At 50.4% G+C, this 137,957-nt stretch overlaps 7 protein-coding genes and 5 long non-coding RNA genes across 19 annotated transcripts in view; 6 read left to right on the top strand and 6 right to left on the bottom strand.

Moving 5' to 3' along the window:
• Window positions 1–36,048: 36,048 nt before the first annotated feature.
• LOC135292959 (serine/threonine-protein kinase pim-1-like) lies at window positions 36,049–38,157 on the bottom strand. The gene is made up of 4 exons (XM_064406991.1): window positions 37,993–38,157; window positions 37,430–37,796; window positions 36,628–36,807; window positions 36,049–36,371 (listed from the first exon to the last, which is right to left on the bottom strand). The coding sequence occupies exons 1-4, from the start codon at window positions 38,155–38,157 to the stop codon at window positions 36,265–36,267; spliced, it is 819 nt and encodes a 272-aa protein (XP_064263061.1). The 3' UTR covers window positions 36,049–36,264.
• A 5,758-nt stretch (window positions 38,158–43,915) lies between these two features.
• Window positions 43,916–46,685, top strand: LOC135292988 (uncharacterized). Its single transcript, XR_010355130.1, has 2 exons — window positions 43,916–44,011; window positions 44,557–46,685. It is a non-coding gene; the product is annotated as an uncharacterized LOC135292988 (long non-coding RNA).
• Window positions 45,121–47,184, bottom strand: LOC135292989 (uncharacterized). The gene is made up of 2 exons (XR_010355131.1): window positions 46,745–47,184; window positions 45,121–46,647 (listed from the first exon to the last, which is right to left on the bottom strand). It is a non-coding gene; the product is annotated as an uncharacterized LOC135292989 (long non-coding RNA).
• Window positions 47,185–47,291: 107 nt separating this feature from the next.
• Window positions 47,292–49,630, top strand: LOC135292976 (uncharacterized). Its single transcript, XR_010355118.1, has 4 exons — window positions 47,292–47,464; window positions 47,577–47,718; window positions 48,034–48,424; window positions 49,211–49,630. It is a non-coding gene; the product is annotated as an uncharacterized LOC135292976 (long non-coding RNA).
• Window positions 49,631–58,434: 8,804 nt separating this feature from the next.
• Window positions 58,435–60,338, bottom strand: LOC135292996 (maestro heat-like repeat-containing protein family member 6). 2 transcript variants are annotated; one of them, XM_064407009.1, is made up of 6 exons: window positions 60,121–60,338; window positions 59,842–59,997; window positions 59,580–59,681; window positions 59,264–59,366; window positions 58,933–58,989; window positions 58,435–58,662 (listed from the first exon to the last, which is right to left on the bottom strand). In XM_064407009.1, exons 1-6 carry the CDS (start codon window positions 60,286–60,288, stop codon window positions 58,463–58,465), a joined length of 786 nt encoding a protein of 261 aa, XP_064263079.1. In that variant the 5' UTR covers window positions 60,289–60,338; the 3' UTR covers window positions 58,435–58,462. The 2 variants fall into 2 exon arrangements, with proteins under 2 accessions (XP_064263079.1, XP_064263078.1); XM_064407008.1 differs by having other exon boundaries at window positions 59,842–60,338.
• Window positions 60,339–60,456: 118 nt separating this feature from the next.
• LOC135292958 (maestro heat-like repeat-containing protein family member 1) lies at window positions 60,457–62,416 on the bottom strand. The gene is made up of 7 exons (XM_064406990.1): window positions 62,251–62,416; window positions 61,846–61,993; window positions 61,453–61,637; window positions 61,233–61,370; window positions 60,838–60,952; window positions 60,529–60,666; window positions 60,457–60,471 (listed from the first exon to the last, which is right to left on the bottom strand). Exons 1-7 carry the CDS (start codon window positions 62,388–62,390, stop codon window positions 60,457–60,459), a joined length of 879 nt encoding a protein of 292 aa, XP_064263060.1. The 5' UTR covers window positions 62,391–62,416.
• Window positions 62,417–75,998: 13,582 nt separating this feature from the next.
• On the top strand, window positions 75,999–78,326 carry LOC135292979 (zinc finger protein 239-like). Of its 3 annotated transcripts, none has more exons than XM_064407004.1 (3): window positions 75,999–76,824; window positions 76,964–77,047; window positions 77,227–78,326. In XM_064407004.1, the coding sequence occupies exons 2-3, from the start codon at window positions 76,996–76,998 to the stop codon at window positions 77,895–77,897; spliced, it is 723 nt and encodes a 240-aa protein (XP_064263074.1). In that variant the 5' UTR covers window positions 75,999–76,824; window positions 76,964–76,995; the 3' UTR covers window positions 77,898–78,326. The 3 variants fall into 3 exon arrangements, with proteins under 3 accessions (XP_064263074.1, XP_064263073.1, XP_064263071.1); XM_064407003.1 differs by having other exon boundaries at window positions 75,999–76,859; XM_064407001.1 differs by having other exon boundaries at window positions 75,999–77,047.
• Window positions 78,327–79,747: 1,421 nt separating this feature from the next.
• LOC135292994 (uncharacterized) lies at window positions 79,748–89,302 on the top strand. Of its 4 annotated transcripts, none has more exons than XR_010355141.1 (3): window positions 79,748–79,935; window positions 87,974–88,106; window positions 88,385–89,302. It is a non-coding gene; the product is annotated as an uncharacterized LOC135292994 (long non-coding RNA). The 4 variants fall into 4 exon arrangements; XR_010355138.1 differs by lacking the exon at window positions 79,748–79,935 and adding an exon at window positions 84,746–84,808; XR_010355137.1 differs by lacking the exon at window positions 79,748–79,935 and adding an exon at window positions 84,915–85,000.
• Window positions 89,303–97,279: 7,977 nt separating this feature from the next.
• LOC135292986 (uncharacterized) lies at window positions 97,280–101,326 on the top strand. Its single transcript, XM_064407007.1, has 2 exons — window positions 97,280–98,457; window positions 100,564–101,326. The coding sequence occupies exons 1-2, from the start codon at window positions 98,230–98,232 to the stop codon at window positions 101,254–101,256; spliced, it is 921 nt and encodes a 306-aa protein (XP_064263077.1). The 5' UTR covers window positions 97,280–98,229; the 3' UTR covers window positions 101,257–101,326.
• A 2,742-nt stretch (window positions 101,327–104,068) lies between these two features.
• LOC135292984 (uncharacterized) lies at window positions 104,069–105,612 on the bottom strand. Its single transcript, XR_010355128.1, has 2 exons — window positions 104,294–105,612; window positions 104,069–104,186 (listed from the first exon to the last, which is right to left on the bottom strand). It is a non-coding gene; the product is annotated as an uncharacterized LOC135292984 (long non-coding RNA).
• A 12,304-nt stretch (window positions 105,613–117,916) lies between these two features.
• Window positions 117,917–127,164, top strand: LOC135292981 (RNA polymerase II elongation factor ELL2-like). Of its 2 annotated transcripts, XM_064407006.1 has the most exons (9): window positions 117,918–118,041; window positions 119,334–119,578; window positions 121,436–121,560; window positions 121,944–122,034; window positions 122,414–122,735; window positions 124,443–124,509; window positions 126,011–126,182; window positions 126,635–126,679; window positions 126,819–127,164. In XM_064407006.1, exons 2-9 carry the CDS (start codon window positions 119,399–119,401, stop codon window positions 126,915–126,917), a joined length of 1,101 nt encoding a protein of 366 aa, XP_064263076.1. In that variant the 5' UTR covers window positions 117,918–118,041; window positions 119,334–119,398; the 3' UTR covers window positions 126,918–127,164. The 2 variants fall into 2 exon arrangements, with proteins under 2 accessions (XP_064263075.1, XP_064263076.1); XM_064407005.1 differs by lacking the exons at window positions 126,635–126,679; window positions 126,819–127,164 and having other exon boundaries at window positions 117,917–118,041; window positions 126,011–126,621.
• A 7,560-nt stretch (window positions 127,165–134,724) lies between these two features.
• Window positions 134,725–137,957, bottom strand: part of LOC135292957 (hydrocephalus-inducing protein homolog) — a 16,031-nt gene continuing 12,798 nt past the window's right edge. The window contains exon 9 of the mRNA XM_064406989.1: window positions 134,725–137,957. This exon is cut by the window's right edge and continues 481 nt beyond it. The gene's annotated coding sequence lies outside the window, so the exon portion shown is untranslated.

The following is a 137,957-nucleotide window of genomic DNA, read 5'->3' as shown; positions in this document are numbered from 1 at the left end:
TGTGCAACCTGACCCAGTGAAACCCTCTCATCCCCAAGCACAGAATTCCTGTTGTGTGGGTTCTCTGATGTGCTGGGTGCCCTCACAAAGCTTCTGGCCAGAATGTCTGCTGAGGGCAGCCAGGCTGCTGCAGGGGCAGTGACCTCACAGCCATCACCATGGCAGCCCTGTCCCCTGGGCCTGGCTCTGCCCTTTCCTCTGCCCCTGCCTTGTCTCTGCTGGCATGAAGAGTTTTGTCATTCATATCTTGTCCCCAAGGTGCTGGGGCCAATGGCTTCCCAGGCAGGCTCCTGGAGCAGAAGTGGCTTTTCAGAGCCCAGGCAGAAATGAGCCCTGAGGCAGCAGCTCTGCAGTGCTGGCCACCAGGCCGGGCTGCCAAGGGAGGCTTCTGGCCATGCCCTGCAAGCAGCTGCTGCTGCCAAGGTGCCTTTGGTGCCTCAGGCTCTGCCTGGCACAGCTCCCAGCACGGCACTCTGCCCTTGTGCCCGAGCCCTTCCCTGTGCTGGGGCTGGCCTGGGGCTTTTCCTGCAGCGGGACCTGCCCTGCTGATGGCACAGGAAAGGCAGTTCCTGCTGGAGCAGGAGGAACTGCCATGGGCTCCAACAACTCCAGCAAGGCTCAGGTGACATCAAAATTGCTTCCTAGATCACTATATTCTAATAATTGTTATAGCTCCTATACTGTGGAGTAAATTACTCTCTTTTTTTAAATTTAATCTGTGGTGTAAACAAACCATTCTGTCTAATCATGATCAGAATCAATCAGAGCTGTATTTATATAAATTTATCTAGCATTCCATCGATAATCCTGTGGGACAAATTGCATTAAGGTTCAATTCTACCTGTCCAATCTTTTACACCTTTGACAAAGTCTGGGGCTGGGATTGGATCCAGCCACTCCCACTCTCCTGTACTAAAATAAATTTTGGAAGCCTAGGGGCCCTGCAGGGATTTGAGGATCCATGGTGGCTGTTGGGTGTCATTTCTCCATCTCATGACTCAGCAGGAGTTTCACCAATAAAGAAATAAAGCTTTTGCCTGAGGCTCCCACTGTGCCCATGACAGGAACCCCTGGGAGTGTCTGGGACATCCCGGCTCTTTGGCAGCCTGGGGACTCCTGGGATGTTACCATGGAGCCCCTGTGAGTGCCTGTGACAGATGGGTGCCTTTGCAGCGCAAGGTCCCCTGGGATGTCACCATGGAATGACTGTGACTGCCTCTGAGCACAGGGCTCTTTACCATCCCCAGAAACCCCTGGGAGGTGTCCATGGAGCCCCTGTCTCTGCCTGTGACATTCCAGCTCTTGAACAGCCTGGAGACTCTTGGAAAGTGACCATGGAGCCCCTCTGAGGGCCTGTGACAAATCTGATCCTTAGCAGGCAACCATCCCCAGCCCCCTGTTGCTATGGTCAGTTTCCATGGCAACCATCACCAGCCCCCTGTTGCTATGGTCAGTTTCCATGGCAACCATCCCCAGCCCCTGTTGCCATGCTCAGTCCCTTGGCAGCTCCATGCAGACCCCATGCCGGGGGTGGTTGCCATGGACACCAGCTCAGGCCTGCAGCCAGAGCCCATTGCCATGGCAACCATTGGCAGCCCCATTCCCAGGGTCATGGGATCCCAGATCCACAGAACTGGCTGAGCTGGGAGGGACCCATCAGGATCCTGGAGTCCAACTGCTGGCCCTGCACAGGACACCCCAACAATGCCAGCCTGGGCCTGGCAGCGCTGGCCAAACGCTGATGGAGCTCAGAGAGCCCTGGAGCTGGGAGCCTTCCCTGGGGAGCCTGGGCACTGCCCCAGCAGCCTCTGGGCAAAAACCTTTTCCTGAGATCCAACCTGAGCCTGCCCCGACTCAGCTGCAGCCGTTCCCTCCAGTCCTGTCCCTGGGCACCAGAGGGAAGAGGTTCCCACAGCCCCAGCCAGGGACCCGCTCCCAAGGCTGTTGCCATGGCCACCAGGCTGGGACCAGCTGGGATGCTCGGTTTCCATGGGCCGGGGTTCAGAAATGGGATTCCCCAATTTCCTGCTCCCTCTAAAACCACGCTGCCGCTCGCTGCCCTCCCGCCTCCCATGGAAAGAACAAAAGGCAAAGATCCCAGGCTGGGATAAGAACAATTTACTGGGAACAGCAATGAAATAAGGAATAAAGAGGAACAAAAGCAATATTGATAACAGAAGGGATAAGAAAAACTATTTACAGGGAAAACTACAACATCACCACTGAGTGGCTCTTCCTGGCCACGTATTTTCTCCTGCCTGGAAAGGACACCTTTCTCCTCAGGGAGAGAGAGAGAGTCCCTTTCCTGCCCCTGGCAATGACCTGAGGTGGGAGTGAATGTAATGACACGGCTCTAGCCAGACCCTCTTGTTCTTCAATCCTACATCAGGTCACTAGCAGGGGCAGGAAAAGTGGCAAGTGTCTTCCCACCATGGATCACAGGGAACATGGATCAGCAGGTCTCTTCCCAATGCGGGTTCTCCAATGGGGGATGAAGCTGGAGCAGCACACGAGGCTCTTCCCACACTCAGGGCACTTGCAGGACTTCCCTTACTGGTGACTCTGTTGGTGTTTGGTCAAGTTAGAGCTGTGGGTAAAGCTCTTCCCACACTGGGGACACTCGTAGGGCCTCTCCCCGCTGTGGATGCACCGGTGCCTGGCAAAGTTTGAGTTGCAGTTGAGGCCCTTAGTGCAGTCTGGGCAGCGGAAGGGCCTCTCCTCTGTGTGAATCCATTGATGCTGGAGGAGACTGGAGCTGGTCTGAAACCTCTTCTGACACTCGGGACAGTCATAGGGCCTCTCCCCGGTATGGATGCGTTAGTGAGTGATGAGCTCAGAGCTGCACCTGAAGCCTTTCCCACACTCCCCACACTCGTAGGGCCATTCCCCAGTGTGGGTTCTCTGGTGCACCATCAGCTTGGTGATCCACCAGAAGCTCTTCCCACACTCCAAGCACCTGTGAGGCTTCTCCCCATCAGGAACCTGCTCATGGACCACCAGCTCCAAGCTCTGGCTGAAGCTCTGTCCACCTTCCTGGCACAGGGTGGATCTTTACTCCTCAGAGCAACCTGGGCTGTGTTTGCAGCCCCTCCTCGTGCGGCATCTCCGGGGCTTTTCCTCCCCGTTGGGTTCCTGCGCCGTGGAGCCACTCAAAACGGCCTCTGCCACGAGGTTCTGCCGCGGGGATTTGTCCTCCCTGCTCTCCATGCTCAGCTCCTGCTCTGGGGGAGGAAGGACAAGGACAGGATGGCATTTGCCATGGGCCACAGGCAAGGGCAAGGAGATGCCCCCAGGCTGTCCTGCAGCCGGGGCCCTGCTGGGCTGGGAGATGGAGCAGGAGAGAGGGGAAAGGGGCACTGACTTCCTCCTCACCTGCTTGCATGTTCTGGGGCATTTTCCTCACAGCCTCAATGGGGGTTGGCAATGGAAATCCTGGTTTGAGGAAAACAAAGGATGAGCACATTGACTCTGAAGGTCCCTCTGCCCAAGTGCATCTCTACAAGTCACCGGCCATTGGGGCTCCAGAAAAACCTCCCAAACGCCACGAGTCAGCCTGGAAAAAGCCTCCCAGGAGTTCCCCACCCCTGCTCCCTCCCCTCAGGTGTTCGGGGTTCCCCCTGTCCCAGCTGCTGGGGTCACGCTTGCATTGGGGGTCCCCCTTCTCCTCGGTGCCCGCCCTCCCCAGCCTGCTGGCAGTCCCAGCAATCCCAAAAGCAGCCCCCTCTTCGCTCTGCCCATTCAGGGATGCCGGGGCTTTTGGGGCTCCCTTTTGGGCTCCCTTCTCCCCTCATGCTCTGCTCCGGGCTGCAGGGGCTCCAAGGAGTCCCCCCTGCCCCTCTCCAGCCTCTGCAGGCTCCCGCCCATGGCGGCGCTCCCCCCTCTCTGGGCTCCCCACTTTGGGCTCCTGGGGGACACAGGGCTCTGCTCCTCCAGGCTGCCTCTGCCGCCAGCCGCCACCGCCACCCCCCGATGTCCCCCCGAGGGGCCTTTTCCGCTCAGCCTCGCACTTCTTCATTCTCCAAACATCCCCCCAAAAAACCCAACTGGGAGGAACTGGGAGTGGCTGGGAACATGCTGGTGGTTACTGGAAAAAACTGCGCTTATACTGGGATCAACTGGGATCACGCTGGAGGTGACTGGGATCATCCTGGCAGTGAGTGCCACTGCACTGAGGCTGACTGGGAGTGCTTGGCAGCAAATGGGATCATACTGGGGAATAATGGGAGGGACTGGCAACATGCTGGAGGGAACTGGCATACACTGGGAGATACTGGGAGTGACTGGAACCAAAGGGAGGGTGAAAGAGAGCAACTGGAACCATGTGGAGCACAACTGGTTCATACTGGCAGGGACTGGGAGCACACTGGGCTCATCTCTGGATCATACTGGGAGGGACTGGAGCAATACTGGGAGAATCTGAGAGCGACTGGGAACACACCCTGCACATCATCCCCCATACTGGGCCTGACTGGGAGCAACTGGGATTATACTGGGACCACACTGGGAGGGCTGGCATGTGATAGGGATCCAACTGGAGCTTACTGGGATCATATTGGGATTGAAAGGGAGTGACTGGGATCACACTTTGGGCTACTGGGAGCACCTGAGAGAAACTGGGATCATGCTGCAAGCAAACTGGAGGAACTGGGCAGGACTGGATGCATGCTGGAGGCAGCTGGGATGTTCTGGGCATGACTGGGGGATCACACTGGGAGAACTGACACCTTCCTGGGGCCACTGGCAGCGCCTGGAAATGACTGCAGACATGCTGGGACAAGGTGGGAAATGTTGGGGGGTTGTGTGGATTTTGGGGGGTTTGGATTTTGGGGGTTTTATTGGCGCTTTGGGGGAGTGTTGTTCTGGGGGTGTTTGGGGGTTTATTGATTTATTTTTTTTTTGTATTTTGGAAGGTTTTCCTGGGATTTTCCTGGTTTTTTTGGGATTCTCATAAATTCTGAGAGTTTTTATAGGATTTCTAGGAGATTTTGAGGCATTTCACTGGAATTGTGGGGGCTTTTAGTGGGATTCATTGGGGATTTGGTTTTTTTCAGAATTTTCGTGGGATTTTTGGGGTTTTGTGGGTTTTTTTGGGTGTTGCCATGATTTCTTTGGGTCTTGGGGGGGGGATTTTATGGGATTTTTATTATTTAGGGGACATTTTTGGGGGGATTTGCGGGGTTTCATCTGGATTTTGGGGGTTCTTGAGATTTCAAAAGATTTTGTGGGCTTTTATTAGGATTCTAGGGTGTTCTAATGGGATTTTGCCATATTTATTTCGGATTTCATGAGTTTTATTGGGACTTCTGGGGCTTTTAAGGAGATTTTGATGCCTCTCAGCCCTTCCACAAACCCTGGGACAACCCCAAAGGTTCCAGACGCCCAAATCCCCCACAAATTCCACTAAAAATCCCAAAATTTCCAAGAAATTACAATAGGATCCTCCAAAACCCCGGAGAATCCCACAAAATCCCAGTGAAACACATCAAAACTCAAAAACCTCCCCAAAATTTCGCTAAACCCACACGGTGACACCCCAGGAGTCCCCAGGCTGCCAAAGAGCCAGGATGTCCTGGACACTCACAGGGGTTCCTGTCATGGGCACAGTGGCAGCTTCAGGCAAAGTTTATTAGAGAAGCTCCTGTTGGGTCACAAGGTGAAGAATAGCCCACATAAATCCCCAAATGTCACTGTTGAGTCAGAGATGACACAGACTCAGATGAGAAGGCTAAGGGCCAAAAGCCACCCATTTGTTCAAGCCTATTCTTTTATACCTTGGTTTGCTACAGGTGGACTTCTTTGGTCATTTAATCAACACATTTCACATGACTGGCTAATTAAGATAACACCCTTCAGTAAACCACTTGTTTACAATTCTTTCTCTCCAGCTCCCTAACAGTTCCCAGACCAATGCATGGGAAAGCTTATTTAGCTTTCTCTGTCTTGACCAGACTGTCATACCCACACCCAAACACCCCCAAGGACCTCCAGGCTTTCTAAACTCCTTCTGAGAGAGGAGCCTTGGAGCATCTGTCCAGTCCCATCCCCAGACTTTTCAAGCATTCATGTGGAAAGAATTTTCAAGCTGGAATTAAACCTTTATAGAATTTGTCCCACAGGATTAAGGATAGCAAACCAGAGATATTTATATAAATATCTCTTATGGTAATGATGAGACAAAATTATCTTAATCAGAAATATTTACTCCAAGATATAAGAGCTGTAACATATTATAACATATTATCTTATATAGAGCACTCAGAAGTGATTTCAAAGCAACTGTATTAAAACAAAACCAGTAATTAAGCAGAGATTGATGTCACTCCCCCAGACCAATGACCGTGGGCAAATCCCTTTGGCTCAGTCTGCAGCAATGACCTTGAGTGGTGTCCCCACTGCAGGGAGGAATCTCCACACCCCCAAGAAGGGAAATGTCAGGAGATGCTGCCATTAAAATTTGGGACGGGGCTTTTCTCGTCTCAAGTGCTGCCCTGTCAGTCAGATGTGCCCAGGCTGGGCCAGCTCAGCAGCTCTGCAGAAGCTCTCAGTGGTGTTGCTTGGTTGTTCCTTTCTTTGGGGATTTTTTCAGTTCTGCCACAACTTCAGCTCCCTCTGAGGATGTGTAACTTTGGAATGGAGCAGTCAGGCTGGTTTCAGCATTATTCATCCAAAAGCAGCGTGACCCCCCCTCCTTCATTTCCCACTGGGGGCTTTGCAAACAGGGCCTTGCTGGAGCCCACTGCAGGCAGAGCCTCCTGCTCCAGCAGGAACTGCCTTTCCTGTGCCAGGAGCAGGGCAGGTCCCGCTGCAGGAAAAGCCCCAGGCCAGCCCCAGCACAGGGAAGGGCTCGGGCACAAGGGCAGAGTGCCGTGCTGGGAGCTGTGCCAGGCAGAGCCTGAGGCACCAAAGGCACCTTGGCAGCAGCAACTGCTTGCAGGGCATGGCCAGAAGCCTCCCTTGGCAGCCCGGCCTGGTGGCCAGCACTGCAGAGCTGCTGCCTCAGGGCTCATTTCTGCCTGGGCTCTGAAAAGCCACTTCTGCTCCAGGAGCCTGCCTGGGAAGCCATTGGCCCCAGCACCTTGGGGACAAGATATGAATGACAAAACTCTTCATGCCAGCAGAGACAAGGCAGGGGCAGAGGAAAGGGCAGAGCCAGGCCCAGGGGACAGGGCTGCCATGGTGATGGCTGTGAGGTCACTGCCCCTGCAGCAGCCTGGCTGCCCTCAGCAGACATTCTGGCCAGAAGCTTTGTGAGGGCACCCAGCACAGCAGAGAACCCACACAACAGGAATTCTGTGCTTGGGGATGAGAGGGTTTCACTGGGTCAGGTTGCACAAAGCTCCTGCTTTTGGATAATTCCTGAGACGGGGAATCCAATTCTGTGGAAGAATACAGTTGCAGTTTTGTGCCACTCTCATCATTGTAAAATGTTTCCTCCTTCTAACAAATGTAAATCCACCCTCATTCAGTTGAAAGATATTGAGCCTTGTTCTGTCATTGCAAGATTTGGGTGAAAATAATTTCCACCACTATTCTTGTATTTTCACAGACCTTAGAGAGGACCCAAAAATCTCCCAAGATGGGGTTTGGAGGCCTCATCACATAACCAGCAGGAGGAGGCTGCAGACTCTGGGCTCAGTGGTGTGGAGACTGAGGACAGAACAGGAGTAGTCCGGGAGGGAGTGAAGGGTGGTTTCAGAGAGGCTGGAGCTTTTCTTCATAGTGGGAATGAGCCTGAAGAAATAATTGTGCTAAGGGCAGCTGGGGAGGCCCAGACTGGACACCAGGAGAAAAGCATTTCCCTGCCATGGCAGGACTATGGTGCAACACATCACCCAGAAAAAGCCTGGAGCAGCCCAAGGCTTTGTGTGGGCAGGCAGAGGCAGGCAGGAGGCAGAGCTGTCAGCAAAGGAAGGGGCCAGCCAGGTGGGGCAGCCGGGGGATGACGACAGCCTGCAGGGACAGAGGCACAGGATTGCTCAGCATCAGAAACACCTTTGCCTTGCTTGTCCCCAGCTGTCATCACTGCCTCCAGTGTTTTGCTTTATGTGGAGCTTGGGGACACTTTCTCAGTCCTGTCCCTCAGAAGGATCGGTTTAAAGTATGAGAAACGTCTGTATTTCACTCTCTTTTTGAGTTCCTGAAAAGTTCTCTGAGCACACTCTGAAGGACTGAGTCTGATACAAAGAGCAGCAAAGCCCCAGAGGGTGATTAAAGTCCTGGTGCTGTGTCTGTGCTGCTGAGCTGGGCCGGGCTCCTGGCCCAGAGGCAGCTCCTGGCAAGGGCAGCGCTGCAGAGAGACAGCTCTGGCCAGGAGCAGCTCCTGGGCACAGCCCAGCAGGGCTGGGGCACTGCCAGGGCAGCTCAGGGACACCAGCAGGGCACAGGCAGAGCTGACAGGGCTCAGCACTGGCAGGGGCTGGGGGATGTCCCAGAGGGGGCTGTGTCACAGCGGCACCTCTGTGGCTGTGTCATAGAGGCACAGAGCAGCTGTGATGTCAGCAAGGGGCTGTGTGACAGCACAGAGTGGGCTGTGTGAGATCACAGATTGGGCTATGACATCACAGAGTTTGTTGTGTGAGGTCACTGGGCAGCCACAGCATCATAGAGGGGATTCTCTGTGACATCACAGAGCAGGCTGTGACATCATGGCATGGCTGTATGACATCATAGAGCAGGCTGTGATGTCAAACTGTGTGCTGTGACATTACAGAGTGGCAGTATGACATCACAGAGAGGGTTTTGTGACATCACTGAGGGTGTTGTGACATCACTGACGGTCTTGTGACATCACAGAGCTGTCTGTTATGTCACAGAGTGGGATTGGAGGCCATGGAGCAGAGTCTGCCATCATGGAGGGTGGCCCTCTGACATCAGAGAGTGGGTTGTGACAGCACTGGGTGATGGAGCAACATCATAGAGCCAGGTGTGACATCACAGGGTAACTTTGTGACATCACCAAATCTTCTGTGACATCACAGAGCAGCTTTATGATATCAGAAACTGATATTCCAGCACTGGCCCTGTGATATCATGAAAGGGCTTTGTGACATCGCAGAGCAGGCTGTGACATCACAGAGCAGTTGTATGTGTCACCACTGAGTTGCCTGTGACATCATAGAGTAGGCTCTGTGACATCATAGGCTGTGACATCATAGAATGGGTTCTGCCAGCACAGTGTATCTGTGTGACATCACAGAGAGGATGTGAGACCCTGGAATGGCTGTGTGACATCCCAGGGTAGGAGGTGTAATATCATAATGAGGGCTGTGTCATCACAAAGGGGCTGTGTGACATCACAGGGGCTGTGTGAGGTCACTGGGGAGGTCACTCTGCCCCAGCCCCCCTCACAGCTCCCCCAGAGCAGTCCAAGGCTGCTCGTGCACAGCGGGGTCCCCTGTCCCCCCGGGTCCCCCCGCCCCCGGCGCCGCAGCCTCCCCCAGAGGATGTTCCACGAGATCAACCCCAGAGCCTGGCACGGGGACGGGGGGCTGGGGCTGTGGGGGTGGGACAGGGGCACAGGGACCCCCCGGCAGCATCCCTGTGTCCCCCAGGGCCAGAGCCTGGGCCAGGGCTCCTTCACCCTGTCACGAATGAGGGCTTGAGAGCACTGAAAAAATCCCCAGCAAGGGATCAGCAAAAACCAGATTTAATATTAAGCAACAGCACCACAAAGTTCCTTGGCAAGAGTCACTCTGCTCCTGACTGGACACTTCAAGCACACCGGGGGAACAAAGCAACAACAAAACCAAACCAAATCCAGCCAATCAAACCAGAAATGAACCAAGAAATATGTGTGTGTGTGACACAAGGACAGTGATTGCAAGGATAAAAGGAATATGGCCTAAAAGCTGAACAGAGCTCAAAGGTAACATTTCTTAACTTACACCTTAACCTTTCCTTCTACCGTAAACGTACATTTTAGCAAAAGAACAACACTTAACAGTGTTTAACCTAATTTATAACATATGATACAGCAATATAAGAGATTAATAACGCTTAACAATATTTAATTTAGCTAATAACTTATATTAAGCATAACAACTTAGCAAAAGAACAACTGTTAGCAGTATTTCACTCAGCTTAGACCTTGTGGCTTAACCTCACCTACAGGCCTGACTGACTCAGCTATGCAAGGCACTCCAACGCCTCAGAGAGCAGCATTTCTGCCACATTTCCCCAGCACAGGCACTCCTGTGTGCACACAGACACAAAGAGTCGTGCAAGGCACCTGTGAGAAATTCCCCTGAGGGCAGCAAATGCTCCCTGTGGATGCTTTGGCATCTCCCCAGCGGGTGAAGGGTTGAGCCTGGAGGAGTGGGGGGATCGGCCCAGGCTCCCTCGTTGTTCAGGATCCCCGAGTGCAGCAAACGGGAGAGTTCCCGGCTGGGAGAGGCCCCACTCAGAGGGAGTCGCTGGCCCAGGAGAGCTCCAAGGGGCTCCTTTTGCAGCGCTGTTTGTAGGGCCCCAAGAGTGGGGCTGCAGTCACAGCAATGGTTCATCCTGGCCGCACTTGGCATCAACAGCTTTCTTTGGCAGTGTGAGAACAGGGATGCTGTGCCACTGAGGGAACAAAACCAGTTCCCAGAGCTGCTCCTACAGCAACCAGGAGCTGGTTGGGCAGCAGCAGTGCCTGGAGCAGACAGTGTTTGTGCTGAGCTGCAGAGGAGCTGAGCCCAGGGGCTGTTGGCCAAGGCCAAGGCCCAAGGAGCATTTCTGAGCTGGCAGGGCGGCCTGAGAAGGGGAGGGGGGAATGCAGCAGCACAGGGCCCATGGAACCAAGGGACCATGGTGACACTGTGGGGGCCCTTTAGTGCCAAAGGTCCATTGTGACATTGCAAGGCCTCATGGCACAATGGAGAGACCATTAAGAGCCTTCACAGCCTCATGGAACCAAGGGGCCATTGTGACACACAATGGAGTCAGGGGATCATGGGGACCATTGTGACACTATGAGGCCCCATGGAATAAGCAAAGCATTGTGACTCTGAGAGGCCTCATGGAACCAGTGAGACCATTGTGACCCTGGGGGTCCCCACAGAACCAAGAGGACCATTGTGATCTTGTGGGGCCTTGTGAAAGCAAGAGGCCTTTGTGACACTGCAGGGCTGCATGGAGCCAAAGGTTCATTGTGACATTGTGGGGCCTGGTGTCATCAGTGGTCCATTGTGACACTGTGGAGCCAAAGGAGACCATTGTGACACTGCAAAACCCCGTGGTCCAAAGGTCCATTGTAACACTGCAGTCTCATGGAATAGAGGAGTCACGTGTCATTGTGGGGCCTGGGGAACCACAGAGACCACAGTGACAGTGCAAGGCCTTATGGAATTGTTGGGACCATTGTGACATTCGGGGCCTTCTGCAACCCAGGAGCCATTGTGACATTGTGTGACCTCATTGAACCAAAGCACCATTGTAACACTGCAGGACCCCATGGAATCAAATCGCCATTAGGACACTGTGGGGCCCTGTGGAACCAAGGGGACCATCTCTGGGGAAGGCTCCATGCTTTCCTTCTTGTGGAAAGAACTGCCCTGCTTCTCCAGGCACCCATGGCTGAGATTGGGCTTCCACCTCCAAAATTCCCTACATCCAAAGACTGCTCCCAGAAAAAATCTGCCATTGCTGACAAGTCTGGCTGGCCTAGTGAGACTCTCACCTGCCTTCCAAACACTGGGGCTCTGTGCTTTCCTTCCTATGGAAAAGAGCTGTCCTTCCTTTCCAGGTGCCCATGGCCAGAACTGGGATTTTACCTCCAACATTGCATCCTGTGACAGACTGCAGGAGATTGTTGGCTCAAAACATTTCATGTGTCGGGGAGGAATGGGCAGATCCAGCCTTGCCCTGCCCTGGAGCACTGCCCTGCCCTGGAACCCCAATCCCCCCAGAGCCTCTCTCCCAGCCCAGCAGTGTCTGCCAATCCCTGGCACAGCACAGGAAATGCTCCACAGCCACCTCTGGAGCCCCAGCCCAGCTCCTGAGTGACCAAATGACACCAAGTCCCACCTGGGGAAGGGCCCAGCAAGACCAAGGGGTATTGAAGGCTGACCACAAGGCAAGCACACATCTTGACCCTACCTCCTCTTGGCATTTCCATCTGAACTGCTAGAGTCCAGGAGTTGGTAGCTCTGTCTGTGCTTCTATAAATCTTATTTTTCTTTCTCTCTTTCTGTGTCTACTTCTTCTATTTTTGTCCTCTTGCAAACTCTGACTAGCTTTAAATTGAACAGGTTTAGAGTTTGTGAAGTCAAACAGGGCAAGTTATTGCTTTGAGAAGTGTTTTTTGGTGATTGAATGATGCATTAAACATTTTGACTAAATTTCTCTGATTTTCTAAAGTTGTCAGTAAAGGATGTTTTGTTGTTTTGAGCTCCTCAGAATCTCTTGTTGGTATTGTTCCCGTGCATCCAACTCAGAGTACACAAACAACTGTAATTCCTTTTGAATGTCTCCTGGAGAGAGTTTTTAGTGCTTGGCACAGCCCAGGCAGGGCTTTCCCAGCCACATTCCACACTCCATTGCCCAGCTGGAGCCGCTGGTGCCTCTGAGTTCTGCTGGCCCAGCCCCAGGGACGCTCTCCTTGTCTGCCCATTCCCCCACGGTCTCTGGGCAGGGATGGCCTCAGTGGGGGCTGCTGACATCCTCAGCAACTTGGAGGCTGCTGCTGGATTTCACTGCTCCCGAGGCTTGTTCAGCCTTCAGCTCTTCAGTGCAGGAATTCAGTGTCCCAGGGCTCATTAACTTTCAGAACACATTAATTAGCCAAGGCTCTGGGAATAATTTGATTTAAGTGTTCCAATAATTTTTGGTTAATTAAATGCATTTCAGGAGTGTGTTCAAACTGAATATATTCTATTTAAAAAGATAGTCAGAAAACAATTTGTAGGTGCTGTTTAGGATTTTTTTCCTGTTAATACATTGATATGTGCTATCTCCAATTGACACTGAATCCAAGTCCCTCCTCATGCAGTTTGAATAGATATGAAAATCAAGACCCTTCATGGCTGACAATCAATCAGACTCTGTCCCTACCCCCACCCCACCATTTCCCCCATCCAAGCCCTGGCACTCAGAGCAGCCTTGTGCCAATCTGAGCTGCCTCCAGCCCAGACTGGACCTGCAGCTTTCAGCTCCTTGGTGCCAATTCCCACCTGCTTTCCTAGGAGAAGGAGCTGCCCGAGACACAGAGGGATGTTCATTTATTGTCAGCCAATAGAAGGCACAACTCCATTAAATGCAAAAGTCATTCCTCTGCTGGGTATTAAGTCCACTTTCCATAGCAGACAGTCTCAGAGCAATGGAAAACATCTTCTGTGCCCAGCACCAATCCCAAGGTCCCCCCATTCCCTCCCTGCCCTGATTCTGCCCAGATTTGCTCTTTGCACACACAAGTCACACACTGAAGTCAGGAGCTCCCTCCATGCCCAGAGGGAAGAAAAGAGAGAAAGGGGATGAAGAGCTCTCCTGTGCAGAGCCAAGGTCCAAGTGCAGCCACTGCAGTGGGAACCACAACTCATCAGGTTTGTGTCCTTTGGAGTCAGGGCCTGGTGACACTCAGAGGCACAGACGGGTTTCTGCCAACAAACACGAGTTGAACATGATGCTGTTTAATAATGATCACAGCTCTTCTTTCAGCTCTCTGGGATGATCCAGCAGCATCTGACATCGCCACCACCCCCCAGGGATTTCTGTACAGGAACAGTTTTGGACAAAGAAATAAGAACAGGTTATTCTAGGATAGATACAAATGAAATTAAGATGTTGACTAACATGATATTTATTTTAACTTCAGAGAGATTGGGCAACTCCCTGAAGCTTAAAGCATGAAACCAGTCAGTTGAGAGGCACTTGAATGATCAGAAAGCATCTGAAGGAGGAAATCTGGGAGCAATCAAAAGGACATAGATCCAGCTGCTCTAGTGAAGCGATGACCTTAGACATGGCCATTTAAACAGCAGAGCTGGAAACGTCTGAAGGATGAGGGAGAAAATATTGATGACAGCAGTAGAAGACAAGATTGGTATTTCTCGTCCTGCCATCAGTACACCTCCAGGAAATTCCTGTTCCTTGTGGGAAAACATTTTTCAAAAATACTGAAGTGACTCAGATTTAAAAAAAAAAAGTGCTTATATATTATTAAATGTTCAAGTATTAAAAGCTGTGCCCCTTTCCAGGCAGCCATCAGTTGTGTGCCCATGAACAGGCAGTGCCACTTGTGCCCTGAGGTGCCCAGCTGGGATTGGATCTCTCCGAGAGCACCTGAGGGAGAGCAGAGCACCTTGCAAGCTGCAGGTCCCTGCCAGCCCCGCAGGGCTCCTGTCCCATCAACATCTGCTCTGCTCCAGTGTGAAACAGGGCCCAGCATGGTGCTGGGATCATCAGAGAGCTGAGGTGTGGGCTGGAATTCAATGCCCTCCCCATTCCGCATCAGCCCTGCATTTCCCTGCTCCAGCCTTGGTCTCCAGCACAGCCATGGAGGCTCTTTGGGCTCCTGACTGTTCCTGCAGCCCCCAAAGGCAGCTGAGCTCTGCCTGTGGCACAGTCAGGCCTGGCCAGCGCAGGCCATGTTCAGCAATTGCTTGTGTGTGCCTGGCCTTGCTGTCAGCCCCGGCAGCGGCTGCATGGCCCCTTGGTGGCCCTGTGCTGGCCCAGCCATGGTGGCCCAGCCCCTGTGCAGGCCCAGCCCAGGCCAGGAGCATTGCGGCTGGGAACGGCCCCTGTGCCGTGGTGCCCACAGCAGCCTTGGGGCTCTGTGCCCCATGGCCTCCCTGCTGGGCAGCCTCTGCCAGCTCCTGCACAGCCCCTGGCACCTGTGGGCCTGCACAGACAGCCTTGCCCCAGGCTCTGCCGGCCTCTGGGCCAGCAGAGAGGCCGGCCAGGGCTAGCCATGGCCAGGAACAGGCCCTGAGCCCCGCAGGAGGATGGAGCTGGGCCACAGCCAAACTCAGCCCAGGGCAAAGCTGGGCTCAGCAGCCAGGGCTGCCAAGGGCTGGGCACAGAGGCTGGCAGTGACAAATGTCCTGGGCCCCCTCCCTGCTCTGTCCATGCCCCCAAGGGCACAGAGCAGCCTCCTCTCTGGGGCACTTGCCTGTTTTCAATGCCTTGCACAGGCGCTGGCCCTGCCCCACAAGGCCTGGCCTGAGTCCTGCCCCTGCACGCCCAGCCAGGCTGAGATGGACACTGATGGTTTCTGGGGCAGGCTCTCTGAGCCCAGCCCAGCTCCCTGCAAGCTCTGCCAGCTGCCCTGAGCTCTGGGCAGCACCAAGGGCCTCTCCCCAGCCCAGCCCAGCCGGCTCTGGCCCCACAGCTCTGCTCAGGCCAGGCTGCTCTGGCCACTGGCCCCACGGCCTCAGCCCCTGCCAAGGGCACAGCAACAGCTGCAGCTCACACAGGACTCAGCCCCAGCCATGGCGGAAGGTGCTGGGCCAAGGCCAAAGGAGGCTCCCTGGCTGCCCTGCTCCCCTCTGGCTCAGGTGCTGAGAGCTCTGCAGCCCCTGCTGCCATCCCATGTGCCCAGGGCAGCACAAAAGCCCTGGCCTTGGGGCCCTCAAGAGCTGCTCCGGCTCCAGGCCCAGGGCCCATCCCAAAGCTGGGGCAACCACAAAGCTGTGCCCTTTTCTGTTCATTGCTGCTCTGATGGAGATGGATCCTCAGCCACTTGGAGGTTGCTGATGAATTTCACCACTCCAGAGACCTTTTCTTTCTTGAGCTTTTCAGTTGAGAAATTCAGTGAGAAAGGCTCATAAACATTTGTTCAAAACATGCAAACAAGACAAGCCTGTGGGAGTAATATAAGTTTTCAATTCTTTCATAGATTATTAGGTAGATTTCAGAAGTGTATTCAAAGTGAATATGCTATATTGAAATCAATGCAAAGAGAACTGGTTTTTCCTCCTTTCTTTTCCTGTTTATAGATTGATGTCAGCAATCCCCAATTGACATAGACCCCCAGCACTTCATAATACAGTCTAAATACAGATGAAAATCAAGGTCCTTTATGGCTAACAATCAATCAGACTTTGTCCCTGCACCCTCCCCACCATTTCCCTCATCCACCCTCTGTCACTCAGAGCAGCAGTGTGATGGCGTCTCATCCAGGGGTGTCCCCAGGGCTCAGGACTGGGGCCAGGTCAGTGAAATCTCTTTACTGCTGATCTGGATGGGGCCATCGAGGGCATCCTCAGTCAGTTCCCAGGTGACTCCAAGCTGGGTGGGAGTGTGGCTGTGTTGGAGGGCAGGAAGCTCTGCAGAGGGATCTGGGCAGGGTGGAGCCATGGGCCCAGGACAATGGGATGAGGTTCACCAAGGCCAAGGACCGACTCCTGACCTGGGCTCACAACCACCCCACATCCCTGGCTGTGCCCTGCCCCTGATCCCCACAGCCTGTCCTCTTTCCTTCATCCCTGCGTTGCCAGGGACTTTCTGGGACAAGGGAGCTCTGCTCTGGCTGTGGAGGGAGGTGCAATGCCACCACTGGAATGGGAACCACAACTCATCAGGTTTGTGTCCTTTGGGTGTCAGGAACTGGGGAGACTCAGAGGCACAGAATGTTTCTCTTCCTGGCCAACAGACCATGGTTGAACAGGATACAATTTAATAACAATCACACTCTTCCCTGAGCTATGTGCAACGTCCCAGCAGTGTCTAATGAGTCCACCATCCACAAGTGATTTCCATACTAGAATTAATTTCAGAAAAACGTGTTTCTGTGATAGATCTAAACACAATTAGTTTCTTGTATCAGGATGCTCCCACCAGGCCCCCTGGTGAAGAGCCTGGCTCTGTGTTCTCCATCACCTCCTGGCTGGCACTGCTCTGGGCTGGGATGAGGAGCCCCTCAGCCTTCCCTGCTCTGGGCTGGACAAGCCCAGCTCCCTCAGCCTCTGCTCACAGCCCAAGGGCTCCAGCCCCACCTTGGAGGCCCTTCCCTAACTGTTGCCAGGATTTTTAGTGAAAAAGCCTCTGCTAGGATTTTTCCTGTCCTGAGGAGCTGAGGGCCTCAGGAAAGAAATGTAAACAATAACTATCTGCTGCTGTGGAGTGCCACAGGTGAATCTTTCATTGGTCCATGTGGATTGCTTTCAATCAGTGACCAATCACAGCCACCTGTGCCAAGGCTGTGAGCAGTCACAGGATTTTTGTTATTCATTCTTGTTCTATTCTTGTCTTTGTAGCCTTCTGATCCTTTTCTCTCTGTTCTTTTAGTATAGTTGTTATGTAGCATTTTAGTATAATATATATCATAATAAATCAGCCTTCTGATCAACATGGAGTCAAGCCTCGTGTCCTCGCACCAGGGGTCCAAGTCAAAGCAACAACTGGTGAACCCTGGACGTGTGAAACTGATGGTCACCCCAAGAGTGACCATGGAATCTAGCCTGGAGCTGAAGAAACGAGACCCTGAAGATGGGCAGAGTTCTCAGCCAAGGCAAACAGGAGAACCTGTTGGACTTTCCTGGAGATTGTGTCCAGAGACCGCAGAGCAGCAGAGCTGCACAGCTGGATCCACAAAGACACTGTCTAGAGGTACTGTTATTTTTTCCCTTCCTGAAGATCCTGCCATTCGCAAAAGGTGGGAGGAAAGTTGGAAAAATGTACCTTCGGAAGCTCAGGTTCCGTTTACTGCGTCAGAGGAGAAAGTTATTAAACTCTGGTGCGAATGGGGACACACTTTGATTTTTAGGAAGGAAAGTTATTATCAGGCTTTCAGATGGGCAAAATTTCATAGATTTTTTACAAATGTGGCATACTCCCTCGATTTAGACCTTTGGGAGTTCATGCAGGCTGCTGTTGAGTGGGCAGAGCACCAGGGTGTTAGACGCCCGATGATATATTTAGTGTTCCAAGGCCTCTTATTCTGTGTTTTGAAAAAAGAGAAGGCTGTGAGGGACATCGTGGCTCGGTAGCGCAGCCGAGCTCCGTACCCGCCAGCTTCAGCACGAAAGAAGCCTCTCAAAGAAGACGAACCGCGGGTTTGCAGCCCCCCCGCACAGCCCACAGCTGAGCAAAAGTTTTTCTCTGTTCCTTCGGAGCAAACAGATCTGCCTTCCCCCCACCCCGCTCCTTCTCTTGGGGAGGATGGGGAGCCGAGCCCGCCGTTTTCCGGGCCGGCCCCGCCCGCTTCGCCGCGGAACTCTCCGGTCCCCTCACCCCGGGAGGGGGCGGATCCGACTCCGCCTCAGCCAGCCCCGCGGGAGGCGCCGGACCCCGCGGCTCCGCCTCAGCCGGCTCCGCCCGCGGCCCCGCAGCCTCTTGGAGCGGCTCCGCCGGCTCTGATGACTGCGTCTGCGCCGCGGCACCCGGAACCGCCTCCCGCCGATCCGCCCGTGTTGCCAGGTAACGCGATTAACAACAGTGATTCCCCGGCTGTGCTGCTGTCCCCGGGAGCTGCAGGAGCTGCCTCCGTGCCTTCTCCCTCTGCATCCCAGCCGGCAACTGAATTCGCAACGGTGCAGGCGGCGCCGGCGCGGGCCGACCCCGCTCCGAGCCCGCCGCCTGTCCCGCCGCTCCCTGCCGACCCAATTGCAGTGCAAGAGCATGCCGAGAATGGTGCTGAGCCCACGGAAACGCCTCAAGAGTCGACACCAGCGCCCATGCTGCCCGCATCACCCACCCCAGTTGTCCCGCCGGTTTCCGAAGCTCCGTCATTCGCATCAGACCCTGCAAAGAGCCTGTCCTTCCGTGGAGGGGGCACGGCCCTCCAGCTGACTGCAGGAGCAGTTCGGCTGGCTGTGTTCAAAATCAGTATGGTTTCTGGGTCACTTTGTGTGTGGTCGGGGGCTTCTCCCTGGGGGTTGGGGTGCCTGCCTCCCCCCGAGCGCCCCAGCGGCGTGGAGGAGTTGGCTCCTGTGGCATCTGCCTCTGGTCCCCAGCCCAGTGGGGATGGGGGTGCCGAGGGGCAGAATGCAGGAGAAGTGGCATTTTCATTGCAGGAGCAAGAGACACAGAGCAAAGCAAGCATTGCTCGCTTGCTCTGGGGACAAGAAACCCTCAGATCTGGGATGACAATTCCTGAGAATGCTTCTCTTCCCAAGCTGCCGGTGTGCACTGGTGCTGCTCCTGGGGGGAGGAAGCAGTGGGTCATTTCTGCTCTCAGGACGCTGGCAGCATGGTCCTGCCAGGTTCTGAGCACACAGAGCCCGCCTCACAGGCTGGTTCTGGGCCGTTTGGCTCATTTCCCTGGGCCGGGGCCTCCGCCCCGTCCAGCGCTCAGTTTGGGGACTTTGCTTTCCCCGCAGGGACCTGGGCCACCATTCTGTGAGCCAGGTCTGGGTTCTCTGGTCCGTCCACCAGGACCAGGGCCACTCAAGGGTCCTAGAGACCCTCTGCTGCTGCTACTCTTCGTCTTTAAAAAAAAAAAAAAAAAAAAAAAAAAAAAGGAAAATTAATAAAGAAAAGTGGAAAGAGCTAGCAGCTCAAAAGCATTGAAAAGCCAAAAATTAGCCTCAGCCCAAGTGGTTCAATGAAGGGCTGTGGCCAGGGCATTCCAGAATTTTCTCTCTGAATTGTTTGATGACTGTGAATGGATTTTCATGATTCTTGTTTTCTTTAGCAATTCTTTGGTTTCAGGATTCTGCAAGCCTGTTTCAGGACCAAAGGGGACTTCCAGAGATGTCAAAGAGGAACGTCTTCAGTCCATGGACTCTGTCCTGAAACTCAGCTGTTTGGACTCGAAACAATGAACTTTCCTTGCATGAGGTTTGCATTTTTTATATTTTAAGATTGTTTTAGTGATATAATAGAATTTGATGTTTGATAAGTGAAGAATTTCCCTGAATGTTCTACAGGTGAAGAATTTCCCTGACCATTCCACATCAGCAGATGATTGAGATTTTGATTGGCAACAGATGAACCTCAAGAGGTGTTGTTCTCTCTTCTGCAAAGCTCCAGTAGAAGAGATTGCAAACATTTCTTTTTCTATTTAATTTAATAATTTAAAAGGGTGAGATGTTGCCATGATAATTTAGGGAAAAAGCCTCTGCTAGGATTTTTCCTGTCCTGAGGAGCTGAGAGCCTCAGGAAAGAAATGTAAACAATGGCTATCTGCTGCTGTGGAATGCCACAGGTGCATCTTCCATTGGTCCATGTGGATTGTTTTCAATCAGTGACCAATCACAGCCACCTGTGCCAAGGCTGTGAGCAGTCACAAGATTTTTGTTATTGATTCCTATTCTATTCTTGTCTTTGTAGCCTTCTGATCTTCTTCTCTCTGTTCTTTTTAGTATAGTTGTAATGTAGTATTTTAGTATAATATATAACATAATAAATCAGCCTTCTGATGAAAATGGAGTCAAGCCTCGTGTCCTTGTCCAAGGGAACACAGTTTAAACAAGACTCCCCGACACATGAAATGTTTTGAGCCAACAATCTCCTGCAGTCTCTCACAATAGGCAATGTTGGAGGTGAATCCCAGTTCTGACCATGGGCACCTGGAAAAGGAAAGTTCTTTTCCATAGGAAGGGAAGGGCAGAGCCCCAGTGTTTGGAGGGCACGTGAGAATCTCACTAGGCCAATGCCTGCCAGACTTGTCAGGAATGGCAGATTTTGTCTGGGAGCAGTCTTTGAATTTAGGGAATTTTGAAGGTGGAAGCCCAATCTTGGCCATGGGCACCTGTAGAAGGACAGTTCTTTCCACAAGAAGGAAAGCACTGAGCCTTCCCCAGTGTTTTGGGGACAGATGAGAGGTGACCCTCATGAAACCGTTGTCAGCCAGTCTTGTCCTGGCAATATTCCTATGGGAATAATCTCTGGATGTAAGGAAATCTGGAGATGAAATCCCAATTCTGGCCATGGATGCCTGCAGGAGAAGGACAGATCTTTTCCATATGAAAGAAAGTATGGAGCACCAGTGTTTCAACAGCAGAAGAGAAGAGGCCTTCAACATGCCATGGTCAGTTGGACCAGTCAGGCAGTCCATGGGAGGCTAAACCAGCCAGACCTCTTCTGTGTTGCCGTGGTTTTAAGAGGCCCTGCAGTATCACCATGGTCCCCTTGGTTCCACAGGGCCCCACAGTGTCCTAATGGTGATTTGATTCCATGGGGTCCTGCAGTGTTACAATGGTGCTTTGGTTCAATGAGGTCACACAATGTCACAATGGCTCCTGGGTTGCCGAAGGCCCCGAATGTCACAATGGTCCCAGTGATTCCATGAGGCCTTGCACTGTCACAATGGTCTCTGTGGTTCCCCAGGCCCCACAATGACACGTGACTCCTCTATTCCATGAGACTGCAGTGTTACAATGGACCTTTGGACCACGGGGTTTTGCAGTGTCACAATGGTCTCCTTTGGCTCCACAGTGTCACAATGGACCACTGATGACACCAGGCCCCACAATGTCACAATGAACCTTTGGCTCCATGCAGCCCTGCAGTGTCACAAAGGCCTCTTGCTTTCACAAGGCCCCACAAGATCACAATGGTCCTCTTGGTTCTGTGGGGACCCCCAGGGTCACAATGGTCTCACTGGTTCCATGAGGCCTCTCAGAGTCACAATGCTTTGCTTATTCCATGGGGCCTCATAGTGTCACAATGGTCCCCATGATCCCCTGACTCCATTGTGTGTCACAATGGCCCCTTGGTTCCATGAGGCTGTGAAGGCTCTTAATGGTCTCTCCATTGTGCCATGAGGCCTTGCAATGTCACAATGGACCTTTGGCACTATAGGGTCTCACAGTGTCACTATGGTCCCTGGGTGTCACAGGGCCCCACAGTGTCACCATGGTCCCTTGGTTCCATGGGCCCTGTGCTGCTGCATTCCCCCCTCCCCTTCTCAGGCCGCCCGGCCAGCTCAGAAATGCTCCTTGGGCCTCGGCCTTGGCCAACAGCCCCTGGGCTCAGCTCCTCTGCAGCTCAGCACAAACACTGTCTGCTCCAGGCACTGCTGTGCCCAACAAGCTCCTGGTTGCTGTAGGAGCAGCTCTGGGAACTGGTTTTGTTCCCTCAGTGGCACAGCATCCCTGTTCTCACACTGCCAAAGAAAGCTGTTGATGCCAAGTGCGGCCAGGATGAATCATTGCTGTGACTGCAGCCCCTCTCTTGGGGCCCTACAAACAGCGCTGCAAAAGGAGCCCCTTGGAGCTCTCCTGGGCCAGCGACTCCCTCTGAGTGGGGCCTCTCCCAGCCGGGAACTCTCCCGTTTGCTGCACTCGGGGATCCTGAACAACGAGGGAGCCTGGGCCGATCCCCCCACTCCTCCAGGCTCAACCCTTCGCCTGCTGGGGAGATGCCAAAGCATCCACAGGGAGCATTTCCTGCCCTCAGGGGAATTTCTCACAGGTGCCTTGCACTGACTCTTTGTGTCTGTGTGCACACAGGAGTGCCTGTGCTGGGGAAATGTGGCAGAAATGCTGCTCTCGGAGGGGTTGGATAGCTGAGTCAGTCAGGCCTGTAGGTGAGGTTAAGTCACAAGGTCTAAGCTAAGTTAATTGCTTCTAAGAGTTGCTCTTTTGCTAATTTGTTAGGTTTAATTTATTAGCTAAGATGACTATTGTTAATTGTTATTCCACTGTTAAATTATTTAGTCATAGGTTATAAATGAGGTTAAAGACTGTTAAGTGCTGTTCTTTTGCTAAATTCTTAAGTTTACAGTAGAAGTTAAGGTTAAGGTATAAGTTAAGTCCTGTTAAGTTTGAGCTCTGTTCAGCTTTTAGATCATATTCCTTTTATCCTTGCCCTCACTGTCCTTGTGTCACACACACACATTCACAGGGACAGTTCTTGGTTCATTTCTGCTTTATTTACCTGGATTTGGTTTGGTTTTGTTGTTGCTTTGTTCCCCCGGTGTGCCTGAAGTGTCCAGTCAGGAGCAGAGTGACTCTTGCCAAGGAACTTTGTGGTGCTGTCGCTTAATATTAAATCTGGTTGTTGCTGATCTTTTCCCAGGGATTTTTTCAGTGCTCTCAAGCCCTCGTTCATAACAGGGTGAAGGAGCCCTGGCCTAGGCTCTGGCCCTGGGGGACACAGGGACACTGCCAGGGGGTCCCTGTCCCCCTTCCCACCTCCCACAGCCCCGGCCCCCCGGCCCCGTGTCAGGCTCTGGGGTCGATCTCGTGGAACATCCTCTGGGGGAGGCTGCGGCGCCGGGGGCGGGGGGACCCGGGGGACAGGGGACCCTGCTGTGCACGAGCAGCGTTGGACTGCTCTGGGGGAGCTGTGAGGGGGGCTGGGGCAGAGTGACCTCCCCAGTGACCTCACACAGCCCCTGTGATGTCACACAGCCCCCTGTGACATCACACAGGCCCATTGTGATGTCACACATTCCCTGTGATGTCACAAAGCCCCAGTGATGTCACACAGCCCATTTGTGATGTCACAGCCCTCATTATGATGTCACAGATAATGTTGTGATATCACACAACCTATCCTGGATGTCACACAGCCATTCTATGATGTCACAACCCCTCTGTGATGTGACACAGATACCCTGTGATGGCAGAATCCATTCTATAATGTCCAGCCTATGATGTCACAGAGCCTACTCTATGAAATCACTGGCAACTCAGTGATGACACACACAGCTGCTCTGTGATGTCACAAAGCCCCTTCATGGTATCACAGGGCCAGTGCTGGGATATCAGTCTGTGATATCATAAAGCTGCTCTGTGATGTCACAGAAGATTTGGTGATGTCACAAAGTCACCCTGTGATGTCACAGTCTGTTCTGTGATTGCACACCTGGCTCTATGATGTTGCTCCATCACCTGGTGATGTCACAACCCACTCTCTTATGTCACAGAGGGCCACCCTCCATGACGGCAGACTCTGCTCCATGGCCTCACACCCTACTCTATGATGTCACAGACAGTTCTGTGATGTCACAACACCCTCAGTGATGTCACAAAACCCTCTCTGTGATGTCATACTGCCACTCTGTAGTGTCACAGCACACACTGTGACCTCACAGCCTGCTCTATGATGTCATACAGCCATGCCATGATGTCACAGCCTGCTCTGTGATGTCACAGAGAATCCCCTCTATGATGCTGTAGCTGCTCAATGACCTCACACAACAAACTCTGTGGTGTCATAGCCCAACCTGTGACCTCACACAGCCTACTCTGTGCTGTCACACACCCCCTTTCTGACATCACAGCTGCTCTGTGCCTCCATGACACAGCCACAGAGGTGCCGCTGTGACACAGCCCCCTCTGGGACATCCCCCAGCCCCTGCCAGTGCTGAGCCCCTGTCAGCTCTGTCTGTGCCCTGCTGGTGTCCCTGAGCTGCCCTGGCAGTGCCCTAGCCCTGCTGGGCTGTGCCCAGGAGCTGCTCCTGGCCAGAGCTGTCTCTCTGCAGCGCTGCCCTTGCCAGGAGCTGCCTCTGGGCCAGGAGCCCGGCCCAGCTCAGCAGCACAGACCCAGCACCAGGACTTTAATCACCCTCTGGGGCTTTGCTGCTCTTTGTGTCTGCCATGGCCAAAGTGCTGCCTTTGGTGGCTCTGTCAGGGCCTTGCAGCTGCTGCCCATCCCTGTGCCCTGTGCAGCCCAGGCTGTCCTACGGTGTCCCTGCCCTGTGCCTCTGTCCCTGCAGGCTGTCGTCATCCCCCGCTGCCCCACCTGGCTGGCCCCTTCCTTTGCTGACAGCTCTGCCTCCTGCCTGCCTCTGCCTGCCCACACAAAGCCTTGGGCTGCTCCAGGCTCCTTCTGGGAGATGTGTTGCACCACAGCCCTGCACTGGCGAGGGAATTCCTTTCCCCTAGTGTCCAGTCTGGGCTTCCCCAGCTGCACTTGGGTTCTGCTGCAGTAAGCAGCGTAACAACTCCTCCAGGCCCCGGAGTCTCAGACCTCAGGCAGGCACCGATGACCAACAGGGAAAGGAAGGCAACAGGATGGCTCTTGGTTTAGCACTACCCAGGATCCTTTATTGTGCCAGAGCCCAAGAAAAGAAATTAAGGGGGTGGGGTCATGGGTTTAGGGGTGAAGTTTAGGGTTGGAGTCCAATAGCAGGAGGAGCAGGGGACTGCAAAGGGGTGGATCAAGGAGGACAATCAAGGAAAAAATCTAAGCTGGAGACATTGCAGTAGAACATAAACCAATGAGGGTACAGAAAAGGAAGAACATTGTGAGGCCATTCCTTATTGACCAGATGGGGTGGAGTATCTTTTCCTGGGCTTGAAAGGGCACACCCCACAGGGTGGATGGGGGGAATCTTCTTTAAATCACGCCCCTTGCCCGATGGTGGCTCTCTGGGTAGAATCCCTGCCTCCTGGGGTAGGGACACTCCAAACCCTTGGTGCCATTATTTCTTTCTCTGGCTGTTTTATACAATGAAGAAAAACTCCAGCCTCTCTGAAACCACCCTTCAATCCCTTTTGGGCTGCTCCTGTTCTGTCCTCAGTCTCAATACCACTGAGCCCAGAGCCATCAGCCTCTCCCTGCTGGTTATGTGAAGAGGCCTCCAAACCCCATCTTGGGAGATTTTTGGGTCCTCTCCAAGGTCTGTGAAAATGGAAAAATAGTGGTCAAAGGTATTTTCTCCCAAATCTTGCAGTGACAGAACAAGGCTCAATATCTCTGAAATAAATGAGGGTGGATTTACATTTGTTAAAAGGAGGAAATATTTTAAAATTATGACAGTGGCACAAAACTGCAACTGTTTTTCAAGAGAAGTAGATGCCTCATCCTCGGAATTGTCCAAGAGCAGGAGCTTTGTGCAACCTGACCCAGTGAAACCCCCTCATCCCCAAGCACAGAATTCCTGTTGTGTGGGTTCTCTGATGTGCTGGGTGCCCTCACAAAACTTGTGGACAGAATGTCTGCTGAGGGCAGCCAGGCTGCTGCAGGGGCAGTGACCTCTCAGCCATCACCATGGCAGCCCTGTCCCCTGGGCCTGGCTCTGCCCTTTCCTCTGCCCCTGCCTTGTCTCTGCTGGCATGAAGAGTTTTGTCATTCATATCTTGTCCCCAGGGTGCTGGGGCCAATGGCTTCCCAGGCCGGCTCCTGGAGCAGAAGTGGCTTTTCAGAGCCCAGGCAGAAATGAGCCCTGAGGCAGCAGCTCTGCAGTGCTGGCCACCAGGCCGGGCTGCCAAGGGAGGCTTCTGGCCATGGCCTGCAAGCAGCTGCTGCTGCCAAGGTGCCTTTGGTGCCTCAGGCTCTGCCTGGCACAGCTCCCAGCACGGCACTCTGCCCTTGTGCCCGAGCCCTTCCCTGTGCTGGGGCTGGCCTGGGGCTTTTCCTGCAGCGGGACCTGCCCTGCTCCTGGCACAGGAAAGGCAGTTCCTGCTGGAGCAGGAGGCTCTGCCTGCAATGGGCTCCAACAAATCCAGCCAGGCCCTGTTGACTCCAAAACTGCTTCCTAAAGCAGAATATTCTAATAATTGTTATAGGTCCTGTACTGTGAAGTAAATAACCGTGGTTAAGTTCTTTCTTCTAATCATGATCAGAATCAATCAAAGCCATATGTATAAAAATATATCTGGTATTCCATCATTAATTGTATGGGACAAATTGCATTAAGGTTTAATTCCACCTGTGCAGTCTCTACACCTTTGACAATTTCTGGGGCTAGGATTGGATCCAGCTGATCCCAGTCTCCTCTCTTAAAAGGAATTCTGGAAGTCTGGGGACCCTGCAGGGATTTGAGGATCCATGGTGGCTGTTGGATGTCATTCCTCCATCTCATAACCCAGCAGGATTTTCTGTAATAAAGAAATAAAGCTTTTGCCTGAGGCTCCCACTGTGCCCATGACAGGAACCCCTGGGAGTGTCTGGGACATCCCGGCTCTTTGGCAGCCTGGGGACTCCTGCGATGTCATCGTGGAGCCCCCGTCAGTGCCTGTGACAGATCGGTGCCTCTGCAGCCCAAGATGCCCTGCAGGTAGTTTTATTGAATGCATAATTTAACTTTTGTGTTGCCTTAACACTCACAGTAAAATAAGACCATTCTTCCCATTGGTTTCTGTGTTCTTTAAATCACCCCTGTCAGCTGGCAGAACAGGTATCAGAACCTGATGAAAGCCAGGCTCTGCTGTGATCTAGCTGGGCCCCATGGAATGCAGAGGCCCCCTGTCAGTCCATGGAACCCATGGAAGCAAGGCTCAGGTGTGAAAAAGGCGTGCACCACGGAAGCCAAGAGCCCCTCATGGAACCAGGGCTGCAGTGTGTCACCGAGGGAGGGACCTCATGGCAGCAGGAGAGCATTGTGAGGCTGTGCAACAACAGGGCACCAAGGTTCCATTGTGACTTGACAGAACCCCATGGACGTGAATGGCCCCAGATCGGGCCAAGAGACACTTCCCAGACAAAGCCCAAGGAGGGGATTTGCTTTATTCAGCCTGCTGGGTGTGCAGGGATATCTCCTCCTAACAGCGCACACAGGCACACAGCAGATTACAATATACGGTTACACTCTATGCATATTCATATTTCTCCTCAGAAAAGGTGAGGTTATATAAACGATTTCTCAGTACTCATTACAATCATTAGCATACACGAGGCACAGGTGCAGTGCACACTGGTGGTGGCACTGAGGAAGGCTCTGCGTCTTCCTCGGGGGTCTCCTGATGAAGGATGGACGTCTTCATTGCCGTGCCCTTTTCACCTTTCTCCTCTAGGCATGCACAGTCTCTTGTTGGCTGTTTCAGCAATTTCCTCACTGGTTTTAGCAAGCTCTGCCCTTCATTCCTGCCAGTTTTGTTCCCTATTTCTTGCAAAGTTTCATGCTGTGTCTTTAGCTTGTGGCTGAATTTTTGCAAGCGTCCATACTGGGTGCAATGTCTCTTATTCTTGCCCAAGTATGCCTGGACACAGTGCTTTTAACCCTTTCACAGCCACAGACTGGAGAGCCACTCCTGGACACTGGGAATTCCTGCAGGTGCCTCCACCTTTGCAGCCAGTGAGGCTCCAACCTCACTGTGAGAGGCCACAGCTTTTACACTGTTAGACAAACAAGCTGACATCAGTGCTAGCGTGGGAATAACTGGTTTAATTCTCCTGTTTGGCTTCTTCCAAAGCCTGGCCACGGCTCAAGGAGGAACCAAGGGAGGTGACTGATCCCACAGCCCCAAACAAAGCCAGATGGGGCCTTGTCCAGTTTCCAAACACAGAAAGGTAAATCCATGTTTCACCAATGAACACATACAGAGATCATATTGCTAATAATGACTCATTAACGAGCAGATACAAATATAACATTTGGTTGGAAGGTTTATCTAAAGGTCAGCTTTGGCTCGGGGCCTGTTGTTGAGGCTTCAGTCAGGCAGGGTCTGACTAAAACAGCCCTAATTAGTTGTTATTCTCTATGTTCTTTATTACAGCCCACTTTTTCTTGAGACTGTGTCTCTTTTTATCTCAGTACTCCATTTCCAGCACAAGGTGTCACAACAACTCTAACATGGAACCATAACACACCAAGTGCTCACACCGCAATGATCACAGTGACTGCCATGAATGCATTTCACAGCAGCCTCCAATTTGGGAGCCAGTCCCACCAGGAAGAATTTTCTTCTTTCTGCCACTCTTCTCCTGATCTTTCTATCAAGGAGATTCCTGATTGCTGGACCTCAAACCCAGCACTGATAAACATCCCTGCAACATTCCTGTCCTACAATAGCCCACGTTCCTCCCTGGCCAGCAAGCAGATAATCCAAGGCCATGTGGTTCTGCAGAGCCCCATTTGTGTTTGTTGGAGCTCACAGGATGTACTATTGGATATTTTCACAGCATCATTTTTTACTTCTTCTAATAATCAATTTAGCTTGTTAATGTAAATTGGGGGCAGCCGTGCACAGCCAGGGGATTCCATTTCCCCAGTGGGCCATTGTTAAGGGCATGGAGCACATCTGGGAGATGGGTTCTCCATGGGGACAGGTTCCCATCTCCTCATTTTGTCAACTGCTCTTTTAACAAACCTTCACCCATTCAACCAATGCTGCAGCTTGTGGATGGTCTGGGATATGAAAAACACAGCAGTCTTAATCACTGTATTTTTTACAGTAACAGACAAAGCATTCCGCATCACAGTATAAACAAATCCTATAAAAAAATGCCAATTTCATCCCTTCCTCCTTTATTCATTGTACACAATTCACAAAGTTTACCACTGACATTTGGGTCTTGGCCAGTCCTTTTCTCTAGGGTATTTAGTGTTTACAGTGAGCAGCCAAAGCTGACAAATTATTGTCAGCCTTATTTCACATTATCAATTTTTAATTATACAGATATAAATATAGATTATTGTGTTATATATAATTATTATTATTATTATATCACTTGCACAAACAAACCTGAGCTCAAGATTGAAACCTTCTTCTGTCACTCCATGTGGGAGTGTTCCAACAACAGTTTTTCCTTCAGTTAGTGCTGTTTCCAATGTGTCATTAACAAAATTCACCCTTGTCTTCCAAAAATGCAATTTTTTTTCCTTTTTCCATATGCAATTTTTTGGATGCATTTTAAGACATCCAGGGGTTCAGCTTCTTTTAACCAGCTGCCCCACTGCTCACATCTGCTCTGACCTCAGCCCACTCCAGAGCCAGCCAACTCCAATGAAGGGCTTCCCATCTGGGAATTTCTGATGGGACCAATTCATCACATTTACATTTAAAAATGACATTTTCTTGTCATCTGGCCCGACTGTGCCAGTTTTGTTTTACCAGTGGGCAGGGTCAGCACCAAAGACACAGACTCCAACTGAAGGAATCAGTGTCATTTACTGCAGCTCAAAGCAGCAAAGGATCACAAAAGGAGCAGCTCAGCAATGCAGCCAATCAACAGAACCAAAGATTGCAGCAGTGATTAAGAAAGATCCAGCACCTGTTACCCTCAGACTTCAGCATCCCCCAGATCCACACAGCAGCGGGGGAAGCTGTCATAGCCAAGGACTGCAGAGCCACTCCTGGACACTGGGAATTCCTGCAGGTGCCTCCAGCCACAGGTGAGGCTCCAAGCTCGCAGTGAGAGGGCCCAGCTCTGACAGTGCTGAATGAACAAACTGACAGCACTTCTGGTGTGGGAACATCTGGTTTCATCCTGCTCTTGGGTTCCTCCCAAAGCCTGGCCAGGGCTCAAGGAGGAACCAAGGGAGGTTTGACTTTGATCCTTCAGCCCCAAACAAGGCCAGATGTCAGATTTCATGGCCCTGTCTGGCTTGCAAATACAAAAAGATCAATACATGTGTCAGCTACATCTATCACAATGCTAATGACCATGCATATTTCATTAATGAGCAGATACAAAGATAACCTTTGGTTGAAAGGTTCATCCAGAGGCCACCTTTGGCTCAGGGCCTGCTGTTCAGGCCTTGGCACTTCAGGGACGTGGTTTAGTGCTGGGCTTGGCACTGCTGGGTGACCAGCTGAACTGGATGAGCTCAGAGGTCTTTTCCAACAGAAAGGATTCTGTGATTCCAGGATTCTATCTGCTGAATTCAGTTAGGTCCAGGTTAGCAGCACTCATTTGCTCAGAAAGTCTCCTCTTGCTCAGCTCTTGTGGCCTGAGGCTTCAGCTCCTTCAGCTCCTGGTGCTAAGCTGCTCATGCTGAACGAGACGACTTGGAGAGAAAAACACAGTCCATCCAATTCCTTCTGGGACACAGAGAGGGGAGGGTGTGGAAACAGGAGCATTGTTTGGTGAGGCCTCCTCTCTGTCCTTCATGGCTTTCAGTGCTGTGAACCAGCCAAGAGCTTTCTCCAAGAGTGCAATGGAGCAGCTGTTCCTGCTCCCAGCTCTGGCTCTCTCCAGTCTCTGACCTTGCTTGGCTTTGTCCCTCTTGCTATGCCCTCTGTTCCCCCAGGGCTCGGTGGCTGCTGCCCAGGACTGTGGGACTGGCACAGATCCAGTGGTCGAGACCCTCCTTGCTGTGGCCTTGGAGCTGCCTGGGCACAGCAGCCTCTTCCATCTGGAAGCTCCCCATGGACAGGGAGTCCCCAGCTCTGTTCCTTGCACAATCTCCAGGAGCCCAGGGCTGTCATCTCAAGTCCCTGCTGGCACTGGGGGCTCCCAGGTGCCTCAGGCTGCTGTGACACCGCTGCACACAGGAGGGAAGAGTGGCAGGGGCTGTGCTGAAATGTCACTATAGGACACAAGACAACACGACGCAGAGACGCTGTTGGTCTCAAGGCAGGAAAAAGGGCAGGTTAATTTATTTACTCCAACATTTATAGATTTCCAAATATGACAGTGGATTGGAGGGTGAAAGTGCCACCTCTCCAAGGACAAACAAACAGTCCATCAAGTTTCTCCTCCTCCATAAAAGAATGCAAAACAATAAGTTGTTTACAGAAAGTGTGTGAGAAAGTTTGGTACAAGAATGCAAACATCAGAACACTTAGAAAATCTTAAAAAGTCAAGGCGACATTGAAAGTCAGCTCCATGTGCTGCTGCTGCTGCTGTGGAGCCATTTGTCCAGCCGTGTCCCAGAGTCAGGGATCAGATCCAGGCCCTGCTGCTGCTCCCTCGGGATCAGCCCCAGTTTGGGTGTTGCTGTCAGGGCCAGCAGGAGTAGTGGCTGGAGCAGCAGGTGCTGACAGTGCCCCAAGCCCTGGGGCTGGAGGGGTCCCTGGGCTGGGCTGGAGGGAGCTGCCCCTTGTTCTCCCTCTGCCCCAGGCAAAGCTGGGCCAGGCACAAGTGGGGCAGCACAGCCAACAGGGAGCCTGTGAGCCTCTTCCAGCCCTGGCTGCTCAGAGTTTGGGCCTTGAAGCCCCAGGTGGCCAAAGGCAGCTGCTGCTGGTCCCTCTGTGTGCCCCTGTGTTCAGCAGTGCTGCTCCATCAGTCTGTGCCCAGCAGTGGGGAAAAGCCTCAGCCCTGCAGGGCCAGGAGCTGCCGGGCTCTGCCTGAGCAGCTCAGCCAGCAGGAAGGGAGCTGCTCCACATGGGAACCAGGAGCAAAGGGCTGCAGCACCTCGTGCTGGGGCAGAGCCCGAATTCTGAGAGGGAATAACAGAGTTATTCATGTGCATTGCTGCATCGGCACTGCGGGTGCTGTGCCAGCAAACACAGAGTTCAAGATGTGCAACAGAATTCTGCAGCTCTTGACTGGATCAGGATGTCAGCAGTGCTGAACTCCAGCACAGTCCAAATGAAACACTTCACACCTCTGCTCATATCTGCTAGATTTTTTTCTTCAGGGTGTCCAGAGAAAAGTAAACAGAGGAGGAGCCTACGTTTTCATTGTTTATCAGAAATGTATCTCATTTTGCTGTACATTCCTTTTGTAGGACGAGTTCTCTGTTAAAAACACTGGACAAAAAAGAAAAGAAAAAATATGAAAGATAAAACCAAAAAACAAATGCGTAGTGAAAATCCTTGGTAACTTTGGATTAAGAGGCAACTGATCTTTTTAAGAAGAGAAATCAGTTACTCTGTAAATGTTCTGATGGCATGGATTCATCTTACTGACCTTGGCATCCCTTTTTTAAAACATTCAGGGTTTTGTTTGCAATACTATGTTATTCTAAATTGTGATGGAATCAATAGGAAATTGAAAGATCTATTATGCATTTATGCATTACTGTGTCTGGAGTGTAAAAATATTGCAGTTGGAAATTTGGATTTAAAGTGTTGCAAATGAAAGTTATAAATCCCAGTGGATTGTCTGACAGCAGCTTTTCCTAGAGGATGTGCAGCACTCTACCGACTTCATCAGTGGGGTTGGGGGTACTTGGACCTTTGTCCTGTGCCACTCTGAGAATGTCATAGAATGGAACTTTGCCTGCCACCAGCCCAAGTCACCCTCTGCCACCAAACCTCCTTGGACCTTGTGTCCCCCAGGCAGGCACAAACTGTTTGTGCTGCTCCCGCTTTTGCACAAACCCACAGAGAGCTGGGATTTTTCCAAGTCTCATGTCTGCATTGGGCCATATTCCTAAAGAAGCAGCAGCCCATCCCAATGAATATGGCAAGTTATATGGATGGTTGTGAGCTCCACTTCCTACCTAGAAATCCTGAAACTGCTTCTGAATGCTGCTCCTTCAGCTCTTGGACATCTTCTCACACAGAGCTGGGAAAAAAATCCCCTGGTCTCTGGCTAAAGGGTGAGTTATGCCAAAGTTGGAGCTCTGTGCGAAGTCTCTATCCATCCCTCTCCTATTAATATACCAATATGTGGGGGTGTGCATGGATGTGTCTTGTACACAAAGGAAGGAGTGTGCAAGCAACGTGACTGACACTTTCACTGTCCATGTTCTCCCATACCCATGGGTACAGAGACATTATGGAAACCCAGGCACACACAGAGCCTTCTGCCCCGGGATACAGAGACACCCAAGAGCCCCTGGCACACACAGACCCTTCTGTCCATGGATACACAGACATCCAAGAGCCCCTGGCACACACAGACCCTTCTGTCCCTGGATACAGAGACATCCAAGAGCCCCTGGCACACACAGACCCTTCTGTCCCTGGATACAGAGACATCCAAGAGCCCCTGGCACACACAGACCCTTCTGTCCATGGATACAGAGACATCCAAGAGCCCCTGGCACACACACAGACCCTTCTGTCCCTGGGTACAGATACATCCAAGAGCCCCTGGCACACACAGACCCTTCTGTCCCTGGGTACAGAGACATCCAAGAGCCCCTGGCACACACAGACCCTTCTGTCCCTGGATACAGAGACATCCAAGAGCCCCTGGCACACACAGACCCTTCTGTCCCTGGATACAGAGACATCCAAGAGCCCCTGGCACACACAGACCCTTCTGTCCATGGATACAGAGACATCCAAGAGCCCCTGGCACACACACAGACCCTTCTGTCTCTGGAGGATGGAGTGTGGTGGGTGGGGGCGGTTGGTGGGCAGCGAGTCCCGGACAGCAGGCCAGACCCAGCTCCAGCCCTGCCAAGGCTCAGTACCAGCTCCTCTGGAATGGGGAAGCCCTTCAGCCTTGTCCCTGCCCAGAGGGGCAGTGCTGGCCTGGCAGCACAGGTTGTTTTCCCCTCAGGCTGCAGGAGATGAGAACACAACACTTGCCAGCACTGAGTGCGAGGCACAGCTCCGGGTGCTCCCCATGAACCTCAGCTCTGGGAGCACTGTCTGCCCCAAGCTCCAGGGGTGCAGTGGGAGCCCGGCTGGGCTCTGCCCTGGGCCATCCTGCAGGGACAGCTGGAAACAGGGAGCATTCAGCTGCCACAAACAGCCAAGCCAGGGCTGCAGGGCAGCTGCTCCAGCCCGGACTGCACTGCTGTGTGCTGTGCTCTGGGACTGGGGCTCCCCACACAGGGGACTGGACTGGTGTGCCAGAGGAGACAGAGAAGCTTCAGCTTCAGCCTCACTGAGGTGGCTGCGTGGGCTGGGAAGAGTGGGGAGGCTCAAGGGGATTCACAGAGCTCATCCTGCTGCAAGGATGAAGAAAAGGGAGTGGGAACTCAGCAGTGAGGAGAGCTGAGGGCTGGAAAGTGGCTCTGAATGACACTAAAATCCCACTGGACCTCTGAGACACTGCTGCTCCTCAGCCACTGACAGCATGAGTCCCTAAACCTGGGGGCTTGGCCTTCCTTGTGGTCAGGGGCATCAAGGAAGGCAACAAGAGTGATGGAGACTGCAACAGGTTGGTAACTTATTGGGGGAAAATAGGGAGCAGTTGAAAAGTAAAAGGCAGGTGGGGGAGAGAACTGTTCAGAGAAGGGCTGAGCTACATCTTGAGAAAGCTGAGAAATGTCATTTGTAGTCATCCCAGATTGATTTGATTTCAGAAGGTATTGAACAAGTTTAATTTTTGGGAGGTGTCATGTTTTCCCTTGGAGGTGTACACTCTGCAAACTTGAGCTGTGTTGCCAAAATGCTCAAGCAAGTCTGTGCTGCAGGTGACACCATTTCTTCTTTGGCTGATTCCAGCCTGGTGCTGAGCTCCAGCAGAGCCCTGCCAGAGCCCAGAGCAGCTTCAGCATCCGCAGAGCCTGGCTGCAAGGAGAGAAAGCAGAAACCACCCGTCAGCTGAGGGCTCCTGTCCCCTTGTCCCAGCTGCCCGCGGTGTCCAGGCCGTGCTGGCCGGGCTCAGAGCTGTGCCCAGAGCTGCCCATCAGTGCTGCTTTTGGCAGCTAGGCAGGAGGGCAGGACATGTGCCCAGCCTGCATCCAGCCATGGCACATCCACCTGCTCAGCAGCTGCCCAGAGCAGGATGCTCCTGTGCTCGCTGCCATCTCCCAAAAGCTCTGATCCCACCCTGCCAAGCAGACAGGCACCCACCTCACGCCATCCACGGCTGGAAGAAAAGCTGGTCCCAAACGATGTCCTCAGCCTGCTCCAAGGGCACGGCCCATCCACGCCACAGCTGGTCCCAAGCACTTCCCAATCCAGACTGGACCCCACCTGGAACGCTTCCTCTAGAAAAACAAACAATAAATTATTGAAAATAGATAATAGACAAAAAGGGGAAAAAACAACAGATGTAAAAATCTTATCTCTGTCAGGGTCTTGAGGAAGCACCAACCCCTGCATGTCCACCCACGGGAAAAACACACCCATGGGTGAGGGAAGCCCACGCTTTCTCCTTTCCCCCTGCACTGCCCCCCAAAATAACCATGATCTCAAAGCAAACAAGGGCAGTGGAGCAGCCCAAGCCCTTCCTTGCCTGCACAGCAAAGCAGCCCTGCAAAAGTTCTGGAGTCCCACCTCTGCTCCCACCATGGGGGTTTGTTTGTATCGGGCTGGCTGCCCCAGCTCCAGCCCAGGGCACGGTGGGTGCTGGGGGCTGTTGGCAGGGCCAGGAGCCCACTCCCATTTCGTACCCATCCCAGACCATGGCCCCAGCCCTGCCAAAAGCAGCTGGGCAGCCGACTGAAGGATCAGCTGCATCTGCCACAGCAAAGAGGGGAACCTTTGGTTCTTAGCCAGGCTGTGCAATGCCCAATTCTGGGAGCATCCCCCTGCGTGTGGACTCATCTGTAAATTCGCTGTGGAGCCAGACTTTGAAGAAGGTGCCAGAATTGAAGGCCATCATCTTCAGCTTACCAGTGGCCAGGTCCAGGGAGAGGTTGTCATCCTTGATGTCATCCTCGCTGTCTCCTGCAGCAGCAGCCCCACCTGGTACAGCTTCTCTGGGGGCTCCTTCTCCTTCCCTGGGCTCAGACCAGGCTGTCAGGGCTCTGCCCAGGGCCCCAGCTGTCAGGGAACCAGGACAAGCCAAATCAGCTGGGATGTTGGCCACCAGGGCTGGGCAGAGCAGCTCAGCTCCAGCACAAGGGCTGTGTGCTCCCATCTGATGAGCCCTGGGCAGTGACACAGGCAGGACAAAAAAGTCTGGGTTTCTTTGCTTCTCATTACCAAGGCATGTGTGCAGCTGTAACTTACCAGGGCCCTGCAGCACAGTGTGCCTGTGGCTCTCTCCCTTCTTCTAGGGCAGATGAATATCCTGCATCCAAGGATGACAGAACACCTCTTCTAATGAGGGCCTTTCCACGTCCGGCATGGATAAACACCACCTGATGAGATCTTGGCACTCTGGGCAGAGAAACCAGAAACGGCCAGTCAGTTGGAAAAGGCTTCTGTTGGCTTTGCCCCACTATTCCCATGCCCACTCCATGCTGGATGTGCTCAGAGCTGAGCCTAAACTTTCCCATCAGTTCCCTGTTTTGGAGGAGAGCAGGAGAGCAGGACATGTGCCACCTCCTCAGCAGCTGCCAGAGCGGGATGCTCCCGAGCCTGCTGCTGTCTCCCAGCACTGGCATTCCCCCCGTGCCCAGAGATGAGGATCCACCTGGAGAGAGCCGTTGTGGCAGCGAGAGCTGATGGTCCCAGCTGATGTTCTGGCCCCTCCTGAAAGGGTGCTCCCCGCAGACCATCTGGTGCAGCACGATGCCCAGGGACCAGATGGTAGCTGGCTCGCCATAGTACCAGCCAAAATGGGTCCATTCTGGGGGGCTGTATGATGGTGTTCCTGTGGAATACAGATGGAGTTCATCAGGGGGATGCTGCTGGCCCCAGCATCCCTGGGCGTGCCGGGGCTGCAGCAGTGGCACACGGGGTGACCACTGCCCTCTCACCAGCACCTGGGACTGGTGTACAAACTTTGGGTTGGAAAAGAAGCCACTGGTGTGGGAAGGGGACAACGGAAGCCCTGGCAAGACCAACCATGACAGAAACACACTTAGTGCTGAGGGAAAACCATGCCTTCATCCTCCCTGCCTGCATTGTCCCAAAATACATTATGAACCCAGAACAAACCAGGTGAGTGGACCAGCCCAAGCCCTTTCTCACCTGCACACCAAACTGGCTGGGGCACAGGTTCCAGGCCCCCCCATCTCTGCTACCCTCACCCACGGGTGTTTTTGTTGGGCTGGCTGCCCCAGCCCCAGTCCTGGGCAAAGTGGTGGGCAAAGGCTGCCAGCAGGGCTGGAAGATGGCTCCCCACCCACCCCTGCTCAAACCCAACTCGGCTGAAGACTCCGTGCCATGAAGGTCAGCAAAAGGGAGAATCCCTGCTGCCACACCCAGCTTGGGCCCTGAGATGCTGGGCCATCAGATACCAGAACCGGGAGCACAGCTCTGTGTAGGCTCACCTGCAAAATGAATGTAGGCTGTCTTTTGCAGGTAGGTGCCACAGCCGAAATCAATCAGTTTGGCTTGCCCGGTGGCCAGGTCAATGAGGATGTTTTTTGGCTTGATATCCCTGTGCAGGACCCTGCAGCTGGTGCAGTGCCGCACGGCCTCCAGCACCTGGCGGAACAGCTGCCGCGCCACCTCCTCGGACAGGAACCCCCGTGCCCGAATGAAACGGTGCAGGTCCTGAGAGTGCTCTGGCCGCTCCAGCACCATCAAGATGTCGTTGGGGAGCTCAAGCCACTCCAGCAGCTGGACCACACCGGAGAAGCCATTGGACACCTTGACCTGCAGCACAATCTCCAGGGGTGCGCTGGTGCCGTCGGGCTGTGGGACGAGCACGATGCCGTCAGTGGGGCTGATGCCGTGCCGAGGGTCAGGAAGCTCTCAGCCAGCCCGGGATGCTCTGCGCCCTGCGCTGGCCCCACGCCCGCTCTCCTTTGAGGTGTCCTGGAGGCTTCCACCCTGCCGGGCCTCGGCTCATCCCTGCCCAGCACAGCACTTCGCTCACTCACCAGCTCACCCCAGTGATGGACGCGGTTCTGTGGCACCCTTTTGATGGCCACCTGCAAGCCAAGTGCAGAACAGGGCTCAGCTCGCTGTCCACCCTGCCCAGCCCCATCCTCCACCCGCCTCCTCCGCCCTGCTCCTCCTCCTCCACCCCCTCCTCCTGCGCCTGCCGCCGCATGGCCCGGCCCGGCACGGGGAGAGGGAGGCGGGGAGAGGAGGGGAGACCGGGAAAGGGGGAGCGGGAGAGGTACGGGGCAGCGGGAGAGGGAGAGGAGAAGAGACTCTCAAGTTTCTTCTGTCGCTGCTGCTGCCGCCACTGCCGCTGCCGCTGCTGCAACTGAAGCTCCGGGGCCGTTTGTCCCCGTGTCCGTTTGTCCGTTGCCCGCTCGCCCCCGCCCCGAGCCCCACGTTCCCCGAGGGCAGCCCCTGAGCCTCTGCAAACACGGGAACTTTGCCGAGTTCAGCCAAGAGCCAGAGTCTGGACTCCTGCACAGTGGCTCAGGATTGCCCTCGGTCCCTGCTGTGCATTGTCCCTGCTCAGGGTCAAACACTCTCAGAGCACAATCCCTGAATGCAGAATTTGTACCTGACCCAAGCACTGCACTTATCTCTCCAGCATTGCTTTCCAAGAAAAACAGGGGAAACCAAACTCTGTGTAGGTCATGGTATCTTAAAATGTCTAAAACTTGCCAACTCATGGATCTTAGTGGTGAGATCCATTTGGAATTAATGGGATGGAGAAGTAGTGCAAGATGGAAAAGGGGAGCATAAAAATAAATTGAGAAAAACGTCTTGAATTGTTTCAGTTTTCATTTAATATCTTAAAAGCTCTTTCAGTTTTTCTAGAATCTTCTCCTCAGTCCTGTTTGCTTTTTCCAAGAACCTTTCCTGGAGAACGAGGTGCAGCTTCTGTCACAAGGTGTGCCACCAACTGCAGCTTTCCACACTGTGGGTACAGCACAACTCTTGCAGCAAAGCAGGACAAATATTTGAAGAATTTTGCAGCTTGTTCTTTTCTTTTCCTTGTGGGCTGGGCAGTTGTGCCATTGGTAAGGTTTTCATTGTTACTCTTCTACCCTAAGCAAACATGACAGGCTACCAAGAACTCTTAGGGAATGCAAGCCTGACTGAATGCAAAGAAAGAATCTCCAGAGCCTGCAGCCAGAAGTGGAGAGCTGTGTGATAATCATTCCAACACCCCCAAGGACATCTTGAAAGTGATCTAGAAGATGAAAATGGGCTGACAGAAGGAGTTTGTTTCTGTGTTCAGTTCAGATTCTGCTACATCTGAAATCAATTCTACAGTCTCCATCTAAATCAAGAGTACAATCAGTTCATGAAAAGCACCAGAACAAACTGGACTTCTAAAGAGATGACAGAAAGAATCTGAAAAGGAAAAAAGCAGGAGAAATGCATTTCTCAGCACTGCAGTACTTGCCTACCTGAAACCCTCCTCCATTTCCTCTGCATGCCTGGATCTGGCAGTGTCAGTTCTGTATTCGGTGGTGCCTCCAGCCCTGAATCCCCTCATCTACAGCCTGAGGAACCAGGAGCTCAAGGCTGCAGTGTGGAGACTGATGACTGGACATATTAGGAAACATTAAACTGCTGGCCAATTTCTGCAAATCACTTATAACAAAATTAATCTTTGATAGTTCTGTTGGTTTGGTCCATTGATTTCCCTGTCATTTTTTTTTTTTTAATATTCTTCCTAAAGCTAGACCATTGTTTCTGCTATTTCTGACTTTGTTTCTCTCCACCTTTGCTGTGGCCGCAGACTGTGACAATGAGGAGGTGTGCTCTCAGTGGCTTTAAAGGAACTAAAAGATCTCCCAGCAGAGTTTTCTGCAGAGATCCCCCTTTTGTTGCCTTCTCTGGAGCTGCAGCAGCAATGTCTGTGTGCAGAGCTGGGGGCAGATCAGTGCTGGCACAGCAGCTGTGCCCAGCAGCAGCAGTACTTGGTGTTGCCAGTGCTGCTGCCGTGGCCCTGCCCCGCTGCCCTGGTGGCCCTGGTGTTGCTGCAGGGCCTGAGTGCTCTCGGGGCCGGGCACAGTCCTGGGGGTGGCAGTGCCGGGGCTGCAGCAGGGACAGGCCATGGGCACTGCTGGGGCAGCGCTGACGCCTCAGGCCAGGCCCTGGGGGCTCCAGGCTCCTTGCCCAGGCTCTCTCAAGAACACGGCCAGGCCAATGCTCAGCACAGAAAAGCCCCAGGGTGAGCAGCCCCAGGCTGGCCGTGGGCAGGCTGGGGGCAAACAGCATGGCTGGGGCTCTGCAAGGGCCCTGGGGGAGACGGGAAGGAGCAGCAGAGCAGGGGCTGATCCATCCCCAGTGCACTGCACAGCCCAGGGCAGCGTCCCAGAGCGTCCTCATGGAGCTGCCAACAACATCCCCCCTCTGCAGCCCTGGCCTCTCCCCCAGCTCACAGAGGTGCTGCATCCTTGCAGGCACAGACACGGCAGCACTGGCTCAGGAGCCCCTGTTTGCATTGCACAGAGCAGGCGGGAGCACACCCATGCTGCTGCTGTGGGGACATGAACCTGAGGCAGCACAAATGCCATCAGCCCCTGGGGCCAGCAAGGGCTGGGGGACACCAGGGAAACCACTCAGCTTTGTCGTGGCCTCTGCAGTCAGCCAGAAAGTTTGTTCCCATCAGCTGGGAGTTTCCTGTCCCACTGCAGACCCTGTTGCTCAGAGCCAAGGCTGCCTGGCAGCCAGCCCCAAACTGCCACAAGCATTTCCTTTGCTCCACCTTTGCTTTCTTTACCCATCCCTGATCCAGATTTCTTCCTATTGCCCAGCCCTGTTCCCTGCCCTGCAAACAGCCCATTCCTGTTTGCCCTTTCCTCTCTGGCCCCACTCCCCATTGCAGTTCCTGACTTGGCACCATGGGAACGTCCCTTGGGCAGCAGGATCATCCTCCAAGTGCTGCAGGAATTGTCTGCAGGCTCCTGCAGTGCCTGGTGCTGCTCCCTTGCCAGAGGCACCCCAGGCCAGGGGGGCACATCTGGGCTGCTGTGTCTGCCTGCGGGGCTCCCTGTTCTGGGCAATGAGGAGGAGCTGCAGAGGCTCTGCAGGACTGACAGGATGGGCTTTGGGGCTGGGAGGAGAAGCTGAGGGACCTGGGCTGCTGGAGCTTCTGAAGAGGAGGCCCAGGGCTCATTGTGGAACTGCCCCAAGGGTGGTTTCAGAGAATCACAGAATCAGCAAGGTTGGAAAAGTCCTTGGAGATCATCAAGTCCAACCTGTGCCCTGACACTGCTTTGTCTCCCTGAGCCTCCTTTTCTCCAGGATAAACCACCCCAGCTCCCTCAGCCACTCCTCACAGGACTTGTGTTCCAGACCCCTCCCCAGCCTTGTTGCCCTTCTCTGGACACGCTCCAGCCTCTCCATGTCCTTCCTAAATTGGGGGGCCCAGAACTGGACACAGCACTCGAGGTGTGGCCTCACCAGTGCTGAGCACAGGAGAAGAATCACTGCCCTGCTCCTGCTGGCCACACCATTCCTGATCCAGGCCAGGAGCCATTGGCCTTCTTGCCCACCTGGGCACACTGCTGGCTCATGTCCAGCCTGCTGTCCCTCAGTCCCTGCAGGTCCCTTTCTGCCTGGCTGCTGTCCAGCCACTCTGTCCCCAGCCTGTAGTGCTGCAGGGGTTGTTGTGGCCAAAGTGCAGGACCCAGCACTGGGACTTGCTCAACCTCACCTTGTTGGATTTGGTCCCTGGATCCAGCCTGTCCAGGTCCCTTTGCAGAGCACTCCTGCCCTCCAGCAGATCCACACTCACACCCAGATGGTGTCATCTGCAAATGTACTGATGCTGGACTCAGTCCCCTCATGCAGATCATCAGTGCAGATACTGGAATCCACGCTGGCTGGCTCTGATCCCTCAGCCATCCTGTGGGTGCCCTGTGATGGCTCCCATGGTGATCTGTTCCATAACCTTGCCAGGCACCAAGGTCAGGCTGACAAGGCCTGGAGTTCCCCAGATCCTCCTTCCAGCCCTTCTTGGGGATGGGCTCACATTGGCACCTCCACTCCTCTGGCATCTCCCTGCTGAGCCAAGTCTGATAGTAAATGATGGAGAGCAGTTTGGGGAGCTCATCCACCAGATCCCATCTGCTCCCAGAGACACCTGTGAGCACCTGAGTGGCTGAGCAGGTCCCCATCTGCTTCCTCCTGGATTCCAGGGGGCTGTTCTGCTCCCTGTGCCCATCTACCAGCTCAAGAGAACACTTGTCCTGAGGATGGCCTGTCTTATTGTTGAAAACTGGGGCAAAGAAGGGGTGAAGTAGCTCAGCCCATTCTTCATCTTCGGTAACCATATCCTTCACAATAAGAAATGCAGGTTGTCCTTACCCCTCCTTTTGCCATTAATGTGCTTATAAAAACATAATCATTGTCCTTCACAGAAGTATCCATATTAAGTCCTAACTGAGCTTTCACCTCTCTCATTTTCTATCTGCTCAACCTATCAACATCCTTAAACCTTTCTTGATTTACCTGCCTCTATGTCCAAAGGTGATGCACCCTCTTTTTAACCCCTAAATTCCTTGAAAAGCTCCATGCCCAGCCAGGCCAGTCATTTCCCCCTCTGGGTCATCTTTCTGCACAAAGGGACAGACTACTCTTGCTCCTTCAAGATTTCTTTTTTGAAGTGTTTCCTTCAAAACAAAATCCTTCCTGGAACTCATTGTTTTTACGGGCTGTTTCTCTTTAAAAAATCAATACCCCAAATCTGCATCCTCAGTAGGCCAAACTCTGCTCTTATAAGTCCAGGGCAGAAAAAATTTTGATGCCCCTCCTTCTTTCATGGAATATTGAAACAACTCAGTAATTTCATGGTCACTGTGCCCCAAACAGCCTCTGACCAGCACTTCTCCCACCAGCCCTTCTCTGTTTGTGAGCAGCAGGAGACAGAGCTTTCCTTGGGAGTGGGAATTGCAGGAAACCTCCCTGTTGGGAAGGATGAAAGTTTGACAAGAAAGTCTCACAGATATGTATGCTTAGCAGAAAGATTTTTGAATGTAGAAGCTGAGGAAGGAATAGAGATAGAAGCAAGTTTTGATATAGAAGAAAAGAATTGCTGAGCCAGTCTTACTGGATAACCAAGGAGGCAAAGGGTATGTTAGTTAGAAGGGGGTTTTTATGACTCAGAACAAAGGATAAACCCATCTCAAACAAGATGTTTTTACCAAGCAGAAAGATAGCACAGGCAAACAAGTCAGCAAATGTTGCAAGTAGAAAAAAGGTCTCAGAATTTTCCACTGCAAGAAAACTGAAAAACACCTTCTAGCTTAAACTATAATGTACTAACATTTAGTGATTGGAGAATACTAACATGAATATGGTAATTGTATTAGTTATGATAGGCTATAGATAAAAGTTAAGGTATAGATTGGTTCTACTGTATTAAGATGCTCAGGAGAGAAAAGTATATAATGCATTTGTAACCTAAACTAAGGGGCTCCAGGCCTGCCTGCAGCTGCAGCTGACAGCTGTAGGCTCAGGCTCTGTCGCCCACGACCCTGGAACACCTTGCATGCAATAAACTGCGTTTTGGAAGAGCCGCCTGGAGTCCCGCATCTCTCATTTAGGCTCTTACACCTCCCCAAAGCACAGCTTGGAAGGTTGAGCCTGGAGCTGAGGAGAAAGCAAAGTCCCTGCCAGGGTGGAAATGTGGTGCTCGAGGTGTGGCAGCGTGAGGCTGGGCCATGGCCGGCTCTGTGTACCAGGAGCTGGCAGCGCTGGGTGCAGGGAGCCCAGGGAGGGCACAGAAACGCTGGCTGAGAAATGCTGGGGCACAGCGAGAGGGGCGAGTGCAGCCGGCCAGGGCACAGGAGCAGCACGCACAGGGGGCACAGCCTGCAGGACAGATGGCCGAGGGCTGGGCAGGGCTGGCAGGGCCACAGGCACCCAGGCCTTTGTGCCCTGGGCTCGGGCAGCGCCTCTGGAGGCCCCACAGCAGGAACTTTCCTGGCAGGGGCTGCACTTTGGCTCTCCCTCGGCCTCCCTGGCCAGGCTGGCAGGGGCTGCAGGTTGATGGCATTTGTCCTTGCTGCCCCTCACATCCCCCTGCCCCACAGAGAGCCCCGAGCCACCCGTGAGGGACAGGCCCTGCTGGCCCAGGCTGGGCTCAGGGCTTGGCCTTTCTGCTTCCCCCAGCCAGCCCAGGCCTTGCTCAGCATTGCAGTTCCCTGCCCAGAGCCTTGGGCTCCCTGCACTCCTGGCCTCAAGGATCTGCTCTCACCAGTCCCTGGGAGCCTTTGGCACTCCCTGCCCTCAGTGGGGCCCAGCCATGCTCCACGGCACTTGGAGTTTTGCTGCTGACTCCTTGAGCAGCTTCTTCATCCTTCTCTCAGTACCTGAGGCTCCTGGACCCAGCCCCAAATCCACCGTGGGGCTGATTAAAATACAGAAAGCCCTGGGGGGCTCTTTCTCTTCCTTCAATTTTCCTCCAAGTCTCCAGGGCTTGTGAAGCTGCTTGGAGTCAGTCTGGAGTTCTGTTAAGGAGGGAGATTTCAAAGTGCACCGACGGCATGATGTTTGGTTTTAATCACGTGTGTGGTTTTTTATTTTTCAGTTCAGAAAAGAGGTGAAAGAACGATTCCCCAGGTGATCTTGATGCTGAATGTCTCCCTAGGAGATCTGGGCATGGAGAGGAACAAGCCCCTTGCAGGCTGACCCATTTTGGACAACCTGCTCCTCACCCCAGCCTCACCATGTCTGACATGGCCCACCTGGGACTGACATCCCAAAACATAAAAAAGTATGCATTTTAAAAATAAATAAGATTGATTAATTTATAAAATTATAATTATAGTTTTTTTAATTTATATTAGTATTACTGTATATTTCTATTACCTTTGATATTTATGTGAAAAATTGAATACATTTTTAGCAGTCAAAAAATTATTTGTCATTGGTTTTAAATAAAACAATTCCTTTCATTAAATCATTGACCACTACTGGCCATTTATTTCTCCTTCTTAATGCTAATTAGTGCTATTTTTAGATCTTTTGACATATTTTTTTATTATTTTCATGGACAGGGTAAAAGGGGCCACTTTGGGGTCCCTGGAGACATTTCTGGGGCACATTTGGGGCAGTTTTGGGTCTGGGCAGTATGATAAACAAGTCCACTGAATTTAAGGATCAAATAATTATCTTTATTATTTTGCAAGCAAGAATAAGCAAGGACAGCTCTGGGCGGCCCGGAGTCTCCGCTCCACTTTGGCTCACAAAATCCTATCCCCTGAGTCCACCCTTTATTGCCTTCTTCTCCGGGTTTAGGGATGACGTGATCTGTCTTCTGCACTTGCTCGTTCAGTTGCTCGGGGGTCTTTTTCTGCCTTCTGGTGGTCGTGGGATGAAGGCTTAGTCCCCCTTAGTCTTCCTCTTTGTGAATGCTGAGTGAACTTATGCCTTATAAGGCATATCTATACAGAACACTATACACTTTCTGCAAGCTAAGCAATTCTTACTAGTACTATACACTTTCTGCAAGCTCAGAAATTCTAGCGAGTTTAAGGATTGCTATTACAGCTGCTTCTCATTACTTTCTTTTCACAAGGCATAACTTTACAATGGAATTCCCAAAGCACTATAGTAAACCAGCAACCATATGTATCTGCACGAGAAGTTTTTTGGCTATTTAACTATTGTTTTATATTGTATAGTTATTTAGCTATTGATTTAATTAATGAACAAACGTATTACTACTTATTACAAATCCCCCATTTCTTTTTTTACCAATTTTGTTCATTAAATCTTTCTAGTTCTTTCTTAGCAAGCATTAAATGAGCTGCCTCATCAGTTAAGCTATGTGCACTAATTATAGGTACTAACTTCCTTAGTTTCTTCATCATATTCCAATTCATAATGAATGGAACTGCTGACAAAATAAAACCAAGCACAGTCAATATCAACAGAACAACAATGGGATGGCATATACTGTTTAGGACCCCTGCGGCATTAGGAGACCAACCGAAAAGGGTATCCCACTGGATGTCACTCTGGAAATGCCAGTGGCTCTGGAAATGCCAGCTGAGAGCTCTGGCAGTGACTGACACTGCACTGAGAGGGGCCACAGTCCTGCAAGGGGCTTTCATCAGGAGCAAAGAGCAGCCTGGAGGGTGGGCAATGCTGGATCTGTACCACTGCGTGCTCATCCTTCACCTGAATGTGGAGCTGCCCCCAAAGTTGCCATGGATCACTTTTTCTTTTTCTCCTCTTGGGTATATTTTGGAGCAGCTGTTCTATGTGGCTTTTAATGGTGATCCTGTGGCAAGCAGCCATTTGCCTGCTGTGCTATCCTCACAACTAATACTAACTCCTCATTCCCTGTAGTTTTATTTGGGGTTTTTGATCTATTTGTTGGACTGGTTTGCGTGGGTTTGTTTGTTTGTATGGGTTTTTGTCTGATTTGGTTTGAGGATTTTGTTTGCTTTTTTATAAATGACTGGTGAAGTTTTCCAAACTCAAGAAAATGTAAAGCAGGCTCGACTTTGCAGAAATTACTTTGGGCTGGGTTTAGCTGCATCCCCCAGGCTCAGGATCACTAGTATATTTTCAGGTTTTGCTCTGCATATCAGCCTGCCCACTCTCCGCTTGGTGTTTCACAAATGGAGAAGACAATGGACATTGTGCCAAGCTTCCTTTCAAACAGAAAAACCTGGGTCAGCATGACAGAAAAGAAGAAACAAAAAATCACCAGTTAGAAGAGAACCAGTGTCCCACCATCTTCCTCTCCACTGTTATTAATTTTGTACATTTAGAGGCAAACGTGGGTCTAAAGCTTGCATCTCTCAGTTCCTGATGCTATTTGCTACCCTGCAGCCTTGACTGGCCCTGATGTGACTGAGTGCTGGGCAAGTGGGGCTGGGGATGCTCAGCCTGGAGAGAGGAGACAGTGGGAGACCTCACTGTGGCTCTGCAGGACTGGAAGGGTCCCGCAGGAAAGAAGGGGACAGAGTGTTCAGCAGGGCCTGTGCTGACAGGACAAGGGGGGATGGCTTTCAACTGCAGCAGGTTGATTGAAGCTGCATCTAGGGAAGCTGCTCTTTTCCACTGGGGGTGGTGGGGCACTGGCCCAGGCTGTGCACAGAGGCTGTGCATGCCCCATCCTTGGCAACAGGGCTCTGAGCAGCACGCTCTGGGGGAAGACTGCTCAGCTGGGAACAAGATGTTGTTCTTCAGGCTCCCTTGCAAGCCCAACCGTTCAGGGACTCCATCATTCCATGGTCTCCACTGTCCACTTCAGATGGAGCCTGGGAACTGTGATGTCACAGCCCACACTCCAGCTGGAACGTCCAGCGCCCAGCAAAGAGCACAACACAACCCTTGGCTGCTGTGTTTGCACACTCTTCACCCTGCTCCTGCCCACTCTGCTTGTCACCTGCCCCCTGATAACCCCATCACTCCTGAAAGATCCTGAGTGCCTGGATTTTGTCATCCAGCCCTGCAGGATGCTCCCATTTGTCCTGAGGAAGGTATGGTGCCATTCCATGGAGGTGGACACTCCCCACCTGCCTGGGTGGGCTGGAGCTCTGTGGGCATGGAGTGGGACAGGGACCCCACTCTGAGGTTTTGCTACCTCTGCAGGCTGTCCCAGACAGAGAGGAGGAGATGGAGGTAGATGCAAAGATTGATATGGAGGAGGAGATGGAGGTGGATGTGGAGGTGGAAGAAGAGATGGAAGTGGATGTGGAAGAGTCCATTGAGGACATGGACATTGATTAAGAAGGTGAGGAAGAGGCCATGATCTTGGCATGAAGAGCAATGCCAGCAGCAGGACAGGCAGAGTGGGTCTCCTGCTGCCAGGCTGGGGCTGGGCTGGGTGCTCCCTGCTCAGGGACATTGTACCAGGGCACTGGATTCTGGTGGCCATCCACAGCCTGTCCTGTGCCTGCTTTGCTCCACACAAGCTCCATGCCAGACCCAGCCAGGCTCAGTTCTGCTAGCAGAGTCCTGCTGCTGGGCCAGCTGTGCCAGCCTAGGGGCACATGCAAGAGCCCTCTGTGCCTGACTGGAGTGACCGTGGCATTTGCTTTTCTTCCAGGTGCGATGGACATCATGGACAGAGATGTCACCCTTTTGTACATACCTTTTACATTTTGTTGTTGTCTTATATGTTTTAGGGCTTTTTGTCTTCTGTAAATATGTTGCATCTATTTTTGCTAGATAGGTTCTTATGTATATATGTTCTATCAATTGTTGTTGTTACAAATATTCTTACAATGTAAATGTGTTCTGTATTTTTGCTGCTGTTATTCTGTAATAAACAAATTTTATTTTTCACACCCCAGTTCTCCTTGCATTTGCTTCAGGCACAGGCAGCATTTTGCAAAGTTGTAGTTTCCACTTGCTCCAGGTTCCCAGGGCTGGAGGTCCCTGGCATAGCCACCCCAGGAGTGGGGGTCCCTGTGCACAGAGGGGTCCCACTGACAGAGGTGAGCCTCTCTTGCAGTTTCTCTGGACACACTTGGGAGCTGTAGGGGCAAAGCCCAGTGTGCCCTGGCCCACGGATCCCATGTTGGAGCAGGGCTGACCCTGTGTGCTCCTGCAGAGCCTCAGCCATGGCTCTTCCCTGGGCAGCCCCAGGGCTCAGGAGGGTGCACTGTGCTGTGGGCAAGCCCTGCTCCTGGGCACCCTGAGGGGCTGGAGCCAGCCTGGAGGGAGCCTCAGCCCTACATGGACCAAGATTTCCTTTGGAAAACCCCCTCTGTCCACAGACTCTGGTGAGCACAAGAATTGATCCTCCTAGTTCAAGGTGTGACCTTCATTGGCACAAATGTGTCCTTTGCACTTTCTAGCACAGCAAATGTCAGTGCTTGTAATCCCTGTTCTGCACACTCTGCTCAGGCAGCAAAACTCCTGAACCTGAGGGAACATCTTGAATTAGCACCAACCTGCAGAGAGCTACAGGGGGAGAACCTACCCCCAAGCACCCAGAGAAATACTTGACACTGATAGTCTGGGGCAGAGCTGACACTAAAGTATTTTAATGCCAAGAGAGAGGCAAAGAAGAGATGGAAAAGAATAAGACATCTTCTCAGTCAGTGGGAATGGCTTGAAAGGGGGGCGGGGTGGGGGTGGATTCATGGCCAGCTGATCCAGTTGACACCCCCTCTCTTCTGGCCATGGCCAGAGCTGGGTGGGATGGCCCTGGCAGGATGGTCTCCTAGGATTCCCACAGATCCAGGCTCTAACTGTGGCTCTGTTCCTCTCCCTTCCAGCCCTTCAAGCCCTGAGGAGAGATGACAGCCCTTCCCAGAAAAACATAGTTGTTAAACAGATATTCAGTTGGAGAGTTACAGAACTGGCTCAGAAGAACCAGTGTTTGTTGAAGACCTGCAAATGCCGTGGAAGATGAGAGTGCCTTGAGACCAGAAGAGACCAGCTGGAGCTCCAGGCACTGCTGATGATTGGCACAGCTAAGCCTGTGGGAAACTTGCATGGCTTCAGCCCTCTCCCTGCTTATAGATAGCTCCCTCCCTCCAGCCCTCAGACTCTGCCCATCCCTTCTTTTTCCCTCCACTCTCCCTCCCTTTTCACGGCTCTTTCCCTCTAGTCCTCAGATCCTGCCCTTCCCCTTTTCCCCACCCAGCTCATTCCTTTGCTTCGCCTTCTATTAATAAACAGTTTGGCTTCTTCACTTTGCCTGCATCCCTGTGGAGCTGAAGCAGAACAAATCCGGGGCCCTGGGACACACAGGCCCCTGCTGCCATTCTCTGCCACACCGTGTTTTGTGCACAGACCCAGAGGAACGAGGGCAGGTCAGGCTGGCACGGTCCCTGTGCTGAAGGTGCAGTTCCACAACCCTGTGCAGGTACAGATCCTGCTGAGCACACGGAAGGCCAGCAGTGGCACAAGGAGTCTGTGTGTCAGGAGTGAAGTCGTGTCTAAGGCCCTGCCACATTTGATCCGCTGCTGTGCACGTCAGCAAGATAATGAAGAACAGACAGTGAAGGAAACCTTATGGTTGAACTGGTGGGAATGTGACCCTTGAGAGAAACAATGGATTGGTCAATTGATGGGAAGTTAACCTGTGAAAGAGGAACAGCACACAGTGGAGCTGTGGTTGGCATGGAGGTGGTATCAGAAGCCATTGCGGCCTCATCTGATGCACTGGCCAAGCGTGAGATGACGTCCTAAGTGGAAAAACTGCAGAGGAGGAGATGTCAGGCCTGGTTCTGGTGTGGAGGGATGAAAAGGACAAAATGCACGCCCTGTTGATGCAGGGGATGCCCTGAAAGTGGGTGGCCTGCCTGCCTCTCCCACTGCAGCACCATGCTGAGATCCCCTGAGAGGAGCCCAGTGCTCCTTGCTCCTCTCTGCTGACATGTGAGCCTTTGTCTGGTTTCGGGGTGGCCCTGGCTGTGTGAGGGGGGCTACGTGGGCACGAGACAGCTGGTCCTGTCCCTCTGGGTCCCAGCAGTGCCTGGCAGCTGTCCTGCATCCACGTCAGGATGCTGGCCAAGAGCGGTCCAGGAAGCTGAGGCACAGGTCAGGGCCCATGGTGTTCCCTCAGGATACAGCAGTCCCGAGGGGTCTCCCTAATTCAAAGAAATCTGCAGACAAATGCATTGTCCACCAAAAGCCCTTTTATTGAGCTGACGGGAGGGCAGGGGTCTGCACCCACCAAAATGCTTCTCTGCCATGTATAAATTTCAGTGGGTTGATGTAGGAATTGTATCAAAAATACCATCCATCTTTACCCTGCTGAGGTGATTGCATAGGCAGCGGGTTAGAAATACATTCTGTCAGATTCCTGTACTTGAAGCTGATGTCCAGGCGCTGGCCAGAGCGGTCTCCATAACCTAAAGCAGCACTTCTTCCTCATGGCTTCCCTGCACAGGGCTCATTCCCTACTTGCCCTTCTTTCTTCTGCTAGAATGTGTGGAATGTGTCTAAAGCTTTTTTCAAGTCCCTCTCCTGTCAAGTTAGGCCCCCAGGTTTTTCTTATGCTAACTGGTGCTAAGTACTTCCCTGTGTCTGTGCTAAGTACTTGTTTGCTTATGTGAATTGCTTGTGCTTATGTCAAACAAAGGCCTTGTTTCATCCTCCCTTTCTCTTTATTCTGATGCAAATTCTTTTGCAAGATTCCCTCCACAGTCCACAGGACATATGTACTGTTATGCTGCTCTTTTAATTTTCTACCACATCCATAGCTTCATGATTGGTTTAGAGGAGGGTTATTTTTTTTTTTTTTAATTAGAACTGTTTTGCTGAGGAAGCTAAAAATCTGAGGAGCTGTTGGTGATTCCAGATTTGACCATCACAAGAAGACATCTGACTCATGATGTTCTCTGTCTTTCTCTATTTTGGTGATGATTTAGATAATTTCTTTGATAGCAATTTGAGTGTCCATAAGGCTCTGTGAGATGCATTTTTGACTTCTGCCACTAGCCATTCTATATTAGGCTGGTGCAGCATTTCTTTTAGAACATCAATGATCCTTCCAGTTTGGAATTTGGGTGCTTTGTGATACACATCGTACGCATTCGGCATAAGCTCAAGAGAAGTTATTGTGTGGTGCAGCTCAAATAACATCTACTTTTGGTTGTGAGTTACAAATAGAGACGTTATCATTAGCAGTTTCATTTAATGAATCTGTTGTAATAGTTGTGCAAGCAGATCTCACCCAGGCACATCCCCTTCCCACATAACATACCTGTGACTGTGCATGGGTTACTGGGCTCATTTCACAAATACAAGGGCTGCCCTCAGTGTGCAGACACTGATCCTCTCTGTCAAGCCCTACATTTTTGCACACAAAATTCAGTGCATCCCTTGGCACACATGCTTTGATACTAAGAGTTTGCCAGTTTCCAGTTTTCTTGTTGAAAATGGCCCACACATTATCCTGAATGGGTGTGACAGTTACATGAGTTCTTATAGCTCAAAGGGCCAAAATTGGAATTACACAGTATTTTGTTGCATTCTTAATAGTTAATGTAAAAGACTGCAGGGTTCTGTTCATTCTGTGTGAAACTGACCAATTGCCACCAAGTGTGGAAGTCTTTTTCAAATTCCTTTGTGGTTTCATTTTTAGGCATGATTTAGTTAATTCTCTTGGCAATTTCCCCAGCTCTCCTTTTTCTAAGTTTTCCTGAGATTACAGACCATAGCCACAGCTGAGCTTGTCTACATTGAAATGCTAAAGAAATGTTGCCCTGTAGTTTTTCCATAAAGCCAACAACTGCTGGAAACAATCCTGCTGTGTATTGTTGGCCAGGGTGGTTAATAGGTTAGCTGCCAGGCTGTAGGTCTGGGCAAGTGTTAGCAGGGCTGATCTGAGAGGAGTTTGTGTCTGTCCAATATAAAAACTCACAGTGCTTCATTTATTGGCTAAGACTTCTTGATCAATAGAATTTCATATTCCCAGTTCAGACCCAAACCGTCCCCTTAAGCCTTTTTTAGACCTATGATTTGGTGTCTGGGAATGTATCCATGACTCCCAGCCTTTTAGGCTTTGCTGTATGAACGGGTAGTATTGCTGTTTAATTTTGGATCTATTAGCCTGTATTTTTACCTCCAGGTTTTCAGAGAGAACTGTGGATTTAGAAGCAACGATTGTTCATTTACTTTTCTTACCACAGAGTGAAAGACTTTATTATTTCACATATGGGTCCCGTGCTATGCCATTGTTTGCTCATGTAAAGTTGTTTGTTTTAATTTTAAATGCCTATTGTGTGACCCATTCTGTTTTGCTCCTTGTCCAGTACCCAAGGCATGGTAACTGGTTTCTTCAGATACATTGCCTGCCTTTAGGCAAGCGTTTCAGAAACCTTCAGAAACCTTACACTGGCCCCTGGTAGTATTACAAAGGACACTTACTTTACTAAATTTCCCAGTACAAATGGCTGAGTATTCTGAGTACCTCAGCCCACAAGAGGATGTAGTTGTGCTGTCAGGATTCCATGCATATCTGGGTTGCCATCACACAGTCATGACATTGGGCATGATATACCCTAACAGGATGATTGTGCTCCAGGCTTCCCCTCCAACTTGATTGGTTATTATTTCTGATGGCCTGGAATATGCCAAGAATGAAATTCAATTCTCAGAAGCAGATGCTCTGTGAGACCTGTTCCATGTACTAAGCATACCAGCAGGACGATTTATTATTCTAGTGGCACAAGAGCTGCCTGCTGGAAACAATATTTGTTGGGTTGCATTCCTGGCAGGCTCAATTCCTGTATCTCTGTGTGATGATGGTCCTCCCACCCCACCTGTGCACTGCAGAAGAAGGGAACTATCTTGTGCTAGGTTATAGTCTCCCATTTTAATTTGCATAGCACAAAAATCCTGATAGGAACCACATGAAAATGGATTCACACGCTGCTTGTTAGAAAGGTCACGGATGTGCATGGTCACTGTAGTAATCTCATCTAAAAGAGGTTTTGTGAGTTTCAAATTTACACGCCATAGAGGTCCTGCTTTCAGGTGGGTCAAGAAAGGCCGGCATGGAGTCAGGTTTTCATCAATCTTCAACTGCTTGGTCATTAATCCTTAAAATGGTGTAAAGTGTTTTTACCTTATTAATCCCTTTTAGCCAATTAGGTCCTGAATATTTTTGAGTGTTCCATCTAGCAGGATCTCGCAGGCCAAGGAGATCATGATGGTAGTGACAGTCACCTACTGTGGCTTGGATTCTGATCAGAAATATCGGGAAGACAATGATGGTGTGAAGCGCATCTTGCTTTCTTCTGTTCTTTCTGAGGTCCAGCTGTGGACTCCACTTGCCTTTTGCAGAAGTCTTTTAATTCTGGAATAGTGTAGCCAAGAGGTTAACGCTTCAAGCTTTAAAGGCTGTATAAGTGATTAAAAGTACCAATTAGAGTCCTTTCCATTTTGGGATAAGAGGCTTTCCCCCAGGGGATTTGATGTATACCTGGTCCCCAGGCTGGATTTGTGGAGAGGAGCATCCTCTTGCTCCTCTGCTCAAAATGTGTTGATTTATTTGCTGCAGCTGTTGTGTCAGTTGCACAGCATGGTTCTGCAGATACCCCTCCCCAACTTGTACAGTATCTTCCCCTTGATAGTAATGCTTATATGGTCTTCTGTACAGTATTTCAAAGGGATTCAGATTTTCTTTTGTTCTTGGTCTCCTGGAATCCATAATAAAGCCAAAGGTAGGGCCTGGGTCAAGGTATGTTGGCCCCTTGTCCAATTTTGACTATTTGTTGTTTTAGCAGACAATTCCTCTTTTCCACTTGGCTGCTGGCCTGGGGCCAATACAGCATGTGTAGGTGCCCGTTGATTTGGAGCTTACTGCAAAGTTGCTGTGCAATATTTGCTAGGAAACGTGGCCCTCGATCAGAGGAGATGTCTAAAGGCACTCTGAACCAGGGCATTATGTTGTTCATCAAAATCTTGACAACTCCTTTGGCTTTATTTCTTTGGGTTGGGAATGCCTTAGGTCACGCTGAGAAGGTATCAGTGAAATGTAAAAGGTATTTATAGCCCCCTTTTCTTGGCAATTCAGAAACATCAACTTGCCAGTGCTGTCTAGGATCTTCTCCTTTGTCTACTGTGCCAAGCTCAACTCTAGTCCTAGTTTGTGGATTGGTTCTAAGACATTATTTCACACCCTTGGGTTACCAGCTTTCCACTAGAGTACAGGTTGCATCTTACTCTTGTCCTTATCAAATAATTATGTAAGGCATCCCCTTCCCACTGTATACAATTATGTTCATCCTTAATTAATTTTCACAATGCTTTTTCAGGTATAACTGTCTATCCCTGAGGAGTTGCAAAAACAATATGTTTCTGTTCTGCTCGTAAATTCCTTGCTAATTCTAGATCTTTCTTATTATACGACATACATCATTGTCATATTGTTCCTTACCTTTGGGAATTAGTGCCTGAACCTCAGCATGGCTTTGTTCTGCTGCTCTTTTTGCAACTTGTTACCCCTTTTGGGGTCTGTTTCTTCTTTCTGATGTCCTTTGCAGTGCATATCTGCAACCTCTTGAGGTACTAGTACTGCCTCCAGCAATTTTAAGATTTCTTCTTGATGCTTAATTTGCTTTCCTTGAGCTGTCAATAATCCTTTTCTTTCCAAACTGCTTCATGGCACCGATTACTCTGAAGGCATACTTGGAATCTGTTCATATATTGATCCTTTTTCCTAAGGCTGGTCAGAAGGTACAGCTTAAAGTGATTTTCTCTGCCTTCTGAGCTGACTTGTCTAGGGCTTCTATCCCCTATTGCTCCATGCTAATTGTATATCCCCATTTTCACTGATCTGCTCTTACAAAGCCACTCCCATCTTTGTACTGAGATTCTGCTCCTGGATTTGGGCTTTCTTTAAGATCTGGGCAGCTGGAATAAAGTGGACTTCATGGTTTTGATAAGTCATGCTACAAAGGTTCCTTGTCTGTCTGGTGAGTGGCCAGGAATGCTGCTGGATTAACTAGAGAAGAGATTAGTTTGGTAATACCACATTGTTCCACCAAAACTGCCTGATGTTTAAGCAATCTGGAGGGTGAAAGCCAACGCTCGCCCACCCTTTTGCTCAAGAAGTGCTGCTACTGAATGTGAGATAAATACAATTATTTGTTGGCCTAGAGTGAATTCTCAGGCTTTTTGGATGTTTGAAACAAGAGCAGCAACTGCTCACAGTCAGGCTGTCCCCTACTCACTTCATCCAGTTGTTTTGAGAAGTACGCTATTGCTCTCTTCTATGGGCCAATTGTTTGGGCCACTACAAGGACTACAATCTCTACGCCCCCTACACAACAAACAAGGGATCAGAGGGTTACAAGGAGCATAGGGCATCAGCCACTTTGCTTTCCCTGCCACTCCTGTCATCGGAAAGTGGAAATGCAGGTAGAGCTACTGTGCTTGGTTCCTGTCAGGTTGTAAATCTCATTCGTGTCAGAGTCACTCTGGCCTTTCTCACCATCTACTTCTTCCTTGTCCTTCACCTGCCAAGCCCCTCCAGGTGACAATGGAAATGCAGTTCCACACATTCACACTCTTTCATATAACACAAAAGGGTTCTTAGGGGCTTTCCCACAAACTAGAAAATTGTCTGAGCGCTTAAGGTGCTCCGAGCATCCAAAAGATATCATCCTATTGCTGGAAAAAAATTCCCAGCGAGGCTGGGAATGAGGTGATCTCTAGGGGACAAAATTACTTTTGAGGAAAAGTCTGAGTAATTTCTAGAGGGCACATAGAGATCATTATGGGACCAAACCTGAGATAAATGTTAGGGGAAAGAAAGAAAGAACACTTGGGGGGTAAAATCTCAGGTTATCTGACTTCCCAGCACCTCGTCCCTTGCCCCAGCAGGGGAGCTTTGCCCTCCCTGTCCCCAGCCAGCCCAGCCTGAGCACCTCAGGGCTGTCCCCAGCCTCCTGATGAGGCCTGGCCTCGAGGGCTTCTGCCGCAGGCCTGGCAGACGCTGTGGGGAAGCGCCAGAGCAGCTGGGTGCCAGGAACAAGGCGGCTGCCTGGGGGCTGCTTGTGGCCTCCGACACCCAATTCCTCAGGGCTTCCCAGTGCTCCAGCCCCTCAGGAGCCTCCTGTTGTTCTGCCAATTGACAGAGGCCATTTAAAGGACACCTCACTGGAAATCATGTTCTTATTTTACTGTGAATATTAAGGAACCACAGTGAAAGATGATACATTCAATAAAAATGTGTGCTTGGTTTTAGTGAGAAGCAAAAACAAGCAAGGCAGTGCACCTCAATCAGTACTGTAAGAGAGAAAGGAGAGTGATTTAGAAAGATGCATCACAATTGCCTGAATTGTTTATCATCTTGTAGATCCTCAGTTCCTGGGGGGCCCTGTTTTGCACCAAGGACCTGGAGAACCATTCCCAGCAATTGGGAAAATCCTAGGTGGTCCATCCACCCATAGATGAGGTCTCCAAATTTGCCCCAAAAGTCAGTCCACCTTTCATAGGCCAAAAAGTGCAAGTCCAAGTGACTTGATTATATTTTTAGCCCAGAAACACCTGGAGGTGATGGCACACTTCACAACCAGCAGGGGACACAGCTCGGCCAAAGGCCAGACCTCTGCTGCGAGGGCTTCCCTTAAAATACCCTACAAACAAACCTCTATTCAAGTCAGTTGGGAAAGTTTCTTAAAATGACACATTTCTGCCACATAATTACACAGGGTTATGTGACAGTTTCTTAAGCAGCTGGTTTGGAGTCAAACAGCCAGCATCAAGAGTCCTTGTCATCTATTTGTAGCTACATCACACTTAGGGGGATTTGAAGAAGTTTGGAACGAGTTAGAGACCGGATCTCTGAGTTTTTTAGATGATGCCATTTCTTTTTTTTATTTTTGACACAGACAGGAAGGGTGAGTTTGGCTCACATCTCTACCGCATGGCTCACAAGATCACAAGACTTCTAATTACAAGACCTTTTAAGGATTTATTGGCCAATAAAACACTGCCAACAAGGATATTTTGTTTTGGACCCAATCCTTCAACATTTCGCTTTAGGGACTCATGCTACACTGTAAGCTTCCTTAGCCAATCATGTTATGGCAAACAAACCTACAGCACTGCATTCTCCACTTCTTGTTTACTTTTGTAACTACTTTTATTTTTTCTACATCTTAAAGTCTAAAACTTTAAACTTTCCTCCACTTAGCTTCATGTGTCACTGCTATGAACTCTAAATCCACATTCTCGCTTCCAGCTACTAAATTTGGAAACCTTTTCCAAGGTCTCAGATCAAATCCTGTCTTAAATTTTAAGCTTTGCTTACAAGACCAAAGGTCTGAGAATTCCCTACATTTCGGGTTCCAACAGCACTGATGCAGTGAGTTACAGAGTGCCCAGGACCTGTCTTGTAAGTCAACTCCGTCAGGAACAAGGCGGATGCCAGGGGGCTGCTCATGGCCTCTGACACCCAATTGCTCAGGGCTTCCCAGTGCCCCAGCCCCTCAGGCTCTCCCCCAGCCCGGCCAAGCTGCCCGGCAGCAGCGCCGCAGCCCCACAGGAGCTCCAGAGGAGCCCCAGCCAGAGGCACCTGGGAGCCCTCAGCAATGCAGCCAGCAGCACACGGCCAGGAGGACACGGATGGCGCTTCCTGCCTGCCACAGGCCTTGTGGCCATCTCCAGGCACCGCTCCAGCAGGGATCCCCGCAGCTCCGGCCCTGCCCACCCGCTCTGTCGGCAGCACAAAGGCTTCAGCAGAACCACCACAGGCCAAGGGGCTTCTGGCCATTGTCCCTGCAGCACTGCACGCCTGGGCAGCTGGCTGAGTGCAAGCACCATTTTCCCCCTTCAGGGACCCCTCAGCTTGCTCTGCTGCTGAGCACAAGCATCTTTTTCACCGTTTCCTCTCTCTTGCCCTGCAGATCCTGGGCAGCAAAGAAAAGCTCCTGGGAGTCTGTGTATTATAACACATTCTATATTTACAGAAATTCAAAAGAGGAAAAAAAAAAAAAGAAAAATCTTAAAAGATAAAGGAAAATTCCCACTGGCTAGGATTGCCCCCACCAAGTGTGCCTTGCCCATCAGTTCTCCTCAGAGCTCCGGCAATGCAGCCAGCCGAGCCCTGACAGACGAGGCCGACTCTTCCATGCCCTGCGCAGCTGATCTTGCAGCCTCTGGAAGATGGAATAGTGCCCACGCTGAATTGCCCGGAGGACATGCAGTGTTTGAAGTGCCACCTCTGACACGGCACTGCTCATATCCTCGGTCAGGTGTTCAAGGGCTGCATGAGAGAGGAACAGAGCCACGGTCAGGTCCTGGATCTGCACAGAGACGAGGAGAGCCCCCTGCCAGGGCCATCCCAGCCGGCTCTTGCCATGGCCAGGAGGGAGCAGGGACCAAGGGGATCAGCCCAAAGCGGCAGGCCAGGAATGCCCCACATGGCCCTGAAACCTCTGTGCGTTCAGCCACGGGAGCAGAGCCCTGCACAGCCGGGGCAGGGCTTGTAACTCTCCCTGCCAGTCCCTGGTGTCAGCCCACTGCCCTCACTCACCACTGCAGATCATCAGGAGCTCTCTTGGCTGCCCCCTCAGGTGCCGCCCGGCCATCCCTGTGAACACAGAGCCTGTCACGGCGGCAGCGGCACAGCTCCCTGCCAGCGGCGCTGCCACCGCTGCGGCCACACGCCCTGCTGGCCCGGCAGGGCTCAGCCCGGGCCCTTGCCGCACGCTGCCGCCCAAGGGCACGGCTGCCAGAGGGCGGCAGCAGCGCCCGGGCCAGGCGGGGCTCCACGGCGCCGGGCCCGGATGGCGCTGCCGGGGCAGCGGGCGGGGCTGGGGCCGAGCTGCGGCGGGCCGGGGAGGGAGCCCGGCCTCGGGGCTCACCCATGAACCTGATGGCCGCCTCTCGCAGGGGCTCCTGGGGGCTCTCCAGGTAGCGCAGGGCCCGGCGCAGCTGCTCGGCCGCTCGGCTCGTGTCCTCTGCCAGCTGCAGAGAGCGGCAGCAGGGAAGGCTCGGCGCGGGCTCAGCCCCTGTGGCGGGCGCTCCCTGCGCCCAGCCCCGGCCTCCCCTGCCCGCACAGCCCTGAGGCGCGGCCAGCAGCCGCTGGCGCCGGGCTCCGCAGGGGGCAGAGGGCCGGCTGCTGCCCGGGGAGCCGCGGGGCCGCCCCGCAGCCCCGCCGGTTCTTAAAGCTGTTCTTACCAAGACCTCGGCAAAGGCCAACAGCTTCTCTGCCTCCACCAGCTCTTTGAGATCCCTCCTCTGCAGGAACCCGGCCGCACAATGCAGCGTTTCCTGAGAGGCCTGGAGAGCAGCAGAGACCCAGAGATAGCCCCACAGCCCAGGACACAGGACTCACATCCCTGTGCCACAGCCTGGAGGAGGCTGCAGCTCGGGATGTGAGCAGGGCAGCCGGCAGCCCAGCCCCCTGCCAGGGGGACACTAGCAGCCCACGAGTCCTGACCTCTGCCACACGCTGATTCTCATCATGGCAGTGGAAGAAGAGTGCAGGAAGGCTCTGGCACACCACTGACTTAAGAGGCTTTTTTCCCTCCTCTGCTACCAAATCCATCACCTTGAAGAAGAGGTCAAGGGAAAGCAACTGCACGTGGCTGTTGTCCTGAATGAAAGAAAAAACCTCAGCGCCATCTACTCCAGGCCCACCTGAAGAGTACAAAAAACCACAGTGCACAAAGTTTCTGGGCAGCACCCAGTGCCCCAGGCTGGGGATACAAAGCCTTACGTGGTCGAAGAGCAGCAGGAGAGCCTCAGCCAGCTTCGGGGCAGTGGTGCTGGATACCAGCATGTCTCTGCTCTTGAGCAAATTAGTGAACACAGAGAGCGTCATGCCGACCAGCTCTCCGTCTGCATCACCCAGCAGCTCCAGAAGGCTTGGAGACAGAGTGCCCATTCTCCTGGCCTGTGTGGAACACAAGGCTGTGCTGGGAAGCCATGGACGGCTGCACCGCCAACAGCGCCCGGGCACTGCGACCCCACCCTGCTGCTGCAGGGCCCACAGGCCAAAGGCCTGCCCCAAAGCAGTGGGGCCGGTGAGGCAGGAGAGCTGGGAGCAGCTGCCTCAGCTGCTGAAGCCCTGCCAGCCCATGGGGCTGCTTTCCCCAGCGCAGCTTCAGCCGCTGCCCCTTCTCACCATCGAGGGATCCTTGCTGAGCACCACGAGGCCTCTGAGTGCCAGGCGACGCCTCTCCCTGCACTCATTCCTCAGGTGCCTTGACATGATCTCCAGGATGCTGTCAGCACACTCCCTCAAGTCCAGGCACTCGAGGACCTGAAAGGCACAGGGCAGTGACAGGGCACCCAGCCAGCAGCAGCCCAGAACCGCACAGGGCTGGGCCAGGCAGCAGCACAGGGCACGGGCACCGTCCCAGGCAGCTGCGGCTACGAGAGGGCAGAGAGCTGGGAGGCAGCTCAGCCAGGCAGCGCTGGCCTTCAGGCTCACCTCCACAAGGAACGCTAGGCCGGGCAGATCCCAGCGTGGCTCCTCCCTGCTGAGCAGCCCAAGCAGACGGAGAGCAATCCCAGAACACAAGGAGAGGGAGACACGGCGCATCTCTCTGGAAGGGGAAAAAAGACACCAAGAGCCTGAGGTGGGGGGACCAAACCTCTGCCAGGACTGACTCACAGAGGTCTGGTCTTTGCCCAGCATCCCTGGAGAGGATGTGAGCGCTGTGGGAGGTGGCCCCTTCGGGGCACCCTCCTCTCCCAGCCTTTTCCAGTCTCCTTGGCCGTCCCTCGGTGACAAGGCCCTCTGGCCCATGACCACAGGGACTGTGTGGGGCACCCGGGCACAGGGCACAAATGCTGGGGGCAGTGTGGAGGAGAAGGGGGTCTCACCTGGCCAGCAGACCCACAGCATAGTGCTGGGTGTGAGCACACAGCAGCGTGTCCCAGCCACACTTACGCTCCATATCCATCACCTCCTGGTCACACTCCAGTCGGCAGAGCAGAGCCTTCATGGCCTGCACTGCAAACCTGTGTGCAGAGCAAAGCCCAGGTCACACTGGGAGCACTGGCACTGGCCACAAGGGCATGGGAAGGACAGGAGGACTGGGACCTGTTGGGCTTGCTGGGAAGGTGGTGTTCCTCCTGGCACGCTCTCCAGAAGTTTTCAACTTCCTCTGGTGGCATCTGCTGGGTGGTGATGACAACATGGAAGAGCAGAGCCACAAACAGGCGGGAGGAATGAAGGATCATGGCCTCCTGGCATTTAGGCACAATGACCCAGATCACCAGAGTTGCCTGCAGAAGAAGCAGCCCAAGACAGCGCTCAGTGCCCTGGTGTCCATGGGGCAGGGCCCAAGGGCAGATGCAGGGGGAGCAGTGGGCCTGGTGTCCCCTGAGTCTGCCCCTAGCCCAAGTTTCATCCCAGCGACTGAGGCAGGGAGAGGATGGAGAGCTGCTGGAGAGGCAACCGGGTGGCAAGCAAAGGCCAGTTCCAGAAACTCACAGCCAGGGCAAAAACGTCCTTGTTGTCCCCATCGGAGGTGCATGTGCTGTGCACAGGCCAATGCTCCATCACACAGAGCAGTGTTGCCAGCACCTTCTCCATTGCTGGTCCTGATGTGCCTATGGCTCTCCACATCATTGCAGCAGCTCTGTAGGATCAGAGCTCTGTGTCAGAGGCATCTCAGTCACAGTACCATGCCCTGTGCAGCTGTGGGGGCACAGGTGACAGAGCCCCGGTGCCCTGAGGGGCAGGGAGGGAGCATTGGCAGCAGGCTGGGCAAAGAGAGGGGCCCCAGGGTCCTGGAGCTCTCTGCCTGTCTGGCAGAGCCCATTGGACAGGCTGTGATGGGCCACGGGCCCTAAAGGCTGGTGAGCCCTGAGCTCTCAAGGCACGTGGGCCCCGTACCTGTCACACGTTGGGGCACAGTGCAGGAGGGTCAGCGCCACGTCTGCAGGGTGTTCCTCAGCCAGCCTCACAATGTCGCTGTGCAGCCTGGCATCCACAGTGACGTGGGACATGAGACTCTGGTGGATGTTCTTCACCATGGCTGGCACCTGGAGGAGGCATGGGGAAGACCTGGAGCGCTGTGTATGGGAGCAACTTCCCCAGGTTCCCCCCAAGAAGTGCCTCCCTTCCCACCACACTCTGCTCGCCTCAAAGGCTGAGGGGGCCCAGTGACCGAGGCTTGAGGGGACACACGGCCCTGGGAGGCGTCCAGTCCTAGCCCCAGGCTGCTTACCTGCTGCTGATAAGGAACAGCACTCTCCAGGAAAAAATCCACAGTGGAAGAACAAATCTCAGGGGGAGTGGGCATGGCTCCAGTATTTTTCAAGGCCTCAATCTCTTCATTGTCAGTGTTTGTTATGACTGCATCCTCAGTCCGTGATGTGGGAAGATCCTGTGCCCACGTTTCAGTCCCTGAGGTGTCCAGAGGAGAGATGACAGCCCTTCCCAGGCATACATGTTAGTTCAACAGATAGTCAGTGGGAGAGCTGAAGAACTGGCTCAGAAGAACCAGTGTTTGTTGAAGACCTGCAAATGCCATGGAAGATGAGAGTGCCTTGAGACCAGAAGAGACCAGCTGGAGCTCCAGGCACTGCTGATGATTGGCACAGCTAAGCCTGTGGGAAACTTGCATGGCTTCAGCCCTCTCCCTGCTTATGGATAGCTCCCTCCCTCCAGCCCTCAGACTCTGCCCATCCCTTCTTTTTCCCTCCACTCTCCCTCCCTTTTCACGGCTCTTTCCCTCTAGTCCTCAGATCCTGCCCTTCCCCTTTTCCCCACCCAGCTCATTCCTTTGCTTCGCCTTCTATTAATAAACAGTTTGGCTTCTTCACTTTGCCTGCATCCCTGTGGAGCTGAAGCAGAACAAATCCGGGGCCCTGGGACACACAGGCCCCTGCTGCCATTCTCTGCCACGCCGTGTTTTGTGCACAGACCCAGAGGAACGAGGGCAGGTCAGGCTGGCACGGTCCCTGTGCTGAAGGTGCAGTTCCACAACACTGTGCAGGTACAGATCCTGCTGAGCACACGGAAGGCCAGCAGTGGCACAAGGAGTCTGTGTGTCAGGAGTGAAGTCGTGTCTAAGGCCCTGCCACATTTGATCCACTGTTCTGCACGTCAGCAAGATAATGAAGAACAGACACTGAAGGAAACCTTATGGATGAACTGGTGGGAATGTGACCCTTGAGAGAAACAATGGATTGGTCAATTGATGGGAAGTTAACCTGTGAAAGAGGAACAGCACACAGTGGAGCTGTGGTTGGCATGGAGGTGGTATCAGAAGCCATTGCGGCCTCATCTGATGCACTGGCCAAGCGTGAGATGACGTCCTAAGTGGAAAAACTGCAGAGGAGGAGATGTCAGGCCTGGTTCTGGTGTGGAGGGATGAAAAGGACAAAATGCACGCCCTGTTGATGCAGGGGATGCCCTGAAAGTGGGTGGCCTGCCTGCCCCTCCCACTGCAGCACCATGCTGAGATCCCCTGAGAGGAGCCCAGTGCTCCTTGCTCCTCTCTGCTGACACGTGAGCCTTTGTCTGGTTTCGGGGTGGCCCTGGCTGTGTGAGGGGGGCTACGTGGGCACGAGACAGCCGGTCCTGTCCCTCTGGGTCCCAGCAGTGCCTGGCAGCTGTCCTGCATCCACGTCAGGATGCTGGCCAAGAGAGGCCCTGGAAGCTGAGGCACAGGTCAGGGCCCATGGTGTTCCCTCAGGATACAGCAGTCCCGAGGGGTCTCCCTAATTCAAAGAAATCTGCAGACAAATGCACTGTCCACCAAAAGCCCTTTTATTGAGCTGACAGGAGGGCAGGGGTCTGCACCCCACCAAAATGCTTCTCTACCATGTATAAATTTCAGTGGGTTGATGTAGGAATTGTGTGAAAAATACCATCCATCTTTACCCTGCTGAGGTGATTGCATAGGCAGCGGGTTAGAAATACATTCTGTCAGATTCCTGTACTTGAAGCTGATGTCCAGGCGCTGGCCAGAGCGGTCTCCATACCCTAAAGCAGCACTTCTTCCTCATGGCTTCCCTGCACAGGGCTCATTCCCTACTTGCCCTTCCTTCTTCTGCTAGAATGTGTCTAAAGCTTTCTTCAAGTCCCTCTCCTGTCAAGTTAGGCCCCCCAGGTTTTTCTTATGCTAACTGCTGCTAAGTACTTCCCTGTGTCTGTGCTAAGTACTTGTTTGCTTATGTGAATTGCTTGTGCTTGTGTCAAACAAAGGCCTTGTTTCATCCTCCCTTTCTCTTTATTCTGATGCAAATTCTTTTGCAAGATTCCCTCCACAGTCCACAGGACATATGTACTGTTATGCTGCTCTTTTAATTTTCTACCACATCCATAGCTTCATGATTGGTTTAGAGGAGGGTTCATTTTTTAAAAAATTAGAACTGTTTTGCTGAGGAAGCTAAAAATCTGAGGAGCTGTTGGTGATTCCAGATTTGTCCATCACAAGAAGACATCTGACTCATGATGTTCTCTGTCTTTCTCTATTTTGGTTATGATTTAGATAATTTCTTTGATAGCAATTTGAGTGTCCATAAGGCTCTGTGAGATGCATTTTTGACTTCTGCCACTTGCCATTCTATATTAGGCTGGTACAGCATTTGTTTTAGTACATCAATGTTCCTTCCAGTTTGGAATTTGGGTGCTTCATGATACACATCGTACGCATTCTGCATAATCTGAAGAGAAGTTATTGTGTGGTGCAGCTGAAGTCGCATCCACTTTTGGTTGTGAATTACAAATAGAGAAGGTAGTACCATTAGCAGTTTCATTAAATGAATCTGTTGTCATAGTTGTGCAAGCAGATCTCACACAGGCCAAAATTGGAATTACACAGTATCTTGTTGCATTCTTAATGGTTAATGCCAAAGCCTGCAGGGTTCTGTTCATTCTATGTGAAACTGACCAATTCCCACCAAGTGTGGAAGTCTTTTTCAAACTCCTTTGTGGTTTCATTTTTAGGCATGATTTAGTTAATTCTCTTGGCAATTTCCCCAGCTCTCCTTTTTCTAAGTTTTCCTGAGATTACAGACCGTAGCCACAGCTGAGCTGGTCTACATTGAAATGCTAAAGAAATGTTACCCTGTAGTTTCCCCATAAAGCCAACGACTGCTGGAAACAATCCTGCTGTGTATTGTTGGTCAGGGTGGTTAATAGATTAGCTGCCAGGCTTTGGGTTTGGGCAAGTGTTAGCAGGGCTGATCTGAGAGGAGTTTGTGTCTGTCCAATATAAAAACTCACAGTGCTTCATTTATTAAGACTTCTTGATCAATAGAATTTCATATTCCCAGTTCAGACCCAAACCATCCCCTTAAGCCTTTTTTAGACCTATGATTTGGTGTCTGGGAATGCATCCATGACTCCCAGCCTTTTAGGCTTTGCTGTATGAACGGGTAGTATTGCTGTTTACTTTTGGATCTATTAGCCTGTATTTTTACCTCCAGCATTTTCAGAGAGTACCTTGGATTTAGAAGCAACAATTGTTCATTTATTTTTCTTACCACAGAGTGAAAGACTATATTATTTCACACATGGGTCCCGTGCTATGCCATTGTTTGCTCATGTAAAGTTGTTTGTTTTAATTTTAAATGCCTATTGTGTGACCCGTTCTGTTTCGCTTCTTGTCGAGTACCCAAGGCATGGTAACAGGTTTCTTCAGATGCATTGCCTGCCTTTAGGCAAGCGTTTCAGAAACCTTCAGAAACCTTACACTGGCCCCTGGTAGTATTACAAAAAACACTTACTTTACTAAATTTCCCAGTACAAATGGCTGAGTATTCTGAGTACCTCAGCCCACAAGAGGATGTAGTTGTGCTGTCAGGATTCCATTCATATCTGGGTTGCCATCACACGGTCATGACATTGGGCATGATATACCCTAACAGGATGATTGTGCTTCTGGCTTCCCCTCCAACTTGATTGGTTATTATTTCTGATGGCCTGGAATAAGCCAAGAATGAAATTCAATTCTCAGAAGCAGATGCTCTGTGAGACCTGTTCCATGTACTAAGCATACCAGCAGGACAATTTATTATTCTAGTGGCACAAGAGCTGCCTGCTGGAAACAATATTTGTTGGGTCGCATCCCTGGCAGGCTCAATTCCTGTATCTCTGTGTGATGATGGTCCTCCCACCCCACCTGTGCACTGCAGAAGAAGGGAACTATCTTGTGCTAGGTTATAGTCTCCCATTTTAATTTGCATAGCACAAAAATCCTGATAGGAATCACATGAAAATGGATTCACACGCTGCTTGTTAGAAAGGTCACGGATGCGCATGGTCGCTGTAGTAATCTCGTCTAAAAGAGGTTTGTGAGTTTCAAATTCACACGCCATAGAGGTCCTGCTTTCAGGTGGGACAAGAAAGGCCAGCATGGAGTCAGGTTTTCCTCAATCTTCAACTGCTTGGTCATTAATCCTTAAAATGGTGTAAAGTGTTTTTACCTTATTATTCCCTTTTAGCCAATTAGGTCCCAAATATTTTTGAATGTTCCATCTAGCAGGATCTCGCAGGCCAAGGAGATCATGATGGTAGTGACAGTCACCTACTGTGGCTTGGATTCTGATCAGAAATATCGGGAAGACAATGATGGTGTGAAGCGCATTTTGCTTTCTTCTGTTCTTTCTGAGGTCCACTTGTGGACTCCTCTTGCCTTTTGCAGAAGTCTTTTAATTCTGGAACAGTGTAGCCAAGAGGTGATCGCTTCAAGCTTTAAAGGCTGTATAAGTGATTAAAAGTACCAAATAGAGTCCTTTCCATTTTGGGATAAGAGGCTTTCCCCCAGAGGATTTGACATATACCTCGTCCCCAGGCTGGATTTGTGGAGAGGAGCATCCTCTTGCTCCTCTGCTCAGAATGTGTTGATTTATTTGATGCAGTGTCCTGGTTTAGGGCAAGTTTGGGAGATAACCCCCAAAGGGGCTTCTCTACAATAGCAGATTCAATTGCCCCTCACCCCTCCAACCGGTTCGGGAGAAAATATCTCCTTGGAGAAAAGTGGAAAGAAACCTGTTTATTAAACAATAGAAACCAAACAATATTAAACAATAAAACTTCTCACTGATCCAAGGAAAGCAAACTCAGAACAGTCCCCTCCCCTGGTTGCAGCTCAGCTCACTGAGTCTCTGATCAGTCTCTGGTGCTGGAAACGCCGCGGCCCAGGCCTGGCCAGGGGGGCCACAGGTGGAGCTGCCGGTGCTCTTCTGGGTGTTCAGTGCAGAGCAGGCTTGAACAGGTCCAAGAAAAAAGGAAAAAATCACAATTCGGAGAACTTCTTTGCCTCAGCTAGCTAAAACTAACTAAAAGCAAGAAAAAGGGATAAAAGGAGCTCTGTCCGGCTGTCTGTCCATCCACAGACAACACAGTCCAGGAGCAGGAATGTGGAGGAGTGAGAGCAGTCTGAAAACAAACTGCGCGCTTCTTCCCTCCCCTCCTCACTGTCTGGAAGAGAGTCTTAAAGGTGTAAAACTTAATATTCAGTATAAACAGAACAAGACGATTGGGGATAAAAGCATCATATAGTCAACCCAGGACATTCCACCCCTTATCCCCATATCATCACCTTACTACTAAAACTAATATATATATTCTAACTCTACAAACACATACATTATACATCTAATATACAGCTATACACAGACAATGGTGGCAACATTCAGCAAACAGTGATATTTATACATGGTTCTCACCCAACAATCAGATCTCCCTGAGGTACACATCGTGTTCTTCCATCTTCTTGCATTATCCACCATGTGCAACCTGGTCCCTGAGCAAAAACAACCCCGCAAATGGGTTTGTCTGTACTCGAGGCAGGATTGATCCAAACTGTCTTCCCTAACAAACCCCTGACATGTACCACTGGGACTTTGTCTCCATCTACACTGTGCAAAGGCTCAGATTGGGCAGGGCCCACTCGGTTAGTAGAGCCTCGGGTATGAACTAACCAGGTGGCCTTTGCCAGATGCTGCTCCCAATTTTTGAAAGATCCCCCACCTAAGGCTTTTAAGGTGGTTTTTAGCAGCCCATTGTACCTTTCCACATTTCCTGCAGCTGGTGCATGGTAGGGGATATGGTACACCCACTCAATGCCATGTTCTCTGGCCCAGGTGCTGATAAGGCTGTTCTTGAAATGAGTCCCGTTGTCTGACTCAGTCCTCTCAGGGGTACCATGTCTCCACAGGACTTGCTTTTCAAGGCCCAGGATGGTGTTACGGGCAGTAGCATGAGGCACAGGATAGGTCTCCAACCATCCCGCGGTGGCCTCTACCATTGTGAGCACGTAGTGCTTGCCTTGGCGTGTCTGGGGCAGTGTGATGTAGTCAATCTGCCAGGCCTCCCCATACTTGTACTTGGACCACCGCCCACCATACCATAGGGGTTTCACCCTCTTGGCCTGTTTGATGGCAGCAACGTCTCACAGTCGTGGATAACCTGAGAAATACTGTCCATGGTTAAATCCACCCCTCGGTCTCGTGCCCACTTATAGGTGACATCTCTACCCTGATGACCTGAGGCATCATGGGCCCATCGAGCTAGGAATAACTCTCCCTTGTGCTCCCAATCTAGGTCTATCTTGGACACCCCTATCTTTGCAGCCTGGTCTACCTGCTCATTGTTTTTATGCTCCTCATTAGCTCTACTCTTGGGGACATGGGCATCTACATGGTGGACCTTCACAGGTAGCCTCCCTACCCTGGTAGCAATGTCTTTCCACTCTTCAACAGCCAAAACTGGTTTTCCTCTACGCTGCCAATTAGCCTCTTTCCACCTCTCCAGCCATCCTCACAGAGCGTTGGCTACCATCCATGAATCAGTGTAGAGGTAGAGCTTTGGCCACCTCTCTCTTTCAGCAATGTCCAAGGCCAGTTGAACAGTTTTGAGTTCAGCAAGTTGGCTTGATCCACCTTCTCCTTCAGTGGCCTCTGCGACCTGTCGTGTGGGGCTCCATACGGCTGCTTTCCACTTCCGATTCATTCCTACCATGCGACAGGAACCATCAGTAAAAAGAGCATATTGTGTTTCTTCCGCTAGCAGTTGGTTATATGGAGGAGCTTCTTCAGCACGTGTCACTTCTTGTTCCTCTTCATCAGTGAGACTGAAGTTTTCACCTTCTGGCCAGTTTGTAATTATTTCCAGAATCCCAGGGCGATTCAGCTTTCCAATACGGGCGCGCTGTGTTATGAGAGCAATCCACTTACTCCGTGTAGCACTGGTGGCATGGTGGGTAGAGGGAACCTTTGCTTTGAACATCCACCCCAGTACTGGTAGTCGGGGTGCCAGGAGGAGTTGTGCTTCAGTGCCTATTACCTCTGAGGCAGCTTGGACTCCTTCATAGGCTGCTAAAATTTCCTTCTCTGTTGGAGTATAGTTGGCTTCAGACCCTCTTTAGCTTTGACTCCAAAATCCCAGTGGTCGGCCTCGAGTCTCCCCAGGCACCTTCTGCCACAGGCTCCAGGACAAACCATGCTTCCTGGCTACAGAGTAGAGCACATTCTTCACATCTGGTCCTGTCCTGACTGGGCCAAGGGCTACTGCATGAGCGATCTCCTGCTTAATCTGGATGAAGGCTTGTTGCTGTTCAGGGCCCCAGTGGAAAGTGTTCTTCTTACAGGTGACTAGATAGAGAGGGCTCACGATCTGACTGTACTCAGGAATGTGCATTCTCCAAAAACCAATGGTGCTTAGGAAAGCTTGTGTTTCCTTCTTGTTGGATGGTGGAGACATTGCTGTTATCTTGTTGATGACATCAGTGGGAATCTGACGTCGTCCGTCTTGCCACTTCACTCCCAGAAACTGGATCTCTTGAGCAGGTCCCTTGACTTTGCTCTTCTTGATGGCAAAACCGGCTTTCAGGAGAATCTGGATTATTTTCTCTCCTTTCTCAAACACTTCTGCTGCTGTCTTCCCCCATACAATGATGTCATCAATATATTGCAGATGTTCTGGAGCTTCACCCTTTTCTAGTGTACTCTGGATCAGTCCATGGCAGATGGTAGGACTGTGCTTCCACCCTTGGGGCAGCCGGTTCCAAGTGTACTGCACACCTCTCCAGGTGAAGGCAAACTGAGGCCTGCATTCTGCTGCCAGCGGAATGGAGAAAAATGCATTGGCAATATCGATAGTGGTATACCACTTCGCTGCCTTGGACTCAAGCTCATTCTGGAGCTCTAATATGTCTGGCACAGCAGCGCTCAGTGGTGGAGTCACTTCATTCAATGCACGGTAGTCAACCGTCAGTCTCTATTCTCCTTCAGATTTACGCACAGGCCAGATGGGGCTGTTGAAGGGTGAGTGGGTCTTGCTGACCACCCCTTGGCTCTCTAGCTCTCGGATCATCTTATGGATAGGAATCACAGCATCTCGAGTGGTTCTATACTGTCGACGATGCACTGTGGAAGTGGCAATTGGTACCTGTTGCTCTTCTCCCTTCAGAAGCCCTACTGTAGATGGATTCTCAGACAGTCCAGGCAAGGTATTCAATTGCTGGACGCCCTCTGTCACTACAGCTGCTATCCCAAATGCCCACCTCAGTCCTTTTGGGTCTTTGAAATACCCACTTCGCAGATAATCTATGCCCAGGATACATGGGGCCTCTGGGCCAGTCACAATAGGATGTTTCTTCCACTCATTCCCAGTCAAGCTCACATCAGCTTCCACCAAAGTGAAGTCTTGTGATCCCCCTGTCACACCAGCGATAGAAACGGATTCTGTCCCCACGTGCCTTGATGGAATTATGGTACACTGTGCACCAGTGTCGACCAAAGCTTTATACTCTTGTGGTTCCGATGTGCCAGGCCAACGAATCCACACCGTCCAGAAAACACCATTTTCCCTAGCCTCTACCTGGCTAGAGGCAGGGCCCCTCTAAGCCTGGTTATCCTTCTTTCCTTGGGCATATGTCTTAGAGGTTCCTTCAAGGGGATTAGACATGTCATCATCATCATCATACCTGGCAGTTCGGCTATGGGCAACTGGAGCTGCTTTCCTTGTGGTGGAACTTCCTCTCTGAGCCCTGTCTTCCTTCAATTCACGCACCCTTCGGGCCAGAGCAGCGGTGGATTTTCCATCCCATAGCCTCACGTTTTCTCCACAATCACGCAGAAAGAACCACAGCTCAGCTCGTGGGGTGTACCTTCTCTCTCCATCTGGGGAACGTCTGCGTTGGGTACCAGAACCTCTGATCTGTACTGCCGAGATTTGGAGAAGGTCTTCTTTAATCTCCTCTCTGAGCTTCTTATGATTCTCCTCTATCTTATCCTCTAATCTCTGCAGACGTGTTTCCACCGCTGCGATTCTGGCATGTGTTGGGCCATGTACAGCATCTGCATAAGCTCGGAGCTTCCTTGCCATGTCAAGCACGGTCTCATCCATGTCATCCCGCTTCATAATAGCTAGAGCAGATGCATATTCATGTGGCCCAAGTCGTACCAGTTTTCGCCACATCACAGACGTGCATGGTACCAAGTCTGGATTCCTAGTTGTTATGTCATCTGAGAATATAATCTCCGCCACTGCCATTTCCCTCAAGCGTTGAATCCCTTGTTCTATGGTTTTCCACTGTGTTTGCTGCATGTAGAGATCATCGGCACACAGGTATCTTTGTGCTACACTGTCCAAGACCCGTGCCCAGAGGCTGTGAGGGTTAGCCCCCCTCATCATGCCTTGGTCGATGACAGGATCATGTGACAGGGATCCCAAATGCCTCGCTTCTGTGCCGTCCAGAATTGTAGCCTCAACTGCAGCATCCCAAAGACAGACTAACCAGCTAATTATGGATTCATCAGATAGTCGGGTGTAATCCTTCCTTAGGCCATGCAGGTCCTTCAGGGAGAAGGACTCAATATTGGCTTCTGATCTTGTGCCAGTTGCTTTGACTCCTGATTTTATGTCAGGAAATGTTGAGGGTCCTTCTCCTGCATCATCATCATCATCATCCACTGGTCGATCGGTCTTGTCTGTGCACTTCCCACTTCTAGTGCTAGTAGCAACAGCCATTGGTTGAGGCTTATTGTCTGGTTTAACTGCTGGCTTAGGCTCACTATGTGGTTTAGCTGCTGGCTTTGAGCCTGGGGTGTTGGCTGCAACCTGAGCGACTGGGATAGCTCTTGATGTATCTCCCTGCCCCCCTTCCTCTGTCTGCTGCCCTAGAGTATCTAGCAGTGTGCGATAAGCATATGCCAGGGCTCAGCTCATTGCAATGATCCTTTTCTTTTTAGGGTCATCATGATATTTCTCTTTCAGATATTTCCCTACCTCAGCTGGGTTCTGAATTTTTCATGGGGAAAGTCCCAGACCATAGGGTCAGAGAATTCTTTCAGGATTTGGCCCATATTTTCCCATTCTGCACCCCACTCAGGATTCTCCACACGTGGGTCTACTTCTGGGTCAGGGGTCTCATCAGCTCTTCTAGACATCTCAGCCCTCATTCTAGAGAAGCTGCAGACCATATAGAGGAAGCCTACCAGATTAAATGCCAGAAAGATGGTCTCTTTAATATTCAGGGGAAACTGAACATTCTCTACAAGTGACATAACAGATTCAAAGGAGAAGAAGGAAAGGAAAGGCTGGAAAGCCTCATTCCCTGCTCCTCCTCTAACCAGCTGGGTGCAATTACTAATAAATTCCCAAAACATACTGCTACAACTGGGATGCAGGGTGGGACGAAGAAACCATAAACCATACATATCGTAAACAGACGCCAGTATCTTTGTAAACGCCCTATAAATCATTATCACCAAGGCTAACACAATAGCTAATCTAATCCATGCCCCTTTACCGCAAAAACTACATGATAGGGACAATAATCCTAGTGACCAGAAAGGTATTGAAACCTCAAAAAGGTCTAGAGACCAGAGCCACATAAAGGCCTCCCCAAGAGACATTACAAATTCAAATAACATGGCTACTGTGTGCTTTAACCTACTACACAGCAAGCACAACCAATCTGCAATCAATAAAGGGTTCTTTTCCACTTTCTCAAGCCACGCGTTGGGCACCACTAGCTGTATTTGTCTTGGTTTAGGGCAAGTTTGGGAGATAACCCCCAAAGGGGCTTCTCTACAAAAGCAGATTCAATTGCCCCTCCCCCCTCCAACCGGTTCAGGAGAAAATATCTCCTTGGAGAAAAAGTGGAAAGAAAACTGTTTATTAAACAATAGAAACCAAACAATATTAAACGATAAAACTTCTCACTGCTCCAAAGAAAACAAACTCAGAACAGTCCCCTCCCCGGGTTGCAGCTCGGCTCACTCAGTCTCTGATCAGTCTCTCTGGTGCTGGAAATGTTGCTGCCCAGGCCTGGCCAGGGGGGCCACAGGTGGAGCTCCCAGTGCTCTTCTGGGTGTTGAGTGCAGAGCAGGCTTGAACAGGCCCAAGCAAAAAGGAAAAAAACACAGTCCAGGGAGCTTCTTTGCCTCAGCTAGCTAAAACTAACTAAAAGCAAAAAAAAAAAAAAGGGAAAAAGGAGCTCTGTCCGGCTGTCTGTCCATCCGCAGACAACACAGTCCAGGAGCAGGAATGTGGAGGAGTGAGAGCAGTCTGAAAACAAACTGCGCGCTTCTTCCCTCCCCTCCTCACTGTCTGGAAGAGAGTCTTAAAGGTGTAAAACTTATTATTCAGTATAAACAGAACAAGACGATTGGGGATAAAAGCATCATATAGTCAACCTAGGACACCAGCCCGGCCTAGGCTGATGTGGATTCCTCTGCACACAGCTTGGGGAAGGTCCCTCTGGCCACCTGCACAGTGCCACAGACAGGTGTCAGACACAGTTGCAGAAAACCAACAAAAAAACTAACAACACTATATGAAAACAAAAAACCTATCACCTAAGCAACAACAAAAACAAAAAAAAAAACCCAACCCAAACAAAAAAAATAAAAGCCAACAAAAATAAACAAACCAAACCAAAACAAAGATTAAAACCAAACCAAAGGGAAAAAAAAAAAAACAAGAAAAAGAAAAAGAGAACTTCCCCCCAGCAGAGCTCTTCCATCCTTCAGCTGTCACACCTGCACTCACACAAGACAGGGAGTTACAAAAGTTGAGGATTCATTAAGCACATTTGCAGGAAAAGCAGGTTTAGGACAGACTTTCAGCAGAACTGTTCTCAGCTGAGCCCCTTTGGCAGCTGCAGGGCCATTGCAAATGCAGACCCTCAGCCCACAGGGCAGAAAAGGGCTCTGAGTTCCCCTCCCCTGACACCAAACCCTGTTCCCAGGCTGCTTCACACATAGGATTCTTCTGGAGGACTGCACAAAGCTGAGACTGGGCTCTGGCTTCTCCATGTCGCGTGTCCTAAAGCTGCCTGGGAGAAGAAATTTTGGGTCAGCTCAGCTGGCACAATCCCTGCTGGTGCAGGGCACAGCGCCGGGAAGGGCTTTGTGTGCTGAGGCTTTGCTGCAGCCAAGGAAAGCTCCTGGCTCAGGGTCACCTTTGCTGCTCAGCCAGAGCCCCGAGTGCCCCAGCAGCAGCAGCAGCAGCAGCAGCAGCAGAGAATGGCAGCATTGCCAGGGGCTGGCACACGAGGGGAGATTTCCCCCTGGAGAGAGGCTCCTATTGCAGTTTTTGCATTCAGGCAGCTGCAGATGCCTCAGCTTTGGCTGCACAGCAGCTGGAAATGCAAGTCCAGGAGCTCTGTGCATGGCCAGCCCCAGCAGGTGACAGCAAGGACAGGGCCCTGGCACGGTGACATTTACAAGGAGCGCCTTCAGCAAGCGCTGGGGGCTGGGACTGTGTGCAGAAAACGCCCTGGGGTCCCTGCAGCCAAGCAAAGGGAACAAAGTTTCAGTTGTGGCCTGTCCGGAGAGCACCAAAATCGATTATTTTCCATTGCCGGGTGTTGTAGGAGCCCCAGAGGAGAGCCCCGGGGGCCAAGGAATGGAGAGCGGGGACTGTGCAGGAGCCGGAGCAGCGAGAGAGGCCGGGCTGAAGGTGCGGGGCGGGCACGGGCTGGGAGGGGGCCCAGCCCGGGGGTCCCGCAGAGCCTCCCTGCTCCAGAGCCGCAGCTGCGGCAGCGGGGCAGCTGCCGGGACCGCTGTGCCAGGGACGGGCCGCAGCTGGGGCTTCCGAGGGGCTGGAGCAGCTTTTTGTCCCGATGCACCGGGGGCATTGCCGCGGGGTTGGGGTCCCTGGGAAGGCGCAGCAGGACAGGGTGGCAGTGGCTGGTTTGTGGATTTGGTGCTGGGATGTTTTGTTGGCGGCCCCGGGCGGGCTGTGGGAGCCGGGAGCGGCCGGGCGGGCCCGGAGCCGCCCCTCGGGCCGGGAGCCCCGGGCAGAGCTCTGTGCTCGGGGGCCGGGCCGGGCAAAGGCTGAGGGAGAGCGGGGGAAGCGCTGGCACAGAGGCCCCGGGCTCGCCGTGCCCCCCTGGCCACGCAGCCGGGCTCGGGGCCGCCTCGCTCAGAGCCAGCCCCGGCTGCGGGGGTCCCGGGGCTCCCTGGGCAGGGGGCGGCGGGGGCTGCCCGAGCTCCGTGCCCGGCGCTGGGCGCGGCTGCCGAGGCAGCGGAGGATGCAGGGTCCCCCCGTGCTGGGGCTGGCTCTGCCCGGCCCAGGGGCTGCACTGTCAGCCCAGAGCCACCTGGGGATCGCCCGGGACCGGCAGGGCTGGCAGGGAAACCGGCACTGGGGGAGCAGAAACGGGCAATGCGAGAGCTGGGGGTGCTCCAGAAGCCTGGACATGTTGGCAGCATGGACAGGGGGAGCCATGGATACCCCAGGACTCTGAAACAGGGACCCCGGCCAGTGCTGACCCCTGGGATGCCTGTGATGCCAAAGTGGTGAGCCCAGAGAAGGGGAACCTGTGGGATTGCCAGGAGCCCCAGCAGCCCAGAGAGGGGAACACCAATACAAACCTGACCCGCAGCAACCCAGACAGGGGGCCTCCAGGAGCCCAAAGTGGAGAGACCAGAGAGGGGAAACTAAGGGTTGGGGTTTCTTGCTGAATCTTGGTCATTTGTGTATTTTGGGGGAATAAATCTTGGTGTCTTGGAGGCTTACATGGGCACCAAATTCCTGGTGACTTCTAGAGTGTGCAGGCACAGGGGCCCAACACTGGAACTGCAATAGCTCAGGGCAAAGGTGACCAGAGTCAGAGAGAGACACCCCTCTGAGGACAATGGTCTCACCATCAGCATTTTCAGGCTCATGTGAATGCAGCAGCTTCATGGGTATCACCCAGTCCAGCTGCCATTTTTCCTTATATGTACTCCGCCTAGAATGTTCTCCCCTCTCTTGGTCCCGGTTTACTGCAATGCTCCGCCCCTGTTACCTCATTGGTTCCCCAGTTGGCTGCCCCTCCTCTGCACCACCTGTGCTCAGTTCCCATTGGCCCTTGGCCCTCAGACCCGCCCCTTTCCCCCCTTATCAAACCCTGTGTCCTCAGCCCCATTTTGTCTCTGTCCCTGGCCCCTCTACATTGCAATAAACTGCGTTTGGAGCTGTGCACACAGACCCGTCTCTGGCCTTGTCCATCAGCAGGTTAAGCAAGCGTGCTCTGGGCTCTGGGAGTGCAGGTTGCTCATAGGGGCTCATTGTGGATGTGCCGCAACACCAGAGATGGACTTGGGCAGGAGGAACCCCTTAACCCAATGTGCTTATACATTGTATTTTTCCTCAGACCAGAATTACCCATTGCCAAACCTTGGCCGGATGGAGGAGGAGGCTGTGAAGAAGAGGAAGATGCCCCAGGACACCCAGGCAGGTGAGGAGGAAGTCAGTGCCCCTTTCCCCCTCTCTCCTGCTCCAGCCCAGCATGGCCCCTGGCTGCAGGACAACCCCTCAGCCAATGCCGTCCTGCTTGGGATGCACTGGGGAGATCTCTTTCCCCTTCCCTGTGGCACGGAGGCAAATCCTATCTTCACCTTGTCCTTCCTCCCCCAGACAAGGAGCTGAGGATGGAGACCAGGGAGGACAAATCTCCAAGGCAGAACCTCATGGAAGAGGCTGTTTTGAGCAACACCACGGGGCAGGAATCCAAGGGGGAGGAAAAGCCCCTGAGATCCCACAGGAGGAGGGCCTGCAAATCCAGCCCAGGATGCTTTGAGGGGGAAATGCCTACCCTGTGCCAGGAATGTGGGCAGAGCTTCAGCCAGAGCTCAGAGCTGGTGGCTCATGAGCAGCTTCGTGATGGGGAGAAGCCCTACAAGTGCTTGGAGTGTGGGAAGAGCTTCAGGCAGAGCTCCCACCTGATCAGACACCAGATGAACCACACTGGGGAATGGGCCTACGAGTGTGGGGAGTGTGGGAAGGGCTTCAGCTGCAGCTCAAAACTTGTCAACCACCAACGCATCCACACTGGGGAGAGGCCCTATGAGTGTCCTGTGTGCCAGAAGAGGTTCCAAACCAGCTCCAATCTCCTCCTGCATGAGAGAATTCACATACAGGAGAGGCCCTTCCATTGCCCCGACTGCGGGAAGGGCTTCAAGTACAACTCCCACCTCATCAGACACCAGCGCATCCACACTGGGGAGAGGCCCTACGAGTGCCCCATTTGTGGGAAGAGCTTCACCCACAGTTCTAACTTAACCAGACACCAAAGGAAGCACCAGTAAGGGAAGCCCTGCAAATGCCCCAGCTGCAGGGAGAGCTTTGTTCCTGGCTTCAACTTCATAATCAATTGAAGTACCCATGTTGGGAAGAGACCTGTGATCCATGTTCACTGTGATCCATGCTGGGAAGACATCTGTCCCTTTTCCTGCCCCTGCACCACATGATGTGGGATCGAAGAACATGAGGGTCTGGCTAGGGCCGTGTCATTATATTCACTCTCTTCTCAGGTCATTGCCAGGGTCACGGAAGGGTCTCTTTCTCTCTCCCTGAGGAGAAGGGTGTCCTTCCCAGGCAGGAGGAAATACATGGCCAGGATGGCCCAGTGAGTTGTGTTTTGGTTTTCCCTGTGGAAAGTTTTTCTTTTCCCTTCTGTTACCAGTATTGATTCTATTCCTGTTTGTTGTTTGTCTCGTAGCTGTTCCCAGTAAACTGTTCTTACCCCAGCCCAGGATCCTTTTGTGCTTTCTATGGGAGGTGGGAGGGCAACGAGCGGCAGCGCGGTTTTAGCCAGAGCAGGAAATTGGGGAATCCCATTCCTAAACCCCAGCCCGTGGAAACCAAGCATCCCAGCTGGTCCCAGACCTGCTGGCCATGGCAACAGCCTTGGGAGCGGGTCCCTGGCTGGGGCTGTGGGAATCTCTTCCCTCTGGTGCCCAGGGACAGGACTGGAGGGAACGGCTGCAGCTGAGTCGGGGCAGGCTCAGGTTGGATCTCAGGAAAAGGTTTTTGCCCAGAGGCTGCTGGGGCAGTGCCCAGGCTCCCCAGGGAAGGCTCCCAGCTCCAGGCTCTCTGAGCTCCAGCAGCGTTTGGCCAGCGCTGCCAGGCCCAGGCTGGCATTGTTGGGGTGTCCTGTGCAGGGCCAGCAGTTGGACTCCAGGATCCCAATGGGTCCCTCCCAGCTCAGCCAATTCTGTGGATCTGGGATCCCATGACCCTGGGGATGGGGCTGCCAATGGTTGCCATGGCAACGGGCTCTGGCTGCAGGGCTGAGCTGGTGTCCATGGCAACCACCCCAGGCATGGGGTCTGCATGGAGCTGCCAAGGGACTGAGCATGGCAAGAGGGGGCTGGGGATGGTTGCCATGGAAACTGACCATAGCAACAGGGGACTGGGGATGGTTGCCATGGAAACTGACCTTAGCAACAGGGGCTGGGGATGGTTGCCATGGAAACTGACCTTAGCAACAGGGGGCTGGTGATGGTTGCCGTGGATACTGACCACAGAAATAGGTCCTGGTGATGGTTGCCTGCTAAGGATCAGATTTGTCACAGACACTCAGAGGGGTTCCATGGGGGCTTTCCAAGAGTCTCCATGCTGTTCAAGAGCTGGAATGTCACAGGCAGAGACAGGGGCTCCATGGACACCTCCCAGGGGTTTCTGGGGATGGTAAAGAGCCCTGTGCTCAGAGACAGTCACAGCCATTCCATAGTGACATCCCAGGAGTCCCCAGGCTGCCAATGAACCAGGATGCCCCAGACACTCACAGGGGTTCCTGTCATGGGCACAGTGGGAGCTTCAGACAAAGCTTATTGGAGAAGCTCCCGTTAGGACACGACATGCAGAGAGGACCCCCAATAGCCCTCACAGATCCCCAAATATCACCATTGAGTCAGAGATGACACAGATTCAGACCAGAAAGCTAAAGGCTAAAAGCCACTTCTTTTTTCAATTATCTTCTTTTATACCTTGGTTTGCTACAGGTGGATCTCATTGATCATTTATTCAACACATTTAACATGATTGGCTAATTAAGACAACATCCTTCAGCAAACAACTTTATGAAAAAAAACCATCTTATTACAAATACCACCTGTGGATAATTTACAATTCTTTTTCTTCAGCTCTCGAAAAGTTCCCAGAACAATTCATGGGAAAGCTTATTATTTTTCTCTGTCTCTGACCAGATTGTCATATCGACACCCAAGTACCCCCAAGGACCTCCAGGATTTCTAAGCTCCTTTTGTGAGAGGAGCCTTGGAGCAGCTGCTTCCAGTCCAGTCCTCAGACTTTTCAAGTGTTCATGTGTAAAGAATTATCAAGGTAGAGTTAAACCTTTACAGAATTTGTCCCATAGGATTAAGGATGGCAAACCAGTGATATTTATATAAATATCTATTATAGCAATCATGAGACAAAATTATCTTAATAAGAAATAATTACACCAAGATATAAGAGTGGTAACATATTATATTGTATAGAGCACTTGGATGTGATTTCAAAGCAACTTTATTAAAACAAAACCAGTTATTTAAGCAGAGATTGATGTCACTCCGCCAGACCAATGACCGTGGGCAAATCCCTTTGGTTCAGCCTGGAGCAGTGACCTCGAGGGTTGTCCCCGCTCCAGGGAGGAATCTCCACAACCCCCAAGAAGGGAAATGTGAGGAGATACTGCCATTACAATTTGGAATGGGGCTTTTCTAGTCTGAAGTGCTGCCATGTCAGTCAGATGTGCCCAGGCTGGGCCAGCTCAGCAGCTCTGCAGAAGCTCTCAGTGCAGTCCCTTGGTTGTTCCTTTCTCTAGGGATTTTTCCAGCTCTGCCACAGCTACAGCTCCCTCTGAGGATGTGGAACATTGGGATGGAGGAATCAGGCTGCTTTCAGCATTATTCACCCCAAAAGCAGCATGACCCCCCCCTCCTTAATTTCCCACTGGGGCTTTGCAAACAGGGCCTTGCTGGAGTTGTTGGAGCCCATTGCAGGCAGAGCCTCCTGCTCCAGCAGGAACTGCCTTTCCTGTGCCATCAGCAGGGCAGGTCCCGCTGCAGGAAAAGCCCCAGGCCAGCCCCAGCACAGGGAAGGGCTCGGGCACAAGGGCAGGATGCCGTGCTGGGAGCTGGGCCAGGCAGAGCCTGAGGCACCAAAGGCACCTTGGCAGCAGCAGCTGCTTGCAGGCCATGGCCAGAAGCCTCCCTTGGCAGCCCGGCCTGGTGGCCAGCACTGCAGAGCTGCTGCATCAGGGCTCATATCTGCCTGGGCTCTGAAAAGCCACTTCTGCTCCAGGAGCCTGCCTGGGAAGCCATTGGCCCCAGCACCTTGGGGACAAGATATGAATGACAAAACTCTTCATGCCAGCAGAGACAAGGCAGGCGCAGAGGAAAGGGGAGAGCCAGGCCCAGGGGACAGGGCTGCCATGGTGATGGCTGTGAGGTCACTGCCCCTGCAGCAGCCTGGCTGCCCTCAGCAGACATTCTGGCCAGAAGCTTTGTGAGGGCACCCAGCACATCAGAGAACCCACACAACAGGAATTCTGTGCTTGGGGATGAGAGGGTTTCATTGGGTCAGGTTGCACAAAGCTCCTGCTCTTGGAGAATTCCTGGGATGAGGAATCCACTTCTCTGGAAAAATAATTGCAGTTTTGTGCCACTCTCATAATTGGAAAATATTTCCTCCTTCTAACAAATGAAATCCACCCTCATTCAGTTCAGAGATACTGGCCCTTGTTCTGTCACTGCAAGATTTGGGAAAAAATAATTTCAACCACTATTCTTCCATTTTCACAGACTTTGGAGAGGACCCAGAAATCTCCCAAGATGGGGTTTGGAGGCCTCATCACATAAGCAGGAGGTAGAAGGTGGTGGCTCTGGGCTCAGTGGTGTGGAGACTGAGGACAGAACAGGAAAAGCCTGGGAGGGATTGAAGGGTGGTGTCAGAGAGGCTGGAGCTTTTCTTCATAGAGGATATAATCATGAGAAGGCAATAATGGCACCAAGGGCAGCTGGGGAGGCCCAGACTGGACAGCGGGAGAAAGGAGTTTCCCTGCCAGGGCAGGGCTGTGGTGCAACACGTCCCCCAGAAGGAGCCTGGAGCAGCCCAAGAATTTGTGTGGGCAGGCAGAGGCAGGCAGGAGGCAGAGCTGTCAGCAAAGGAAGGGGCCAGCCAGGTGGGGCAGCCAGGGGATGACGACAGCCTGCAGGGACAGAGGCGCAGGATTGCTCAGGATCAGAGACACATTTGTCTTGCTTGTCCCCAGCTGTCTTCAGTGCCTCCAGTGTTCTTCTCTGGCTTCAACCTGGGGACACTTTCTCAGACCTGTCCTTCAATGGGACCATTAACCCTTCAAGAAATCTTCTGTGTTTCAATCTCACTTTGAGTTGTTAAGAGGTTTTTGAGCACACACTGAGGTACTGAGTCTGATGCAAAGAGCAGCAAAGCCCCAGAGGGTGATTAAAGTCCTGCTGCTGTGTCTGTGTTGCTGAGCTGGGCCGGGCTCCTGGCCCAGAGGCAGCTCCTGGCAAGGGCAGCACTGCAGAGAGACAGCTCTGGCCAGGAGCAGCTCCTGGGCACAGCCCAGCAGGGCTGGGGCACTGCCAGGGCAGCTCAGGGACACCAGCAGGGCACAGGCAGAGCTGACAGGGGCTCAGCACTGGCAGGGGCTGGGGGATGTCCCAGAGGGGGCTGTGTCACAGCAGCACCTCTGTGGCTGTGTCCTAGAGGCACAGAGCAGCTGTGATGTCAGCAAGGGGCTGTGTGACAGCACAGAGTGGGCTGTGTGAGGTCACAGATTGGGCTGTGACATCACAGTTTGTTGTTTGAGGTCAGCAAGCAGCTACACCATCATAGAGGGGAATGTCTTACATCACAGAGCAGGCTGTGACATCATGGCATGGCTGTATGACATAGAGCAGGCTGTGATGTGAAAGTGTGTGCTGTTATATTACGTTGGCAGTATGACATCACAGAGAGGGATTTGTGACATCACTGAGGAAGTTATGACATCCCTGTGTGACTGAGTAACATCACAGGACCAGCTGTGACATCACAGAAAAGTCTGTGATATCACATGGTGAGTTTGTGACATCACTGAATCTTCTGTGACATCACAGTGCAGCTCTATGATATCACAGAATGGTATTCCAGCACTGGCCCATGATATTATTAAGGGGCTTTGTGACATCACAGAGCAGGCTGTGACATCACAGAGCAGTTGTGTGTGTCATCACAGAGTTGCCTGTGACATCGCACATTAGGCTCTGTTATATCATAGGCTGGACATCATAGAATGGACTCTGCCATCACAGGGTATGTGTGTGACATCACAGACCTCCCTGTGAAATCATAGAATGGCTGTGTGACATCCCAGGGTAGGTTGTGTGGTATCACAGCATTATCTGTGACATCACAATATGGGCTGTGACATCACAAGGGGCTGTGTCATCACAGGATGGCTGTGTGACATCACAGGATGCTGTGTGACATCACAGGAGCTGTGTGACCTCACAGGGGCTGTGTGAGGTCACTGGGGAGGTCACTCTGCCCCAGCCCCCCTCACAGTTCCCCCAGAGCAGTCCAACACTGCTCGTGCACAGCGGGGTCCCCTGTCCCCCCTGTCCCCCCGCCCCCGGCGCCGCAGCCTCCCCCAGAGGATGTTCCACGAGATCGACCCCAGAGCCTGACACGGGGACGGGGGCTGGGCCCTGGGGGGTGGGACAGGGGGACAGGGGCCCCCCGGCAGTGTCCCCGTGTCCCCCAGGGCCAGAGCCTGGGCCAGGGCTCCTTCACCCTGCTACAAATGAGGGCTTTAGAGCACTGAAAAAATCCCTGCAAGGGATCAGCAAAAACCAGATTTAATATTAAGCAATGGCACCACAAAGTTCTTTGGCAAGAGTCACTCTGCTCCTAACTGGACACTTCAGGCACAGCAATGAAACAAAGCAACAACAAAACCAAACAAAATCCAGGCAATCAAAGCAGAAATGAATTGAGAACTGTCCTTGTGTGTGTGTGTGTGTGTGTGTGTGACATAAGGACAGTGAGGGCAAGGATAAAAGGCATATGGCCTTAAAGCTTAACAGAGCTTAAACTTAACAGGACTGAACTTATACCTTAACCTTAACTGATACCTTAAACATCAGAGTTTAATAAAAGAACAGCACTTAACAGTATTTAACCTAATTTATAACCTATGATTTAGCATTTAACCAAGGAATAACACTTCACAATATTTAATTTAGCTAATAACTTAAATTACACTTAACAACTTAGTAAAAGAACAACTCTTAGCCGCGTTTAACTTAGCTTAGACCTCGTGACGTAACCTTACTTACTGAAAACTGGATATCTGACTGGGTCAGCTATCCAAGGCACTCCAACCCCTCCGAGAGCAGCATTTCTGCCACATTTCCCCAGCACAGGCACTCCTGTGTGCACACAGACACAAAGAGTCAGTGCAAGGCACCTGTGAGAAATTCCCCTGAGGGCAGGAAATGCTCCCTGTGGATGCTTTGGCATCTCCCCAGTGGGTGAAGGGTTGAGCCTGGAGGAGTGGGGGGATCAGCCCAGGCTCTGTCCTTGTTCAGGATCCCCGAGTGCAGCAAACGGGAGAGTTCCTGGCTGGGAGAGGCCCCACTCAGAGGGAGTCGCTGGCCCGGGAGAGCTCCAAGGGGCTCCTTTTGCAGCGCTGTTTGTAGGGCCCCAAGAGAGGGACTTCAGTCACAGCAATGGTTCCTCCTGGCCGCACTTGGCATCAACAGCTTTCTTTGGCAGTGTGAGAACAGGCATGTTGTGGCACTGAGGGAACAAAACCGGTTCCCAGGGCTGTTCCTACAGCAACCAGGAGCTGGTTGGGCAGCAGCAGAGCCTGGAGCAGACAGTGTTTGTGCTGAGCTGCAGAGGAGCTGAGCCCAGGGGCTGTTGGCCAAGGCCGAGGCCCAAGGAGCATTTCTGAGCTGGCCGGGCGGCCTGAGAAGGGGAGGGGGGAATGCAGGAGCACAGGGCTCATGGAATGCATGGACCATTGTGACACCGTGAGGCCTTGTGAGACCAAGGGACCATTGTGACACTGTGGGGCCCTGTGAGACCAAGGGACCATTGTTACACTGTTGGGCTTCATGGAATCATGGAGAGCACTGTGATATTTCGCTCGCCTCATGGAACAGGGGGACCATACTAAAGCTGTATGGTTCCATGGAAGGTAGGGACCATTGTGACACTGTGAGGCCCCATCTACAGAGGGTCCATTGTGACACCAAGGGGCCTCATAGAACTGTGGAGACCATTATGATGCATTGGGGGGTCATGGAACCAAAAGACCATTGTGACACAGTTGATGAGTTCTCCTTAGAAGTTCTGGTTGTAGATGCGAGGAGAAATTAGGTTAGAAATGGTAGGTAACAGCCTGTCCCTCATGATTCTGTCTTGCCACAGATGACAAAAGCAACAGCCGTCTCTCCCCTGGCTCCCTCTGCTCCTGGACAAGAAGCCAAAAAGGAGCAAAGTGAGCAGGACAACCACATGCATCCAGCTGTGCTCACAGCACAGCCCGATCATTCCAAGAGACTAAGTGCCAGTTGTGGGTGCTGCTGTCTTTAGTGCAAGGCAGAGGTGCAAGTTTCTGAGCAGCCAGCACTTTGTGTTGCTGGCCAAGGATGCCGAGTGCTGGAGTCCTGCAGGATGTAGCCATTTCCTGCGGGCAGTGACGGCTCAAAATTGGCCTTTAACCTGTCATGCTGAGGCACCGAAGAGCTGGGGGCTCTGGATGACCCTTTGGCTGCCTGACTCAGTGACGCTCTATCTCTGGGCTTCTGCAGTGCTTTGGCCAAGGGCACACATGGCAGTGCTGGAGATCCCAGGGCTATGTTGGTTTTTCCATCGTGGAAAGGTGTGGTTGGCTTGTGGAAGTGTTCTGCAGTATTCCTGAGGGAGTTCTTCACTCGTACAGACTCTTTTGGCCCAGCTGTCTTTTGGCTTTTGATAAGCTGCAAGGAGATGACTGCACTGTCCCTGAAGCTGTGGGGGGCCATTTCTGTCCCATGTGGCCAAGGAAAGGAACCGCGCAGTTGCGAAGCCTTCTTGTCAGGCAAAAGGCAGAAGCGGCGAGTTTCTGTGGATCTGTTTCGCGGTGAAGTCTGCAGCTTTGGAAAGTGCCTTGGAGCCTGGAGTGGGGGTGAAGCTGCAAGTCCTTGAGTGCGGTCTTGTGTTGCTCTGCACAGGAGGGACGTGTTGAAATGGAGGATGCAGTATTTGAAGTCAGATGGGCAACTTTGTGGCTGGCCAGCTGTGTGGGCCAAAAGGAGCCAGGGGTGCTGCCCGTCCAGAGCAGCTGAACGTGAGGCAGCCTGTGGCCAGGTGGCCAAGAAGGCCAAGGGCAGGGTGGGCTGTGTGAGCAGCAGAGGGGCAGCAGGAGCAGGGCAGTGAGCGTCGGCCTGTGCTGGGCAGCGCTGCGGCCGCAGCTGCAGTGACTGCTGTGTGCAGTTGTGGGCCCTGTGAAGCAGAACGTCACTGAGGGGCTGGAGCGGGTGCAGAGAAGGACACAGGAGCTGGGCAAGGGTGTGGAGCACAAGCCCAGTGACGAGGTGCTGAGGAAGCTTTAGCCTGGACAACGGGAGGCTCGTGAGGGGACCTTCAGCTTCTACTCTCTCCACTGAACTATTTTAGCCACTTTTTGTAGTTACTTTTTCCCCCCTTTTTTTTAACTGCTGTTTTGTCTTTGCTTGGAGAATGAGGTTTCTTCATTTTCTTTTTTTCCCATCCATGCTGCTTTTCCTCATTATTTTCTGCCCTTTTACAGGACTGGTACTGGTTCTGCTAGAATTTTAATTTCTAAGGTGTCACTGCTGTAGGATGAAAGAGTTTTGCATGACAAGACATCATTCAGTGCTAGCACCTTGGTACAGATGAAACTGTGTATTTCTTGGCCAGCCAGTATGGCATTTGAGATCACTTTCAGGTTATCAACGCCTGTGGCTTTTTGCAGCCCAGGGAATCAATTTGTTTTGTGTTCGGGAATTGAGCAGGATATCATTGGCCTTTTATTCCAACTGGTCCTCAGAGATCAGAGGGGCTGGGAGGGGCTGGGCAGCATTTCTGATTACAGCCACTTCAGCAGTGTCAGTGTGGTTGAGTCCAAGAGAAGAACTTGCTCAAGCACAGATGCAGAAAGAGTGCAGTTCTCAGTGCAATGCTCTGGGTCAATCGTTTTCCATAAGTACCTACAAGCTCCAGATTCCCCAAGAGTGTGGTTTATTGCAGTAACAGGACAGCAATCTCAGGATTGCTGCTGAGTGGGGGCACTGCCTACCAAGTTTTGATGTGAGAGAGGACAGTAAAGACAGATTATAGTAGTGAGATCTACCTGTCTGTCTGTCTGTCTATCTATCTATCTATCTATCTATCTATGTAACTTTTACATAATTCAATTTTGCCATCTCTGGCCCAAGGATGTTGGAGGTGCAAACCTCACCTAAAGCATCCTTTTCAGGAGAGGATTAGAGACATGTTCCGTGTACCAGTTCTGAGCAGGCAGAGATGTTTCCCCCTCCAGATATGGGTTTTTTCCCCTCAAAGCTGTTTTCCTCCTCTGGCCTCTTCTGCCCTGAAGTCCCCACTTAATTCTTTAAATTTCTGCTTGTCCTAGAGAGGTGGAACAATTCCATGGTTCAGTGGTGTTTGGTGACTCTGGTCATACATGTATTACAGGACACACGGTTTCCTTCACTGGCATCCCCAAGGGTGTGTAAGTGCATTCGTTAATGGGGCCTTATGAGAGTCTCTGTTACTGCTGGTCAGAATTCTCAGTTGACAAAAGAGGGAGAAAAAACACCTTGGTCCTCTTCCATATACTGAGGCGGCTGTAGAAGCTCTGTGACATACATCAAAGTATCTTTGCACGCATCCCTATCTCCTGAATGACGAGGATTTCTAACAAGAGTGTAGACGTCAGGAAGGCAGGAATGCTGGTGCAGGCCTGAGGAGAACGTGAACTGCAGAAGTGTCTCTCCCAAGGGCTGAGCTCAGCCAGGAAGCCACCTGCAGAGCCAGGATGGAGCTGTGGGACGGGGCTGGGTGTCAGTCACTACTGAAAGACAAAGAGGACATGGCAGGAGCAGAGGGAGGCCCTCACCAGAGCCTTGAGGAATGCCACACCTTCCCTGACAGGCTGTTGGAGCTTCAGTGCCAGATGGCCCCTGATTGTAGTGCCAGGGTCACTTTGGAATCTGTGCCTCCCCACGGGCAGAGAATGACCCAGGAGAGCAGCAGCACAGAGCTTTGGGAATGTGTGAGCCCATCAGCCTTTGAGTCTTGGCTCACAAATATCACACAGGAAGTCGAAACCCATCGTCTCTTGCTTTCTGTGCAGGTCTTTCTAGAGAAAGAGCAGGAGCAGACTGCTTATCAAAGATGCCATGCCAGGCTCAGGGAGAGCTGTTCCCAGCCCGAGAGCAGGAAGAGCAGCTCAGGCAGCAGGTGGAAGAGCCACAGGAAATGACCAGGTAAGCCTGACTCGCGAGGTGACAGAGGGAAGGGCAGGAAGAGGGGCATAAAACAGAGCTCTAGGGCCTGAGGAGGCCAGGAGTCCCACAGGCACTGAAAGCACAGAGCCTTGGAATCTGCAGAGATCAGCACTGGGACAGGAGGTTTGCAGTGGAAGCAGAGGTGGGTAGGGAAGCAGAAAGTTCGTGGCTGAATAGATGTGATTTTGAGGCTGCAAGAGGAAAAAGCTGAGCCTGATGGCAGCTCCCAGTCACTTGCTGTGCATTTGTGTGTACAGGACATCAAGGCAGAGCCACAAGCAGAGCTGCCCGAAGCTCAGAGTGCCATCATGGCAGTGAAGAGAAAGAACAAGGAAGACATGAGAAGAATTCAAGAGGAGATGAATCTCCATCAGCACAGGGGCGACCAACAAAACCAGGTGAGAGAAAGAATGGCAGCCACTCCGCTCATGAAACTTCCTCTCCATTGCTGTTTACAGACCATCAAGGAAGATGTGCAGGCAGAGCTGCAGGAATCTGAGGCTAGGAAAAAGGCAAGGAAGAAGAGGCTGGAAGAAGAAATGAAAATCATCAGAGAGAAAGTTAATCGCCTCCCTCAGGCTCTACAAAAGCAAGTGAGTGATGGAGGGACAGCCACTGCAGTCACCAAACTGCTGTTTTCTGCCCTTCTTGCTTTTCCTCTGCAGAGCAGCAGGGAGTGGGGCCGTGCCTCTGAGTGCCATCCTGCTCTAGTATATATCACAGTCACTCTGAAGGACATTTCCTGCTGTGCTGGATCTCAAGTGCTGCCCTGGAAAGTGGGACTTGTTCTTTGGCTTTTGGCCAGCAATCATCCAAATTGATTCCTGCTGGCCTGTTCCTGCTCTCTCTGTTTCTTTACAGGGGAACATGGTGACCCAGAGGAGGACTGAAACAAGCTGTCTGTATCCCTTGTAAATCTGTTCTTTCCCTTTGCTCACAGTCAATGACTCTTGGCTGATAGGGACAAGCTGTAGTCTCTGATTGCTTTGTTCTCTGACTTGAGGTGCAAGTGTCAACATCTCACCTGGCAGACCGCAAAGACTTCCAGAAAACAACTGGCAATGAAGGGCCCCAAGGTTGGCGTGAGGCACAGGAACTGTCCCCACCAGAAGTGCTACAGGTTCAGCACACCTCCATGGGCTCTGGCACTAAACCTGCTGCTGCAGCAGCGTTACCTGGGGGAATCTATTCTGTTGAACCTGGGAATTCGAGCTGGGGCAGTTTGTTCATTTCCAGGTCTGACAGCAGCACGGCTGCTCCGAAACTGGAGATTGAGAAGTATCTGGAGATACTGGCTAAGTCTGGCGTATTTCTTGTCTGAGGGACCGTGTACTCTGTGCAGGTGTCAGCAGAGCTGTACCAAATGCTCCTCCTGAGTCTGGTGTCCCACTGGGGACATTCAGGACTCCCCAGAGGAAGTGCTGTGCTCTGAGGCAGCGAGGGAGCGCTCTGGGTGTTCCTGCTGCCTCTGAGGGCAGCTTGGACTGGCTTGGCTTTGCCTGAGCTTCCCTCTCTGCTAAAGGCTGAAGCACGGATTTTTCTTGAACCAGATGAAGGCTGCGAGCTAGCAAATCATCTGGACAAGTCTTGTGTGCTAGTGGCCAAACTGAACACAATTTTTAGCTTCCTAAATTCTCCTTAGATTCCTGACTCCCAAATAGTCATCAGAGCAAACAAACCTCACAGAAGTTGACTGGTTATGGAGTTTTGTCTTTTTGGCTGGGGATTTATTTTTGTCATTTTTGTTGGGGGGGAAGGGTTGTTGTTTTGTTTTGCTTATTTTTGTGGGGTTTGTTTGTTTGTTTTCTTTTGGTTTGTTTTTGCTATTGTGGTTGTTACTATTGTTACCCAGCTGACCACAAAGGGCTCAGAGCCCCAGACAGTGGGGCTGCCTTTTGTATCTCCTGGAAGCTGGGATCTCTGCTTAAAAGTGAGCATCTTGCATTTTGTTTCCCTCAGGGAGAATGGTGACCATGGAAAACCCTGTGATTAAATACACAGAAAGGGGACGTATTGGCAGCGGGTGAGTCCAAACGCAGTTACTTCTGCACAACCATGGGCCAGGAGTTTTTCTGGTGGAAATGTCTATCCAGTGTGAAGTCAGGCCAGCTGGAAACATCTTCACACCCTGGGGATAGATTGTCCCATCTCTCAGTGCTGCTCAGAATTTGTGAGTGTGCTCAGAGTGCTTTGTCAGAGACATCTTCATGCTGCCGAGGTCTTGCCTGCATCAAGGAGCAGGACCTGGAAGACCTCCTTGTCTCTCAAATGTGGGACAGCTCTGTGTTAATTTCTTTAGCATTTCTGTATGTCTCAAAATCATGCTGACACACTAATGAAAAAAGAAGAATCTTGCTTGCCTGAAAGGGCAACCCCCTTATCAAAGCTGTCAGATAACAGTTCTCAGGAACATTTCTTTCCCATGGTTTGCTGAAGGAAATAATCTGTGGTTAGGATAGGAACCACACAGTTTAGAAACTGACACCCAAGATGAAAGAACAAACTCCCTTTAGGAGCTGAGGCAGTAAACCCCAATGCTTCAGGAACAGGTGCCGTGCCCAGGCACTTGAGAGGAAAATGCATCATCTGCCTTCTGGCAGAGCCCTCCTGCATCCTGCAGGTTTTGGGCATTTACAGGAGACATCTCCTGTGTGGGCTGGCTTTCACTCCAAGAGCTTCTTATTTCACTGCTTCTGTTTTGTTTCTAGGTCTTTTGGAGATGTGGTTAGAGCACTCAAGAATGCCACAGGAGGAGAGAGAAATGTCAACAGCCCTGTGTTTTTTGTCTATAATTTCATTATTTTCATGAAAACATCCATTCCCATCTCCACATTTTTTGTGTTTCTAATTATTCATATACCAAAATACTTCTTTTTTAATTCTTTATCTATTGCAATTGGTAATTTTTATGTCCTCGTTCTTTAAAAAAATCCACAAGCCATTTTAGCCTCTGGCTCTCAAAGGTCGTTTCCTACCTGTCTGTTTTAAATCAGGGCTACAATTCTTTAATGGAATTGAGACAGATCCAGGAAATGCACACCAGGCACACCAGTGATTCCTCTTGTGGAATATCATGGCCCTGTCATAAGCCTCTTTTCTTTTCTTACCCACGCCCCCCCCTCCCCCCCCCCCCCCCCCATCAGCTCAACATTTAGTTGCAAACTTAAACAAGATGAGCAAAATAACAACGCTGCTGTGGGCCTTTGGGATCACCCTTGCTGATCTTTCTGCTTTTTCTGTTGAGCAAGGCTCTGATCCAGGCAAAGAGATTGCACTTAGTGACACAGAACCATTTGGCTGGAACTCTGCTGATTTCTAGTAACAGCTGGAGGCCTGGATCTCCACAGGATGCTTTGGCTGTCCCAGGCTTTGTTGGCTTTTGGCTGCAAATACCATTGCCCTTGCTTTCTTATCCAGACATACCATGGCTTGGCAAAAACTGCCCAGTGGGCCATATTCCAAAGGCAGTTTGGGCTGGAGTTTGTGAAGGAAGGAGACCCTTATCCAATTGCAAACCACATTAAAAAATTTGTAAAAGAGAACTTCCCATCCTTAACAAATAACTGACAATTCAGAAGTGGATACAGAACTTATTTACAGAATGAAAAGGAAGGGAATTTTCCAATGGAGTTTTGGTTTCTGTAGTTTTTATTCTGACTCCCACTCACAAATAGTACTGGAGAAAATCATGTCCCTGGAAGTGTCAGTGTCTTCTGCCTGCCATGAATTGTTTGGCTGCAACCATCAGAGGCATCAGGCTGGAGACAGGCTCGGCTGATGTTAGGAACAGGAGCTGCCCCAAGGAGAAAAAAATGAATGAACTTGTACCTCCCAAACCCATCTCCCCACAGGCTCAAGCAGGATTCCTTTGGTTCTCAGAAATACACAGATATAGGGCTGAGAAGACCATCTGGATCTATGTGTTCATGCCCAAGACCTTGCTGATGCTGTTTGGGTTTTGCCATTTTTCTTTTCTATGTTTTCTGTATTCTTTGCACATATATTTGTAGCTCTGTAAGCTACTCTATTAGTGACTAGTTTTCCCAACACTTTTCCATGGCCTTTCCCTAAGCATAAAGACAAACTTCCAGAGCTCCAAGTACCGGGGGTAGAAGGCCCCAGTGCTATCTTGGTTCTTCCTGGGACAGACCCCTCCAGGCAGCTGGTGGAGTCACCATCCCTGGAAGTGTTTCAGAAAAGACTGGATGTGGCACTAGGTGCCGTGGTTTAGTTGAGGTGTTAGGGCATGGGTTGGACTCCATGATCTTGAAGGTGTCTTCCAACCCAGTGATTCTGTGATTCTGTGACTGAGGGAGCTTTCCCTGCAGACTAGGAAAGGGCTCCGGGGGCCCTTGGCCAAGGACGGGGATCAGGGCTCAGGGAAAAGCAGCAAAAGGCTCAAGGCGAAGGTGAGAGGGCAGAGCTGCCACACCGTGGCCCAGCAAGAGCCTCATCTGCTCCTCCTCAGGCCGCACCATCCGCGCTGCCGTTTGCGGCGCCGGCGGCTCCTCTCGCTGCGGGGCTCCAGCGCGTCCCGGGGGCCGGGCCCGTCCTCTTCGGGAAGCGCCGGAGCCTCGGAGGCGAGTGGCTGCTGCTGCGGCCGGGCGGGGAGAGCTGCGGCCGCGGCCCCGGGCACGGCGAGCTGCCGCTATGGCCGGCTCCTGCCGCGGCTCCTGCCCGGCGGGCACAGACACGGCCGAGGGCTGCCCGGGAGCTCCGTGCCGGTCCGCAGCGGGCCTGGCCGGGCTGCTGCTCTCCGCGGCCTCTGCCCGCCCCTGCCGGCCCCGCCGCGCTCCCGCTGCCTCTGCCGCAGCCGGGCCCACACGGGAGGCGGCACATTCCGGCCGGCTCGCAAAAGCCCTGCCCGCAAACCCCCCGCATGGCCTCGGCTCAGGCACAGGCTGCCGGCGTCCTCGCAGCTGCGAGCCGGGCCTGGCCGCTGCCGGCCTCGGGCAGAGCTCCCGCCTGTGTCTCCATGGCCGCGGCTGCTTGGCACAGCGGGCTGAGCACAGCCAGCGCCAGGAGCAGCTCTTCACGGCCCGGGCTCAGGGCACTCCGAGCTGCAGGCAGCACAGAAGAGGGCTCTTTGTTTCACCTCTTCTTTCAGCGCTGCTAAGAATGTAGCCTGCAGCAAGCTGAGAACACCAGAGCACGGAGCCCTTTGCAGGCAGGGCTGTGTCTGCTGGAGGGGCAGAGGGAGCCCAGCAGGGATCAGACACAAACCAGCAGGGCACTGAGGAGCCCCTGTGGTGGCAGTGAGCAGCTCCGGGCTCTGGGCGCTGCTGCTGACATTTTCTATTGAGCCATCTCCAAGGTCTTCTCTTGTGCTCTGTATTTCTAAGTGTCTTCCCTCTTGCTTCTTGGTTTTGCTTGTCTCCTGCACCTTCATTTCCCCAAATTTTCCTACCCTGTCAGCAGCGACCCCCATCCACAACTGCCTATGAAATATGAACCAAGCAGCTGGTTGTTCTACACATCAGCAATGTGTAGAATCCAATGGCTCAGGAATTCTTATGTCAGGGCCCTGTCTGTGCCTTATGCTTGTCAGCACCTCCTTCTCTGTGCAAAAACTAGTGATGAGTGGAGGTTTTTTGCCTAAGAGGTCCTGAGAAGCAAATGCTGTGCTGGGATTCTCATGAGTGGATCCATTAAGTTCATTGCTGGGAAACACAAAAGAATGCCAAGGCAGCAGATCAGCTGGGAGCTGGTCACTCCCTGCAAAGGGCTCAGGTATGATGTGGGAATACCACGTTCCAGGGTGGGCAAGAAGGATCAATGTGCTCAAGGTGCAGCTGCTGAGGTTTGGGTTCACCTGGAGCACAGTCAGGGGTGGTGAGCACTGGAAGATCCAGCTGCAGTCCCCATCCATGTCCCTTTCAGTGATGGCTTGAGCCTGGATCCAGAGCGCCCTGGGGGGCTCCTGGGGCTGGCTTTGCACTCAGGGTGAGGATGGCCAGGAGCCACTGAGGCCGGCAGTGGGGACCAAGGCTAGGGCTCGTGGCCTGGCAGGTGTGGCTCTGGGGGCTGGGACATGCCAGGGCATGGCTCACTGCCACTGTCCTCCAGAGCCCTGGCTAGCTCTGTGATGCTCCAGGGGCAATGGCGAGAGCAGGGAAGTGGCTAGACTGGGGTTTTGCCTGAGGCAGAACCTCTAAGCCAGCCCAGCAGTAGAGACCCTGGAGGAGCCACGAGCACCGAGTGAAGGAGGCAGAGGAGGCTCTTCTGCAGTGCAAAGTCCAGCAAATTTATTAGGAGAGGCAAGGACAGGTTACACAGGACAGAACTGCCAAACGGGACCACAAGCTGAGCTCTCGCTCGGCTCTTGCTGTCTGCGAAGGTGCTGCGAGCTGTGGTGGCTGCACTCAGCCTTGGCTGGGAGGATGATCTGTTTTTAAAAACTCTTAAAACAGGGCGCAGGCACCATATAGTAACCAATAAATGAGTCTCAGGGTGTGGTTTTGAGGACTGCAACAAATCAGAACAAGGGGAGGACAGAGGGTTGGGATAGGGATTGGATCTTAGGGTGAGGGACAGGGAACTTTCTGGAACAAAGGGTAGGGTTTGGGCTGATGGACAGGGCAAAGGGGCCGGGTTGTTTTGCCAGACAGGGAAAAATCTGGGAAGGAGGGAGGGGATTCCTGGAGGGACAGTTGGGTAGGAGGGCATAAGGCAGGGGAGAAACTAACTGTGATAACTCGGGGAACACCTGAACATACGACAAGCTAATAGAACATTGGACTCAATAAACTAACACGCCGCAACCCAGGAATTGAGGCTCTCAGCAGCTGCGAGGTGGCAGTGTTAGAACACGCAGCAGCTGGGGGAAGCCATCTCTCAGCTCTTGCTGTGTGGGAAGGTGCTGCGAGCTGTGGTGGCTGCACTCAGCCTTGGCTGGGAGGATCATCTGTACCAGGGAGAGCAGAAAGCTGCCATGGTGAGCAGAACATGCTCAGAGCACTGCAGTGCAGAGAATGATACTGCCCCTGAAGTGCAAAAAGCGTGAAAGTGTAGAATTCTGTGCAGCACTGTGGTACAAATTTTCTCTTCTAGGACATGTCCCTTTTTGTATTCTGTAGACAAATTATCAGGATTTATAGAATACATTGGGGCTTTTTCATAAGGGTTTTGGGAGAACTCTCAAGTTTATTTTTATTTGTATTTTACATCCAGCATTTATACGGATTTTTCTTATTGTTCTTTTGTAAGTATTTAGGGAACAAATATGCAAGCATTTTTAATCCCTTGGGATATTGTGATTTGTATCCTCAGAAAGAGAACCTTGTTGAACAAGTGTGAAGACACCAAGACAGGGAAAATAGCATAAAAGTGTTTTAAAACAGGGCATATATTGAGGACTGCAGAACTGAGTAATTCCTCCAAGGGGGGAATTAGCAAGGTATATTACCAAGAGTTATTGCCAAGATACTTCCTGAAATCAAGGGAAATGTGACCTGCAGCCATACAAAGTACAGCCAAAGCAAATGAAAACCCTTTGGAAAAGAGGGAATGTTGCCAGTGATATCAATCTGCTGGGATAACTGAGGGATGCCCACCATCCTTGCACTGCATTCCTCAGTATCTGCAGTGTGCTTTCTTCCAATTTCTGTCAAGTGAAAAAGCAGCTGCCATTGCTTTATGTTAACTTCAGTTCTTAGGAGAATTACCAAGCACCATAAATGTTTTTTGTAGCTGAGCAGGACTTGAGTTTCCCAAAATCTTCTACAAAGCAGAAAGGAACCACACAGTTACTTCTGCTGATGATAGTGAAGGGTTTCGTGAAAGGAGATGTATGAGAACATTGCATTCTAAAACTTCCACATTCAAGAAAACATGAGTGCACTTAGAATAAAACATACAAGGCTAGCATAACATCAGAACAGGATAAAACGAAATTACTAGACAGGAAGTGATGTATCAGAAATTAAATGTTTAATTTCTGATACATCTGCATGCATTTGCAAGCTAAAACAGAAAAAGAAAGACAGATAAAAAGGAATGAAGGTTTTAAAATTGCACTGTGCAGGAGAGTAAACCACCAGTGTAAACAGAGCTGAGAGATTCAGCTTGGAGTTGTATTAGAGTGGAATCCATTCACTGAAGGTTTCTGGTGCACACAAGTGCACCAGACTGAGATAAAAAGGAGCAAAGTTTAATTTCTGAAAGCCATTTAGATTCCTGGAAGCATTGTCTAGAGATCTAAAAAGCTAAAGCCTCAGAGAATCTGAACCTAAAACCTCCCCAAATCAATTGATAAGGTAGGATGGGCACATCTCTGCTGTTTTCAGAGTCAATGAAACTGACAAGGAGAGTCTGGAAATTAGGAATGCCAACCCAGATTTTATCTGCATTACTTTAAGAACACCTTAATAAGGCACATTAGGAACTCAACACTAACATTCTCACTCTGCTCTATTTACTTTACTTTGAATACAGGCTGGTGGAAGGAGAGATCTGGCTTTAATTTCTCCCCAAGTTACCTGTTGCACTTTCAGGTTAGGAGTACACGTTAAATGCAGCTAATCACTCTCTCTATCCATGAATATTCCACTAGTGAACTGACATATAGAAACATCCTTCTTATCTTTGTACCTTCCTAAGTGGTGCCCTAATGAACTGGAGACTTGCATAAATCACACAGAACATCTCCAGAATTGCTGAAATGAACATTTAATTCCACTACAAGGGGTTCTGAGAAAACACTCCACAGGATCACTGAACAAACTCAAGCTTGGAAGAGAAATATTCATTTTAGCACTGATCAAGGGGAAAGAAAAAGAAATGCTGCAAAAATTCCAAGTGGAAGATAAGGAGAAAGACAGGGAGCAGAGGAAGAACAAGGCCCTGTCAGATGAGCGGTGGAAGGTAACTTTGTGCCCCAGCGCTGTCAGAGGACGTTCCCTGTCATTGGTGCAAGCAGCTGGAGACAGAAATACTGCTTGATTTGGGGGCCACAGTCTAGGTAAGTGCAGAGGTGGTTCAATAACGTGACATGAGGGAGTTCCCCCAGAGCAACTGGGATGCCTGAAAGAAGTGAACAGCTCACCACAGCCTGGCCCGCTTGGCTGCTTTTCCTTCCGACCCTCCTGGGGAGGCTCTGACATTTCCTCTTCCCTGATGGAAGTGCAGCTGCTGCCAAGGGAAACGTCCCCATACTGACTCAGTGTTCCCTTTGCTTCCCACATGTCCCATCTGCTGTCCCTGTCCAGGAGAGCTGCTCTGCACGGGAGGAGGAGACCGAGGGAGAGCCTGGGAACATGGGGGGCTGCAATCCCTGCTGATCTGGTTCTGTTTATGGATGGGTAGAGTTAGACTTGGATAGTTACAAGTGTAGGGATATTTACATACATTGAATGATATTTGTATAGATATTATGAACGTGTATCTAGTTGCATTTATGGATGTATGTTATGTATGTATATATATGTGTTTGTGTGTGTGTAAACATATATAAAAACATAGATATGTATGCAGTTATATATATGTGTACCTATGTTCACTTTACGTCCCTGCTTTGTTATATTCACATATGTGTACAGTTGTACAGCTCTATAGTTCCACTGTTACAGTTAGATGGATTTTTCTATTGGTACACTGATATTTGTATTTATAGATAGGATTCTTAAGAATATGTTTACATATGTCTTACTATATGTCATATGTAACACTTAATATATATTTACACTGCACATTGTTGTGGTGTATTTAATTCTATTGAAACGCGTATGGATTTGTACAGTTCTGAAATTGTGTTCATTTAGTTCTAGGCCTAGGGTTATTTAGAGAGGAATATTGATATTCCTGTGTTTGTGTATGGGCTGTTCAGTTGTAGTAATTTGTAATCAATTTAGTTGTTAAGCTTTGATTGATATTTGTTTCTAATTAGTGTTTGTAGAGTGTTTCAGTACATTAGGTTTTTTTAACTGTATTTGATATTTGTAAATATTTACATTGCATGATAGTAGGAAAAAATTTGTTTTGCAACCTTAAATTGATATTTGTATGTTGACATCGCCAGTGTAGCAATTTATAAAAATTTCATTTTTTTAACCTAAGTTGATTTTTGTGTATTTATTTAGTGTTGCAGCGCTGCAGGGTGGTAGAAATGCTGCAATCTTCTTGGAGGCGTCTCCTTCATAAGCCGCTCAGCGGAAGGCCACGAGAACAGCCATTTCCAGTCCATGCACATGCACACGCCACAGACAGCTCAGCACAGGAAGGCAGGAAGGGTCTTTGCATGGCATATTCCAGCAAGGGTTTTACTGTATCCAGCACGCCAGAGGGACCAGAGACAAAAGACCAAACCATGTGGTCTGCAGGACTTCAGTGTGGGGTCAGTGACCGGTGACCTGAGGGCACAGGGGCGGGCACAGGGCAGGGCCAAGGGCAGCAACCTGTAGGGGGATGAGGGATGAATAATTGGGGTGGGCGGTGTCAGCTGGCCAGTGGGGGAGGCAATCTGATGTGGATTGGCAGAAGTGCTGCAGAGCGTCAGGGGTTAAGTCTTCTCTATCAGCCTAGGTTGGGAAAACTCTGTGATATGATCTTCCTTGAGGGGGAGGAGTCAGAGGATTCCACAATTCCCCTGTTTTTTCTTACTATGAAGATTTCCCCAGTGGATCTCTGCAGACACTTAACTAAACAGGGAAACATGAGTAAAAACAATGATTGCAACCCGAAAAATTCCTCTAACAAATGATGAAACCTATCCTGTCAACCCCCATTGTCTGAAAAGTTCATTGATGCCATCTGGGTTCTTCTCAACTTTTAAGTCCTTTACTTGCTCCCTCAGCTCTGGATGTTTAGATGGATGGATGTTGGGTGTGAAGAAATTTGAAGCAGTACATCCTTTCAAAGTTGTGGCAGCTGTGTCCATGGTGACCAGTGAAAAGTGTATTGCTGCTGGTTTTAGAGTGTTACATGCTTGGTGTTATTAGCATTTGGTAGCAGCTCAGTGCTTAGGAGGTAGCACTGGTTTGCTTACTGAGCAAGCACTTTCGATTCTCTTAGCATTTGTTTTAAGTTTTTGCAGCATTAACCCCAGGGACCAATATTGAGGCTTCTATTTTCTTTTTTCTGCCTCAAAAATCAATATTGTTTCTGCAGCCAGATTTGAACTGATGGAAAAATCTCTTGTGCTTAATTTTTTTGGTCACGAATTATGGTAATGCTAGGTGCTAGCAGAGCAGGTTTCCCCAAGTCACAGGGTGTTTTGACCATGGCACCATTTATTTGCTGGTGGGGAGTAAGGTTTCCAAGAGGCTTCATGGGAGAACAGGGCTCCCTCAGAGGTAATTTCTCAGAGAACAACCTGTAAATAGAATACATTGGCAAGAAAAAAATTAAATTGTGATAGGCTGCAAGATTTAGTAAAGATTGAGTATTTGCAAATTTCAATTCACAGATTTGTTACATCCAGACTACACAGAGAGACAAAACTGTATTTAGTTGCACATCCTTTTAGTAAGGCTGTTAGAGGGTTTTACCTCTCTGCTTTCCAATGGTTTTAAAGACTTGATATTCTTAAGACAAATTTACTGGGGTCTTCCAACTACCCTTATAAAAAGGAGACACAGTTGTGCTGTTAGAATATAACAGAATGTTGAAAACTGAAAGCATTCTTAAAAGCTTGCAAAAAATAACTATAAAAGAAGCTATGCCTTCTTAAAAAAAATTATTTTTATTTTATCAGATGACTTGCGTGTGTTTGAGCAATTGCACATTGGTATATATCTTTGCATGAAATTCACACATGTAGAACACAAAGTCTTATAAACTTCTGAAGATGCTGCAGCTGCTGAGGTTTGGGTTCACCTGGAGCACAGTCAGGGGTGGTGAGCACTGGAAGATCCAGCTGCAGTCCCCATCCATGTCCCTTTCAGTGATGGCTTGAGGGTGTCTCAGCCTGGATCCAGAGCACCCTGGGGGGCTCCTGGGGCTGGCTTTGCACTCAGGGTGAGGATGGCCAGGAGCCACTGAGGCCGGCAGTGGGGACCAAGGCTGGGGCTCATGGCCGGGCAGGTGTGGCTCTGGGGGCTGGGAGATGCCAGGGCAGGGGTCACAGTGGGAGCTGTGAGCAGGGGCACAGCCAGATTGGCAGCTGAGTGACATGGTTCTGCTGGCTGTGACATCACAGAGGAGAGGTCACACTGACCTCTGTGTCAGGAGCAGCTCTGGGCAGTTGGATTCTGGCAGCCAGTGAGTGCACATGCAGGGAAAATGCTGGTCTGGACGGGGGCTGGGAAAGGTGCCCTGGGGATTTAAAGCCAGAGTGAGAGCTGGGACCCTCAGGGCAGGGCACTGTCCCCAGGGCTGAGGGAAGTGGGGCTTGGGGCTCTCAATGTGGCAGGTGCCCAGAGAGGCTCTGGGGACATTGCAGGTGTCACCAGCTCCCTGGTCCCTCCCAGCCAGACATGCTGAGCCCCCTTTCTCCCACCAGGCCATGTCTCCAACACTGGCCTTCATCCTGGCCCTGTTATTCACCCCCAGTGGGTTGAAAGCAGACATGAAAATTGATAAAGATGCGGTCAGGCGGATCCGGGAGCGCGAGGAATTTCTGCATCGGGAGATGACTCGGCTCCTGCGGGAGGTGGATGACAACAATTCCATCATGGAAAGCCTGCTCCTTTCTGTACGACAGCTGCTGTGGCTGCCTTGGCTGACCATAGCTGGGCAGAAAGGGAATCCAGCAATTGAAAGGAATGAAGCTGAAAGGATGCAAGAGCGCAAGGAGTATCTGCAGCAGGAAATGACTCGGCTCCTGCAGGAGATTGATGGCAACAATTCCATCATGGAAAGCTTTTTCCTTTGTCTATGGCAGCTGCTGTGGCTGCCTCTGCTCCCTCTGGCCTTCTGGCTGGTCACGAGATGGAAGTGTGGCTCTGCCAGACACAGCACGCAGGAGGAATCCATCAGCAAGATGAATATTGTCAGGGTGAAGTTCAGCAGCAAGGAGAAGGTGAGTGAGCATGAGAAGGACAAGGGTGCAGACAGGGGTGGCAGCATTTTGGCTGTGCCCAGCCCATTCACCAATGGGCAGATCCAGGACAAGGCGGGAGGGGGCTGTGAGCAAACTGATCTCATTGGGAATGTTCCTCCTCATTTCTGTGGGATCAAATTGGACAGTCCCTAAAGGTCACTACCAAGCCCAGCTGTTCTGTGATTCTGTGATTCTGCAGCAGGGCCTGCCCAGCACGAAGGTGCTGCAGGAGCTGGTGGACGAGCTCCTGGGTGTCTGCTGAGTGCTCTCCTGGAGGAGCTTCATGCCGGAGCTGCACCCAGCTGCCGGGACGGACACCAGCCCCGCAGCCTGCAGCGTCCAGGAGAGCAGCAGCAGCTACCGCACGCTGGTCATCCTGCGGCCACCCCCCGGCCACTGCTTCAGCCCGGAGAGCACCAAGCGGCCGCCAGCCAGGCGCATCCGTGTGGCGCTGGAGTGCCTGTGCTCCGGGGAGCAGCTGCTGGGGCACACGTGCTTCCTGCACGCCGCTGGTGGCCAGCTGCCCACGGATCAGGAGTGGTACCTGCTGGACACCCTCTGCACGGGCTCCTACTTGGACCTGCAGAAAGTCACCCGCTGGGTGCAGATGTTGGTGCTGTCGGCCTGGCCGCTTCTGCCGCAGTCGCGCCACTGCCAGCTCACGGCGCTGCCCTCCAGCAAGTCCTGCAGCTTCCGGCTGAGCGGCGCCTCTGGCCTGCACTGCAGCATTGAGATGGCTCTGGCCGTGCAGCTCGGCAGCTCAGGGGCCTGCCTGAGCCTTGAGTAGGCAGCAGCCGGCTCTGCCAGCAGCACCGTGTGGGCCAGAGAGCTGCCACCTCTCAGACTCACTGCCGCGATGGCGCTGCTGCTGGGGTGACTGCATTGCAGGCAAAAAGGAGTTGGGGAAGGTGAAGGGAACCATTCCTCATGGGACATTTTTTGTTTTCTGTTAGGATTCTTTAGTTCCTTATTCTGATATCTGAAAAATGCAGCCAGACCATAATAATTCTAAAACCTCCCAAGGCAGAGCTGAGAAGGTTAACATGATTTCAAATACGTAGAAGTTTATGGTGAGAAAAATTAGACATCCATAGGAGTTTTCGTATGCCACCTTTTTTTTTCCATTAAAAAAATAAAATATAGTTCTTTGACTCATATTTGGTCTCCCAACATGTCACTTGTGATGAGAATGCAGACAAGTCACAAACATTAGTAAATTGTCAATAGAAGCAACTGTGGTGGCAATTCAAAATTTCATTGGCTCTCCCCCAGCTCCATCTCAACTCCAGGAAGGTTTCTATAAACAGGAAAGAGAAATTTGGCCCACTACATACCCATTATGAAAAGGAAGGAAAAGCCTCCTCTATGTAAGCCAAAGGTGACAGAGTCTAAGTGAAAAATTATTATCACATCTCGATTTAAAACTGCTGGCAGCTGCCCCACTCCCAGACTGGTTGTGCTGATCTTCAGCAGGGAAGTGGGTATGTTCCTATAAAAAGAAAAAAAGACAAACTTCCTGGTTAAAACCACCCTGTGAAACTGCATCAACTCCGGGATCTGTAGGGCTGGGTCCTAACTTGTATTGCGTGAAGTGCTCGCTGCACTGCTCTTGTTACTTTCCCCAACTTAATGACTACTATTACACTAATTGCAAGCATAACTTAGCACCAGCAGAGAACCTCCTCTGTTGGGGTGCATTAGTTTTAAGTTGGTTTATTCCTGTGCCCCCCATTCCTGTTTATGGTTCTGCCCGGGCTCTCTCTCTCTCCCTCTTCTAGATCGCCCCGTCAGTTGCACTTTTCCCCTCCCCTTCCCTACGAGTTATCTCTCCTAATCCCTCCCTGGCTGCCTGTCTGTTATTCGGTGTCCACACCCTTCCATCCAGAACCTTCTGCCTTGGACATTGAATGATTGGACCAGGGGTCAGGGTTCAACCCTCAGTTTATTCCCACTGGAGATCCGAGATGTTTGTTACGTGTTATTCCCTCCTCTCAAAAATTTAGATTGGTCATTGTATTCTGGTTATAAGGCCCTGCCGGGCATGCCTTTTTGTCCGCGCACGACGCACTTTCAATAAAACACCTTCCTTTTCCCTGTCGGCGCGGTCCTGTCTTTCTCCTGTGGGTCGCAGCCCGGCTCCTCTCCAAACGGCTCCGTGGATTCTCGCTCTCCTGAAGGCATTCCGCCTTAAGCACTCTCCCCAGGAAGTCTCCCAGCGGGAGGGTGCCCTTCCCCCCTCAGTACTGCCGGCGGTGCTGGCCGCAGCTAGCCGGGAATCCAGAGACTCAGAGGCCAGCCGCCGCCGCTGCACTCCTCTTTGTCTTCCTTCCGGGTTAGAACAAAACAAATTTGAAGAGGAATAGTCCCTGAAAATTTGTTCCTCTACAACTCCAAGGTGATCCATACCAATTCTGTCTAAGAGACAGCAAGAGACAATAAACTCTTCCTGAAGCTCTTCTGTGGTCATGGCTGAGGGAGCTTTTCCTGCAGCCCTGGAAAGGGCTCCAGGGGCCCTTGGCTGAGGATGGGGATCAAGGCTCAGGGAAAAGAACCAAAGGGCTCAAGGGAAAGGCTGAGAGGGCAGAGCTGCCACAGCGTGGCACAGAAAGAGCCTCATCTTTTTTTTTTTTTTTCTTTTTTTTTTCTTTTTTTTTTCTTTTTTTTTTTTTTCTGTGAGGGAATGAAACCAAAGAAATTGGTCTCAGCATGCCTTCTGGGATGGCAGAGATCCCCACACATCAAACCCTAAGGGAATCTTTACTAATTAGACAAATCTTGCATATATCCTTCACTTGCAAACTGTTTGAAAATTGAGGCAAAGGCTTAGGGATGCCAGATGAGAGTAATGGCCTCATTCTAGTGACTGCATCTCTGTGCACTTTGCAAACTTGCAGAATTATTCCAGACAACTTAAAGAATGAAAGAGATTTTGTCTCTCCTATCTGCTCCCACGAAATCCCTGATGTTTCATTTTGTTCAGTGTCTTTTCTTTATGGTAAGGACAAGAGTGCGCCTAGTCAAGAGCACATTGCTATGGCATTTTTCCAACAGGCAAAAATATTCCTGTCTTCTGCTCACAGATTCTAAAGAAGAAAGAAAATCAGAAAAAAAAAATCAGAGGTTTTCAGAGGTCTTGGGAGGAAAAACAAATTTGTGAGAGTACAAACTCCGTCTTATCACTTGATCGTACATGGGTTTTGCCAGTCCATCTGCTTGGAGAAAGATTCACTTTGGGAAGTAGTTTTCAAAAGTATTCCTTGGTATTGAGGGGCACAATGTCACAATGCATCCCTCTGTGATGTCACAGCCCACTGCTCTCTGACACCAGCCTCCAACCCCTGTGACAGCACAAAAGGCATTGAAACTCCTTGGAACCCCAAGATAAGCAGGGAGAGAAGGTGAGGTCACAATCCAGCAATGCCTGATGTCATCATCCAGAGGTTGGTGACATCAGAGTCCTCTACCCTGTTGTCAGAGATGAGGTAATATTTTGCTGAACCCAAAAGGTTATTAGGTAAAACAATGAAAGTTGGTTCTGTGTGTTGTTATTTCTGGTTTGGATTTGCTCCAGTTAATTTGTTGGGTGCTGCTGTGAGCTGGGAAAGCAGCCAGGTTAAAGACCTGACCAAAAAGGAAGTAGGATCAGAGGAATGCGGACAGAAAAGTAGGCGGTGAGGAGAGAATAGAAATTCTCAAGTACCCAGGCAATGGGAAAGGGGACAGGGATTGCCCCTGGCCAGGAAAGGGGATAAAATATAGTGCTTGTTTTGGAGGGTGTGTGTGTTTGGCTCTTGGGGGAAAGAGGGCATACCTGCAGCTCAGGTGAATTGTTACTAATAAACAGATTTCTTTTGCCTCCACTACTTTGTGTGTCCATTTATTTGTATCTAAAAGTTCATTTCTAACACTGTGATGACACAGCAGGCCTTCCATCCGTGCAGGCTCATGTTGTCAGAGATAAAGGAAATCCTGTTTCCTAGTTTCAATTTCTACATCTCCATGATGCTCTCCCTCAGCCACCTGCATCACATCTCCCTGGCCCTGTCTCTAATGCCTGCTCCTGACACCTTGCCATGGTTTCCTGGGAACAGTCCTGGTCTCTACTCACAGGGCCTCTGGTCTCTCTCCCTGGGAGCGGCCATCACATCCAGGCCTTCCAGGCCAGGCCCTGTACAAGGTTTTGTCCCTTTTGGTTTAAAGGTCAGAGTTTGTCCTCTCTGCAGCCCTGCTGGATCGAGGGTGATGGGCACAAGGACACTTTGCAGCTGTGTTTAGGGCTGTGGGACTGTTCAGCCTTGCTTGCTCAGTAGAATGGATCCTGTCCAGGGGGCTCCAAACCCAGGAAGGAATTCTCTCTGCCTTTTGTTTTGGCAGCAGTTCTTTCATCTGCACAATGACAAGGCCAGGCCTCCATGCTGGCAGCACCCCTGAGGTGACAAGGACAGCATGTAGGCCCCTGAACAAAGGAAATCTGCAAATACACAAAGGGTGCCCCAGGGGTGCAGCTCGACTTTTCTCCTCCTGCCTTTTCTCCTCCATGCTGGCAGCACCCCTGAGGTGACAAGGACAGCATGTAGGCCCCTGAACAAAGGAAATCTGCAAATACACAAAGGGTGCCCCAGGGGTGCAGCTCGACTTTTCTCCTCCTGCCTGTGCTGAGTTGTCTTCCCCACCTGAATCCTGAAGCCTGGGAAGGGCACTGAGCCAGCAAGGTGCAGTCTGACACTTCACTGCTGACCAAACAAGGGCCCCTTCCCATTGTTCAAGCTGCAGAACTGTGGGAAGAAGGGAAAATGTGTCTGAATCAGGGCAGCCAGGCTGCCAGCAGGGTCTTGTGGGCCTCGCTGTGTTGTTGTGGGACACCTCGTAGGAACTGACCAAGTGAGGGACAGCTGGAAGCTCGGCTGGAGGAGAAGGTGGGGATTTTTCAAAGATTGGGATGCTGCAGTTAAATGTCCCAGTTCAAGGCTGCTGCTGATCTCAAACTGGGAGGGGCTGTTGACTCTCTTAAGTGACAAGACGCCATGCAGAGAGATGCAGAGAGATTGGAGCCTTGGATTTCCTGTGGGAAAAGGTGCTGCCCCCATGGCCCTGGGCCCAAGGCTGTGCCCCACAGGACATGAGTGCCACCCGTGGTGGGGCACGAGGGGAAGGCTGAGGAAGCAGAGCCCAGAGACTCTGTGGGGGAAATAACAACAATTTCTTTCTTGTCTCTGAAATAAGGGGCTGAAGGAGCCTTGCTGGTGCTACTGGCAGGGGGGGCTCTGGCAGGGGTGGGGAGACTCCTCAGGGTCTGGGGCCTTTCTCTCTCTGCCATGGTCAGGGACACTTTCCACTAGACCACATTCCTCAGACCCTCATCCAGCCTGACCCTGAACACTGCCAATGATGGGACATCCACAACATTCACAGGCATCCTGTTCCTGGCTTTCACTCCAGCAGAGGGGCAGAATTCCCTCCCTTGACTTGTTGGACATCCCTGTTTAGGCACAGGTACAGAGGGGTGTCAGGGCTGCAAGCACACAGTGCCAGCTCATATCCAGTATTTCCTTTCTCAAGGATGGCCCAGTCCTTCTGCACAGGGCTGTTCTCAATCCATCCATCACCCCTGCTGTTTTGCCAAGTTCTGGAATATACCTTTCTAAAGAGGAGGCATTTCGCACACTGGGAAAAAACTTGTAGGTCTAAGGAAAGGAGGCTGAGCCAAGTGGTGGCATTGAAATACAGGTGGGGTAGAAATTCCTCCTTGAGGAGAGGAATGGTTTGCAGGTTTGGATGCAGAATGTAACATTTGGGAAGGAGAAAAGGGCACAGAAATTGAGGCTTTCAGCAGCTGCGAGGTGGCAGTGTTAGAACACACAGCAGTTGGGGGAATCCGTCTCTCTCATTCAGGTTCTTGCTGTGTGGGAAGGTGCTGCGAGCTGTGGTGGCTGCACTCAGCCTTGGCTGGGAGGGTGATCTGTGGAAACTCCCCCATGGATCACCTGATGGAGAGACCCCTAAAAAGTTCTGTGCCAGGATTGAGATGAAATGGGACTTCTGAGTTTTCAGTCTTCAGGTTGTTGATTTTTTCTCTTATCAACAGTTCAGCACACTCTCTGCACACAAGACTTAGTGTACAAAGAGAGATGCACCAAAAAGTCACAAGACACACAGGTTCGGAGTCTTTTAAAATTATTTTGTCCAATTAACTCTTAGAACATATTTATTTTTACCTTTCTATCAGTAATTATGTGTCTGTTCACGCAACATCTGCATTGCAGCTCTTTCTAACCAATCACTCTGTGCTTGCAACAGTGGAGAAAAGGGAGTAGATGAAGAACAAGGAGATCTGACAACGCCCAAAACCACTCCATCTTGTGTTCTATCTGCCTCCATACTAAAAACCCAAAGTTTTTTACCCTTTGATAAACTACGCAACTATCTATTTCATACACTCATAGATTCCAATTCATCCCAAAGTCTTGGAAGCTTTCTCCATGGATGAAGGTTAAAAGCAGTGTTCTCCTGGGGATCAGGATATATCATGACAGGCAGAGAAACATTCCCCTGTGCCCTGGGTTCTGACAATGATCTGCACGAGGGGAGAGCAGAAATCTGCCATGGTAAGCAGAACATGCTCAGAGCATTGCAGTTCCAAGAATGATACTGCCCCTGAAGTGCAAAAAGCTTGAAATAATATAATTCTGTGCAGCACTGTGGTACAAGTTTTATCTTCTGGAACTTTTTGTATTCTTTTTGTATTATGTAGATTAATTATCTGGTTTTATAGAGTACATGGGGTTTTTTCTTAAGGTTTTTGAGAGAATGCCGAAGGGTTTTTTTTGGTTTTGTTTTTGGTTTGTTTTTTTTTTTTTTTTGCGTTTGCCTTTACATTTGCATCTTATATCCAGCATTTATACAGTTCATTAAAAATTGCTCTTTTGTAAATACTTAGATAAAAAATACCCAAGCACTTTAAGCTTCTGGGATATTGTGATTAATATTCTTAGAAAGGAAACCTTGTTGAACAAGTGTGAAAACACAGAGAGAGGGAAAATAGCATAACAGTTTTTTAGAACAGGGCATATAATGAGGACTGCAGAACTGAGTAATTCCTCCAGAGGCAATTTCTTCAAGAGCTGCCACAATACTTCCCTTAAATCAAGGGAAATGTGACCTGCAGCCATACAAAGTACAGCCAAAGAAAATTAAAATCCTTTGGAAGAGAGGGAATTTTGCCAATGACATCAATCTGTCCGGAACACTGAGTCAGTATGGGGACGTTTCCCTTGGCAGCAGCTGCACTTCCATCAGGGAAGAGGAAATGTCAGAGCCTCCCCAGGAGGATCAGAAGGAAAAGCAGCCAAGCGGGCCAGGCTGTGGTGAGCTGTTCACTTCTTTCAGGCATCCCAGTTGCCCTGGGGGAACTCCCTCATGTCACGTTATTGAACCACCACAGCAGGTCCAGGGCCTGCAAGGCTTCCTTGGAGGCCACAAGCCTGAGCTAGGAAATGCCAAGTCATGATGACTGAGCCTTAGCAGCCCCTCTCTTCTGCCTTTCGGACCCTGCTTATCTCTCTGTAAGCCCATAGGTCACTTTCCCTTGATCCTTACTCTTGGACAATTTCCAAAACTCCTGTAAGGTATATAAACCCCAACTTCTGCCTGGTCTAGTAGAAGAGCTGTCACTGAGAACCTTCATAGAAGACACCAATGAAGAATTCTTTGGAACGTCACACAGCGCTTCCCCTCTCTCTCCCAGTGTCTGCTGTGGCACCAGCAAGCTAAAGAGCTGAAATCACAAAGAGCTGATAATCACTAAGAGCTGATATCACTTGAGCTTGCTTAGGTTGCCTGCGGCTGGCAGCTGCTTGGGAACTCAGACGCTGTGCTGAGCACCACTGAGCTATCCTGGCCAAGGCAGCCCACCGGGCACAGCCCGGCTGGAAGCCCCCTCAATAGTCCTCATATGATTCTTTGGGGTCTGTCTTCAACATCCAATGTCCTTTTTAGGTGGCTGTTCCTCACCCCCACTTTGCACTAAGCACAGTATCATTTTTTGCACAGTAACTTCTGCTTTGTCAGCCTTGCAGAAATGAGCTGGCATCCTGCTTGTGTTTTGAATGACTTCTGTCTGCCAAAGAAGTTACATCCTTCATCCACTTCTTCAAGGCTGTGCTGCTCTGTTCTGTGGTCCTTATCAAGTGCCCCCTTTTCTTGAGACAAATTTCCTTATGGGAACTAGTTTCTAAATAGCTATAATTTCATCTTACAGGATAAGGCACTACAACAGCTACAGACCGATGTTTTAACCAAGTCCAGCTGGGTAACCATGAAGTAAGCTTGGCCCAGATTTCTTCAAATCCCAAGGAAATGTTGTCTTGAGCTAAGAGGCTTTGGCTCTTTTGATTCTGGAATAATGTATCCACTATTTTATCCTATCCATTTCAATGCAGCAATATTGTCTAGAGAAGTTGAGAAGGCCCTGCTTTGGCTGTAGCAGAACAGCTTCCCCAGCCTTTCAAGTACACCCAAGCCCTTGGTTGGAACTTATGCACTGGTATGTCCAGTCCTGTTGGTCTGGAGATCGCCACTGCTCGCTGTAAGTCCTGTAAAGTTTTGCTAAGAGAAATGAGGTAATTATTCAAATCAACCTCTCCTTATATGTGTGTGTTTCTGGAAATGTGTGGTACTTGGTAGGGTCAACCATACAGCAGCTTACAGGGCCAGATTTTGCTGGTGCCCCATGTCTGAACCCTAATTCAAAGCAGAGCCACGGGTAAGGCTTGGAACCATGTCAAGGAGGTTTCCTGACATATTTTACCCAAGTTCAATTGGATTGTATAATTCATTCTCTCTCCTTTGCCCCTAGCTTGGGGCCTATAAGGAGCACAAAGATCCCAAGCTATTCCCAAGGCTTTCCTAACCTCTTGTACCTCTTCTGCAAGAAAGGGGGAACCTCTATCTGATGACATTCCCAAAGGTACCCCAAATCTAGGTATTATTTGATTCAACAGTATTTTAGCCACTTCCCTAGACTGATTGGTAAGACAAGGGAAGTCTTCCAGCCACCCGGAAAAGGTATCCACCAGATCTAGGAGAGATTTTTACCCCCATTTTCTGGGAAATTCAGTGAAATCTATCAGGCACTATTCGCTTGGAACACTTCCAGATGGTATGGCTCTTAGCACTACATTGTGAGCTGTGCTACAGTTGTCTCTTTTACAAATGATACACTTTTGGAGTCTTGATTGTACAATCTGAGCCATTTCACACCCAGTTACAGATTTTTGCAAATGTTTCCAAAGTTTTTTAGTACTCCAATGAGTGGCTTTGTGTTTGCAATCCATTTTTTCACACAGGAGTGATTCTGGGACTACTCTTTGCCCAGCTGGGATAACTGTCTAACCCTGTGGATCAAATCACAATTCTACAGTTGCAGTTAATTGACAGTCCCTAGCATTATACTCTGGTTTTTCTAGTTGGAGAGGTATCTCTGGCAAGGATATTAAAGATAAAGCTTTGTTTTCTAACATGTCTTCTTCTGCAGCCTCGTTGGCTAAATGTTTCCCCAATTCCAGTTTGGTCTTATCCACTTGGTGTGCTCTGCAATGCCTGATGGCAACTTCCTCTGGTTTCTGGATACTTTCAAGTGTACCGAGATTTGTTTTCCATTTTTGATTGATATGCCTTGAGAGGTCAAAAGGTCCCTTTCTTTCCAGAAATCCCATGTGCACGTAGCACTCCAAAGGTATATTATGAATCAGTTCAAATGTTAACTCATTTTGCTCTACTCAATTCCAAAGCTCGGGTGACTGAAATTAGTTCTGCATTCTGGGCTGGAACATCAGAGGGGAGTGCTCCCGATTGGATTACCTCGGGCTGTGGAGTCACTGTGTATCCAGATGTTTGGATAGGAAGATTGAGGGCATGGTCCTGTGAGAGAGCAGCTGCTCCTGCTGCCCGCTCTGCCTTTGGCATCTGATATGCTGCAGGTGTGGCAGCTGCAGCAGGATTTCCTATGGGAAGAGGCAGCACTGCTGCCATGGCCCTCGACTGCAGGGGCCCTTGGCTGTGCCCCCAGCACAGGAGTGTCACCCACAGTGGGGCACAAGGGGAAGGGGAAGGACATCAGGAGGGAGAGAAACCAGTGTCTAGGGAGTGTGTGAGGGAAATACCAATTGATTTCCTTTTCCTTGAGTAAAGAGTTGCAAGAGCCCTGCTAGAGCTGCTGGTGGCTTGGCCTCTTGCAGGGCTGGGGAGAGCCCTGGGGCCAGGGCCCCTCCTCTTTTTGGGACACCAGGTCTAGCTGGGCAAGCGGCCCCTTTTCCAGCCAGGAGCAGAGGTGCTGTGCCTTCTGCCCTGGGCAGAGGGACCTGCCACTGTCACCAGCTCTTTCCACAGCTCGTCCTGATGCTGGGCCTGCCCTGAAGGGATGGGCACAGGAGGGGAGTGGCTGTGAAACCCAGGGCGGGGCTTTCACATTGCCTGCTCTCAGTGAGTGTCTGGAAATGACAGTTTTCCATCTTCTGCCAACCAAGGCTGCCAGTGTTTCTGTGTTTGTATTGATGAGAAGGGTAGAGTGTGGGTTTGTGGTTTCATGGAGAGCAAAGCAGTGTCTGAATTCAATTGATTTCAATTTTTTCTTTCTTGGTATTTTGTCTGTGAAAATCTGAAAATCAACGACATCTTTTTGGAATCTCCTGTCTGTGACCTCAATACTGGCCGAGTGACCTTCAGAACCTTGACCTGACTAAGCGAGTGCATGAACTCTTTTAGCTCTTTTTAGCGGGAGAAAATAAACCAAACCCAAACCTGTTTGTTGAATCTTTGGAAAATCTGACTTATCCAAGACAGTATAATTTGGAACATACAGATTTTCTGTTCATCATTCATTCAGGCGCCTGTGAAACCAGACCATTAATGCTCTCTTCAAAGATTTAACACAGCTGATTGACACCAAGTCGCTTGAAATTTTGGCCTCAACTTTCAATGATATTTTAAATATGAGAATTTTAATTTCAGGGAGGAGGAGAATGCATTTGCACAGTTCCATTACAGGTTTTTTTTTCAACACACAGATTCTCTCATTTCCCCTTCTGTAGCCTTAAGCATTAAAGTCAACCATCTGCTTTGGAAATGCAGCTGAAATGTAACTCTTTCTGCTATTTTGCTAAAGTTTTTTTTAGGGGCTGAAAATGTTCAGTTGTAATTTGCTTTATAGAATTCTTTGTCACTGTGGGATTGGAAAAAGTTCACAGAAATTTCTCCCATCTTACATTTTAAAATAATTGAAAATGTTATTATAAAGACAATTTGGCAATATTTAATTTTTGCTTCCTGTGTAACTTTATTAAATCTGTACTTTAAAACAAGTGTTACCTAGCAGGCTTTCAGTTCAATGACAGCAGTTGCTTTTCAGCAGGCTGATTTTCCTGTAGGACTAGCCAAGGAAAGTAACTTAGGAAACTGAGTTTTCCACATTGTTGCAGTGTAGGAATGGTATTCCCCAGTTGAGTGCTCACACTGATATCCCTCAGAGCACGTGCCCCTCACTGACTTCCCCACCACTTTCCCTGTGGCAGGATGGAGAGAAGAGCACAAATAGGTAAAGATCACGGGTTGAGATAAGAACAATTTACTAGAAAGAGCAGTGAAAAAAGAACACAAACGGTAATAACAACACTAAAAGGAGAGCATACAAGAGGCGAACGAGTCACACGTGATCGTTCTCCACACAGAACTTGGCACAGCCTGTGACTTGCAGCACACAGGTGGAGGAAGAACAAACCCTTCCATTTGCCCCTGCCACGTGGCAGGTGGTATCCAGTTACCCCAAGGTCCTGGCCGTGCTCCTCCAAGCTGCTGCAAAGATCACCCTCCTGTGTGGAGGATCACCCTCCAGGACACAGGATCCTTCCTGCGGGTCCTGGCTCTTGCTCTGGGTGACAGACCCCCATGGCATCTGCCCCGGCAAAAGGGACTTGAGGACAACCGCTCACTTATTGACATCAGCCCCTCTGCCCCCGCCCCAGCTCCCTTTTTGCCTCCAGAAAACTTTGAACAGAAGTAGCACTTAAGTGCAGTTCTGCACATCCTGAACTGGCAGAAAGGTGACCCACGTGTCGCTGTAGGCACATGTGCAGCAAGGACAAAGAAAGTGTTTGAGGGGCTGGCTCTCAAGGCATTCACTCATGCAATAGGAGCCCTGTTTCTGAGAGGCACAGCCAAGAGTGGAGCAGTCAAGCGTGGAGAACGGGGGATCTCCTGAGCCAGGGAAACCCTGGGGAACAGAGAGACGCAGACACCGGGCAGACCCCAAGTGACACCTGCTGCTGGCGCACAGGCACCGCGGGGACACGCACACTTTGGGGTGAGCTTGCTGTGCTTTACTGTAGTATGCAGCACACAGGCATTCCGTTTCTCAGAAATCATTAAATATGTATAAATTGCTCGAGTCTGCACAGTTAGTTTCTGAGGGTCTAGCTGGGGATCTTTAGAGACCCTGCGTGTTCACTGAGCTTTTGGACTTTTGTTGACCTTTCATTGTGGTCTTCCATATAGTAGTAATTTTCATTTTGGTTATCTGAGCTGCAGAATGTGTTCTTGAAGAAACTGTATTGCTCTGGCTTGGCTTGGGGCATAGAGGGTTTCAGAGCTTTCAGAGTTCTACTACCCACTCCTTCCTCCTAAGCTATTTGCAACAATCCCTCACAGAGATCCTTTCAAGATTTGTCTTGGAAGTCTCACTTCTAAAACTAATTTTCTTTTCTAGGATAAGAATGTTTGTTATTACAAATATTTGCAAAACATCTCCTGAAAGCTGAAATACAATGAATTATCATACAGAAAAAAATGCAAACAGCCACAATTCCAGCATGGGTTATAAATACTTCTGTAAGCCTTTAAAGGTCTGGTAGTCATGAGGAAAGCCAGTCCCACCTAGAGTGGGGACTTCTAGTCTTCTCCCATTCTTACATCCATTTTTCTGATTGATGATATGCCAGATTGCTGCATATCAAATCAACAGCATTCTTGTAACAAATTCAGTAATTTGTAACCTTTACTCAGGGTTCAAGGCAGTAGCTGCCTTTAGCACCACGTTTTTTTTTTTCCAGGAGTACCACCTGTTACTTTCAGTTTCTGTTCAGGGATAACCAGTGACCTCCTTTTTGTGCTGAACCAGACGTAACCATGTTGGGCACATAAACTATCACTTTTCTTTCCCATTTATTTTCAAGTATATTCTATCAATCAGGACCATGGTGGTTCCTGCTCCGAGGTGCATTGACCATGCCTTGAGTATATTTTTTAGTTATTTTTTGAGAAATATGCCCAAAATACCACAGGGTTTCTTCCTTCGTTCCCATTCTTTGAGCTAAATATGGGGCTACTGTGCAGGGCAAAGGCACTCGTGGATGAACAGTGCAAAGGTTTTCATCAAATCTGGTAACTCCAGAGCAGGGGTTGTCATCAATAACCTTTAAAAGGTATGGAAAGGCTGCTGAACATTCGAGTCCAGTGTAACAACCTCCATGGATTCCTTTCATGGTTCATACAAAGGCTTTTCCAACAGTCTGTAACTGGGGCTCCATATCCAGTCATTCCCAAAAGGGCACGCAGTTCTTTTACAGATCTGGGCTCTGGTGTTGGACAAATTGCTTCCTCCCTTTGTGTCCCCAGACTACACTGTCCTTGTGAGTGTGGCAGCCAGGAGATGAGACATGGGTAGATATAGACATGGACTTCAAAACTAACACAAGATATGATTGAAAATGAGCTTTGGATGGTAATATTCAACACATATTAAACAAGATGTTTTATTACTTCTCCCTGTAATGCCTGGACAACTTATGGCTGGCACTTATTTTTGTTGCCAGCTTCCTGAAATCTGGAATAATCCTGGGTATGGGGGAAATGACAACAAAACCATCATAAATTGAATATAAAATGTTTTTCTACCATGTGTCAATAACTTCAATGGCCACTTGCAGTCAGCCTGTAATTGTGATCAGAGCCAGAGCTGGCTGTTCCATGTCAGCTCCTCCTGCAGAGGCTGTGGGGGCCTGGGCATGCTGCTGGCTTGTTTCCTTTTAGGAGAGAGGGTTGAGGAACGGTCGGGCGGTTTTGTCAAAGAGATGATGTTTGAGTGACCGTGTACGTGCTGGAAGCCTCACAGACTGAAGGGCCCAGGACAGGAGTGCCCAGTGCTGGGAGGGCTGCACCTTGCTGCCCTGGTGAGAGGTGTTAAGCTGCTCCTTCGCCTCCGAGAGAGCCAAGTGCAGCACGTTAGAGCAGAAACCCTTCACTAGGCCTGGTTTGCACAGCTGCAGCACCTGGGGTTGGTGGAGTGCCCCTTTCTGCACTTGGAAATGGGCTGAGTCAGTCATGGGCCAGGGCAGGGCATTCCCCACCTGTGCCCATTGTGAATTCCCTCTGCCCCAACTGTGACACGTCCCGCTCCTCGGTGACATCCCGCCCAGCCTGGAACATGGAACTCCCCGTTTCCAAGGACACGTGGCCATTGTCACCGGCACACGGCAGGACCGCTCAGACCCTTCGGCGGCTGCAGCCAGAGCGGAGGTGTCAGAGCGACAGCGAGTGTTGTTCCAGCTTTGGTGGTTCCGGCACTCGTTGTTCAAGAGGCCGATCCACACACTGAGTGGAGGTAATTATTTACAGCTCTGGGCAGAAAGGGGGGGCTCAGGGGCAAATTCACAAAGCCAGCACCACAAGAACCAGAGTGTCTTAGTATTTATACAGTTGAGCAAAGAAAGGAATTAGTGTTCATTGACTGCAAGTCTCCTAGTTATTTTTATAATTAGTATTTTGTCTACTGTTAGATAATTTCCTCTCACTTCTCATGGTCAATAGTCTGCATGCTCAGTCTCCCCCTTATTCACAGTGAGAGGTTTCTGGAGTGGGTGGCCATGGTCTGCTCCTGCTGGAATGGCCTTTTACCCTGTCACAGCTGATGCAGCACAGTTGCTGTGTTGGCTTTATCAGTTTGTTCCTTTTCTCGGGGGTTCTGCCAAATGTCCTTGTGTCCATAAATCCGGCATTCTTTGTGTCCACCATCAGAGGTGCATCCTTCTTCCCAAGACTTGCTAACCTCCCCTGTGCCTGAGGTCACTGAAGGCTGTCAAGCCCTACACCTCACCAAGGCAATTGAGCCAACAAGTAACCTGCCTTTCAAAGGCCGGGCCATCCCTTTGAGCTTGGTGGCTGCTTCTTGTTTCATGGAGGTGATCTCCCTTGTTCTTGATGAGCCTGGAAAGCCACCAAGGCCAAACATCCAGGAACACATTTTGCTAAGAAGGATTTTGCATTTTGCAGCCTTTGCAGCAGGATCAGTGTCTGTGGCAGCGGGAGCAGCCGAGGCAGAGCGGGATGGCGGAGCTGCGGGCCTGGGCAGGATCCAGCGTGTTCCGCAGGGCCCCAGCGCGCGCTGCGTCCCGCAGGGCCCCCAGCAGCACTGCCGTGCCCGTCAGGGTGACCCAGAGGCCCCAGGACCAAGAGGTGAGGGGCAGCTGTGGGGCTCTGCGGGCTGGCAGGGGTGGGGGCTTGGCCATGGTGTTGGTGTCAGGTGCTGCTGAGCCCGCGGGACCTGTTGGGCAGGGCTGGGGCCCCACGGCTGCTCCAGGGCCCCTTGGAGCAGCTGCCCGGATGGGAGCCACTCACAGGGATGACACACAGGAGGTGCCAGAGGAAGTGGGAGGTTCTCTGATGGATGTGGCACTCAGGGATGACACTGAGGAGGTGCCAGTGAAAGTCACATGTTCTCCATGCTGGGACACTTGGGAAATTCATGCCTGGGCATGGCTCTTGGCCACAATGCATGGATTTCTCATTGTTCCACGTTGTACTGCACTCACCAAACATGTCAGGGTAAAGGAAACTCTCTAACAGTATTTTCTAGTATTAGGAGGATGTATTAGTATATTCCCAGTTGTGATGCCTAGTGGAGAACTCCAGCCACATGCACATCATTTTCAATGCTTTTCCACTCTTTGATACAGTTTTAGTAAACATAGAAATTAACTTTCATTGGTTCTAAATTTCAGTTCCACTAAATAATATTCTATCTTCTATTTGGGATTGATGTCTCCTTTCTCATGCTAATTAGTCCACATTTTCCAGTCCATTTGTCATAACTTTTTAGATACAACTCAGCCAGTTGTGCCTTCAGAATGAAGCAGTTGGATGGCAGCAGTTGTTTTTGTTAAAAAATGTACTTAGGCTGAAAAAGATTTTACAGATTTTTAAACTCCACTGGAATGTGACACAATTTGTACTAAATGATTACATCAGCCAAGTAACCCCAATTTTGGTATATCTGTCTTACCAAGGAGAAACTGTTTCCACTTCACATCTATTCAAAATTGCATCTAGAGCTGAGGAAAAGAGAAAGGGTTTTCATGCCTCTTGAGAGTTGAAATTCACCTCATGCAGATGAAATTCTTCTTGGAGCTGACTCCACGATGTACTTCCATAGTGCCGGATAAATCCCAGTGTTGGGTCCTGCCCCGAATTCTTAATCTTTTTGTGAACCACTCTCACCTGGATTGTTAGCTGAGCACTGACCAGTTCAACTGTACTCAGGCACTTGATTTCAAGGGAAGCCTGTGCCTATAAATTCCAGCAACTGGGAAAAGATGACTTGCTGCTTGAAGGCTTGGCTGCATTAGAGGCTAAGTGAGGGTTGCTCTCTCAGGGCACTTTTGTAGCTGGCTGCTTTCAGAGGGAGAACTGTGTCAAAGCATCCCTTTTGAGTGATGGGACAGCAAACCTTTGCAAGTGCAGCTCTTGTTTAAAATGAAGGGCCTAGTTAATCAGCAGTAGTGGAGAGTTGGCTGAAGATTTTACAGAAAATTTCTTCTTCCTTTTAGCCAAATGCCCGCGAGGTGTTGCACAATGGAAGTGTGCAGGATGTCAAATTGTATAACCCACTTGGAGGTATGGCTGCTTTTCATATTTTGCTCAATGCCTGTAAGATTTTCAACTTGGCAATTCATTTTTGCAGTATATTCTTGGGACCGGGGATGTCTTGTGTTCAGAGCTCTCAGCTGGAGGTGGTTTGGCCTCAGGTCAGCCTTGCAGTCTCTTGTCAGTTCATTCAGGCACTGGTTTGTTTTCCCCTGAGAAACCTGCCAGTCCTTCCTTGTTCCCATACTGCTTGATGGGCTGGAATTTGGAGCATGGATGTCATGGTTTGGACCCACTCCGTGTACCTAATTTCACTGCCTTGGTAGCAAATGTGTTGGTTTTGCAGTACCTAGGCACTGCCATTATCCATTAAATTTAATTGGAAATTGAAAGAAAATGACCTTGAGGAAGTCGCACAGAGAATTTCATAAGGTCAATATGGGAAACTCTGCTTGATTTAATTTTTTGTCTTGGTCATTAATAAGTCAGTGTTGCCACAATACTGTGTTGGGTTCTTTTCAAGGATATTGGAAGGAAGGCATTGATGTCATCTTCCCAGCAGATTCCATCACTTTCGACAAAGCACAATGTGCTTAGGTGCTGCCATTTGTTGTTAACCTGTTCTGAGTGCTGTTTCCCCAAGGAGCCTGGCTCCAGGCAGACACCAGGTGCACATTCCCCTTGCAGGCACTCCGTGGTGCTGCCTGCAGCAGTGAGCTGAGCCAGGTACAGCCAGCTGCCCTGAGAAGAACAGGCTCTCACCTGGCTGTGGCTGCGGTCACCTGCCTGCAGGGACATCCCTGCCCCTGCACGTGCAGCTCTTGCTCTGCCTTAGCCTAGTGCAGAGCATTTTGAGGCAGCACCATAGTGATACAACACTAAACTTCTGAATTTCTCATTCGGGACATTCTGTTTCACATGTGAATGAAGATTTGTGTGATTCTTGGTGGTGGTCTACGTAAATCCTAAGGGAATATTTAACATTCAGTAGCTGGGTGTGAAGGCTGGCAGTAGTGAGTCAATTGTGGAACTTGGGGCCACTTCTGCTTTGGGCTGGCACAGAGAATCTCAGGTGGGACATGTCTGATTGCTGGTAGGGTACAGGGTGCCTTTGCAATATGATCCATTCAGTAGCAGTTTGGGACTGGGCTTTGTCACAGAATCAGTGAATATGCCGAGTTGAAACAGAATCACTGAAGGATATTCAAGATCAGCTCTGTTCCCTGGAATATCCATCATCATTTAAAATCAACTTTTTTGCCTTCTCCCAGCTTCCCATTTGACACTTCTTTTTCTTTTTTCCATTCCTTTGGGAAAACAAGATGATGTGAGAAGAGCCAAAGCAAATGCTTCATGTCCTGCCCCTGGGAAAAAGAGAACAAAGCCCATGAAGCCTGCAGAGAGTGAACAGAATCCTTGCAGTGCTGTTTATCGCCGGCCCTTCAGGGACAGGGTGATTCATTTGCTTGCTCTGAGGACTTACAAGAAGCCAGAGTTACTTGCTCGCTTGCAGAGAGATGGAGTCATGCAAAAGGACAAGGGCACCCTTGGGAAGATCCTTCAGCAGGTGAGATTGTGGAGTTGATGTCAGCAATTTTTCCACCACACTAATATTTTGTTCCTAATTGTCACTTGTTATTCCACTGTTTCAATTAGATAGTAATGAGCAAGTTAGGAAATGCTCCCTGTTAAGTTTTTCCATCAAGTTTATCCAGAGGTCTCAAGCTGCAAGTCCATGTGACAAAAAGAAAGCAAACTTCAAACCTTTTGGGCATTGTTGTTTTGCTAGAATAGCTGGTAATGAGTAACACTTTGTAATGTTGCTGCTCCTCATGCCTTATTCCTTCCCCTGTCTTTTCCATGCATTGTTTAACTGCTTCATGGAGTAACTTCACAGGGGTTCCTTGACTGGGGGAAATGGTTTGTCATGGCACTTAAAAGTTCCTGGGATAAGTTGCAGAGCAGAGAAATTCAGGAACTGCAGAGGCCAGTATCTCATTTGAATAGGGTTGGTGGCCCATCAAGGGCACTTGGCTTCTGCTGGGATCTGTGGGGTTTGCCTTCCAGGAAATATTGTTCCAGACAAATCCTCCATTATAGAGGTGGTAGCCAAACTTTGAGCAGAGGGTTTCTTTGCTGTCACGTGGATTAAATCTCCATCTTTTGGAGATTTAAAAGTCTTTTGGAACCTAATCAAGGGAGGAAAACTCAACATGGCTACACTTTCAGTTGATCCCACAGGGACTTTTAGGAACTCATTTCCTGAACCTATGAAGTTTGTTGCTGGGTTGCCCAGGGCAGTGGCAGGGTTTTTTCACCCTGAAGACATTCACAATATTATGAGAGCCATGTTCTGCCATCTCAGCTGAAGTAGTCCATTTAGATTTCAAGTTGATTATAAATTTTCAATGCCCAGCCCCTTAGAAGGTAAAGGATGAAAACATTTTCTCCTATTCCATTGCAATGTTTGAGGAGAGTGCCTTGGAGGCAATGTGCTGGATGAGGTGTGAACTGCCTCAGGGTCTGAATTCTGAAAGGGCTGTGTGAGCAGCCCTGCACCCTGAAATGCCCTCTCAGGCTTTTGTGGACATCAGAGCAAGTGGGGGTTTATGTTGTATAAATCTCAAATGGGCAGTGTGAGCTTGCTGAGATCTGGTACACACACACTTGCCTCCCTTCCAATACAACCTGAGTTCTGCTTCTAGGAAGTGAATCCCTGATTCTGGGTATCTTTGTTACTTTTATATTTTTTACATCTGTGGAGAAATGTACATCAACACAGACCTGTATTATAAATGTCTACCACGTCTTCAAGGAGAAAAATCAAAGTTGTGACAGATGGTGGCAGTGTATTAGATGAGTTATTCAGCGTGTTGCAGGGATCAGATTGATGGAGACGTTCCAATGGGCTTTTCTATTGAACTCTGAGCAGGTGTCAGCTGATGAAGTCTGAACCAGCACTTTTGATATCAATGCTCTTGAGGTTTTACTCCATCATTTTACCTTTATAAGTAGACTTTGTATTTGTCTTGAGGAAGGTATGAACCACATTTCTTTTCAAAGGAATCATCAAGGCATGTGCACGACCTTCTCATGGCAGGACTTTGCTGGAATGAAGTCTGGCCCTGCCACATGAAGAGGGACTCTGGGCCTCACTCCCTCTCCTTACACATTGTGGCACTAAATGTTGTTTTCAAATGAACGCTTGCCAGATATGAATGGAGATGCTTGGTTGTTTCCAATTGGTGAAGCATTAATATGGCTTAAAACTCATGTGATAGAGGAATAATTCAGCTCTGTGCAAAAAGACATTGTTGAGTTCAAATTGGGTGCTCAAAAACAGCTGTTCAGCAACAATCATATTTCTGTAGTGTGCATGCAGCAATCATAATGAAGACTAGTTTTCTGAAATGTCTGCCCATAGGTAGCCAAGTGGAATCCAAAGGAGAATTCCTTCAGTCTGAAGGAACATCTATTTCACACCCTTCAGACTGATTGGCCTGGCTACACTGACATAGACAGAAAGAATTTGAAGTTAATACTTTCTGGGTAAGTTCAGTCTTTGGGAGAAAAGGAAAAAAAGGCTCTGGATATAAAGCCAAGATTCTTAGAATATGCTGAGGTAGCAGGGACCTGCCAGGATCCTGGTCCTGCACAGGACACCATGAGAATCACACCCAGTACCCAAGAGAGTTGTCCAAACACTTCTGGAAGCCTTTCTGCAGTGACCACTGGCCTGGGGAGCCTGTTGCAGTGCTCGAGCACCCTCTGGGCCATGAATGTTTTCCTGATATCCTGCCTAAAGCTCCCTGAACTCAGCTTCATGCTGGTTCTTTGAGTCCTGAACTGAAGGTCTGTTTTCCTTGCATGGAAACAACTATGACAGTTGCTATTTAGGCTTTTTAACATGAACTATTGGATCATCCATACAGAAAATCAGCTCCATCTCAGAACACCACCAACACCAGCCAAGCGACATCTCTGGGACCTTCTGAGAGAGACACTCCAGCAAGACCTGCTCAGGTATTTTGTGCATTTTTAATATTCTGGACTGTATGGTAAATTTTAGCAGACTTGCTGGTGGTGTAAAAGCTGTGATGTCAATGTGCAGGATCTTCCCTTTTGGGAAAGACTTTGATGGAGCTCCTGAATGGGAGTGTCTTTCTCCCAAAGCATTTTAGCTCCAGACTTGAAGTAGGACTTGCTAAGTGCTAAGATGAGAAAGGAGGGATGAGATAGAGCCTGTATTTACCTGCAGTACTTGCTGGTTGGAATGCTCTTTTTAGTTAAGAAAGATGTGTTTTCAACCTTGGCCAGTTCAGAAATGCTGCCTTTTCAGAATGGGAGCAAAAGCTGACCCTGCTCATAGGTTCATGAATGAATTATGTTTTTATTGTTGCAGAAACGTCCTCTGGCTTCCGACTTGACCAGTCCTGTGACGAGCAAGAAGAGGAGAATTGGTCACCGGCCCAGTCATGTCCAGGCAGCAGCTGGTGGCCTCTTTTCTTCCTTCCTTTTGCCTTCCACATCTCTTTATCCTTTGGACATGTCTCCAAGTGTTGTCTCCGTTTCCCCCACCACCCATGTCGTACAACAAACAGAGAAATTTCATCTTTCTACCATCCCAGCACCTGTCAGGGTGGAAAAGGAGATCCCCAATTCAAATGGGAAAACAAATGAACTGGGGAGGCTGAAGCAGTTGCAGCCCTTGGATTTCGATGAAGGTATTAATGTGCTGGTTTCCCTGACTCCTGTGTGCATAACTGTGGTGTAAAATTTGGTTATTAAGTGAAGATTAATAACCCAAATTAAGGTGCAACTGCCACCCTTTTCCACAGTCAACAGTAAAAATATTATTGAACAGGAAATGCAAAACTAGGCAGACAGAAAGAAATAAGAGAAGACAGGCAGGGTGAGTGGAAGAGAGAGACATTCAGCAGGAAGATATCATCCCGACATGGGCCCTCTTTCATCCAGCCACTCCTTCCTCATCCTTGGTCTTCTCGGTGGTGGGGGTTCCCAAGTCTCTCTGGAGGTACCACCTTTATACTGACCAAGATTGGGGTATCCACAGGGTGGTCACAGCTGTCCCTACATCTTGGGCTAGAAGCCATGGAAGCAGTGATTTTCCACAGTCTCGGCAGTTTATGGAAATACCAAAAGCTGCAAAAGCTACAAAAACCTATAAAACCTGGGCTGTGGTTTCCTGGAGTTCTACTTTGAACTACACTGTGAATTCTTCTTTATGCCAGCTGCATAATTTCTTTCTTCAAGAGCTGTGGAAGTGGTACAGACTGAAATCAACATTGAAAAGCTAAACAGAAATGCATAAAGAACACTTGATTTCTGATGACAGGGACACAGGCAGTAGGGCAGAGTTCAGTTGCTTTGTTAAATCTGTCGCTTGTCTCTTTTGGAGGTTGACCTTGCAAATTCCAAGTTGGGTTTGGCGTGGAGGCAGGTTTAGAGTGTGCAGATGCCTCTTGCAAGTGCTGGTGTGCTTGTAGAGACAGGTGCTTTGAGATGGTCTTCCCACATTTCTTCTGGACATGCACACGGCACCTGCAAACCTTGGGATGCCTTTGAAGGATTTCTGCTTGAATCCATAAACACATGAGCAGCTTTTAACAGGAGGCAGTAACAAAATTCTGCCTAGCTGGTGAAGGAAAAATCTGTTCTGTGTTTCAAGTTGGGGCTTAGGCTGAAGCTTTTGTGTGGACTGAGCCATGAGAGCAAATGCACTTTTGGAAATGAAATGCTCACAGCAAAGGCAAGTTGTATTGAACATGCTCTGACTATTGGTATTTCTGTCCACTTTTATTACCACTTCTACACTTCCTTTTATACTTCTGCTATACCATGTAATAGTTTGAACACTAAAATCAACAAAAGCAAGTGGAATGTGACACGAACAGCTCTTTCCTCAAGATTTAAAGCTCAGGTGGCCTAAAGGTTGGCAAGAATGGCTGAGTTTGAACATGATTCGTTTGGGCCCCTGGAATTGGCAGGGAAGTGGGGATAAAAATATGGCATGAGAAGAACTCATCTTTTTTCTTCATTTTTTGTTAGAACTTCGATGTTGGTCTCTCTCAAGCTGTTGTCTTTTGTGAAGCTGCATCTGTTGCTGCAAGAATTGAATGGCTCTGCAGATGACACCTCATGCTTTATATATGAGAAAATATATAGCTGGGGCTAACACTGTGGGAATGCACAACCTGTAGGATAAAGTGGCCATTCCCTCTTTCTAAACCCCAGGACAGGCTACTGTGGAAAAGGTTGTGTGTGTCCCATTAATATATGTTACTGCTTCTTCTGAATAATTTATTGTGAAAAGAAAGCACTGAAGGACTTTCTCAAGACTGTCCAATGGGGATCTTTTGGCCTTTTAGTGATGTCCTGATGAAGAGTGTCAAAATTCTGCTTTTCTGCAGGAACAAGAAAAGATCCTTCCATTGCCTCCACATGCTCTGCAACAAGCAACCAAGCAGACTACTTGAGGTGAGTAAAATAGCAATTCACTCTTGCCACTCTCAGTGGGGTGCAGTGTCCATCTCTTTGCTGTACTGAAAGGATGAGTTTGAGCAGGTTTTGTTGGGCCTCCAAGGCTCAGAGCAGAGATGAACACCGAGGTGGGTTAGGCCCGGATGGGCCCTCCCTTCCGGCAGTGCAGCTGCACAGGCTCAGCTGCAGCAGTGCTGCTGCATCCCCTCATGGCATTTGCAGGAGAGGAGGGAGAAGTGTGTGTGTGGTATAAAGCCCTGGAAACTGCTCGCAGCTTGTGTCAGGGCAGTGGTGTTGGCAGGGGCAGCCAGGCCTCCTGCAGCTCTGGGGCTCTGGGGCAGCTGCGGCCTTTGGAGCAGGCGCGGCAGGGCCCCGGCTCACATTGCTCTGGGACCGCCCAAAATGGGGAAAGGCATCTGTGGTTTTCTTTTCAAAATTATCCTGCTAGTCAGGTGTATCAGGCCTGGCATGCATCCTTGGCACAGGATGTTGTCTGTCCTGCTACTGAATTTCAACTTGTTAGCAATTTACTGCTTGTCAATATTAATCTCAGGGTGGTTTGAAGGAATTGATTCCGATGTGGAGGGAGTTTTTGTCATCCAATAAGAACCAGACCTTCAGGCCCAGAGGAGCAGAAGCATTGAGAGTGAGAGTGCTGGGAAGTGGCATCTATTATTCTCATTGCCACTTCATCTTGGATTTGTATCATGAGCTTGATAAACCTCACACCTGCTGATTTGAGGGAGAAGGGAATGAAGAAAGTTTGACTCCCATCAGTGGCTTTAAGCATTAATGAGTTTTGCCCTCCTGAGGAGCTGATGTGCTTTGGGTATTTCTTCTTGTAGTTTCTGACTTGACTAGAGGTTTTTTTTGTGGCTTTGTTTCCTTTTGTGTGTTAGAAATGCCTCAGTTCCCAGGTCAGTGATGTAACTGCTGTCCACTAGAAGAATCAAATATTATCATTAACTCTGCTTGCCCTTAGACAGGCAAGAATGTAGCTCAAAAGTCCAACTCTGTGCACTCAACTCCATTAATACATTCCTTTACAAAAATATTTTGCAAATGAATTTTCGCAGTCATATGTAACTTAATTAAGTTTTTCCAGCATAGGAATAGATTATAATTTAGTAATGTTTCTTCTCTTCCTGAAGCTGCTGTGTTTGTTTTTCCTTTGACATTTGAAATGAGGGCACATAATTTCTAAATGTGCTCCTGCTCATGAAGGAAACCTCTACAATGTCAGCGATTTTGAACTAGAAATGGGCCACATAGAAATGTGGCAGATTCCCAGATCTACCTGACCACATTCTCTTCATGCACACGAGCTTGAAAGCAGAAACTCTCAGTCCCAGAGCCACTGCCTCAAAGCTTGGGTGTCTGTGTTTGACATTACCCTGTGCTTGGTGTCAAATTATATGTGTGTTTTATGGAATTGAAACACACTCAAATGTTCTCTTAGAGTTCACTCGGAGAAAAATGGTCTCATTTTTTCCTTTAGAAAATATGGAGCCATTGTCTCCTTGGAGCAACGCCAGCACTACAAGGATGACTTCAATGCAGAGTATGAGGAATATCGGAATTTATATTTTAAGATTGACAAGACCATCAAGAAATTCAGACAATTTCAGGAGCAATGGAAGTCTCTGACTCCAGGCTCCAAAGCTTATCAGGTAAAGAAGGATAAAACCATGAAGACTGTGCTTCATCATATCAGTGTTTTGGATTCCCTGGAGCTGCTCAGTGAGACAAAGGGAAACTGTGGAACTGGCAAATATGCTCAGACACTGCTTGGGCTGGGTCTGATTTTGGCAAGTCCCTGCCCAAAAGCCCCGGTTTGAGCTGTCTATGAAGAAACAGTTGTCCACGAGAGGTGTCCCAAGCAGAGTCTTAGAGCATGGGCTGCTTCTGTTGCCTATGGAGAGGCTTAATTACAGATCTTGGGTGATGCTGGGAGATGGAGATTTGTTTTGCAAACCTCCCAGAAGAGTGGTGGCTCACAGAGAAGAAAATCTCTAGAATCAGACTGAGTGTACTTTTACTATTTTACCAAAGTTTGCATTTTAAGGTGGTAGTGAAACATTCTGATTGGTTTTTTTGGTTGTGGTTTTTTTTTTTCTTGAAGATGCTTCGTCATCGAATCCTAGCAGATTATCAGCAGTTACAACAGGTACGTGTGACACCAGACCTGCAGGGCCATGGCAGCTGCTGACTCTGCCTCAGGGCTTTCTTAAAGCAAAGGACATCAGATTCTAAACTCTGCAGAAGTGTTTGCATGCCCTGATTTTCTTTTGCTTTCTCCTTCACAGGGTAGCCCCAGCTACTCTGAAATGAGGAGCAGGTGCCAGTACCTCCACAAGAAGCTGGCCCATATTCAGAGCTGCATTTCTGAATTTGACCAGCAGTGAGTGGAGTACTGGCACCAGACATCTGCTTCAGCCTGGTGAAATCTGTGACATCTGGATTTTTTATTTCAATGAGAAGATTAGGTTTTTAGGATTATTTAAGTTAGTACAGATTCATAGGCTATGTTAGCACTTTGGAGTAGATTATTTCTTAAAAATGTAGGATTAGTTCAAAGAAGTTTAGTAATTTTAAGAAGTTGAAAGATGATAGTATTGACTATTAACAATAAAGAAATCTCACTATTGGTAATTCCTTCTCTCATTGTTGCTTGTATCATATTTGGATTGGGTTTCTTCTGGTCACTTGTTTTCTTCAAGTCCTAACTTTGTCCACTGAAATAAATTTATCAATAGAGGGCACTACCTCTACTATGAAGTTGTGCTCATTTTAAGTAAAGATTGTGGCAAATGGACATTCTTTATGATATTATAGAATTCTTTATGGTTCTTGTTAATTCAAACTCCTTACCTAAAGTGGTGGAAGGTCTAGAAGTTTGTACAACCCTGTCCCCAAATGACCTTGTTGTGGAGGGTTGCAGAGGAGCTCACATGGGCTGCTCTAAGCTGTCAGCTGAAGCAGCTCCCAGGACTGCTTGTAAATCATGGCCTCCCCTTGTCAGTGAGCAGAGGAATATCCAGTTCTTTTGCAAGTGGTATGTTAAACACATTTACAAGTGTTGGAGGCAAGGTCCTTCAATGGGTTTTAAAGAGAAGTTGGGTTCAAGTGTCCCTATGCAAACACTGTCCCTTTTTTAGCACTTTCAAAACTAGTCTGTAACACCAGTCTTTCTAGAGAGATACAGATGTTGATTCCTGCACAGACCTATGAGGACATTGAAGACTAGATCTTCTCCTAAGTTTCCTGCCATTTATTTATTCAGCAGAGAAGGTGAAGATGTTACCAGCAATGTTACCAGCAAAGTTGCTTTTTGGAGAGAGATGAAATTGACTGAAGGAGGATAATATTTGGGAACACTCAAAGGTGGCTGTGAATGCCCCTTTCTTCCTTGCAGAGCATTCTACAAATTCCTCCATTGTCCTCAAGCCAACGATGTTGAGTCCCTGTACCTGAGAGCCCTTGGGGTGTTTTGTGATTGAACACCTGAGCCATTGTTGCCCTTCTGTTCTCCTTCAAGCCAAGTTCAAGAAATGTCACCTCCTAAACCCGGAGACTTGGGTCCATTTTTGCCTGGCTCAGGGGGTGCTCCTCCAGCTCTGCAGTGCAGCAGCCCCAGGGACGCTGCCGTGGGGGGCATGGGGTGAATTGTGCTGGGCTGCCTCCCCTGGGCCTGCTGGCTGCTGCTGCTTGACAGAGCGTGCCAGAGTGCTGCTGCCCAGGGTGGGCTGACACTGAGGACTTTTCATGGTTACCCCTTCATGACATATCTTTGCCTTGATGGGATTTCTTCTAACTCACTCCACACTGCATTAGAAAGTTTTATTTCCATGCTTAACAAATTGAGGCTTCAAATTCTCATCTATATTTTCCCTCCAGTCCCTTATGTGTTGGGGCTGGCTTCCCTTGGGGGCAGGTGTATCAATGTACTGATCCCATCCCCTTTTATTGCTGCAGGAGTGCTTAGGAACACTTCAAATGGTCCTTTCCACTTTTCTTTAGGTGGCTTATTGCTCTGCTTTCTGACATAAGACACAGTTCCCAGGTTGATGAGGAAGTGCCTGAGACACTAGGGATGGTCAGAAATTTGTGGAAAGATGAGAGCACTTTCCACAAAGATGATAAAAAGGGACTGAAATTATTCCTATCATAAGACTTTCTCTAGAAAGGATTGGAATTTGTAGTGCCTTCCATAGAGCATTTCCTATGGGCTCACTTTTTTCTTTAGAAGCCACTGGAATTCTGAACCTCAAGAGAGCCAGGGGAAGCACTGGTGGCTATTTCAGTGTGTTTCCCTGGCCACTTTTACTCATTTCTGCTTTTAGACTCTGATTTGTTCTCTCAGCCTTGCTGCTGGGAATGACCTCCAGGGGCTGAGTAGGTCCCATTTAACTGGGAGTGTTTTACATAACTTTTGCAGTTTCAGCTCTGAAATGAGAATCTGTATCTGATGACATTCCAAAAGGACTCAAGGAATCCCAAATCTTAGTAGTTTTTCTTTTATTATTACTTGAGCTAATTATTTAGGCTTCTTGTTTTTGTTGTTGTTGTTGTTTTGGGGTTTTTTGTGGTTTTTGGGGTTTTTTTGTGCTGTTGTTTTTTGGTTTTTTTTTTTTTTTTTTTTTTTTTGTTGTTTTTTGGGGTTTTTTTTGTGACAAGGAAAAGCCTCTGGCCATGCAGAAATTGGTTCCACAAACTGTAGAAGGATTGCTGGCTGAACAATGCCATGACATTCTCCTGTGGGAACTGGACAACCTGGCCTGCAGTTTACAGAGTTACTCTGTACTGTCCCCAGAACAAGACAGACCATGTGCTGTCCTCAAACAGATACATCAAGGAAGAAGGAGCATTGTGCCCAGATGAAACCAAATGCCAAGCACATTGTGGGAACCCCTGCAGAGGCTCTGGCTTGGTGGCAGAGGCTGTCACAGCACTGCCAACAGCAACTGTGCAGCCAGAGCCGCAGAATTTGTCACTGCTGGCCTGAAAGTGCCAGCCCTGGATGGAAATGTCAGCAGGAGCTCATGCTCTGCCTCCCCGTGCTGACAAATCCCTGGAATCCCTCCTGCTGTGCTCTGTGGCAGCACTGCCAGAGGAGGCAGAGGATGTGACACATCCTCAGGGACACCTCGGGCTGGCTCTGCAGCAGGACCTTCCCTTGGCCCATGCTCACTTCTGCAGACAGCTATGGCCATGATCCTCAAACACTCCTTGCTTTTTGGGGCAAATCCCTTCAGCTTTGCTCATTTAAGGCTCTGCAAGGGGCCAAAGACTCAACCCTCTTTTTCTGAAAAAGCAGATGGTGGGCAGTTCTTCAGCCCATGGAATTAAAAATAAATTCTTTTGACCCAAGTAGCCTCCAAGCACATATTTTGGGAAGGAATTACTTTCCCACACATAGTGCACTTTCCCTCTTTTACTGCTAACAAAATCCCAGTGTTTGATACAAACAGCCCCAGGATATGTTCATGAATAGCTCATCAAATAGCTCACAATCAGCCCCTTGAGAAAAGCAAAGTGTGCTTTCTAATGTAACCAGTTAGTTTGAGTTTTGAATGTTTTGCATTTGCAACTGAAGCCCTGTAAGCAATTCTAATTGTTGTCAGTAGGTGAGATACTTCTGAACAAAATCAGTTTTACCTGGCATTTCCTAATGGATAATAGTCATACAAAAGAATGGATGTTTGGAGAGTGTGTTTTTATAATGTCGTATGTTCAAGGTGGGACACACACAGAGTGTACAACATCTCTCCTTTATACTTTTCTTTTATAAATACATAGTTCTAAGAAATTATAATTTTTACTTGGCAGGAAAGGTCAAAGACTCAGTAGTAAACACCTGTCAAGCCTCCTGGACCTCCGTTCTGGCCATCCACAGTCATAGGGTGCTACTTCAAATTATTTTTTTCAGTCAACAGTAGCAGACATAAGCCCCAAGGCACCAACCTGCCCCCTTTCTGTATCATCAGCAATAGAAATCAGTTTTAAATTATCAGAATTTCCAATTCCCAAATGTCAAAAATTATGTATTTTCACATGCAAACTATGATGACTTTTGCTGATGTTTGTAACATTTCACAGGGCCAAAGATGATTTGGATTTCTGAAGTTTTACAAAATAGAGATACAAATGTCATAGAAAGCACAGCAAGGATGAAGGTTTAATCACCCTGAAAAAACCCTCTCTGGCTGAAGTGTCCATAGAATCACAGCTTGATCCAGAGTGCACCGATAGCACCTTACCCTGTCCATGAGCCATCCTGGAAATGCAGAGCATGCCAGCCCCAAGTCTGGTTCCAGTGCCCGTTCTTATGCACAATTGTCTCCAAAATCTGCAGCAGCACAAGCCAAGGTGAGGGCAAAGCCCATTCTGAGGATGTCTTGGGGACCCTCCACGCCTGTTCCAAGCACACAGGGATAGCAGGTTCTGCCACAGCAGCAGAAATTACATTATGTGTTAGTAAATGCAGCACTTAGAGTAGCAACTAAATAGTCCTATCTCAGAGTTAAATGTTCAATTCTTCATAAATGCAGTACCTAAACCAGTTAACTCCCACCTACACCCCAGACATCCACTTATACCTGCTTGTGTAAATTGTATTTTCCACTCCACTGCCTAGCCCTTCTCTCAGCACAGTCCTCAAGCCCTCAACCAGGCACAAGCCAACTTCTCACCTGGCTGTCAGTAATTACCAAGCACCTGCTGGTAATTACCTGAGCACCTGCCCCACCCACAGCAGCTGTGCAGGGCCCTGACTGCTGGGAGAACAGGCTTGAAATGCAGACCTGACCCCGCACCACAAAAAAAAAAAAAAAAAAAAAAAAAAAAAAAAAAAAAAAAAAAAAAAAAAAAAAAATTGCAACCTTTCTGAACAATTTCAGACTAGTAAAAGAGCAGGACATAGAGAGACTTGTTTATTCCCTTTATTCCCTTCAGGCCAATCAGAAAAATTTTATATCCTTCTCTATGAAGGGAAGTCATGGCTTTTTTTTGGAGCAGAAGCATGTTTTATCAGCCCACTTTCCTTCCTCGTTTGTCCCTGCTCCCCACGAGGCCACTCACTAGGCATATATAGAAATACCTGTGTCTGAAAACACATCTACATGAGTGCATGACTTGCACTGCAGCAGTTGAAGGCATTGTTTTTATTGCACAAAGATCACAAACCTGTTCTAGAAGAACTGTAGAGTTCTTACTATGGAGCTGTAAGAACCCTGCCAGCACATCTGCTGCTAAAGCAACAATTCCAGCTTTGCAGTGGCTTAAGCGGGCTGAGACAGAATTGTTGCTCCATCAATGCATAAACCACAACAATGCAGTGGGGACAAGCCTTTGTTCCAAGTTTGACTGAAGCTTTGGGAAGCAGGTTTGCCTGCAGAGGGCACACAGAAGCATGACACCTTTGCCTCCTATGCACCTACAATTTCTACACCATCATTATCATTGCTCGGGTGACTGAGCAGCTGACAGTGTGTGACAGATTGTCTGTCATGTACAGAAAGTCACAGAAAGAAGAAGGGAGGGATAAAACATGGAAGATCACAATGCAAAAGATGTTGAAGGAGTGTGGCAAGGATTGAGGATTAAGAGACAGAAATAAGAAGAGACCATACCCCTAAACTGTCAAGTGCTGAGGGGAAACTGCAAGTACTTGCATATTTGAGCTCATCACCTGGACTTGCATGCCTTGTCCATATTACCATTATTTCACTAATTTTTCTTCCTGGACAAGCTGCCAGGTCCCCAGTACCAGTCCTACCTCCCTTCCAGCAGTCTCTGTCTGGGCAGAGTCAAAAATAGATCAGGGGTTACCTGTTACTCCATAAGCATTCAAGACAGCCAAAGAGCTTCCAGGAAAAAGGCCATACTGAGTGCCCAGGAGAAAGAGATTTTAAGCAAGTGGAAGAAGGAGGTATTGATTGAGGATCACAGTTATGTTGAGGTTTAACCTTTCAAAGGTTTGTTTCTTTTGAAAGAGAGATTTTTGGAGCTCCCTTGAGTTAGCAATATGAATTAAGTACTTAAATTTTAGCTTGCAGAATTATGTGTTGAATTTTACCCTTTTACTTAAGAAACCTCTGTCATAGTACAAAAATAATAGAAAAATGCAAATATCAGAAGCTTCTTGCATAGAGAACAATACTGGGAGAAGACCAAGGATGCAGAAACCCAGATAAAGGGGCTCCTCTGTCTCCAAGCTCATCAAGACCGACAGACGTACTCAGATAAGCACCAAGGGACCAAAGCACACGCGCAAAGGAGAAAAGTTGAAAAGTTCAGCCATAAGGATGACCACAATCTTTGGCCTCAGAGACCACCAAAGACTCCTATGTGACCCCCACCATGAACAAGGCATGTTCAGAAGGGCATGGATCTAATTATCATGCCAGGCGAGGACAGGCAGGGCCAGGGGTTGAATATGCATGAAAAGGTTGAGCAATGTCATCTATATGGAGCACCTTTGTGAATAAAAGATGGGGCTCAGACCAGGGCTCAGGGCACAAGTTTTCAGGAGAGCTGTCTTGCTTGTGCCAGGTGCTGACAATACAGACCCACTTCATAACTACATCAGGTTGTGGAGTCTATTTATTCCACCTATGGCTTCACTTTTCTACTGAAAACTGCAGGTGAGAAAGCCAGGCAGAAAAGGGAAGGAGAAGCCACGTAAACAAACCCATAGCTCTATACAAGGACAGAAGCAGATTTCATCTTCACCAGGCTCAAGAGACTTGAATTTGCTCTGGCATTCTTCACATTCATTCTCCTGTGGAAGAGCACGGGGCTCCCATTACCTGAGAGGAAACGCGCTCTGATCCTGGCTCAGGCACGGGCTGTACAACCTGCGGCCAGTCCCGTGCTGGTGTGGCTGGAACAGCTGCGCTGTGCTGTGAGCTCAGGAGAATGGAGCTGTGGCTGCTGCCACCCTTGGCTGTGTTTGGGAAGCAGAAGGTAGGAACATCAGTCATCTGTTGTGTTTGACTTTATTGTTATTTAAGATTGTAGTAAATACTGAGCATGAGCTGGGGTCCAGATTGTAATTGCACCTACCTCACTGGGGGCTCCTGGGGAAGCAGTTTCCTTGAGAATCAAGCTCCTCTCCTCCAAAGGCACTTCCCCAAATGTCTGCATTTCCCAGAGAACACCAACACACACTTAAGAAACCCTGGCAAGGCTGAATTCCTTCTGCTCCTTGCAGCACAGGCACTCCAGCTCGAGCTCATCTTCCTTCCCCCAGCTCTGTGTCACTTCCTTCCCCACGCCCATGCGTCGCTTTGGGCGTGCAGCCCCGGGTCCCTACAAACACGAGCTGCCGCTGCCTCTGCACGTGCCTGAACTCCTGCCTGCGCTCACGGCAGCAAAACCAGGCTGTTCCCAGCCAGGGAGCGGAGCCCTGTTCCCGCAGGAGGCTCTGCTCAGCCTCTTGCAGGACGCTCCGCTGTGCACGCAGCACTTCTCCTGCCCTCCCAGAACACTCCTGGCACAGCAGAGCACAAGCTGGCCGGCTCTGGGCTCAGCACACCCCAAACACAGGCACAGGAAGACTCAGCCGCTGTTTTGCAGCCATGCCCAAGACAGCTGGGAAGGGTCCCCTGCCTCTGGTCTCACTTGGCTGGCTTTCTGACTGGGCCTGAGGCAGGGGCTGCGATTCCTCACTTGTGGGGAGAGCAGAGCTGCCAGAAGCGCACCCAGCCTGCAGGCACTGCCTGACAGCGCTGCGGCCACTGGGACGCTCGCGCCTCTGAGTCACAGCCACTGCACTGCTGCTGCTGCTTCATTTGCTTTGAGGCACACCCAAAGCTCACTGTCAGGCCACCATGGTCTCTGGTTCTGCCCTCTTCCTGTCCCTGTGTGTGCATGGAGCATTGCTGTGCTTTCAGGAAGCTCTTGGGGAGAACTTCCAGCACCGCAAGCTCCTCTGCCCTCGGTGGATGTTTGCCATGGAAGAGCATACTCAGGCTGGCTCTTCTAAATCCCAGGGTTCTTGTTCCCTTCAGCGTACTCAGCACGACCTTCAACTCCACAGTGCTGTGCAACTGGAGCAGCAGGACAGGGACCTTTGCAGCCTGAGCTGCCCTTGTTCCTCTCTGCCCATGCACAGACGACGGCATGGAAGAGAACGGCAGCAGGGCCCTGCGTGTCCCCGGGCTCAGGATTTGTGCTGCTTTAGCTCCATGGACAGATCCACGAGTCAAATGAAAAAGACAAACTGTTTAATAAGGGAAGGCAAAGCGAAGGGGTGAGCTGGGAGGGAATAAAGGGGATGGGCAGGGCCTGTGGGCTGGAGGGAGGGAGCTGCCAACAGGGAGGGAGATGGCAGCAGCTCCTGGAGCTTGTCACAGACTCAGCCGTGACCAGCAAGAGCTGGGCCTGGAGCTGCAGCTGGTCCCCTCTGCTCTGCAGGTGCTCCCATCTGTTGCTTTGACTTGGACCCCTGGTGCGAGGACACGAGGCTTGACTCCATGTTGATCAGAAGGCTGATTTATTATGATATATATTATACTAAAACACTACATTATAACTATACTAAAAGAACAGAGAGAAGAAGATCAGAAGGCTACAAAGACAAGAATAGAACAGGAATGAATAACAAAAATCCTGTGACTGCTCACAGCCTTGGCACAGGTGGCTGTGATTGGTCACTGATTGAAAACAATCCACATGAACCAATGGAAGATTCACCTGTGGCACTCCACAGCAGCAGATAGTTATTGTTTACATTTCTTTCCTGAGGCCCTCAGCTCCTCAGGAGGGGAAAAATCCTAGCAGAGGCTTTTTCACTAAAAATCCTGGCAACATCTCACCCTTTTAAATTATTAAATTAAATAGAAAAAGAAATGTTTGCAATCTCTTCTACTGGGCCCTTGCAGAAGAGAGAACAAGCACCTCTTGAGGTTCATCTGTTGCCAATCAAAATCTCAATCATCTGCTGATGTGGAATGTTCAGGGAAATTCTTCACCTATCAAACATTAAATTATATCATATCACTATAACAATCTTAAAATATAAGAAAATGCAAAAAACTCATGCAGAGAAAGTTCATTGTTTCAAGTCCAAGCAGCTGAGTTTCAGGACAGAGTCCATGGACTGAAGATGTTCTTCTTTGACATCTCTGGAAGTCCCCTTTGGTCCTGAAACAGGCTTGCAGAATTCTGAAACAAAGAACTGCTAAAGAAAACAAGAATCATGAAAAATTAATTGACAGTCATGAAACAATTCAGAGAAAATTCTGGAATGCCCTGGCCACAGCCCTTCATTGAACCACTTGGGCTGAGGCTAACTTTTGGCTTTTCAATGCTTTTGAGCTGCTAGCTCTTTCCACTTTTCTTTATAAATTTTTTTTTTTTTTTTTTTTTTTTTTTTTTTTTTTGAAAAGAAGAAGAGTAGCAGCAGCAGAGGGTCTCTAGGACCCTTCGGTGGCCCTGGTCCTGGTGGGCGGACCAGAGAACCCAGACCTGGCTCACAGAATGGTGGCCCAGGTCCCTGCGGGGAAAGCAAAGTCCCCAAACCCAGCACTGGACGGGGCAGTGGCCCCGGCCCATGAAAATGAGCCAAACGGCCCAGAACCAGCCTGTGAGGCGGGCTCTGCATGCTCAGAACCTGGCAGGACCATGCTGCCAGTGTCTTCAGAGCAGAAATGACCCACTGCTTCCTCCCCCCAGCAGCACCGGTGCACACCGGCAGCTCGAGAAGAGAAGCTTTCTCAGGAATTGTCATCCCAGATCTGAGGGTTTCTTGTCCCCAGAGCAAGCGAGCAATGCTGGCTTTGCTCTGTTTCTCTTGCTCCTGCAAGGCAAATGGCACTGCTCCTGCTTTCTGCCCCTCGGCACCACCCCCATCCCCACTGGGCTGGGAACCAGAGGCAGATGCCACAGGAGCCAACTCCCCCACGCCGCTGGGGCGCTCGGGGGGAGGCAGGCACCCCAACCCCCAGGGAGAAGCCCCCGACCACGCGCGAAATGACCCAGAAACCATACTGATTTTGAACACAGCCAGCCGAACTGCTCCTGCAGTTAGCTGGCGGGCCATGCCCCCTCCACAGAAGGACAGGCTCTTCGCAGGGTCTGATGCGACTGACGGAGCTCCGGAAACCTGCGGGACAACTGGGGTGGGTGGTGCGGGCAGCACGGGCGCTGGTGTCGACTCTTGAGTCGATCCCGTGGGCTCAGCACCATTCTCGGCAAGCTCTTGCACTGCAATTGGATCGGCAGGGAGCGGCGGGACAGGCGGGGGCGGCGGGCTCGGAACGGGGTCGGCCCGCGCAGGCGCCGCCTGCACCATTGCGAATTCAGTTGCCGGCTGGGATGCAGAGAAAGAAGAAGACACGGAGGCAGCTCCTGCAGCTCCCGGGAGCAGCAGCACAGCCGGGGAATCACTGTTGTTGATCGCGCTGCCTGGCAACAAGGGCGGATCGGCGGGAGGCGGTTCCGGGTGCCGCGGCGCAGGCGCAGTCATCAGAGCCGGCGGAGCTGGCTCGGGCGGCTGCGGGGCCGCGGGCGGAGCCGGCTGAGGCGGAGCCGCGGGGTCCGGCGCCTCCCGCGGGGCTGGCTGAGGCGGAGCCGGATCCGCCCCCTCCCGGGGTGGGGGAAGCGGAGAGTTCCGCGGCGAAGCGGGCGGGGCCGGCCCGGAAAGCGGCGGGGCCGGCTCCCCATCCCCCCCAAGAGAAGGAGCGGGGGTGGAAGGCAGATCTGTTTGCTCCGAGGGAGCAGAGAAAAACTTTTGCTCAGCTGTGGGCTGTGCGGGGGGGCTGCAAACCCGCGGTTCGTCTTCTTTGAGAGGCTTCTTTCGTGCTGAACCTGGCGGGGACAGCAAGCGACTGCGCGCCTGAGCCAGGATGTCCCTCGCATTGTGCAATGTTTTCAAATTAAAAAGATAAATGTATATGTGCACTAGAAACACCTCTGGGTACCCAACACCCTGGCCTAGTGCCCAATGAAAAGCAGCGTCCATGAGCTCCCATAAATCGAAATCAAGGGAGTAGACGACATTTGTAAAAAATCTATGAAATTTTGCCCATTTGAAAAACTCATAACAATCTCTCTCCCACTGACGATAAGGAATTCTGTTCCTGTGTCCCCATCTGCACCAGAATTTAATAACTTTCTCCTCTGACGCAGTAAACGGAACCTGAGCTTCTGAAGGTACCTTTTCCCAACTTTCCTCCCACCTTTTGCGAATGGCAGGATCTTCAGAAAGGGAAAAAATAACAGTACCTTTAGACAGTGTCCTTGTGGATCCAGCTGTGCAGCTCTGCTGCTCTGCGGTCTCTGGACACAATCTCCAGGAAAGTCCAACAGGTTCTCCCGTTCGCCTTGGCTGTGAACTCTGCCCATCTTCAGGGTCTCGTTTCTTCAGCTCCAGGCTAGATTCCATGGTCACTCTTGGGGTGACCATCAGTTTCACACGTCCAGGGGTCACCAATTGTTGC

Source organism: Passer domesticus, unplaced genomic scaffold (assembly GCF_036417665.1).
Source record: "Passer domesticus isolate bPasDom1 unplaced genomic scaffold, bPasDom1.hap1 HAP1_SCAFFOLD_60, whole genome shotgun sequence".
In the NCBI taxonomy this organism is placed as follows: Eukaryota; Metazoa; Chordata; class Aves; order Passeriformes; family Passeridae; genus Passer; species Passer domesticus.
Note: the sequence above shows the minus strand (reverse complement) of the source record. Positions and strands in the feature narration are given on the sequence as shown.

Bases quoted from the DNA above. Each gene is read 5' to 3' on its own strand.
- LOC135292959 (XM_064406991.1), bottom strand. From the start codon at position 38,157: ATGCGGCGGCAGGCGCAGGAGGAGGGGGTGGAGGAGGAGGAGCAGGGC. The intron at 37,797-37,992 runs GTGAGCTGGTGA...CTCGTCCCACAG, and splicing joins GAACCGCGTCCATCACTGGG to CCCGACGGCACCAGCGCACC. The intron at 36,372-36,627 runs GTGGATCCTCAT...TTCTCTGCCCAG, and splicing joins GCCACAACGGCTCTCTCCAG to AGTGCCAAGATCTCATCAGG.
- LOC135292996 (XM_064407008.1), bottom strand. From the start codon at position 60,288: ATGGGCACTCTGTCTCCAAGCCTTCTGGAGCTGCTGGGTGATGCAGAC. The intron at 58,990-59,263 runs GTGAGCCCCGAG...CTGTGTTCACAG, and splicing joins GGCGGCCATCAGGTTCATGG to GGATGGCCGGGCGGCACCTG. The intron at 58,663-58,932 runs GTGAGTGAGGGC...TCTCTCATGCAG, and splicing joins GCTCCTGATGATCTGCAGTG to CCCTTGAACACCTGACCGAG.
- LOC135292958 (XM_064406990.1), bottom strand. From the start codon at position 62,390: ATGGTGAAGAACATCCACCAGAGTCTCATGTCCCACGTCACTGTGGAT. The intron at 61,638-61,845 runs GTGAGTTTCTGG...CTTCTTCTGCAG, and splicing joins AGGACGTTTTTGCCCTGGCT to GCAACTCTGGTGATCTGGGT. The intron at 60,667-60,837 runs GTGAGCCTGAAG...TGTGCCTTTCAG, and splicing joins GCCTAGCGTTCCTTGTGGAG to GTCCTCGAGTGCCTGGACTT.
- LOC135292979 (XM_064407001.1), top strand. From the start codon at position 76,498: ATGCAGCAGCTTCATGGGTATCACCCAGTCCAGCTGCCATTTTTCCTT. The intron at 77,048-77,226 runs GTGAGGAGGAAG...TTCCTCCCCCAG, and splicing joins GCCCCAGGACACCCAGGCAG to ACAAGGAGCTGAGGATGGAG.
- LOC135292986 (XM_064407007.1), top strand. From the start codon at position 98,230: ATGCTGCAATCTTCTTGGAGGCGTCTCCTTCATAAGCCGCTCAGCGGA. The intron at 98,458-100,563 runs GTCAGTGACCGG...TTCTCCCACCAG, and splicing joins CTGCAGGACTTCAGTGTGGG to GCCATGTCTCCAACACTGGC.
- LOC135292981 (XM_064407005.1), top strand. From the start codon at position 119,399: ATGAAGCCTGCAGAGAGTGAACAGAATCCTTGCAGTGCTGTTTATCGC. The intron at 121,561-121,943 runs GTAAGTTCAGTC...TCATCCATACAG, and splicing joins TTGAAGTTAATACTTTCTGG to AAAATCAGCTCCATCTCAGA. The intron at 122,035-122,413 runs GTATTTTGTGCA...TTATTGTTGCAG, and splicing joins CTCCAGCAAGACCTGCTCAG to AAACGTCCTCTGGCTTCCGA.